Consider the following 142,911-nt stretch of genomic DNA (forward strand, 5'->3'; position numbering starts at 1 on the left):
TGCAGGGCGCTCTTCCAGATCTATGGCCCGGAGGGAGTGATTCCGTTTCAGCAACTCCGCCAGGAGTTCGGCCTGACGGAGCTGGACAGATTGCGTGACACCGCGGCTCGTCAAATTACACCGTATGAGAGGTGGCTGGCTACCCGGACCTCTGACGCTAAGCTAATTACCGACCTGTACAAGTACCTACAACCCCCGCCGTTTCACTATTACAATCCGGGGAGGGAGCGCTGGCACAGGGAATTAGGTAGGACACTTAGCCACAAGGAATGGGACAAAATTGCGTATCGGGCGCGGCACTCTGCATATCACACGGGCCTTACGGAGACCTTCACTAAGGTGTCCACTTATTGGTATTACACCCCGGAGCGACTGTATGAAATGCATAAACACACTGACAAGGGGTGCTGGCGGGGCTGCGGGCAGGAAGGTACCCTCTCACACATTCTTTGGGATTGCCCCGTGCTGACCGCTTACTGGAAGGAAGTTTTGGATGAGGTGGATAAGCACTTTGGGATAGAGCTGCCGCGCTTCCCGGCGTATGTCCTGCTGGGCCTCCCCAATGACCTAATGTACCCACTGAAGTCCCGCAGGGGCAGGCAGATCGCGATTGCGCTGGGGTCTGCGGTCCAGAACATCCTTATCCACTGGCGCACCAACACTGTCCCCTCCATCACGGGTTGGTTGCATAGGCTTTGGCATGTGCTGGGAATGGAGAAACTGTCGCTCACGGTGGCGGGGGAAATAGACCAATTTGAAGAGCTGTGGCAACCCTTTCTAGCGCTGCTGTCCACCGAATTCCGGGAGCTCACCTGTCCGAGGTATCTTAGGCTTCTCAGGCTGACGCCGCCGGTGATCCCGGCGGACTAGATCACATGTGAGACAGAGGCCTCCGGGGGGGGGGGGGGGGGGTGCGGGGCTTCTTGGTGAGGACTAATCTGACGCGGGACCATAGGACGGGGGGGGGGTGGATTGTGCTTTGTCGAGTTGCTGCTGGCTTTCATTGCTCAGATTTGGGGTGTTGGATATGCACGCAGGGATTCCACAGTTTGCATTTCTAGCCTTTCATTTACTGTGCTTTTTCCCTGGCCCATCGAGCTATCCATCGACAGCCCTCTTGAGTTGCACCTTTTTTCTTTGATTGTATTAAATGTACCCTAACCTCCTATCCCCCTCCCCCATGGTTTGTTTTGTTTCAATAAAAACGTTTTAAACATAAAAATGGGGCTAATTTGTTCACCTTAGTTAAACAGACATAAATTCATTAAATGGATAGTAGTCTAATATCATATCTAATATAGAAGACTAGTCTGCATTGCTGCAAAAATCGCTACATAATGATTTTTATGAGCGGAATGGGGGATTTTCTTTAGAATAGAAATAATATTCTTTTTAGAATTGATATAGCAGTAGAGAAACAGTGCTACAATTCACTTTATGTGTTCCCTCAGGGCTGAAGTCAAATACTTGTTGCTCCTTTATAGACTAGATTATTTACGATCTGAAGGTATAATGAGAGGTAACATGATTTAAGCATGTGTATATGTTCATCAATCCCACCTCTTTGTTTTGATTGTCGGGCCTACTCCTTTATATACAGAGAGGCTCAGTCTATCAATCAATCGGTCGATTTAAATGTCGAGGTATAGCCTACCGTATTTGATTTCCTTGAGCTTATGTAATAGAGAAGCAATATAGATCTTAATCATACTAGAATATATAGTTAAGTCACAACAGAAATTGTATTCATGTGAGCCTCTTTGTAATCTGCATGAATTTTTTCAGTTTGCTTATTCTGTGTTTTTTTATGTTTTTTATATATATTTTTTCTTGATAGACACTGATCTTAGCCTCTACACAGGATTCTTTATACTGAGAACAAAAGCAATATAGCATTAAATCTGCTAGATCCTTTTGGTTGCAGTGATATGTAGGGGTTGCAAGTTCTCCAACACCACAAGGTACCCAGAACCAGTGGCGGCTGGTAGGGAACGGTGTTGGGAGGCTAGAGCAGGGTGGGGAGGGTTAAAAAAAAGAAAAAAGAGAAAGAAGACTCACATGCTGGTCGGCAGTTTCCATCCGCCGCCTCTCCTCCATCCTCACTGTTTTCCTGGCTCCCAGCAACACCCAGGCTCACAGACCCCCGAGCCAATCATGACACTGCTGTCACCAGCATGAAAGCAGCGTCGTGATTGGTCTGAGTGCCGTGGTTTGGGGCTCGGACAGGGAGTGGGAGCCTGTGCATGTTCTCCACTCAGGCTGTGCAATACAGCCAGTGGAGAACATGCTAAATGCGCATGAAGGTTTGGCCTGCCCAAGACGGACAGCCAAACCGTCATGTGCACTTACGGTGCACAAACCATTTCTCCACACTCTGATGGCACGCGAGCCCAGCCCCGCCAGCCCTAACTTTGCTGCAGGCTCCATACTAAAAATAAAATGATAATAATGTTCTGTTATCATCATTTTATTTTTCCCTTGCACTGCTCAGAGAGCAGTGGGACGACGCTCCTCCGCCTTAGCGGAGGAGCCGTCGCTGCCCAGAGCCAACAACTGAGCTGCACTGTTCAATGGTTTTTCATTGTGTATCGAGTATAGACCAACTCATATGGTGAAATCTGTAGAGTGAAAAATGGGTATCAAGGAAACCTATGTATTTCTGAAATGGGCACAAGATATGGTGTTCAGGAGCAGTGGTTATTTGTACATCCCGGAATTTGTGGGCACAATACTACCATATCATTTAGAGCATGGGTACTCACAAACTTTCTCTCGGGGGCCAAATTTACAGTGTGGTTTGTGGCCGAGGGCCGCACCGGTGGGGGCGGGGGCAGTGGGGGAGGGGGCAGGGCTAGAGCAAAAAAAAAAACTGTGACCATGAGGTTGAACACAGGCCCCTGCAGCGGACGCCTTTGTCCACTGAGCCACCAGACCCGGCATTCACACATCTCTATCTATCTATCTATCTATCTATCTATCTATCTATCTATCTATCTATCTATCTATCTATCTATCTATCTATCTATCTATCTATCTATCTATCTATCTATCTATCTATCTATCTATCTATCTATCTATCTATCTATCTATCTATCTATCTATCTATCTATCTATCTATCTATCTATCTATCTATCTATCTATCTATCTATGTATCTATCTATCCATCTATCTGTCTGTCTGTCTGTCTGTCTGTCTATCTATCTATCTATCTATCTATCTCGCTCGGTCTCCCTCCCTCCCTCTATCACTCTCTCGCTCTCTCTCTCTATCACTCTCCCTCTCTCTGTCTCCCTCTCTCTCTATCTCTCTCTCTCTCTCTCCCTCTGTCTCCCTCACTCTGTCTCCCTTTCTCTCTCCCTCCCTGTCTCTCTCTGTCTCCCTCCCTGTCTGCCTCCCTCTGTCTCTGTCTCCCTCTGTCTCACTCACTCTGTGTCTCCCTCCCTCTCTCTGTCTCCCTCCCTCTCTCTGTCTCCCTCCCTCTCTCTGCCTCAGTCCCTCCCTCACTCCCTCTCCCTCCCTCTGTATGTCTCCCTCCCTCTTGTCTCCCTCCCTCTTGTCTCCCTCCCTCTGTCTCCCTCCCTCTCTGTTTCCCTCCCTCCCTCTGTCTCCCTCTGTCTCACTCACTCTGTTTGTCTCCCTCTCTCTCTGTCTCCCTCCCTCTCTCTGTCTCCCTCCCTCTCCCTCTCTCTCCTTCCCTCTCCCTCCCCCTCTCTCTCTCACTCCCTTTCTCTCTGTCTCCCTCCCTCTCTCTCTCTCCCTCCCTGGCTCCCTCCCTCTGTCTCCGTCTCCCTCTGTCTCACTCTGTGTCTCCCTCTCTCTCTGTATCCCTCCCTCTCTCTCCCATCCTCTTTCTGTCTCACTCCCTCCCTCTCTCTGTCTCCCTCCCATCTCCCTCCCTCTTGTCTCCCTCCCTCTTGTCTCCCTCCCTCTTGTCTCCCTCCCTCCCTCTGTCTCCCTCCCTCTGTCTCCCTCCCTCTCTCTCTGTCTCCCTCCCTCCCTCTGTCTCCCTCACTCTGTTTGTCTCACTCACTCTATTTGTCTCCCTCTCTCTCTGTCTCCCTCTCTCTGTCTCCCTCCCTCTCTCTCCTTCCCTCTCCATCTCTCCGTCTCCCTCCCTATCTCTCTCTGTCTCCCTTTCTCTCTGTCTCCCTCCCTCTCTCTCTCTCTGTTTCCCTCCTTCACTCTGTGTCTCCCTCACTCTGTGTCTCCCTCTCTGTCTCCCTCACTCTGTGTCTCCCTCACCCTCTCCCTCCCTCTCTCTGTATCCCTCCCTCTGTCTCCGTCTCTCTCCCTCCCTCTGTCTCCCTCCCTCTTGTCTCCCTCCCTCTTGTCTCCTTCCCTCTTGTCTGTCTCGCTCGTGTCTGTCTCTGTCTGTCTCCCTCTGTCTCCCTCCCTCTCTTTCTGTCTCCCTCCCTCCCTCTGTCTCACTCACTCTGTTTGTCTACCTCTCTCTCTGTCTCCCTCCCTATCTCTCTGTCTGCCTCTCTCCCTGTCTCCCTCTCTCCGTCTCCCTCTCTCTCTGTCTCCCTCCCTCCCTCTCCCTCCCTCCGTCTCCCTCCCTCTCTCTCTGTCTCCCTCCCTCCCTCTGTCTCACTCACTCTGTTTGTCTCCCTCTCTCTCGGTCTCCCTCCCTCCCTCTCCCTCCCTCCCTCTCCCTCCCTCCGTCTCCCTCCCTCTTGTCTCCCTCCCTCTCTGTCTCCCTCCCTCTGTCTCACTCACTCTGTTTGTCTCCCTCTCTCTCTGTCTCCCTCCCTCTCTCTCCCTCCCTCTCTCTCCCTCCCTCTCCCTCCCTCTCTCTCTCCCTCCCTCTATCTCTCTCCTATGTCTCACTCACTGTGTTTGTCTCCCTCCCTCTCGGTCTCCCTCCCTCTGTCTCCCTCCCTCCCCCTCTCTGTCTCCCTCCCTCCCTCTCTCTCCCTCCCTCTCTCTGTCTCTCTCTCTCCCTCTCTCTGTCTCCCTCCCACTCCCCGTCTCCCTCCCTCTCTCTATCTCTCTCTCTCTCTCTCAATCAGTTTGTCTCCCTTTCTCTCTGTCTCCGCCCCTCTCTGTCTCCCTCCCTCTCTCTCTCTGCCTCTCTCTCTCTCTGTCTCCCTCTGTCTCACTCACTCTGTTTGTCTCGCTCTCTCTGTGTCTCCCTCCCTCCCTCTCCCTCTGTTCTCCCTTTCTCTCCCTCCCTCCCTCTCCCTCTGTCTCCCTCCCTCTCCCTTCCTCTCCCTCTGTCTCCTTGTCTGTCTCCCTCTCTCTCTATCTCTCCCTCTCTGTCTCCCGCTATCTGTCTTCCCCCTCTCCCTCTCTCTCTCCCTCCCTCTGTCGCACTCTGTCGTCCTTCCGCTGTAAACTCACCCGCTGCTCTCACTAGCTGCTGCCCACCCCTCACCTCACCCTGCTGTCCCTGTCACCTCACCCCGTGCTGAGACAGCTTCCCTGGAACAAACACAGCCGCCGCACCCAAGTACTTCACAGGTCTTTTAAAGACCATTCACTTGTTAATGAGGCTTTGTTGAATTTCACCTCTTCTTAGCGCCCCTGCATTTCCACTCAAAAGCGCCCCTGCATCTCCACTCAGTGGAGATGCAGGGGCGCTAAGAAGAGGTGAAATACAACAAAGCCTTATTAACAAGTGAATGGTTTTTAAAAGAATCGCCCGGCCCCCGTAGCTCCGCGCTGCTGCAACCGGCGATATAAAAAAACAGAGGTATGTTGCTTGCAAGGTCCGCGGGCCGCCACGGAAGGCTTGCCGGGACGCTGGCGGCCCGTGGGCCGTACTATGAGTACCCATGATTTAGAGGGTAGTTTTCAAAATGTCTTCTTACAGACACACTGGCTTACATTTGGAAGGCACAAATGCAGTGAAATCCAATTGGTAATAACAAATGTTCTACTATTCTATGTTCTCACATGTCTTCCAGTAAAAAATGGGACCTGACTTGTGTGGGTAGGCTTAGTGCTCATTAAAGGAAACAGCCCAAAACACAATATGGACGCATCACATGTTTCGACTGAAAACTGAGCCTTTTTTCTAATGTAGGTAGCTGTGGATTTTGTACCCTAGCTAAGCTGGTACCTAGGGAAACCTAGTAACCCTGTACATTTTTTATATCTAGGGTAATCCATGATGGGGTGATTTGCGTGGCTCTCACTTGATTTTTTTACCCAACATCCCTTGCAAACCTCAAACTGTGACTAATAAAAACACAATTTCCTCCCATTTCTCTTATGGAAAGTTCTGGAATCTGAGAGGAGCCACAAACATCCTTCCGCCTAGCATTTCCCTCAAGTCTCCTGATAAAAATGGTACCTAACTTGTGTGGGTAGGCCTAGTCCCCACGACAGGAAACGGCCCAAAACGCAGCATGGATACACCACATTTTCCCACTCAAAACTGAAATTTAGTTTGTAAATTGGGTAGCTGTGGATTTTGGGCGCTAGCTCAGCCAGCACCTAAGGAAATCTAGCAAACATGCACATTTCTGAGACCTAGACACCTGGGGAAATCGAGGGTGGGGTGACTTGCATGGCTTTCTCCATGGTTAATTACCCAGCATCCCTTGCAAACCTTAAACTCTGACTAAAAAACACATTTTCTTCATATTTGTGTGACAGAAAGTTCTGAAATTTGCAGAAAGCCACAAACTTCCTTTTAACAAGCATTCCCCCAAGTCTCCCGATAAATATGGTACCTCACTTGTGTGGGTAGCTCTTGTGCCAGTGACAGGAAATGACCCAAAACGCTACATGGATGCCTCACATTTTTCACTCAAAACTGACCCTTTTGTTGGAAAGAGGGTAGCTGTGTAGTTTGGTACCCAGCTCACTCGCACCTAGGGAAACCCAGCAAACTTGCACATTTTTGAAAGCTAGACACCTGGTGGAATCCAGGGTAGGGTGGCTTTCACCAGGTTTCTTTTACCCAGAATCCCTGGCAAACCTCAAACTTTGACTAAAAAAACACATTTTTCTCACTTTCTGTGTTCGAAAGTTTTAGAATCTGCAAGGAGTCACAAACTTCCTTCTACCCAAAGTCTCCCAAAAAACATAGCACCTCACTTATGTGTGTAGGCCTAGTGGCCGCAACAGATAAAGGCCCACAACATAGACACATCACATTTTTACACTGAAAACTGATCCTTTTTTTGCAATGTGTATAGCTGTGAATTTTGGGCCCTAGCTCAGCCGGCACCTAGGCAAACCTAGCCACCCTGCACATTTCTGAAAACTAGACAGTTAGTGGAGTCCAGGTGTGCATAGCTTGCATGGCTCTTACCAGGTCAATTTACCCAGAAGCCTTTGTAAACCTCCAAATTCTCCAAGAAATATACATTTGTATGTAGAAAATGTCTGGAATTTGCGGGGAGCCACAAATTTCCTATGACCCTGACTTCCCACATGTCTCCTGATAAGAAAGGCACCCCACTTGTGGGGGTGAGCCAAGAGACTAAGACACAAATGGCTGTAAAGCACTAGATTAAGAGATAAGCAATAGGGGTAGCTGATGTATTTGGTGCTGTGCTGTGGTGCCACCCATGCAAACCTATGAACCACTGACATTTAAAAAAAAATAAACAACCAGGGGAGTCTAGGGTGGCGTACCACAATGCCCTGCAAACCACAGACATTCCCTGAAACAATACATTTTCACTACATTTCTGTGATGGAATCCACAGGAATCTAAAAAATTCCTACCACCCAGCATTACTCCACTTGTACCGATAAAAGCGCTGCCTCACTTGTGTGGCTGGGCTCAGTGCCCGCGACAGAAACGGATGAAACCAAGGTCAATGGGAGCCCTCACTAGCAATCTTAACAGATTACAGAAATTTTCAACACAAAATGTAAATAAATAAGTAATCTTATCCATGTATGAACTTTAAAGTTTTGTACAGCATCATGGGAAAGTGAACAGAATCAATGCAAGTTACACCATGCCGGACACCTACAGATGTTTAGCTAGCAAAAAAACACAGAGGCTTCTTAGTAAGGGCTAGATTTACATTTTGGCTGACAGAGAAGACTCTGTCATCCTGGCGGAGGACTTAGTAACTGTCATGTTGAGACTATTCCACCCACCAAATTTAGAAATGGCTGCTAAGCTGGCAGTCAATTAAAAAACATTGTCAGGAGCCTACATCAATGTCAATTCCTGTCAATGCCTTTTTACGTTTGATGCACTGCTGCTCCACCAACTTGATGTAGCCGTCCATCAATTATTTTGTTTTAAATTTAAAAAGTAAAATCCCGAACCCGGATTTTCTTTTTGGAAAAAATAAATGCTCCTCTCATAATGGGAGTTATCTCCCATGGCAAGGGGGCATCAGATAGTTTTCACTGACCCTTACCACTATGGTTTCCAGGTGGTGACGGGCAGCGAAAACTGACCTGTTGCAGTTGAGAATGAGTATCCTTACCACAGATATAAATCTGGTAGTAATTTCTTATAGTTAATCCACCACTTACACTGGTTGGCTTTTAGCACCTCCAGAAATCCTAGCTTCAAAGCACTAATACTTATCACAGTATCTGAATACTGATGACAAGACCACTGAAGGTGACTCATAAAGCCACTTAAAGGCACCAACCACTTTATGGCCCATTCACACGCCATTCAGGCACCACACACAAGCCTTTCATACCACCAGTCACACGCCCAGTTCAAAAGATCAGTTAACTCACATCAACATACTGCTGCCATTCAAAGCCCCATCACATTCATATGTCCCAGGACAGAACCTCCATTGAAGACAACCGCTCAACCAGTCAGCAACCAAATTACACACAACCACACTACAAGCAAACACACATATGTCCAGACATGTTGATGGTTCGTGCATCAACAACCTTCCCAAATGAATAAACAGTTTGACAAAATGTTTAACACCTGTCAAATACCTGCCTTCATTCTGAACATTACCGAATGCATGCCTAGTGAACCTTTACTAATGACTCCCATGACAGCCACACTCCTTCCAGTTTGTGGATGCAAGTTGGGGGTGTCCGAGGATGCCTTCCGAGGGCTACATTACTCGAACTGAGTGAACATATCCACCTTTGAAGCTAAGGCAAACATCCTGGGGAATACTGCCTAAGTTCCCTAAGGAGAATGTCATAAACTAACAAGAACGTTCATTTTTGACACACAGGGTGGTCAGTGAGAACATAACACATGTCCCACCCACTGTATTGTGCAGTGCTGTGACTGCAATTCACATGTCCTATAGCAAACTGAACATCTACTAAGTTCTGATGGAGGATGAACATGGTAGGCAGGCCAAACATTTTACCCATACATATAGCGTTTGGTGCAGAGTTCTCTGTAATGTTATGATTTTTTTGTAAAGCGCACTGGGAGGGTATCCTGTTGCCGACACATGAGCAGTCAGGCTGATCCATGGATTAAACTGGCCAAAGAGCCAAGTGCTCAGCTTTGTTTGGAATGCAGTAATTTTATAGACGGTGCAAATGTGTAGTAGCAGGTCATTCTGCCCTTTAGGACCCAATTAGAAGTCACTTCTTCTTGTTCTAGTGCTGCGTATGCATGGAATGTGTGCCCGCACCAGTCCGGATGAGCAAAGGTGTAAGGAAGGTTTCTGAAATCTGAAGCGGTATTGAGCTATGCTGGGTTAATGCTATGAAAGGTTTTTATTGTGTGTGTCCGGAGTTTTAAAACTACAGATGGGGAGTCTGTGAAGCTGTCTGAGGTGCAGGATTTGATGGAGGAGGCTGCCTGCTGTTTTCCTGTATGGTTTAGAGTCATCTGCTTAGTTGAGTGAGGGAGTAATTCAGCTTCGTGAGTGTGGCGCCAATGAGGTTAAATCCGTAGGTGAAGATGAAGTGATGGCATGTGTATCGGTACTACCTTGACTATCTGCCTTCTACCTATGTGATGTCCCAGTGAAAACACACCTAGCCTAAGCTTTCCCTGCCCTTTCATGTCTCTGTCCTCATCAAAGCCGTGCCTAATCCTATTTGCTTGTTGTGCTAATTCCAACTCCATCCAGTTTGTAGATGAAAGTTGGGGGTGCCCGAGAATACCTTCTGAGGCCTACATTCCTCGAACTAAGTAAGCATTTCTACCTTCAAAACTAAGGCAAACATGCTGGGGAATACTTCCTAAGTTCACTAATGTAATAAGCTAAACAAAAGTCCTGTGGAATCATTCACCGCCACTTCCACTTTTGCTTTTGATGTGTGAAAACTCTATTAGTAACTTGTATCATAATCAATGTTATTGAAAATGGGTACAAGGCACAATATCTTGTATGATGATGATTTTCACATTATTAGTATACAGACAATATACATTTCATTATGAATCAAAATTAGTGCAGACGATGCAGTGCTCAGAAAGTGAACAAATATATACACAACAACAATATACACTGAACAGATCATAAGGTTGCACAGGATTTTATATCAATGAAACATAAGCGGAGATCCTTTCTTTCATATATGGTATCTCCTGGCAAATCATGAACATGTGTAAATTATCACCATGTAAGACATTGTGTCCTTTATCCTTTTTCAGTAACATTGATTATGATGTAAGTTACTAATTGAGTTTAAAAGTAGAAATGTTGGTGTATGATTCCCACAGGACATTTGTTTGACTTATTACACTTACTCTGGTTCTTGGGAGCAATAAGGGTGGTCCTTGTGTTGTAAACAGAAGTTCCCCAAAGAGCAATTCAAAAACTAGTCATGACTTTACGTTTTTGCCACACAGGGTACTCCGTGACAAGTTAGCTCATATGCAGTGTGGGAACTATAATGCACTTGTCAATCAGCGTACAGAACACCTACCACATTCTGACAGCAAATAAGGTTTTGAGAAGACCATAGGCAAGTCCATGATTTCCTCAAATAGAGGAAAACAAATTCTATGGCTGCTTGCCTAGTGAAATAGTGGCACATGGAAGGTAGATATCCATGCATAGCCACTGAAACGGCAGCTCTACCTCAGTCGATTTCCCAATACTTCATTTTTGTATGGAACAACATAATGCAAATAGGAAAACATTGGACTGGCTGCGATGGGTACTGGGGACAGTAAACACGACTCTCCTGCCTCTTTCCTTGCTTAGAGCAGACTATACAACGATGACATGGTTGAGACTTTTTAGCTGTTTCAGGAATGCGATTGGTAGTGTCGATCCTGCAGCCTTGCAACGTCCTGCAGAGCATATAAATTGGAGGCTGCTGCTTCTGTAGCAGTAAGACTTTCAATGACAGTCAACTGAAAGTCAAGGAAAGACACGAGTCTTCCAATGGTGGACTGATAAAAAACAACTTTTGCATTGTATGTTGCCATCTGGTTCAGGTGGGTAAACAGTTTCTTATACCAAGTGAAAGTTTTACTACTCACATTGTATGGCTGACGAACCTGGTCACCATCCATGTACTTGTTGTAATCGAGTATGTCGGTGGGCTTGTGAACTTCGGCCACCTGACTCCAAACCATGGCGGGGAAGTGCTCTCATCATGAATTGTAGTGAGCACGCACACATCAAGCCCATCAGAGAACTTGCATGAGAGCAGTTCGTTGAAACGCAATGTACTGCTGTGGTATTTTTGAAGCTTCTCACAAACAAGCTCCTTTGGTAATCCTTTGCAGCAACTTCGAACTGTACCGCATGCCACAGTGACAGCTTTGTACAGCTCACTGAACAGTGCTACTTCAATAAAGAAGTTGTCCACATAAAGGTTATACCCTTTGTGAAAGAGTGGCTGGAAAAGCTACCATACAGTCTTTCCTGTGACTCCAAACTATACTCACTGACTATGAAGGCCAAAACCAATCGGGGTTGCTTGGGTTCCCTTGTGGAGGAGGCCTTGTTTGACAGTTTCGGACTGGCTGTTCCCATAGGGAGTAGGGTCGGTATTATTTGCATAAGGTGGGCCTCCATCTAGACCAGGGGTACTCATAGTACGGCCCGCGGGCCGCCAGCGGCCCGGCAAGCCTTTCTTGGCGGCCCGCGGACCTTGCAGACATCGTACCGGTGTTTTTTTTTTTTTTAACAGTGTCAGCAAACACAGACTCTGCTCTGTGGGGGCCCGGGGATCCAAGCGATAGTCCGAGTGGAGCTGCTGGGGCGCTAAGAGGTGAAATACAACAAAGCCTGGTTATCATGCAAATGGTCTCTTAAAGACCTGTGAAGTACTCGGGTGGGGCTGTGTGTGTGCCCTGGAAGGGAAGCTGCCTCAGCTGCCACACAAGCGGAGGGGTGGGAGAGGGCGGGGGGGGGAGAGGTGACAAAGAATGACAGGAGAACAGCAGGGTGTGAGAGTCGGGTAAGGGGACAGAGGGTGACAGAGGGCACTAGGGAGAGACAGAAACAGACAGAGACAGATAGAGATAGAGACTAACAGAGAAAGGGACAGACAGAGACAGATAGGCAGAGACAGGGACAGACAGATAGAGGCAGAGACAGACAGAGAGGCAAAGAAACAGACGGAGAGGGAGACGGAGAGGGAGGGCGACAGAGAGAGAGGGAGACGGAGAGAGAGTGGGAGGGAGACGGGGAGAGAGAGGGAGACGGGGAGGGAGGGAGACGGGGAGAGGGAGGGAGACGGAGAGGGAGAGAAAGGGGGAGAGGGAGAGAGACGGAGATGGATGGAGACTGAGAGGGAGGGAGACAGAGGGAGGGAGACTGAGAGGGAGGGAGACAGGGAGAGGGAGGGAGACAGAGAGGGAGGGAGACAGAGAGGGAGGGAGAGAGGGGAAGAGGGGGAGAGGGGGAGGGAGGGAGGGAGAGGGAGGGAGACGGAGAGGGAGAGAGAGAGGGGGAGAGAGGGAGAGAGAGAGGGAGGGAGAGAGGGAGGGAGACAGGGAGGGAGGGAGACAGAGGGGGGAGACAGAGAGGGGGAGACAGAGGGAGACGGAGAGGGAGGGAGACGGAGAGGGAGGGAGAGAGACAGAGAGGGAGGGAGAGAGACAGAGAGGGAGGGAGAGAGACAGAGAGGGAGGGAGAGAGAGAGAGGGAGGGAGACGGAGGAGGGAGGGAGACGGAGGAGGGAGGGAGAGGGAGAGAGAGAGGGGGAGAGAGAGGGAGGGAGACAGGGAGGGAGGGAGACAGAGGGGGGAGACATAGAGGGGGAGACATAGGGAGACGGAGAGGGAGGGAGACGGAGAGGGAGGGAGAGAGACAGAGAGGGAGGGAGAGAGACAGAGAGGGAGGGAGAGACAGAGAGGGAGGGAGAGAAAGAGAGGGAGGGAGACGGAGGAGGCAGGGAGACGGAGGAGGGAGGGAGATGGAGGAGGGAGGGAGATGGAGGAGGGAGGGAGATGGAGGGAGAGGGAGAGAGAGGGAGGGAGACGGAGGGAGAGGGAGGGAGATGGAGGAGGGAGGGAGACGGAGGAGGGAGGGAGATGGAGGAGGGAGGGAGGGAGATAGAGAGAGGGAGAGAGAGAGAGATAGGTGTATGCCGGGTCCGGTGGCTCAGTGGACGAAGGAGTCCGCTGCAGGGACCTGTGTTCCACCACATGGTCACAGTTTTTTTTTGTTGCTCTAGCCCCGCCCCCTCCCCAATGACCCCGCCCCCAAGGTGCGGCCCTCGGCCACAAACCACACTGTAAATTTGGCCCCCAAGAGAAAGTTTGTGAGTACCCCTGATCTAGACTGACACAGTGGGCAAAAACAATGTATTGTAATGCTACCCTGAGCAATTGTCATTAGTTTAGGCTATTTGCAAGCATTCCTATAACCATCTTTTGTGTTTCGTCGACGCAGGTGGGTCACAGGTGGATGAAGAGGTATATTCTGTTCAAGCTGGTGTTCCAGTCCCTGACACAGCCGCCGTGTATGAGCATATCTTTAAGGGTGATGTCTTTCTTATGTTTCCTAGAAGGCGTTATGGAATTGTTGCATGGGTTATCCTTTTCTAAGTAGCGCTTAGCTGAAAGATTGTGCTATTATCAGGCTGTTAGGGTGTGAGCAAAGGCAGCTGATTTTGATCCAGGGTGCCACTGTTGTTGATCTTGCTGCTGTGTTTTGCAGAGGGGCATGCATCAAATTATTTCACCTTAATTTATGCTTAGAGACTATTTCCATGCAGCCTGTCACTTCTTATCTAGGGTTATACTCCTCACTCTATTTTTTTTAAAACGTTTATTGGGGTTTTATGGGTTACATCTGTTATGAACACTGTACAAACATTATTCATGTAACTTTCGGGAGATCTGCTAGGTGCCTAAGGGGCTCTATGATGTTGAAATGACCCACTTGTGTTGCAAAAGGAGTGGGGTCAGGGTCCAGGTTCCAGTACAGGGAATATAAAAGCTTGTCCCCATTGCCTTGCATTGAGCCATTCGGTCATGGATCAAGGGAGTCAGATCATGGTGCAGATATGTTATAGTGGGTCTTATACCCAGGGGGGGAGATAGTTATCATGGGGGGTTTGGAAGGGGAACCCGGAAGGTACATGTGGGATGGGGATATGTTGGGTGTGGTTCTGGGCGTTCAGCTGGGTTGGGCCTGAGTGCAGCATATGTGAGTGAGACTCTGTGGGTGGCCTAGTGTTGATCGTCTCAGTTCCGCGCTATTTCATCAGTTGTGAAGAAGCAGCCCCAAATCGCCTCGAAGGCGTCCAGGATGTTGTTGAGTTTATACTTTGTGCATTCGTGGCTGTCTACCCTGTGAAGTTCTATTCTCCATTCATTGGAGCTAGGCACAGTAAGTTGTCTTCAGTGACGGAGCATGCAGAGCTTTGCCACAGCAAGGCGGTTCCCACCCACTGATGTTTATGGATTGTCAGGTCTGGGATGTCAGAGGTCTTGTGTAGAATAGCAAGTTGTGGGGAAGGGGAAATTGGGAAGAGGCAATGGCGGTTGAGTAGGGAACATATGTTTGTCCAGTAGTTCTCAGATTTCGGGCCTGACCAGGGTATGTGGAACTGATCACAGGGGTCAGTGCTGCATCTGCAGCATCAGTCATGGGGTAGCAACTTGGCACTCCTAAGCTTCCATGGTGACCAATACCAATTAAGAAGGATTTTGAAATATACGAATTTGAGTTGGGATTCCCAGAGGGCTCTGTCGTGCCCAGTAGGCTTTGCCAAGCGTTATTTGCCATCATATTTGTGCTTAAGGGTCCAGAATGGGAGAATTTAATAAGAATCCCATAAATGCCAGAGAGCACTCCCAGCATTGTCCAAGGGTCCTTTGTAAGACAGATGAGGTGTTTTGTTCCAGCGGTGCCGGTTTATGGGTAGCCCACAGGCAGTGTGTTAACTAGCGGTAGCACCGGTGGTTTGTGAGATGGAGTCCGAATTCTATTGGGAGAGCCAGGAAATTCTTGAGTAGGTTGCCATCATACATTTGGTTCTGTCACATACATACATTTGCAGTCCTCCCACCATCGTATCCGCCCAGAGATGAGTTGCCCGGAGCCTAGGTTTGTGCCTCTTCCATATGTAGGTACAGATATCTGCAGCTATGTTCGCAAGCAAAGTAGTCTGTGGTATTCCTAGGGGCAGCATTCCGAATAAGTAGTTGAATTGAGGGGCCACTGTCATATTAATGGTCTGCAATCTGTCCCATAGGGACAGATGTAAAGTCCCTTTTGTGCGATCCAGTAGTGGGAGGAGGTTATCTTTCAACCATACAAGCAAGGCCTTGTTGATCTTCACTCCCAGGTAGGTAAGTCCTGTTGGTTCCCACCGTATGTGATAGTCGTGGATGCAACCTTCAAAGGTTGAGCGGGATATAAGGAGGGCCACACTCTTTGCCCAGTTGATTTTGAACCCCGAGAGGTGGGATAAGTATTCGATGAGCGACATTGAGGCTCCTATCGAGGTTCGGGGGTGGAATAGGAAGCGTATAATGTAATCCGTGTAAAGAAGGTCCTTGACTTCTCCAACTGCTGTGGGATACCTCACATTTCTGGTGATCATCAAATCACTGCAGCTAGTGGCTCTAGGGCAATAAGGAACAGGGGGGGGCATCCCGGACAGGTGCCCGGTTTGACTGTGAATGGGCATGATAGGAGTTTGCTGCAAGAGACCTCTGCCACCGGGGTATTATAGAAGAGGCACACCTTACGGATAAAGCCCTCACCCAGGCCCATTTGGGACATTATTTGAAAAAGGTATCACTAGTGGATGCTATCAAACTCCTTCCGGGATTATTGGAAAAAACACTAGGAATTCAGACAGGTCGTCCTTCATTTGCCACATCAGGTGGAACAGCATCCGCGGTGGCCTCGGGAGCTGCAAACCGGGACAAAGCCCACTTGGGAATTATGGAACAGAAGAAGTATTACTTTGCTCAAGCGTGTGGCCAGCAACTTGGCCATAATCTTTGTGTCTATGTTGAGCAGTGATATCAGGTGGTAGCTAGTGCAGTTGCCCGCCTTGATAAGAAGGGTGATTGTGGCTTTATTAGAAATAGCCCCCAGTGTGCACGCCTTTTCAGCCTCCTGGAAAGCCCTCGTCAAGTGGGGGATGATGGGTCTTTCCCTGTTTTACAATATTCACTTGGGAGCCTGTCTTTCCCTAGGAGTTTGCATGTTGGAAGGGCTGCTGTAGCGTCGGCTACTTCATCTTCAGTGAAGGTTCCCAAAAATAGTTCTCATCCCTCATCAGAGAGTAACAGCAGGTGTAGGGAGGCCAGGAAGGGGTTAATTTTTTTTAATGTAGCCCCTTCTTCCGAGGTGTATAGGGAGGCATAGAAGGAAGAGAAATGGGAAGCAATGCCACATGAGTGTATAAGCTGTGACCCCATTTGATCCCGTATCACTCGAATAGCTAGTTGAGATTCCTTTTACTTCAGTTGGGCGGCTAGGAGCCTGCCCATCTTTTCTCTCTGAATCGTGATCATATCGCTGACATTGCAGTTTGACCAGAGTATTCTCTGCAGCTTTTGTGAAGTGGGAGTTCAGTCGGATTTTGGCAAGTTTTAGTCCTTTGATGGGAGACTGGGTGGGGGGAGGTTGTTTATTGCTCCATCAGGGCGGTCTTTTCAGTTTGCGGCTGCAGTGTCATCATGGAGCCCTGGAGGGTCGCCTTGCCGGCTGCCTATAGCACTCCATGGGAGGGCACAGATCTCTCGTTGTCGGAAAAGTAGGACTGCATGTGGTTGCATAATTGTTTTTTTTTCTCAGGTAGGCGAAGGCTTTCATGCACCATTGACAATGGCTACATCATGTCCAATGTCGAGCCCGAGCAATACCGGACAGTGGTCAGTGAGGCCTGCCTCCAGGATGTCGCAATTGGTGATGTGTGGTAGGAACTGGCCATGAATCATGAAGTAATCGATTATGGATTGGGTCCTTTCTGGGCAAAAAATGAATGTATATTCTCCATCCCTCCGTGCAGTAGTCGCTACAAGTCCACCAGTGTATGATCAGTCGTTAGGTCTCCCCATATTGCCCTATCTCACCTATTGTGTACGTTGTCCCAACCTGTCCTGTCCAAGATGGGGTCTGGTGCCAGGTTCCAATCGGCACCAGCGAGCATAGGCATACTGCAGAGGGAGGACAGGAGCCTGGCAAGTTGAGCTAGGAAATGGGATTTGCTGGTGGAGGGAGAATATATATATCGATCCAACCACTATAGTTCCGTCTAGGATCCATAGCCTAGACAGCACCCAGTAGCCTCCTTCACCTGCCCATGTCTATTTTTTTTTCAAATTCTTTTTATTTGTCAAACATACAATGCATATTAAAACATTAGGATACATGTCCATATGTTCCTTGTTTTCAATACAGTCCCCTTGCCCTAGTCTGGTCCCTCTGATTTTCGCGATCATCTCAGCAATTTCCAGTTTGCATTTCTGCGCTTTTTGTAGTGTCAAGAGCCCTTTTCGCACACACCCTTTGTGCCGTCAGAACCTGGCTTATAATTACAGCTCCTTATATTTCGCCCAATTTCCCCACTCTTTATCCCATTTGCCAGGACATCCTCGCCCCTGATAGATTACCTTCTCTGCGACACAACACCAATCCATATCTTGCTTCCATTCTTTCACTGTTGGAACTAGTGCTGTCCCCCATAATCTAGCTATGTTTCTCTTTACTACCATATCAGCTAACATTAGCCATGTTTTTGTGTATCGTGACCAGTTTACTCCTGTATTTAGGGGTAATATTCGCCACCTGGCCTCCATTGGTACTGCCTGGCGTAGCACTTTGGACATCACTTTTGTTGTTCCTTTCCAGAATCTCTGCAAAGCGGGGCAACTCCACAATGTATAAAGAAAAGTACCTTCTCCATCGCAGCTTCTCAGGCAGTTGGGTGTGTCACATTTCCCCATCCGACTAAGTCTTTGTCTAGTAATATATACTCTATGTACAATTTTAAGTTGTATCAGTCTAAAGTGGGACCTGATGGCTACCTCCGCTGGACTCTGTATAACCTCCATCCTGTCTTCTTCTTCCAGAGGTCCCACAATCTTTTCAAATTTCTCCCTAAGGTTTATCAACGGGTCTGGAGTGTTATTCAATATTTTCTTGTATATTAGGGAGGTTGCTTTTTCCGGTATAGGATCTGCTATGAGTCTATCCTCCATCGGTGAGTGTTCAGGTATACTTTCACCCTTTTTTAGGTGTACTGTTAGGGCATGTCTCAATTGCACATGGGGCGCTAGAGGGCGCACGGCGAAATGGCTGCGCTGTAGTGAAGCTCTGCTGGCCGAAGACACTATCCATCAACAATCCTGCCGTTCCTGCCCGCATCTCTACTTGTGGTGACGCAAGTAGCGGGGCACCACAACTCGTGCAAAGTTTGGGGCCAGCGCTGCTGCCTGGGCGCAGCTTTTGAAGTTTTAACTGTGGGGCCGCCAACATCAAGATGGCGGCCCAGGGGACCCGCTGAAGGCCGGGGCTCCAGAAAAGTCGGTGAAAAGTGTGCTGCGTGGGGTGACCGGAGCAGTGGTCGATGCTCCAGCCCTGCATGCCCCTGTGGAAGTGGACGATCGAGGGGAGAGTGGAGTGGAAGCAATCGCTGTGATTCTTGCCCAAATACGCCCCTGCAGTGCGCTCCCAGCCTTCGGCACACCATGGGCGGTTGCGTTGGGGGAGGCGGTGTGACATTGCCCTGAGCACCGCTGTGCCGATACACTGGACCCGGCGCAACCTGGAGTGCCCTCTCACCCAGGTGAGACCCTCAGACTGCGCGCCTGGGCGCGATTGCGGGAACGGTCGGGGCCACGCTCAGGCCTAACTCCGCTTTGTCTGCCCGCTGGGAGCCCATCGGGAGGCTGATCTCCTGGGAAACGCTCCTTAGCGTTATGCAGACTCCACCTGCCAAGCGGAACATCGCATTAAGTCACACACTTTGCCACATGCACTGCTGGCCTGGATTACCTCGGGTGGCACGCCCCTAACTACTTCAGGGCCGACTCCTGGGCTGAACGCCTTTCCAGCGCACCGCAACCTGGTCTCTTGCCCGAGGTGACGAGCTCTCAGACCTCCTACCTTGCCACATAGCTGCGATCTGCGTACCTTCCTGTTTACCCCAATTGCTGCCAGGGAGTCTGCGGGGGACCATCCTGGCTTGTGCAACGTCGTGAGAAGTAGAAAAGTCACCCATCACAAACGAACACTCTGGCTACCGCTTGCCCTGACGCTAGCGGTGGACGCCATTTTGTGTCTGCGCTGCAAGGAGTCAGAGGCCATACATAGATGTTGCCGCCAGGTTGCTGCCCGTGAATCGGTCTCAGTGGCTGCCCTGTGCCTAGAATGAGGAATACGGTGAGTAGTGATTGCCCATTTCGCTACTGAGCTACAGCGGTGATAAGGCTCGTCTGTGCTTGCGCATAATTTGAACACTGCTGCGAGGGAATTGATCGTCTCTTCGAAGTGTGGCTGCCCGCGCATCGCCATTACACCCACATTCTCCCCTGCTGCACCTGCCATATCTCTACGGCCGGGAGCGCTGCTCCAACGTCTGCGGCAGGCCTCACTGTTGCCTCATGCTACACCGGTTCTGACCACATTGCTGGCATTATCACTCAAAACACTGCCCGTCTTCCTGGCACTGGGGCCCTTTATATCGATCTAGCGTCCTGGGGTAATTATGCATATAATGACCACTGCCACGTGCACTAGTGATGTATATCTGCTCTGCGGCCTGGCTTTTAGCGGGGCGAGGCTGCACCCTGACTCACACTGAGCGCGAACTGTCACGGCATCACCTCGGCTGGGATTCCCCACTACTACACAAGTGCGCCATTGTATAGTCCATACTACATTACTCTTCATCTGGCACGCAATCAGCTTGCTCTTTTTCTCCCTGTGCATGTGGAAACGGACCTGCACTATTATGGGCAGGACCGAACGCAGCCAAACTCGACTCACCTTTGAGCCCCGAAAAAGTGGGAAATCGCAACAACGGGCCACATCTGACTCAGAGATGAATGCCCCCACAAACAGTCTCACCGCCATTGAAAAAACACTCCTCGCTGTCAAAAACAGTTTGCAAGCTACCGACGGCAAGATAGATAATTTTAACTTGCGGATGGACCACATGTCTACCACACTAGACCAACATGCCCTCTGTCTGGGTGAGGCCGAAACGAGAATCTCTGACACAGAAGATGGCCTGCAACAAGTATCGACTAGAACTCTTGACATGGAGAAAGTACTCGCCGTTATACAAGCAAAAAACAAGGACTTGGAAGCCCGCTCACGGACCAATAATCTAACAATTACAGGCCTGCCAGAGTACACCAATATGGGCCGCCTGGAATCATACATAGAGTCCCTACTGCAAACCATATTTGGGGCTGAAAATCTTTCGTCAGTACTGATTGTAGAGCATGCGCACCGCTCCATGGCTGCTCGGCCTTCACCGGGGGCTCCTCCGCGCCCCATAGTCATGCATTTGTTGAACTATCGGGACCCGGACACCATCTTACGCCTTGCCAGGTAAAAGAGGTCCATCACTCACGAAGGCAATACCCTAGCTTTCTATCCGGACTTTACAGCGGCAGTGCAAGCCGCAAGAAAAGAGTTTCAAGCAGTAAAACGTCTCCAGCTAGCCGAAAAAGTTCCTTACACAATGCTCTACCTGGTGAGACTACGCATTGAGCTGAATGGAAAATCCAAAATCTTTGCCACTCCAAAGTCGGCGATGGACTACACCAAAACTCTTAAGCGCAGGCATCGGGATACCTCCAACCAGGCGGATGACGATCCATACGATTCGTCACAAGGAACTGCAGAATAGACACTTCTGGGGTCTGTAGCGGAAGTATGCTGATATGAACCCTTCTGACTCACCAGCACGTAGCCCGTCGGCTGATGCCATCTCTCCATATCTCATAGCAGATCCGAATTGAACTAACCCCTCTCAACAGTTCAGCACAGTCCTCTGTCGTCCGATTTGTGACAGACTGATATATCTTAACAGTGGTGTGGACTATGCACTCCTTGCTATCACTTTGTAAACAAAAGTTTTATCTTTTTGATGATCAGTGTGCTGCGCCTGATGGTGTGTACCTACCACACCGGATCAGACAAGAAAAAAGGGGGGCCAGAAGGCAAGTAGCCTGCTGGACGCAGGTGCGCACAACTTCAAATTATATGATATATGATATGTTTAAATCATATCGTACATGTAAACAATGGTTCAATCTCTTTGAACCAAACACATTTTAATGATATTTGATCATAAAGTTTCAAACATAAAACATTCCTTTTTGTACTACATGGTACATGCCAATACTGTGATATTCTTACAATCACTTTCCAACAAATTAACAATACTAGAACAACATCATTGCAACAAAACATAATTCGAAGACATAAGCCCAATGCATTTCGGGACTACTGTCGTCCCTTCTTCAGGGGTGTCTCTGCAAAACAAAGGTATAAAATTCTGTAAATGTACATTTTTGCCGATCTATATGCCATCTGTAAACTTCATTCAGTGATACAGTGCATTATCCTTCTCCCAAAGTGAAAACCATTATGTGTTACCCTTTTGAATCAGAAAGGTTCAAAGTGTGTAAGTATGCAACGAGATACGTGACAAAGAGACCAACATACAAAACACGAATAAAACAAAGAAGAAAAGGAAAGAATGGAGAAAACCCTGCTCCTTATTTGGATCCATTTCGCGGAGGAGCAAATGCCGCAGCTCCACTTCTAAAGGAGCGAGCAATGTGCAGCGAGGGCGTGGGCTGTCACAGTGGGCGACTTTAGCGTGATGAAGAGTCTCAGCACAATATACAGAACACAGCATTAGCTTGCAAACACTTACCATTATCGAGAACAAGGCAGCGGATCAGACGTGCTTGCATTCACTCTCATGTATGACGAAAGGGTGGTATCTATGCCTTTGAATGGCGGACGTCTGAAATCATGCAGGGATGAAGTCTCAAACACCCGAACCTGTGACGCTTATTCCGTCACTGGCCTACAGAGTGCATACAGCCAGAGACCACAATGGCAATGAAGGGCTTTAAAAAAGAAAGCCCTGCGTTGTGCATCACCGTTAAGAAAGTTGATTTACTGCTTGGCTTCCGTCCCCTGCTTCAGAGCGAGGCGGGCAGGCAGCGTGAAACAGCCCAGACTTACATTCATAAATTTATTTAGAGATGCGATCGTATCTCTAAATACATCAATCTACTTAATATTTTTTTATGTAAATGTGTAGGAATTCAGAGGGGCGCAGCCCCTGAGCCCTAAGAAGAAACCACCCCTGGTCTCAACTTTGGGGATGAGCTTAGGTCTACACTTGGGGCACTTGCTGGGCACCCCCGGCTGTGCCGCAGTAAATATGGTGGCGGAGGGGGTACAATGGAGATGGGCTCACTACTGCTAGTGCTGTCAGTCACCTTCATGAGAGGGACAGATGGCGAGTTGAGGGTGAGGGGACTCAAAGTATGTACGGGTCAGGTGAGTAGGAAGCGTCATAGGTCACCCTCTGTCTAAGATGCGACAAAGGCCATGAGTGCACCCCCTGTATATATTCAGAGTGGTGCTGTCTGAGGCACATCACCCAAAAGGGAGGAGGGGCATGGGGCCTCAGCCTCCCATCTGAGGAGTTGCATGTGGGGTGGCCGCAGTGGGGGGGCAGTAAGTGAGCCCTTGGGGGAGTGGTAGTGGCAAGCCAAGAAGAGAAGCAGGAGAAGCAGGAGAGAGATAGGAAATGACATCAGCATGGAGCAGAAAGAGAGAGAGACATCATAGACCAAAGGATATGTTAATGCTGTCTGGTTTTAGGTTTAAACCTATAATAACTGATAAAACCACACCGAAAGGGAAATAGCCATCACCAGTATAAACATCTAAACACTGAAAAAACACCTGCCGAACCACAAACTAAATGCCATTCAAAGAAAGGAAAAGGAGAATGAAAGAGTCATTTTTTTCTTCCTCAAGTGGCCAATACAATGTAACTTTGTTATACAAGCTAATAGCAAGAAAGACTGGGCTAACATTATCCTGCTTGAGTTTTGTTGTTTAGGGATGTCACTAAAATAGTATTTATTCTTCCTTTAGCTTTTTACAGTTTTGTGGTCTTTGGTCTAAAGATGCAGGTTTTAGAATCATGTTTTAGGTCTAATGATTTTATAAACTGTAGAGAATCAGGAAATATCAGAATCATATTTGACATTTTGGCTGCATTTGATTCTTTCACTGGTACGTAAAATGGCTGGTTTCATAAGACTCTTTCCCAATATATGCCATCACATTTACCTACAGAGAATGGGTAAAATCCCATGATACATCAGTCCCCAGTTTCTAGCGAGTCAGGATTGATAGCAGGTGAATTGCCAACACATCAGGCTTTAAACATACAATGCAAGGTATAGTGACAAGTATATGTGAAAAGAGTGCTATCACCAATCATCTGGGATAGTGGTGAAAACATGAAACCAGACTTTTGGAAAACATGGAACGCAATGTCACTTGGAATGGTGCTGCAAAAAGGTTATTTCCAAGTTCAACAAAGATTGGAGTGATATTGGTTGTATTTGCAGTGATTCAGCTACATATATGAAAAAGTTGTGTGATGACCTGTCAAAATCGATACCTGAGCTGAAGTGCTTCCCTGTAAGAGATTCTTGCCACTTGTTAGATGATATGCTGAAAGCATCCTTACAATCATCAGAGTTAAGAAGAATGCTATTGGCTTTTTAGTCCATTCTGGTGCACGGTTTTGGTATGCACAGGAACTAAAGTGCAAAAATGTCTCATTTTGTGCTTTGTGTGGCATCAAAGAAAGAATCATCCAAACTGTGTCACTTAGCTGATGGTTTTCAGTCCAAGGGGCTGTGAATGCTATATGATCCTTGTGGCAACCGTTTACAGAATTGATGATGCCAAAGGAATCAATGTGAGGATCTATGGTCGCATATTGATAGTGATGTGAAAAAAATTACACTCTACTGCATTCTTAGATTTTTACAGGAAAACATAACTGTGGAGGGCAAAGTAATACAACTAGAGTCTGAAAACACCCTTGTCTGCCAAGTGTTCAGCATAATTGGTGTAGATGTGAAACATCTCCTTGAGAGTAGGCTGGGCGACACCATTAGCAACTTTTGCACTGCAACATGTTCCATGTTAGAGTACTTGCCACTTGGTAAGCAAAGCAACGTTGAGAAGTGATTCAGGAACTTTCATTTTACACTGTATGAGAAATGGCTTGCAATGATGCATAGAAGTGTCCCTTCACCAACCATGGCATTTCAAGTCAATGAAAACTCACTGTAGTACTCTGTACAAGTTCTAGATCCCTTTAGTTAAGGGGAATGTTCTCCGTAGTTTCAAACGTATTGCTTCTTTTTTGACAGCTTCAATAACTCTGAGGGCATAAGCGCCCAGTTCAACACAAATGTTCCAGAACCTGCCTAGAGAATCACAATCTTCAAGTGCACCACTACTGGCATGGAAAGCTATGTCAGAGGCCAGAGTTAGCAAATTGTGTACTGGCTGATTTGGTGTAGCTCATCTCAAGTGCCAATGTTGAGAGGGCCTTTTCACAGAAAAAGTTTACATGGGGCGGAAAAAATGAGGGCACATGACCAAAGACTCACTGAAGAAGTATGGTATGGTGTACCAAAATAAGTTTGATTGGCAAAAATGTATGTAGACCTCAAATACACTGTACGTACACTGTACGTACACTGTCTATATACCATTGAATATCAGTGTAGAAAGCAGGCAATAATAAAAGCAAAATGTTCCATAAACACCGGAAAAACACTGTTTCTGTTGTTTTTAATGGTGTGAAAATGTGTAACCACTGATAACTACTGTTTTTTAAGGTATTGAAATCCCTTGAAATCACTGGAAAAAAATACCAGAATTTACCAAAAATAGAACTGAAAGCAGGAAAGCCTAGATATGTTTGAGTTTCTCTGTCAGTGTTAGTAGCTTCTGATCCCTGTTTCAATGGTGATCTGGATTAGTCTCTATTTCTGTCCTTGTGGAGCACCTCCATGATTTGATGGAGGCCCTCTCTGTCAGATTCCCTCCATAGTGGTGTTCCAGATGTGGCTGCACTGGTACTTAGGTTTCCATGGGGGGAGGCACTTCTCTTGGGGGTGAGCGCTGATGCGCTGTCAGTGGCTGTGTCCGTGGCGAGTCCATAAACAGTTCAAGGTCTTCAGGATCTCTGTAGCCTCCTGTAGAGCCATTGATCGTTATTACCATTCGTGGGGTCTCCATGAGTCCATACGTGATACTGTTACACTGCAGGCGAGGGGGGGTGAAGTGCCAGGAATTACTTGCCTTTGTTTCTGGTAATTGCAGAAAAATCAGCTGAAAAGGAGAAGTGGTTGCCGTCTACAAGCAGCGGTGCTGTGAGGTGCCTGGCGGCAGAGAGGATGGTCTTTATGTGTTGATGGTGGAGAGCGCACGCAATGAAAGGTCGTGGGGAGTTGGGCTGTGAGGTTTGGCGGGAGCGGACCCAGAGTGCCCGTTGTAGTTCCAGGGATTCTTGCTGTTGGAGGTGAAATAGGTCCCACAGCAATGACCAGAGGGAGCCTACCATGTCAGCTTTAGCTGCGCCCTGGGGGATGCCATATATCCTGAAGTTGTCTCTCCGGGCCCGATCTTCCAAATCTATCACTTCTTTGAGGAGCAAGAAGTCGATGTCCCGCCCAAGTATGGAAGACAGTCGTAGTGCCTCTCCATGTCATTCAATCTGAGGTCTACTGTATCCAGACCAGTATGGAGGGAGGACACCTTCGGTCTGGCGGATTGCACCCCAGTCGTAAATTACATAATCTTGCCATCCGTTGCAGTAGGGTTGAGACAATGGCCAAGATTTCCTTAATGAGGGTCTCCATGGTGGTGCCAGGTGTATTGCAGGATGCTTCACGGGTGGAGTAGGTGGGCTGGTCTTCTCAGGGTCTACATGCAGCACAGCCGACAGCCAATGGGCTCGGACTGCTGTCCTCCGTGTTTGGTGGCTGTTAGACCTGTCAGCCCTTTGGGTGGTCCCTCCTCATCATTATTTATTTTGTCCCACTTTTGCCTCAAACCCTGTTTGAATTTTTCCTTTTTGGGAACCACCAGACTTTTTAGTGTTGCTGCAGATTCAGGGAGCCATTTTATCTACCCCTGAAACTTCTGTCTGAGGGACTGGAGCACAAAATGGTGGCCACCTGTGACATCACCAGCACCCACTGGAACCTACTAGCACCTTCCAGAACATTCCAGAACCCTGTGACAGTTGGAGGCGGTTTAGAATGTTGGGAAGCTAAGACAGAGAGTTGGCAGTTGGAGCTGGCAGTTGGCACCTGACTGGTGAAGAGTGAGCAGCAGAAACCTGAAGGAGGAAGGAGTGAGGCAGCAGGGGTGGAAACTTGTGCCTGGAGTGGGGTCCATAAACCCACCCTTGATACTAGTCCCTACTGACTGAGCCCAGCCTGGAGCCCTGTGTGGGAAGAAGCAAGAAAAACCATCTTAAGGACCTGGACAGCAGGAACAGGCCTTAGAATCCAAGAACAGCAAGATCCTGACCTGGATACTGGTTTCCCTGGAGTCCGACATCGAGAAGCTAGAGACCCGGAGCCCGAGGTGGAGAAGCGGCGCTGACTGGAAAAGCAGACGTCGTACCCGGAGCCGCCAGAGGTCGAGAGAGGGCGCCGACGGAGGTCGTGAGGAGTACCAGAGGTCGTGGAGGAAGTCACCCGAGGTCGAGTGAGCGGCGTCGACGGGGGAGTGAAGTCCGCCCTCCGGAGTCGCCGGAGACCGAGGTGAAGCGTGCCGGAGGTCGGGAGTGGAGATTGCACTCCGGAGTCGCCGGAACCTGAGGAGAGGAGCACCGGAGGTCGGGAGTGAGGTCGCACTCCGGAGTCGCCGGAACCTGAGGAGAGGAGCACCGGAGGTCGGGAGTGAGGATCGCACTCCGGAGCCGCCGGAAGTCGACATCGAGCCAAGACCGGCCGACGCCATTGAAACTGAGGATGCCATCGGACCGGAGCCGCCCGAAGTCGACATTGAGTCAAGACTGCCCGACGCCATCGAATCGGAGGTCGAGATCGAGCCAAGGCCGCCGACATCGAACCGGAACCGCCTACCGGCGTCGTCAAGAACTGACATTGTGCCGAGGCCGCCGACATCGAACCGGAACCGCCTCACGGCGTCGACACGACTCCAGCGGCGTCGGAGCTTCAGAAAAAGGGCAGTAAGTGGAATAGAGGGCGCCTAAGGCCCTGTGGAATCCTAAGAGACTACCCTAGGGGTTAGAGAGGTGCTGGAACCAGCTTGACTGTGCCAGGGGTGAGCTGAGACTAATTCAGAGGGGTTGTGTAGAGTGAGAGAGCCAGGTCTCTAGTATTCCCACCTTGATCTACCTCAGTTTAGGCCTCAGCCTTGACCAAGCTAGGGAGCAGTCACCCTCAAGCCATCCACCTAACCACAAGCTGAGCCTGGGCCAAATCAGCCCATAGTAATCTCAAATGTGATCTGATTCTATAAGTGTCACTGTCAGCTTTTAATTATTTATTGAGAGCACTGTATTTATTGTATTTAACCTATTTATTGCTCCACTGTATTTATTGTTCCACAGTATTTATTGTCGCACAATATTTATTGGTTTGCAGTATTTATTGCCTCAGAATATTTAATTGCCTGTATGTATTGCACTTATATTTATGCCTTAATTATTTATGATCACCCCTATTTATTGAATCATTAAGCCAGTATTTATTTGACCTGCACTATTTAAAAAGCCTTGTATATGGTGATTGTGTTATTATTTATTTAATCAGCAACTAAGAGAAAAAGAAGATAAACAGAGATATTTTCATAATTTTTACGGTGTAGAGTCGTTTTTGGAACGGATGCACGCATGGTTATTGTATGGGTATGACGTATGCTTAGCACGGTGCCTGATTCCTGACCACTCGAGCCAAGCTACCACTGTGTATGTCTGGAGAGACCCCGTTACCACCAACCCTTCCGGTGTGGGAGTGGAGTATTTCCAACAGTGGCTATCTCCCAGGGTGTCAGGCAGGGAATGTGAGTCATCGGAGGAAGTAAGGGTCAAACAGGAGGTGCTGTGGGTGGCAGTATGTTCAAGGTCTCCCCCTTCATCTGCCATAGATCACCCTTATCTTTGAAGGGGCTGGGGGATGTGACCCCCAGGCCTTGCAACCGGGAGAATGGTCATGCAAGTTTCTGGGATGAGGGGTATTTGCTGTCTAACTGGTGAGGCTCTGCTGCGTCCTAAGCGGGTTCTTCTGTAATGTTGGTTATGGCCAGGGTCGCCTTGCCATTGCTGCCTGCAGTGAGAATGGGAGCTCTGTAGTTCAGTAGGTGGGGGGGGGTGGTGGTGCCATTCACAGGTGTAGTGGGAAAGCCCTTGTGTCTATTGCTCGCTGTTGGCCCCAGGCAAGATGTTGTGGGGAGGTCACTTCAGTGCCTACGTTTATGGCATCACTCACCTTGGGTGTCGCCATTGTTAATGGGTGATATTCCAGGTGTGTCCCCTTCACGGGGCTTGTGGCCAGCAGACGCTATCCTGACTGGGCCGCAAGGAGTCAAAGTGCGTGTTCTCACTGCAATGGAGGCCACACCTGCATCTGTCCCTGCTAGGCTGGCCCACTATGCAACATGGCATGCTGTCTACTGCATGGTGGCACAACAGAGAGTGGGTGTGTACCTCGAGTCTTGCAAGAGCCGCATGCACTGACCTCCAGGCTTGCTGGACCGCCACGTGTGGCAATGGAAGCTGTATCAAGTTGTGGGCAAGGGGTAGGCTGCAATACAGCCCCAGTGGCTCACGGAGCATGCGTCGATCCTCCCTGTGGTCCCCCCAGTGCAGGCAGGGGGTCGTTGATAGTCAGTGTCATGTGTGCGCTGGTGCAGGGGGCCTGCTAAGTGGTCAGACTGGGGAAATTATGTTTGTGCCTGCTGGAGCTCTAGCAGGGAGCGGTCAACTTGCTCAGCTCCAAGCTCTGCCTCTATACTCCTCACTCTCACACTTTGTCTTGGTTTTATCGGCCAGGATTTATAGACTTATAGGGAGAAGAACCACCCCCAGGGTGGCCAGTCACTCTGTGGAGTTTGTTAAATCTACTAGCTCTGATTCTCTAACCCCTTATTCACTCATTTCACTTTTTCAACTCTGGTTGAGGCCTCTGTTTGTGTCTTATGTCTTTATTCTCATGATGCTTTGTCTTATTTCTTTTTTGGGCTCCGTCCACTTTCCTGTTTAGGCTTTAGCCCTTTTCAAATGTGATTTGTGATGTCCCTGCCCTGTTTTCCAGGCCTTTAGGAGCTCCCAGGACCACCGGACCATACCAGCACTCTGCCTTCTCCTCCCTCTGTGCTCTTCTTAGCTGTCTTTTAAGGGAAGTGCATTCTAACACCTATGCTGGACCTTAACTACTCCTGTTACTGGATTCTGGAAGCTGGGCCTCCTGGGTGTCTCTTTATGACTCAGGTGTGTCTCATGCTGTGCTCAACTCTGCACCTGCGGCAGGTTTGCAAGGACTGGACTTTTACTCTCAGCCCATTTGGTACCTTTCTTTCTGCTAAACTCGCTCACAGGACTATAGTCTACCCAGAACCAGCCGAGGCTGGCAACTAGGTCCCGGCTCACTGCCACTCAAAGCACGGCTGCCATCTTGCCAGTGTCCCCCCATGCTCCATTCTCATTAATCCACCTCCATCCATAGATTTGTATGTGTTGACAAGGATAAGTTGGGGTGCTTAGCCAATTTGTGCCCCTTTGAAGGCGAGAGCCGCACTGAGCATACAAATTGTCTTACTTATCTGCCAACTAGGCTCTGCCAACCAGCAGCACTATTTAAATGTAGATGTAATGTGCATGAACACAATAGAATCAGCTTTATTATATTATTGTTTCTTATAGCATTGTGGCTCCAACGCTGAGTACAGAAGCCCAGAGTAGCTGCACAAGTAATTGGAAGGGTCATGAGATGAACGGAAAGCAAGTGCAAAGTGTGCTCTACTTACTGGGGCAGTGGGTTCAGTGACATGTCCATGGTGAGGTGCCTCCTGCAGAGAAATGTAGACATGGCAGACCAAAGAAACTTTATACACATGCACAGCAAAGTGGAAATTGAAGTCGCAATGTTGATTTTCACACCTTGAGAGAAACGACAGGTGCCGCGTTCAGTGCATATTCCACAGTAGACTAATACTGCGTAATCTTCACAAACTACAAGCCCTCAGCAGCTGACAGAAGGCACTTAAGAATCTTGCATGGTGACATGGTATCAAATGAGCAAATTCATTTTTCTCTTAAATTACAATAAATACCACACATGTCCATTGGACCACACGTGGCTGGCTTCAGCTGCATAAAAATGACAGTGGCATTATGGGGGACTCTGTGGTTGCTGGTTTGGTAATCATATATTAGGGCAGTGTGGACACTGCCGAAGCAATGATGCTTTAACTACTGTAAAACAATGTAGTCCTTGGCGTGTAAATGGTGTTTTGCATATGTGTAATACACTATATCAAGACATGTCAATGTTGGTGATATAAGATTGAAAGTTATCTTAAATATACCATCACTTGTCAGATGTACAACTCCTCAATGTAAACATTCTTCTGCCAATAATTGGATGCATTCTGTTGACGCTGTTTACAGCATTTCTGATGGAAATTATTAATTTACCAATACCTACTGGGTGGGCAATATTGACAACATGCAATGTTCCTTTACATAATAAACAGTAACATGGACAGTGACACAGCAATAAAGCTTTACCTAATTGGAGACAATGTGAACACCAGCATGACAATGAGGTTTTATGTACAGGGGCAATGTGGACCGTGGTCTGGCAGTGATACTTCATGTAGTGAGTGGGGGCTATATCACTCTTGGCATGTGTTAGAACAGAAAACTCCCTTGCATGATGACAGAGGTACACCCCAGCCCTGCGTGCCCCAGCTTCAATGATATCTGGATCCCTGGTGGTGATTTTTAGTCATAGACAAACACGGATCATGTGTGTGTGCCATGACCTAGGCCTGTCTCATAGACTGCAGTCTTGTTGGATTGGGATGGGTGCCCAAAGTGTTACCTTTGTAAGTGGTTAAGGGCTACTGCCCTCATGAAAGCGTTAAATAGCAAAAGCGCAGGGGTGGCAGCAGACTGTGTTTTAGTATTGACGATCAGAAGAGTGAACAGGCCTTTTTACCTGTGTAACTGCAGTGGGGCCTACCAGTCCACTCATTCAAAGTTCCGCTGCTGTATACTTAACTCACCCTTAATCTACATGGTGTTAGCTGCATGCATGCATGTGACGTATGCATGTGTGCCTGTGAGTGGTACAATACATGGAAGCTGTATGATTTTACATTGGAAGTTCAGGGTCTTGAGGAAGGTATGTGGAGGTGGAGGAGCCTCCAGACAGATTTGCAGATTGTTTCATTCCTGAGAGCTGGGTGGGACACTGGCTAGAGGAAGGGTTTCTTTGATTCTGGAAAGGTCACTGCTCAGTGGGGCCATGGCACATCTCGGGAAGGACATGGGGCTAAGGGAGTCATAAAGATTAGTGCTGGGGACCTTTGTAACCTTTTAATAGACGTATATCAGTGAGGCTGACATCCAGGTTTGACCCTATAGTCACTCCCATGGCCTGTGTTGTGGGACTATGAAGAGTGGACTCGCTCTTGCTGTGACAGATTGCCTCCTTGACAACAGACAGGAGAGAGGAGTGGGCCCTTCAAAGAGGCCACCCCCACAACACCTACTTTAAAGACTAAGACACTGAATTACATCTGTGTCTGGGTATGGATTATAAAAAGGGGAGCTTAAGACTCCTAAAATTGGAGAAGCTCAACACGACTTCTGCCTGATCAGGACTGGGAACTAAAGTTCTTCTAGTATCCCTGCTGCATGAGGGGATATCACCCAGGAGAATCAAGACCACTTGCCCTGGAGTATCAACATCAGCCTGCCTGCCGGGACATGAGGATCCTAAGAGGTGGAGAGTGACTGGAGGAAGCAAGGTTCAGTGATGCTCTAAGTGGCTTCCTAAAAGCAGAGTGTGAAATTCCAGTCCACGTTGGGACCACCGCAACTACTGGGCTGTTCACTTGTGTGCCGCTGCTTGCGAACCCCGTATGCTGGTGGGGGCCATGGACATAATTAAGGGCTGTCACCCTGGTGCATAGCTTTGTTTTAAAGAAGGCTGTTGACCAGTGCAATGCTGTAACCCGGAGCAGCTGTCGTCCTGCGTGCCGCTGTTCATGACCAGTGTTTGCCAGATGAGGGCTGAAGTGAAGGGAGAGGGCCACTGCCCTGGAGCAGCATGCAACAGTGGACAGTAGCATGTCGTGATCTCTGAAAGCAAAGCATCAATTTAACCACCCAAACCCAGGAGTACCCAAGAACTGCTGCCAAACTCAGGAAGACTTACCACATGATCGCATGAGCACTGCGGCTGCCTGCTGCCTCGCACGCAGCATCCAGACTTTTGCTCACTGCCGGCCCACTGATATGTGCCCAGACCCTCCATACTGTCACTCCAGCATAAGCGTGTAAGACTGAATATCAGGGCAACGGGCCTCTGCGGGACTTGCTCTGACTGAAACGCTATGGTGCTGAGATACTTTTGCTTTCTAAAAGTCACTATGGAACTTCTAGGACTTGTATTTACTGGTGAGGCCTAGCCTGAATGTTGCCTCTTGTAAATGGAAAAAGAACAAATGATGGACGAAATGCTGAACAAATCAAACATTCACCCCTAATTACAGATCTGGGTTTAATCCATTGTTTATTTGCTCACCGCGCAACCCCAGTATGTACCCAGCCATATGCAAATCAGTCTTGACCCTGTCCCCATGGAAACAGTCCAGCCCGACCTGCCAGGCCAGGTCCTCCCTGGACCGGAAACATGCATTCTCAGACCGGTTTCAGGGTATCATCCCATATCAGCCAGGCTAGCTTGAATCCAGTGGCACAGTGAGCATGGGACCCACTTCTGGGCATACCCTTCCAACTTAGGGCAACAAAAGCAAAATGAACAAATGATGGACGGAATGCTGAACAAATTAATCATTCACCCCCAGCCTAAAAACTGTGTTTAATCCATCGCCTTCTTGCTCACAACGCCACCCCCAGTTTGGACCCAGTCACCATGTGAACAATCCAGTCCAAACTGCCAGACCAGGTCCTCCCTGAACTGGAAACAAGTATACTGGGACTGGTTTTGGGGTGTCACCCGTCATCAGCCATACAAACTTGTGTACAGTGGTACAGTGAGCACGGGACCCATATCTGGGCATACCCTTCCCACTTAGTTCAATAAAAGCAAAAAGAACAAATGATGGACGGAATGCTGAACAAATTAAACATTTTTGCCTTTATCGCCCTGAGTGGGAAGGGTATGCCTGTGTGTAGTATTTGTTCTGTGTGATATTTCACTTTATGTTTGTATATAAATATTGCTTTTTTACTAAAAGCAAATATTTGACTGGGCAATTATTTATTGAGGTTGCAGAATGTGTTTTGAGTCTTGTGCCCATCTAAACCTTGTACTTACCTTTCCCCCAATTCCCTCAACCCCGAGAAGACTTTGATTGCTTGACCCACTCTACCGCTGAGAGCCAAGCGCTAAAGGGGAACATGGCCCAGTTGCTCAGAGCCTATAGTAGATAGGGCCATTGGACATCATGAGTAAAAGGCCTCAACCCCTACGGTTGGTCCCAGTAGATCCTACCTGCCCCATGGCCCTCTGAAAGTGGTTCTGACAGCATGACACCAGGGTTTTCCATGCGGAAGAGAAGTGTGGATATGGACATGGCAATTGTGCTACATATACTCTGGAAAAAGTAGGAACTAGCACAACAATGGAGATGTGTGTATTGAGAGAATATTGATAGAGGCATGTCAATGCAACTTAACGTCCTATAGCAAAGTGAAGACTGCCTGGCAGGCAAAATAGAAGCTGGTGCAGCAATGTGGAAACTGGCATAACAAAGTGCAGTCGACATACTGAAGCATCATGGATCGTTGGTATCATGAAAGTATTTGTTATCTGATGGACAGCTCTAATGCCTAAACCTATACAAATATATATGGGTAGTAAGCCATGTGAGAAGTTGACCTGGTATATGCTGCCCACTAGTTATTGTGGGCACCTTGCACCAGTCCAAACAACCCTTATTGATGATTAGGTTAAAGACAACCTTTATCAAAAGCTATCCTAGTGGTAGCTATGGAGAGGAGCCTTCAGGCTAAGTCTCGAAGGAATGTAAAGCAGCTTGGTTTACCCGATTATAACCTCCTGAATGACCAAATGAAAGGAGAACCACACAAGGTATCTATATATAAAATATATGTATTTATTACTAAACACTCTCTACTAACCTCTTTATGAGATTAGAGAGCAAGGCACACAATATTACAGTTCTAAAACAACAGTAAATAGTACAATATACAATGGGCCCCGGGGGGGGACCAAACCATATATTAAGAAAGTGGTATAAGAATCACGACTTGACTAGACACAGTGCCTAGAGCACGTAGAATCACTGGGACCCCAAGGAACCACCTATGGTAGTGACACAAGGGACCCACGGGGGAAGCGTGCAGTGTGAGAACACAGCCGCGAGCTCCGTACAATCCTATAGGAAAGTCGCGGTTGGAACTTTAGAGATTAAAGACACTTAGGAGAGGACTTGGGGCAAACCCTTTTAGACTTAGAAGGTTCTAAGGCCAGCACCCACGTGAGCACCGGAGTACTCATGTTATCTAACCCATGGAAGCCGGGTGCATAGGTGTCAAATGGTGTCAGGAATCTTCGCTGTCTTCAATGGAGAGTTGCTGCAATGTGCTGCTGCCGTGGAAAGGAAAAGTGTCCGGTGTGATCCAAGCCTGGATCGAAGATGTGAACAACCTGAAAGCAGAGGGGACAGAGTCTGGGTCACTTGCCAGTGACCAGGGGCACGATAGACGAATGCCCACCGATGTCGGGTGTTTCAGGTGCGATGAGGTGAAGCTTGACTCCACTGCCACGGGGACCAGGAGGCGTCAACGATGACCACAGTCTGCAGGCGAGCTGTCCCACGAAGGATGTTGAGTGCTGGGGGGTCGGTGTCCGGATTGGAGACCAACAAGCCTTGGCAACGGCAACCAACGGGGTGAGAGTAAAATGGCTTCGGTGTGGACCAGCAAGGTCCTGTGGACTCCCCAAGTGATGGAGAGTCAGGGCACCTCTGGTGCAACCAGGTAAGCCAGTTGAAAGTCAAAGAACCCTTCTCAGTGACCCACAAGTCGACGGACAAGGGATCGCGATGGGACCTCAAGAGGAATCACTAAATATCAGCTCACAGGTCACTCGAGGAGTGTAGGCCAGTAATCTTCGGTGGAATCACTGCTCGGGTCTGGACTACAAGTAGCCCAAAGCACAGCCTCAGGGATTGCCAAGAAGCATATGCTGCTGCAAATGTGCACGGTGTCCAGGGGATCGGGTTGCACGGTCCCCACAAGGGCCTTGGATCTCAGGATTGTTGAGAGCACGGATCGGTCTCAGGGAAGCTTGGAAACCCACTTCCTGTGTTGCAAAGTCTTCAGAGTCCTTCAGGAGCTGCGTAGTTGCAAACCGGACAGATGCGTCTTTGGTGCCTGCCTTGCAGGGGAGTAACTCCTTTACTCCAAGGGAGATTATTCGGTCATCCGTCGTGTAGATAGTATAAGTTCTGGGATTCTGTAGCAGAGTTTTATCCAGGTAAATCTAAAGTCCTGTAGTCAGGGGTTCCTATTTTATACCCAAGGAAGGGGTGGGACAAACTCTGGGTACCCACCTATGGGAGGGTCAGGATGGAGGGGTGGCTACACCCATGTCCTTTGTCCAGTTTCATGCCAGAGCAGGGGCTGGTAGCCCCTGCAACCGGTTTGAGCTGGACTATGCACAGGGAAACCAAATGTGCCCCTAGTGCAGACATCAAAGCACTCTTGGAGTGCTCCCACCCAGCCCCAATACACTAAAGCCTGTCTGGGAGGTGATCACAAGTCCCTGTGACAGGAAACCTATTGTCCAGCTGTCCCATGCCAGAGTTCCGTCCAGCAGCAGGAGGGCAGTGGCTGGCAGCATCCATTTTGTGATGCTAGGGTCTGTGAAGCTGGTACCGGTGTACCGGTGCTGTCATGTTCCTCCCTCTAACAGGGTGGAATCATACCTCCCACACCAGTTACTGGTGTGGGGGTATGATTCTAAGGTGTTTGGCACCAAACACGACATGTTTCCATGCAGCAATTCCAAAGTTTAGCATTTACCGTGAAGTTATAATGCACTTAAGAGTATATGGTTTGGCTGCATCACAAACAACCCCGGAATAAAGGTTCCGAAGGCTGCAGAGGGGCTCTGCTCATGCATGGGCACCCTCTCACTTAAAACCCAGCACCCTGCCTTCAGGATTGATAAGGCCTGCCATAGGGGTGACTGATAGGTTTATATGTGCAGTGATATGAATAGATATAGGGAACCTATATCTAAGTAAGGGGTGCATACACCACCTTACACAGCCTGCTGTAGCAGACCTGTTGTGTCATTTTAAATGGTCTCTCGGGGTGGCATAATACATGCTGCAGCCACTGAGAGGCCTCTGGGATACCTGTGCCCTGGGTATATCTTATACCATATACTAGGGACTTATAAGGGTATCCCAAAATCCAATCTGTGGTGTACCTAAAGTACATGGAATCAATTTAGAGAGGAAACAGCTAGGCTGGGGCCCTGGATAGCAGGGTCCCAGCCAGACTAAAGTCGAAAAACAGTGAAACATCAGCAAAAAGTGGGGGTAACCATAAGATGCACAACCTATAAGCCACCACTATCAACCAAGGCACAGTGAGTGTTAGCCCTGCCATTATAATCAGTATGATCATTCCTAACATACTAGCCTATTAAGATGAACTCTGGCATGTTTGTGTGATATTCCTATGAAGATGGCACATTGTTCAAAATGTTAAGTAGGAACACCCTTGATGACTTGAGAAGCATTCCAATTAGTATGTTTTACTGCACCATAGATTATTTGAGCATATCTCAGAAAACCTGCATATAAATCAAAGCACCCTGAAATATAGCATCATATCATTTTCTGGCAAAGAAATTATAAACCACTAGTAGCTGGCACTAGACAATTGAGGGATGTCATTCCCTGGCACAATATATTTTACACCGGTTGTTAATTTCCTGACATGGTATTTCAATGGTTGTTTTTCAAGGGTGCACTCTCAGCCAGGTAGGCACTACGGATTCAGCGGCTCAAATATTTGTTTACATGGCATCGAGTGCAGAATTTTATCGGAAGAATGTATAATTGTTTACTGCTATTGAAAAATATTGCTCCTAGATACGGTGGAATCCCACAAGAATTAGAATATTTCATGAATGCCCCTTGAGAACGGTTTGTAAGACTGTGCTGTAAAAAACATGATTTGGCCTATTTTTAAAATATTGTGATGGGGGGGGGGCTCCCAATTCATCATGAGAGGGGTGAGCTTTCTCGAGAATGCTTTAAGTACAATATGTACTTTTTTGATCTGATCAGCTTTTGGTTCCCGGCTCCAACTATAAATCTATATGTTATTCAAAAGCCCTTCACTAATCTCCCAAATAAAGTAAATTCCTCTATTTTCCACGCTGTCTTCATATGTGCCAAAACGACATTTGAACTATGTTTTATTGTTTGTATCGTTTGTAACTACTACCTCCCTAATTCGGAGGAGAAAATCTTTTTCACTAGCTACTCCTGAAATATGCTCAAGGCAGAATCCAAATATGAAAAGCTCCTCTCCTCCCTAAACCTTCACCCTGTACAGCAAATTATGGAAAAACAAGCCATTGACAAAATGCTGAACAGATGCTCCCAGCCCTTCCTCGGGATGTCAAATAAAACCAACAGATGCCTCCCTCTTAATTGACCACATGGATTACAAGTGCACAGACAAACACGCTCACACGCGCACAGACGTTGTCCTGCAAAAAAAATGATATATACCGGGCAGGGAAATGGTCAGAGATCTGTTCCCACCGCCCAGAACAGCAAGCAAACAAGGAACACCGGCCACTCCTTCCTGCAGAAAATAAAACAGGAAGCTCTCCCGGGAGACCACTAAAAGCAGTTCCAGTCACTGGCTCACGTACATAGGATGTTAACAGTGACACACGTTTCACGTGTTTGACGCGCTGACGACGAAGACGTGGCGTGGCGTAGCGGGAGACAGCTGTTCCACTGGGCCCTCCAGATGGGTCAGATAAAACAGATACTGTACTCACTGGTAGATAAGCTCTGTCTGACCCCCGGACGCAAACAAATCACGAAAAAAACCACAAGCAGGATGCAAAACGCAAGCATTTAAAACAAATGATAACACCATCGTCCGTTATATAAGCACTTGAATCACAGACAGATGAAACACAGCTTAATCTAAACTACACTAATTATATTACACAATCCACACTGACACACATGGCGTGGATTACGTCTCAGCGAGAATTAAGTAGAGAGAAAACTAGACAGCTAACTGTATCACACAGAGGTCGAAGTGGAATGGGGAGTCTGAGGGGCAGAAGAGTGCGGCCCCCAGCGAAAGTGAGGCCTACAGACCAGTCTTCCCCTGGGGAATTCGTGCGAGAACAGGACAGGGGGTTTAGTTAAGGTTGGGGGGTGGGGTCTAAGATAAGGCTATAAGGGGGGCAGGAGAGGAAGTTCTTCTTCTAAAGGGAGATGGATCGGGTTTTAGCCTAGGGGGGGTTCGTTGGGCTGACAGGTGGGATAGCATGTCGCTGGAGGAGCGTATTCGCGATCAGCGGTGAGTTATTGAGGAGACGGAGCTCAGGTGGCAGGTACTTTGCGCGGCCAGGGAGTCGGCGGCGGGAGGTTTTGCGCCGAGGGGGGTCTGCCCCCCGGCACGGCCGGTGGAGTTGGCGCCAGGACGAAGACAGGGCAACGGACAGCCTAGGGCACAAGGCCATTGGGTTTGGGTGGATGAAGCAGGGACTGCCGTGACGTTGCAGAGACCTGATGGCGCTGGGGCCCCCTCGGGCTTCGACGGTCTGGGGGTGGGGTGTAGGCCAGCAGAGGAAGCTGGTAGAGGCAAGGGTGGGCCGGCGGGGCGCAAGACGGCCTCCAAACGCCGGGGCGAAGCAGCAGGGGGGTCCGCTGCGGCCTGCCCTCCAACGAGGGAGCGGGCATCGTCAGCGCCGGAGTGTGAGTTTGTGCCTGGCGTGAAAGGGAAAGGTGCGAAGAGAGTGGTTAGTGAGGTGCGAAAGATGCCGTTTGAAGAGGTGCATGAGAAAGAATTGGATTATGAGTCGGAGAGTGAGGAGTTGGAAGAAGGGGAGGTGCATGAGGTGTCTAAGGCGCGGGGGAAGGCGGCAACGGGAAGGCTTGGTGTTTTGCAGGCGCCCAAGGCCAGCAGTAGTGGGACCCAGACGGAGAACGTGAAGTCGACGGTGCTCGGTGGACAGGAGCGTGCGGTGCCAGTGAAGCTTGCAGGTGAGGGTGCTTGGTGGGAAGCGTGGGAGGAGGGGGCAGAGGTGGGCGGAAGAAGGCCTGCCGGTCAGTGGGTGTTGGGGATGGATCGGTGCAGGAGGTGGGAGAGCCAGCCAAGGTAGCAGAGTCGGCAGGGGGGAAGCAATTGGTGGGTGCCGGTGTTCAGACTGACAAGCCAGGGGAGCCAGAAGGGAAAGAGGACGCGGGGGACAAACATCGCAAGAAGTTGCCGTACATGGGCCTGGCTATGCCGTTAGGGTCGCATTTATCTGAGAAGACGAGGTATAGGATTTGGAAGCATGAGTATGTGGATGTTTTCAAACTGTTGCACAGAGAGATTCAGGCCAATGAGGGGTCAAAAGAGGAGGAGTGGGAGTTGACTAGGCGGCCGAGGGTACCGGTGAATATGGAGAATTGGACGTCGGCATTTTTGATTTCCGCTATATTGCGAGAAACATCTGGATAGGGCCATAGCATTATTGAAGTATATGGATATTATACGCAAAGCGCAGTTGCACTTTGGAGGTTTTGCATGGCTCAGTTACGATGAGGAGTTCAGGGCCAGGATCAGCGTCAATCTGGACAAGCCGTGTGGGGAGGTAGACCAGGAACTTTGGGTTCAATGGGTGTCCTCCACTCAGTCGGCAGCGTCTACGCACATGGCCAGCGGGCTTCCGGTCACGTACCGGTCCTTTCAGGCCCGTCCCGCCGAGTCCGGGACAGGGGGACAGAGTGTTTCGGGGGGAGCGGGCGGGCAGAACCTTCCCACAGGAGCAGCGGGACAGTCACCTAAGCCTGGGGGGGCCAACACAGGGGCATGCTGGAACTTTAAAAAGGGTTCCTGCACGCGGCACCCCTGCAAATTCAAGCACGAATGCTCTAAGTGCGGCGGACGCCACCCGGTCACACAGTGTTTCACGCTGGCCACTCCCTCTAAGCAGTGGCGGATTACTAAAGGAAAGGGGCAGGCTGCCCCAAAGGGCCCCTACACCGGTTGATGTGGAGGCCATGGGTCCATGGCTCTCTAGGTACCCTGATAGGGAGGCGGCGTTGAAGATTTAATGGGGGTTTACGGAAGGGTTTCGTGTGGGGTATCAGGGTCCCAGGGAGCGGCGATGGGCAGAGAACTTGAGGTCCGCTAAAGAATTGCCAGGAGTGGTGGAATCGAAGTTGAGGAAGGAGGTGCTGGAAGGTAGGATTGCAGGTCCTTTTGACACATGGTCGATGCCGGAGCTCATTATCTCGCCGCTGGGGGTGGTGCCCAAGAAGCAGCAAGGGGGGTTTCGCTTGATTCATCATCTGTCTTGGCCGGAAGGGGCGTCGGTGAACGATTTCATTGCGGTGGAGGATTCCAAGGTGTTGTATGCGTCCGTGGACGATGCGATCGGCTTGGTACAGGCGTGCGGCCCGGGGGCGGAATTGGCTAAGTGCGACATCAAATCGCCGTTTCGCCTCCTTCCCATCCACCCGGCAGATTTCGCTCTTTTGGGGATGCAGTTCGGGGGGGCGATTTTTGTTGATAAAGTCTTGCCCATGGGCTGTGCTGTGTCATGTGCACTGTTTGAAACGTTCAGTTCCTTTTTGCAGTGGGCCTTCACGGACAGAAGTGGGCACCGGTTAGTGTCACACTACTTGGATGATTTCTTGTTCGTGGGGAGAGGTCAGATGGGAGAGTGCAGGGAGGCTCTTGGGCAGTTTCAGCGGCTGGCCAGTGAATTTGGGGTCCCTTTGGCACCGGAGAAGACGGCTGGGACCAGTTGTTGTTTGACATTCCTTGGTATTGAGCTGGACTCTGTGGCGTGGTTGGCGCGGTTGGCGCGGAAAGTGAAGGAGATGCAAGAATTCTTGGTGCACGTGGTAGGGGAGCGGAGGATTGATTTGAGGTCGGTGCAGCAGCTCCTGGGCTTGCTGAACTTTGCGTGTCGAGTAGTGCGGGCCGGCAGGACTTTTTGCAGACGTCTCGGCATGGCTATGTCAGGGGCGGTGCTCCCTCATCACAGGATCAGGATTTCGATGGGCATGTGGGCAGATTTGCGGATCTGGCATTGTTTTCTGGCAGACTTCAATGGTGTGTCCTTGGATTTTGTGGACGACAGGATGGTGTGGCAGGTGCAGATTTTTTCAGACGCGGCGGGTGCTTCAGGGTTTGGTGTCTTCTGGGACGGGAGGTGGTGTGCAGAGCAGTGGCTGGAGCACTGGTTGAAACAGGGCAGGAGGATCGAGTTTCTGGAATTCTTTCCTTTGCTGGTCGCACTAGAGATATGGGGCCGGGAGTTTCAGAACAGATCGGTCTAATTTCATGTGGATAACAGGACGGTGGTAGACCTGGTCAACAATCAAAAAGCAAGGGATCTGCGAGTGCTACGCTTGCTGAGAAGTTTCATGCTGCTCTGTCTGCGTTTCAATGTGCTGTTTCGCGCGCGACATGTCCCAGGCGCCAGCAATGACATTGCGGATGCATTGTCTCATTCGCAGTGGCAGCGCTTCAGGAGGCTGCTGCCGGGAGCAGAGGCTTGCAAGACCAAGGTGCCGGAGGGTATCTGGGCCTGAGGGGAGTGAGAGTGATGGGCCTGGTTGAGAAGTCTATTGCTGACTCCACAAGGCGTGCTTATCGCTTGGCATGGTCTGAATGCGGCGCTTTTTTGGGATGGTCTAGTGTGACGTGGCGAATGTCCCGGGGCAGCTGCGAGCATGGAGTGATACAGTTTGTTTTGGACTGCATGTACAGGGGGCTGTCGCAGACCACTATTGCAGGGAAATTGAAGGGATTTCTTTTTACAGCATGATGTATTTGGGGTTTGACCCGGCAAAAAGTGAATTGCTGTGCAGGGTGTTAAAAGGCTGGGGTAGGGAGAGGGGGGAGGTCGGGAGAGGGTCCCTGCGGGAGGCAATCACGTTTGACTTGTTGGTGAGATTGTTGGCGGAGTTGCCTCAGTGTTGTTATGATATTTCCGAGTTGGCATTGTTTCGTTTGTGTATGATTTGGATGTTTTTTGGGGCTTTTCAGGTGTCTGAGTTGTTGGGGGCCAGGGGCGCACCTGGCAGACGGTTTGAGGAAGTGAGGTTGGATGGGCCGCGTTTGGGTATTTGGTTGGGGCACTCAAAAACGGATCAGGTGGGGCGAGGCAAGTGGTTATGGTTGTGTGAGAGTGGTGGGGCAGGGGCTTGCCCGGTTCAGGAGTGGATTGCGTTTTGTCGGCAGGCACAAACGTTGGTGGGTGAGACTTTTTGCCATGCCTCTACCAAGCGAATGACGGCGTTTCAGCTGCTGGCGGTGTGGCGGATGGCTTTGAGACGATTGGGCAAGGGCCCGGCGCTTTATGGGACGCACTCGTTTCGCATTGGTGCAGCGACGGCGGCAGCCCGGCTGGGGTGGTCTTGGGAGCAGATTAGGCAGATTGGCAGGTGGAGGTCTCGTTGTTGTGAGAGGTATGTGCGTAAGTGATGGTGGGCGTGCGCGCTGGGGTGAGCGCTAGGACTGCTGGGGCGGTGGCGGTTGTTTCGTTGTAGTAATCTCTTTTTCCTTCGCAGGTTGCGTTGGGGGTCCGGGAGCTAAGACGGTTACCTGAATTGTTGGACATTCCTTTGTACATTGGGCGTCAAAATATGCGGACAGGCAGGTGTACGGTCGTAGCCTTGGCCCCTGCGGAGCAGTCACCACAAGGTACATTGGTGGGGCAAGAGTGGGATGCGCTGGGGAGCCTTGTTGCCCTGGCTGATGAAAAAGGTGTCTCAGAGGGGCTGCCCGGACATGATTGTTATCCACTTGGGGGAAAATGACTTAGTGAAACAATCCGGGGTGTCTCTCCTACATCTGATGCAACGGGACTTGGAAGCTATGCGACGCAATCTGGCTGGCGCCTGTATTGTATGGACTGAATTCGTACCGCGCCGGATCTGGCCAGGGGCAGTGAAGCCTGCAGCGGTTGAAAGAGCACGGAGGAAATTGAATAGGGCAATGCGAGTTTTTTGTGGAAACAACGGGATCAAATTGATTGCTCACACGGGTTTACGGCTCGAGGAGCCCCTTCTCCTTAGGGACGACGGTGTGCACCTTTCGTACATGGGCAATGCGTATTATATGATGGAGTTGAGGGATGTCATCAGTGTGTTGTGGAATGAGTCTATCTGGTGCCGGCGGGTTTGAGGACGAAAGGTGCACTTGTGTGGGGTGGGGCAGGTAACCGCCCTCCGGGGGTTTCCTGGTTGGCGGTACTTGGGAGGGGGGGGGGAGTCCATGACGGGTATACTCACCCTTCCGGGGAGGGGGATACAGGTGCAAGGTGGGGGTGCGTCATGCAGGAGTGCGATGGCTGGAGATGATGGAGAAGGTTGGAAGAGAAGTGAGGAAGCGAATGGGATAAGTGAAGAGGTCGCTGGGTGATGTGGGAGTGAGTAATTGGAGTGTGGGAGTGAATGGAGGGATGAGAGACATGAGGTTGGGGATTGTTGGGGGTTTATTGATGTTGTGTCATAGGTAGTTCAACCCTGTCCTAATAAATGGCCTTTTACGCTAACTAACAGCGTGGAGTGGTTATTGCGCGATGCCCATAGTTTTTTAAATTTAATAAAAACAGTTTGTATACTTTTTGTGATCAGACAACCGTCCCAGGACGGTTATTTCCGAGAGTTGAAAAGCTTCTGCTGAAGTGTAAGGCAGGAATATTCCTGTGCTGTGAAAGTGAGGGAGGGGCGTTGTATCCTTTATTGCATCTTATTGTGTAGAATGTTAATATGTGAGAGTGTCTTGGTTCGGTTGCGAACATGATTCCAGCTCGGTGATTCTGGAGCGGGCAGTTTACAGTTGGAGCTTGTCTGCATGGATTCCCGCTTCTTATGCTTACCAAATGTCTATTAAAAGACATACTACTCACCTGAGCCTTCGTCTCCACTCATTACATATTGGCAACGATCTTGGGAGCAATAATTGATGCAGCTCATGGCTCTTCGGTGCTCGTGGCAGTTGGAGGAGTAGCTGTGCACCGATGACAGTTCAATGCTTATTGGAGGATTTCCTTCAGGAGGTCAAAGCGCAACTGGGACAAAGAGGGCAGACGTCATCCTTCAGGCACCTGGCATGTGTGACACTTTAGGCTTGTGTCAGCGTCTACGTGGATTCTATAGCAGGATCGGAGGCTTCAGATTATGCTTTCTCAATTTCTTTACTACTCAACAGCAGCCAATAAGAAAAAAGTAAACATTTCACAAAACTACATTTCCCATGAGGCTTTGAACCATGCCTCCTTATTCAACCAATAACATGAGAGGTTAACATATAAGATAATGAGGCACCATCTTGGATTCCTCTTTCTTTGCTGCTCTGCAGTCAAGATAAGTGCCTCATTATTGTGCTCATGTAATATTTGGCCTTATGTGATTGTAATGTCATAATTTATGCTTTATTTCTGATTGTTCGATTTATACTTGCACTCGTTGCTTGTTTTTTGGTGTTTTAGCGCTCTCGCGCCGCGCTGTGATCAGCACGCACGATCGCGCTTATTTTCCCTTTAGTACCAGTGTGTGTTGCGCTGTTTTAGGCAGGTGTTTTATTTTATTTTCTGCACCTTCATGCCCTCCATTGGTGCTTTTTTCTGTTGACTTTCACTCGCATTTGCGAGCTCGCCCTTCGGGCTTCACGTGCTGCTGGGGATTGGGCCCCCCCTCTGGGTGCGAGACGCACGCTGGAATCACGGCCGGGAAACCTGCATGCGTCTCGGGAGCATGCTCGCGCCTGTGCACGTGTGCAGCCCCTCATGAGAGTGGCACAGACGCCGATCCCGGGCTGGCTTCAGGGACATACAAAGCTGCAGTTGGGGAAGCCGGTACCGGCCTATTAATTCTCGGCGATTTTTGCCTTCCCCCTTTAACGCTCAGAGCGCTTGTTAACCCCTGATATACCAGTGCTTGGGAAACTCCATTAGTCCTATCAGCAAGGGTTTATTAGACAAACGTTTTGGTACCTTTTGGCCCCCACTGCCCCAGCTTGCTCCCGACCGACGCCCGTGCTCTTGAGAGTTCTGGGTTGTAAAATTGCGCTTCTCTCTTGAGATAGTTTTGAGTCATATATATTAATTATATATATTCTGCACTATGTCAGACTGCGACGTTTACGAAGAGGAAGTGGCTGCGTATGATGAGAATGAGGATGATGGATATTACTATGAAGAACCTATGGATGCTATAATTGATTCCAAATTAGATAAAGTCCTCTCCTCCGCTCTATTGCCTATTTCTCAACGCTTAGACCAACTAGCCGGTAATCCTCCTGACCCTTCTGACTTTCAGACCCCCACACCCCTTTCCGAACCTGAGCCACTCGGACTTCCCTGGCCCCATGTTAAAGTCTACTCCAAATTACGCACTTCCAAAGATCAAGTCTTAGGGGACTAGACTGCCCCCCCTCCCACTCATACCTTTTCTATTCCTCCCACTACTGCTATGGATACGGACACTGACTCCTCCAGGAATCCCACCCCCGTAAGCGCGCCAGAAAGCGCAAACACTCCTACCTGCTTGTCCAACCTTGCCCCTTCTCCTTTGACCCCTTGGACATTGTCCACTCCCATTCCTCAGATTGGGCTCCCACCCCAGCAGTGGCAGAATATATGTGAGTAGACTTGCGCAAGAGCTTTGACAAAGAAGTTAGGGCCCGACTAAAATCTGAATGCCCCCAACCCGATTTAGCTCACAAGGTGGCTGTTACTCATGACATCGACTCATCCATGACCACTTTTTTCCAAAAATACAAGAAGGACCCTAAGAAGGTCATAGATCGCGCCCTCAGAGCATGCCAGGATAAATTACTGGACGTTACTGGGCCCCTGGCACAAATCCTTGAATTGGCTCTGCAAGCACAGGAGACTGGTGTGGCTATTCATCCGGAGGTCTTGGCAGGCTGGACCCAAAGGGCGATTTGTCTCCTGGGAAACGCTAATTGCGCCCTCTCATCCGAAAGGCGCAAATCCGTCCTTTTGCGCATTGACCCGCAACTGGTGGAGTTGGCTGCTGCCGAACCAGGCCCCCTAGCAGAAGGACAGCTTTTTGGGGAGAAGTTTGTCAAGGTTATTGCCAAGTTCATCAGTACCTTTGTATCCTTGGACAAGTCGCAATCATCGCTCAAAAGAGTCTTCCACCCGGTCTCTGGCAGGGCCGGTCACGGCAGGGGGCGATCTACCGGCTGGTATACCAATCCGAGTCTCCAGCGAGGTTTCGCACACCAGCGCAGAGGGTATTCCCAGGAGCCAGAACAGGTGGGCTTCTACTCCTCCAGGTCTCGAGGGTTCCGTGGCCGATTCATCAAAGGCATCTACAGGGGCTACAAGAACTTCGACGCTCAATCTTCAGGTATGTCCACCACCCTTCCCATCACTTCCCCTAGGGGGCAGATTGTTACATTTTGTGATGAACTGGACACAACTGACAACGGATGCTTGGGTCATCCACACTGTTCCGGGTTATCAGATAGAGCTGACAGACTTCCCGTGCCAACTGGCTCTACCTCGACCGCTCCTTTTTCAATACATGAACAAGTTTTTATAGACTCTGAACTGCAAGAACTTTTGGCCAAGCAAGCTATTGCCGTAGGACCCTTCATTCCCTGAGGATTTTGCTGCAACGTTTTGCTGGTACAAAAGAAGGGAGGAGGCCAGAGGTTGGTATTAAACCTCAGGGAGTTCAACCCCTTTGTGGTGTACAGACACTTCAAGATGGAGGGCATCCATCTGTTGAGAGATCTTCTCTTAGAAAGCGATTGGATGGTACAGCTAGACCTAAAGGATGCCTACCTCACAGTCCCCATTTGCCCTTCCCATCAGAAATTTCTCCAGTTCTCCTGGAAAGGGCAATGGTACAGGTACCTCTCCCTTCCTTTCTGGCTGTCGTCCGCCCCTTGGGTTTTTACTAAGCCACTGAAGCCGGTAGTCACCCGGCTTCGGGAGATGGGGGTTCACTTAATTATCTATCTCGACGACATGTTAATTCTGGCACAAGATCAGACCCTACTTCTCGCACACTTGAAGTGGACGACTTCACTCCTTCAAGACTTAGGCTTTGTGATAAATCTCAAAAACTCCATGACCGTTCCGAGTCAACAGATGGATTTTCTAGGGTTTCAGATAGATTCGGTCAGCGCTCAATTACTCTTACCCGTGACCAAGATCAAATCAATAAAAAGAGAGATCCATGCCACCCTGTTGAAACAACTGATATCGTTGAGAGTCTTGGCGAGGATTGTGGATTTGCTAGCCTTGTCCATTCAGGCCATCTTTCCAGCTCCCCTATATTATCGGGTCTTGCAACGACTCAATATTTATTATCTTCAGAAACGTTACTCGTACGATCACCTTATTCCCCTGTCACCGGAGGCTCAAGAGGAGCTCCAATGGTGGCTAGATCACATGGAGGCATGGAATGGCAAGGCCATTTTTGGCGCCTCTCCGGACGTCGTCATAGAGACCGACGCTAGCCGATGGGGCTGGGGTGCAAGATGTGGATACTTTGCCACCGGCGGACAATGGTCCGCCGACAAATTAAAGTTACAAATCAACTGTCTGGAGCTGTTAGCGGGCTCCTTTGCCATTCGGTCGATTTCCCCTCTGAAGAGCAATTGTTGCATCCTTCTCAGAATGGACAATGTGTCGGCAGTGCGTTATATCAACCGCCAGGGAGGGACCAAATCTCGGCTCTTGGCGAACATTGTGAGGGACTTTTGGCATTTTTGCCTGGATCAGAAGATCAGTGTAGTGGCAGAGTATCTGCCCGGCAAGTTGAATCAAGTTGCGGATTGGAACTCCAGGTTCCTCAGGGACTTCAGCGATTGGAGGCTCCATCCCTCGATTTTTTCGGAGATCATAGCTGTGCGAGGTCTTGGCAGGATAGACCTCTTTGCCTCTTTGCCTCTCACCTCAACGCTCACCTCCCTCTTTTCTTCAGCTGGAGTCCTGACCCGATGGCGATGGGAACAGATGCGTTCTTACACCATTGGGGGTCTCAAAGGAATTATGCGTTGCCTCCATTTGCCCTAATTGCGAGGGTGGCGGCCCAGGTCCGTCGACAGAGAGCTTCCTTAGTGTTAGTCACACTTTTGTGGAAGGCTCAGTCATGGTTTCCGACGCTGTTGGAATTGTCAGTGAATCTTCCCTTCCAGCTTCCGGTGTTTCCGTTGCTTCTCCAGGACCCAGTAGGATCGCCTCATCCTCTAGTTCTGCAGAACCAACTGTCCCTCATGGTGTGGACGATCTCGGGAGACCCGACAGAATTGAGGGCCTTTCGTCGGCGGCTGCTGACTTTATACACCAGGCTTGGGCTCCGTCCACCCGTAACGATATTCAGCTTCATGGAAACGATGGGTGGGTTGGTGCCTTCAACGACAGATGGATCCCGTGGGATCAGATGTAAAGGAGGTATTACATTTTCTTTCTGAATGCGCAGAATCTGGTCCTGCATACAGATCTGTTAATAATTTTAGGTCAGCTCTCTCAGCTGGACATAATCACATCAATGGTATGCCGGTGGGGATGCATCCCCTCGTGTGTAAATGTTTGAAAGGTATCAGAGTGGCTTGTCCACCTCATCCTAGATACACTACTTTGTGGGATGTCACTAAAGTTTTGTCTTTATTGGAATCATGGCCTCATAATAAGGATTTATCTTTGAAACAATTGTCTGCTAAACTCACTATGCTACTGTGTTTAATCTCCTGTAGAAGAGTTTCTGATGTACGTGCCTTAGATTTAGCAGGTAGGATGTTTTATCCGCAGGGTGTGTCTTTCATAATTTCTAGGAGGACTAAGACCATGTCACGTTCAGTTGAGTATCCGGCCTTTCCGCACAATGACAAATTATGTGTTTTACAATGTTTAAAGGTTTATGAAGAGCGCAGCTTGGCTCATAGGACTGATCCTTTAGGCCAACTGCTGTTAGCAATTCAGAAGCCCTTTCGACTGGTGTCTGCGGCCACCCTGGCGCGCTGGGTCAGATGGGTTATGTCTGAAGCAGGTATTGATATTTCTGTGTATGGTGCACACTCCGCTAGAGGAGCTATGGCCTCTAAGGCATATGTTCTGGGATCCCGCTTAGAGGATATCCTTAAAGCGGGGGATTGGTCTTCAATGTTTAAAGTGTTCTATTATAAACCTATTTTGCATGTTTCTTCTGTAGTTGTTGGTCAGCTTTGAACCAGCATAATCTGAAGCCTCTGGTCCTGCCATAGAATACATTTTCCAGCTATCGCAACAAGAATTTTTGATTCTATTAAGGACACAGAGGCGATAATTATCCCACCCGTTGGGAGAGGAAAAACGTTGCGATACCAAAGGGGATGATGGACGGAGCGTTAGAGCAAATCAAACACTCACCCCCAATCAACTGATCTAGGTTTAATCCATCATCATTCTTTAGCTCACTCCACCACCCCAGTTCAGACATGGCCATATGCAAATCAGTCTGACCCTGTCCCTGGCTGACGAGGGTTATGAACCCGAAACTGTTCCCAGGATGCTTGTTTCCGGTCCAGGGAAGACATAGCTTGGCAGTTCGGGCTGGACTGATCCCATGAGGCACAGGGTCAGACTGATTTGCATATGGCCATGTCTGACCTGGGGTGGTGGAGTGAGCTAAAGAATGATGATGGATTAAACCCAGATCAGTGGACTGGGGTGAGTGTTTGATTAGCTCAAACGCTCCATCCATCATCCCCTTTGGTATCGCAGAGGTAAAACGTCAACTGTCATGTTGCAAGATGATAACCATGCAATGGATTTGTTCCCACCCTGACATTTTTTAACCTTTGGGTTCCCTTTTTTCAAAATTGTTTCTGTTTCAGGAACTGATTTCAAACAACCTTGAACCTATGATGGTCTGTGAGATGGTTTCCCTCATCGCTGGAGAATAGTTGTTGCATCCAAGTTGTGGGCCGTGCTGTCCGTTGAGAGTTGGATTTTGGTTGTTGTTCTCCGTTGAGAGCCAGGGCTGTTTGCACTTTTTTCTGACATTTAAAGACTAGTTTGCAAAGAAAGAGGAAGCCAAGATGGTGCCATTATCTTATATGTTAACCTCTCATGTTATCGGTTGAATAAGGAGGCGTGGTTCAAAGCCTCATGGGAAATGTAGTTTTGTGAAATGTTTATTTTTCCTATTGGCTGCTGTTGAGTAGTAAAGAAATTGAGAAAACATAATCCTCGCCTCCGTGTCCTTAATAAAATCAAAAATTCTTGTTGCGATAGCTGGAAAATCTTATATTGGCAGCAATCTTATGTGCAGCTGGAGTCCTGCATCGCACCCGTTTGTCTGTGACATGCTACATTCCGTTGTATATGTAGCGTGTGAAATGTGGCGGCCATCTTTGGTGCATATTTTCTTTTTGGATTCACAGGCCAGTGTTACGGAGCCCTGTCGCGCACACATATTTACGAGGCCCGTTCTTGTTTATGACCTTATATTGTGTGCGTTTGATGGTTTGCAAAGTACTGGCATGGAACCTTCATCTTAATGTGAATTTGCTGGCAAGTTTGTGGGTGCTACAATTTTGGCTGAACGGTTGCTGTTCTGCCTAAAGTTGAACTCCATTACTGTAGTGTTGCTCCTGGAATTTGGCTAACGTATTTTGTTTGTGTGACTATTCAATTGTGTGCCACCCTACTACTATTTCCTGCTTTGGAAAATATTTAGTTGGTTCTGGATTTAATTTATCACAAGTTAAATTGTCATCATGGCCAGTGGTGATCATATACAACAACCTCCACATTTTTTAATGAATCCTGGAAAACCTGTGCTAGAGTGTAAAAGGTATTTCCAAATGTATTTGACAGCTATAGATGCTTGTGGGTATTCACCGGTCATAAAGTTGGCCCTGTTGTTTAATTGTTTGGGAAATGAATGGCAAAGAGGTTTTGACCAGCTTCCAGAAGTGCAACCATCGAGTGAGGATTCATGGGATGCTAGAGATTGGAATGTGTTTGTGGAAGTGGATAAAAGATTATCTAGACATTTTTCTAAGGAACCCAGTATTGTTCTAGAATATTTGAATTTGTATTCCCACAAGCAAGACTCAGTAGAATCTTTAGATCAATATGTTGCGGCCTTGATAATCCTGGCTAGTACATGCAAGTTTGCGAATGCAGTGGATCAGCACATTAGGGACCAAATTGTTTTGAATTTCTGTATAAAGAAAGCACAGGAGAATTAATTGTGCTGTACTAAACCCTCTCTTGATCAAAAGGTAAAAATAGCTAAGGGCATAGACCGCTCTATAAAATTTGTTAACATTTTAGAAACTGCTGGCCAACCTGACAATTCAGACAATGTGAATGATAGTTTGGTCTAAAAACAGAATACTGCTAAAGCTAATAATGTTTTGTTACATGATGGTGCGTGTTACGGGTGTGGCTCACGTTATCATTTAGGTAACAAGATAAAGTGTCCTGCTTAAGAAAAGAAGTGCAGTACGTTGACTAAGGTCAGGCACTTCATGAAAGTGTGTAAAAGTAAGCGCACAGGTGTGAAGGCACGTTGTGTTTCTGAGTTGGAGCAACAGGAATCTAGCAATTTTGAGTGTTGGGATATTGCAAATATTTCCACCACTACTATTTTGACGGTGGATATGAATTTGGATGCAGGAGATGTGGCTAGTAAGAATGGACCGTACTGTGATGTGCGAATTGGAGGTGTCAATGTGAATATTATGGTGGATTCTGGTTCACCGGTGACAATGTTGTCAGAAGGAACATTTAAGGCTTTATGGAAGAATGTGAAATTCTGTGTACCTGATATTAGAGCTGTAGCCTATGGTGACACTGAAATTAAGACTTGAGGTTTTAGTGAAGAAAATTTGGATTTTCAGTGTAGAATGATTCATACAAAAGTTTATGTTGCAGTGAAAGACAAAGATATCTTGGGAGGGATCGATCAAGAGAAATTGAGGATGTATTAAGGCTTGGTACGCGTGTTCCTATTATGTTGGTTGATGGAATGTGTGACAATGATTGTGATGTGGGTGTTGTTCTAAAACAATACCCACAGGTTTTTGAAGACAAGATTGGTGTTGTGAAGGGGTTCAAGCATAATATTGTTTTAAAGTAGAATGTGACACCTGTAGCGCACAAAGTACGTGAAGTGTATCAGAGAAGAGTTGAGGAAACATCTGGATCAACTGTGTGTGGTCAGGATTTTACAGCCTATAAATGCAGCTGAGTGGGTAAGTGCAGTGGTGATAGCGAAAAAAAATGCTAATATTCGTCTACGTTCAGATTTACGTTCATTAAACAAAAACATTGTTGTGGATTGCCATCCGCTACCCGAAAGTCATGAGGTGTTGACAACCTTGGGGGGGGGGGACGGGGGATAAGTATTTCAGCACTATAGACCTTAAAGCTGCGTACCATTAAGTGCTTTTGAAGAAAGAATATCACATTTTAGCCACATTTATTACTCCGTTTTGAGCATTTAAGTACTTGCGTTTACCATTTGGCTAGAATCCTGTGCTAGTGTCTTCCAGAAGCTGATGTATTGTTTATTTAAGGATGTTCCCAGGGTACAAGTCTTCCAGGACAATATTTTGATTTTTGCTAACACAATTGAACAGCACAATTGTATTTTCGATAAAGTTTTGTCCATTTTTTGTGATTATAGGATGACGGTATCACGTGATAAGTGCACATTTTTAACAAATTCTGTTGATTATTTGGGTCACTGTATAACATTAGAAGATGTGAAACCCAAGGATGATTTAATCAAAGCCTTGAGGAATATATCATGCCCACAGAATAAGTATGAGCTGGAGTCATTCATTAGTTTAAGTGATTATTACGCTAGATCTGTGAGTGGATATGCAACTCTCATGGAGCCTTTAAAAAATCTAATGTGGAAGAAAGAAACATTTGTTTGGGAGAGTGAGCATAAACAAGTAAATCAAAAGAGTGCTTGCTAATGTGTCAGCATTGAAGACCTGTGTAAGCGGTGCTACATGTGTCATATTGGCTGGTGGTAGTGCCGTAGGATTAGGTGCTGTTACTTGCCAAAAGGTTGGTACTGAGGAACATACTATAGCTTTTGCCTCAAGGATAGTCTCCGAAGTCAAAAAGAGGTACATTACTATAGAGAGAAAAGAATTAGCATGTGCATGGACCATTGAAAAGTTTAAAACATATGTTTGGGAGACAACATTTGTCTTGTGTAGTGATCATAAGCCTCTGATGTCTCTGCTTGATGACAAGCGATGGTCTGCAGCTTTTCCAGACTTATTCGTATTCTGTCAATGATACAAGAACGCAACTTATTATATAAGATAAATACCAGGAGGAACTAATGCCCATGCAGATTGTTTGTCAAGGTTACCTCTGGAAGGAGAACCAGATTAGTCTGTTAGTTTGGGTTTTGAGGGTGTAGTAGCTGGAGTTGATGTAGCAGAGGTATGTCAGGGAACCATCAGTGAAGAGGAGCGGAACAAGGCATTTGCAGAAGAAGTAAATTTGTTGAAAGTGATTGATTATGTCAGCAAAGGATGGCCACCGCTAAAGCGTTTACAAGGGGAGTTTTGGACAAACAGCATATTAGCTTACTTTATATTTTATTTTATATTATTTTTATTTTATAAAGAGCTGGTAAATGAATTTTTCTCCAGATGGTTTAAAGAGTAAGATTATTGGATTGCCACATTCTGGACATTTGGGTACTACATCCAATAAGAACATTTTAAGGTGTAATTTTTGGTGGCCCTTAATGGACAAGCAGGTGGAGGTGTTGGTTGATAAGTGCGAGGAATGCTTATTTTCCAACAAACACTGGAAAACATGGAAGTCTCCTTTGGTACCTACTCCTTTTCTGGCATGCCCATAGAGTGAGATAGAATTGAACTTTTCTGGACCCATTTGTCAGTTGGCAGAAGGGTCTAGATATATGGTGATGCTGAATGATTATTTTTACAAATGGGATAATTATGAATTTGTACATGAGATCAGCACTCAAGTAGCTATTAAGTTTCTATGCAACAATTTTGAGTTAGAGGGCAACCTTTAGAATTAGTTATGGATAATGGTGTACAATTAATGTCTGAAATGATTTTAGTCTTTTCTTAAAAACAAAGGTATTAAACATCATACTGTAGCACTTTACAGTCCCAGGGCCAATGGAGCAGTTGAGAGGGCAAATAGGTTGTTGAAAGAGGGGATTCAAACAGCTGTCACTTGTGGTGTGAATGATGAGGAGTTTTTAAGAAATAAGATACAGGCTTATAACAATACACCTCACTCTGTTACCGGAGTTTCCCCTTTTTCTTTGCTAAGGGGTAGGAATGGCGGCACAGGTTTGTTGCCTACGTGGTTGGATGGAAAAGTACCCTCGAGAAATGTATCAGAGCAGATAGCTTGTATTAAGCTCAGGTTGAAAGTAGAAAATGCACAGAACAAGATGAAGCAGTACCATGATCAAATGCATTGACTAAGTAATGTCAGAATTGATGTTGGCAGTTGGGTTATGCTACATAACATGAGGCCTAAAAAATCTTAAGTGGATTTCCATTACAATAGCCCATTTAAGGTGAGTAAAGTTGCTCGTACATCTGTACAGTTGATGGATGGGCGTTGGTGGTCCAAAAAAATTTGCTTCTTCTTCAGGATTTTCCCCAAAAATATTGTTATAGGAAGTTAGGTATTCCAGAGGATACTTTATTTCTAGTAGGAGGTGTGCAGGAGTGTGAGCTTACAAGACAGGATAATGCTCTACATTATGCTCAGAAAAGTACAAAACGAAATGTGTTTTCTGACGTGGATACAGGTCATGGGGTAAATCCAGAGGAGATACCTCCAGTAAACTCTCATAATGAGAACGGGGCTGTAGTTGTGGGGAATGTCGTTATTACTACTAGATGTGGTAGGGTGTCTAAGAAAGCAAGTTATTTACTGAAATTTGATGTTTAATTTTTTTTTTTGTTCTTGATTTTGTTTTCCTTCTTTATAGGAGAAGGATGATGTACCTCGTATATCTGCTTTTCTCTTAGGTTATGTTTTATTTATTACCTATTTTTGAGAGAGTTAATTGAGTGGTCATTGCATTCATACAGCATGTGCTGTGTTTATAAGTTATTAGTGTTCTTCATTTTGTAGGAGGGGAGATTTGTTATCCTCTATTGCATCTTTCTGTGTAGAATGTTAATATGTGAGCATGCCTTGGTTTGGTGGCATACATGATTCGAGCTCAGAGATTCTGGAGTCAGCAGTTTACAGTTGAAGCTGGTCTGCATGGATGCAAGCTGATGGGTCCGCTTTTTATACCTACTAAATATCTAATAAAAGGCATCCTACTCATCTGACCCTTTATCTCTACTCACTACAAGGGACAGACAGCTAAGCAAGCCTTCTTCGTCTTCTTCTTCTTCTACAGAAATGTAAATGTACCAACTGGTTAATCTGCAAATGTAAAGGGTGTTTGGTAGCCAGTACTGGCTTTAATTTATTAAATCACCTGAAGCCTCCCCGATGACACAGATTTATTCGTTTTGAGAGGTATTGTACGGGAGCCACCAGCTAAGGGTTTTAAAGGACAGTTTTAAAAAAACTTTGCACTACATACAGTCTGGGTTTTACAAAAATCTACATTTTGGAAGCACTTGTTTATCGTTAACCTTTTTGATAATTTTGTAGCAGCTTATCTTATACTGCATGTAATGCAAGTTAAAAATAATTACTTACATGTTCACAATGCTTTTTGTCACAGATCAGACTAGGACGTTGCAGCACACATCACTATTGTCCACTGAACTAACCAGGATCCATTCTGTGGCTCTCTAGTGCAATGCATTAACTAATGGGGTTTCATAAGTGCATTTCCCACTGATTAACATATCTTGCATTTCATTTTCATTGTAGTTACCTGGAGGGGAAAGACTTTAAAAAGTCACTGAATATTTTCTTTTTCTTTTAGCCACACTGTTGGACTTGGCCCTTTTTGCAGGGTCATCCCTAAACTTTTTGCTTTTCTCCTTGCCTTTTCTTCGACATGGTGTTGGTGTTCTAGGCCTCTGGGCACTTTAGCACTGCTGTCCAATGGAAAGTGTGTGTGCTCTCTGTGTTACATTTGATAAGATTGGTCTACACCTGTTTGGCATATTTAATTTACCTGTCAGTCCCTTGTAAAGTGGTATCTCATATACCCAGGGCTGGTAAATTAAATGCTACTGGTGGGCTTGCAGCGCTAATTGCGCCCCCCCACCAAAGTAGCCTTGCAAACCCATCTCAGGCCTCTGCCATTGCAGGGCCTGTGCACGCAGTGTTACTGCTGCTGTGACGTGGCACCTAAAGTGTGTGCCATGTCCGTGACCCCCCTTTTTCTGCATGTCATTCACCTCTAAGGTAGGCCCTAGCTAGCCCTATGGGCAAGGTGCATTGTAGGTAAAAGATAGGACATGTACCTTAAGTGTGTGACATGTCCTGGTAGTGACAAACAGCCATTTTGGTTTCTCACTACTGTGGGGCTGCCCTCCCATAGGAATGCATTGGGGATTCCCTGATAAGTGTTTCAGTGGTAATTCCTGATATGGGAAGAGCAGCATGGGCAAGTTTAGTATATTTGGAATTGTCATAAGAAATGCTGCACAATGGTGTGCGCAGATTTATTATAACAATTTTAGAAATGCCACATTTAGAAGTTGGCATTTCTGTGTGCTATGTGTCTGCCTGCCTGATGTGAATTGCATGTCTGGCTTGTGAGTGACAGGGGCTGGGAGGTGTGTGTGGCTCCAGGAGGGGCAGGGTGAGTCAGCACCAGGCTGAATGGGACATCTGCATTGGGAGTCGTGGGAGGAGTAATCCCCTGACCCTGAATAGGTCTGTGCCTAGCCTGTACAATGCTGGCTCCGCCCCCTGTGGTGTGTCTAATCACCAAGCCCCCACCTGACAAAAGGGAAGAGGAGTCTGGTAAACAGAGTGCTCCAATTCCCCCCTGAACCAGTTTCTGCTGGTTCCCCCAAACCCTGTACTGCAGACAAAGGAAGAAGTAGTATAAATATAGGGGCTGTGACGCCATGAATGTTGTGCTGTTCCTGAGTTGCTGGGGCTTGCTGCTGCTGAGGCACAGGAGGAGCCGCCACGGGGGCTTGCTTCCCTGCTGGAGGGCCCTGTGTGCTGGCCTCCCTGGGCCCAGCTATGCCCCATGGACTCTGGAAGACTCTAGTGCCCTGTGAGTGCTTTCCTTTAATTGTCCAGGACCTCAAGGACTCCTAGCGCCTAGGGAGCGCTATCTTTTAATCTGCCCAAAAGAAGAGGAGTGCGTGGGCTTTGCAGCGCTGAGCTGCCCGTGGAGGAGAGAATCCCCGGCGTAGGGATTCCCCCGCATTGCCGATGTGGCGGGAGCCCACCCCGCTTTTATCCTGCAATTATCTTTATTTTATAGTGGGTTCCCACCCCGCTTTTGGATTTTCTTTTAACTGCGGGTGCCCACCCGATATTGTTTGCTTTAGCGGGAGCCCACCCCGCGTTTGTCCACTGAGAATCACTGCCGCAACCCGGGGAAGGCAGTGCAGCCGGCCCAGAAGACAGGCAAGCTGCCTGACTCTGGGCGGAGCTGCGGCCAGAAGGCAGAAGTCTGGAAATGCCAGGCGGGGCTCCCGTGAGCTGAGGGAATCCCCGCGTGCCCCACCAAGGAAGAGAGAGACTCCAAGGAGTGGGGGCTCTCCCTACGTGTAACGGCCCGCCTTCAGCCAAGGTGAAGAGCAAACGTTTCCACGAAGAAGAGGAGCACCAGCGGAGGAGTTTCCCCACAACCTCGGTGAGTGGGGCTTATCCATTGTTTGTGCCTATCGAGGCACAGTGACATCGTTTAGTGCTGAGTGGACCTGCAAGAGAGCGGGCCGCTCCAACGTTGGGGGCCCATTTGACTTGGAGAGCCCCAGTGGGGGCCCGAGGGCACAGTCGTGCCAGGGCCCCTTTATTTTTTTCACAGCTGTGCTACACCAGCACGGGCAGCTGCAACTATTGGCATAGTTGTTTAGTTAGTCCCAGTGGGACAGGAGAGGCACAGTGGTGCCAGTTCCTTTGCTCATTCACAGCTGCGGCACACCAGCGCGGGCAGCTGCAACGTTTTGCACCTTTTTTTTAGCGAGTCCCAGAGGGCACAGTGAGTGCCCATGCCTACAGTTCATCACAGCTGCACAGCAATTGGTGGAAGCTGCAACGTTTAGGCTTGCGCAATTGCGCACTTTGGGATTCTGCTGCATTGGCAGCCAGCCCTGACATTTGGGACATAGGGCATTTGAGCCCTCTGAGAAGGCCAGTTGGACAGGAGGGCTGTGTTAGGTTGATAGGGCGCCAGGCCCTAATGTGATTTATGTGGTGCGCAGGAAATGTGATTTATGCACCCTGATTTATGCCTCTGATGTGGTTTATGTTATGAGGTTATTTGCATACTGTGATTTATGCCTCTAGTGTGATTTATGATTAGGAGGTTATGGTCTAATATGTTTAGGCTTATGATGTTGGCGCATAATGTATTTTACGCCTGATATGATACTGATTGCATAATATGATTCATGTTGCAGGATATAATGCTGAGTACAGTGTTCGCCAGTCATTACTGATTGTGTTCTAAATGTATTATTTGTGCTTGTGATGGTTCTGACAGTGGTCCAATTGGCCCTGCCATGTGTATATAATCCCCTGTAAATATTGCCTAGTGCCAGTTGGCCCAGTGTATATTGTGTGATTACTATTTTAATGTGTTTATGATAATACAAAGGCTATTTTTATATATAACCTTGTGTGGAGTTTCTTTTGTGGCATGCCTAGTGTGTTTCTGCTGTGTGTGTGTTGCGCAAACACTTTACACATTGCCTCTGGGAAAAGCCTGACTGCTCGTGCCAAGCTACCAAGGGGGTGAGCAGGGGTTATCTTCAGCGTGTAACTCCCATGCCCTGACTAGATCGGTGGTTTCTGCCTGGCTTAGGCGCAAGCCCTAGTCAACCAGAAATCCCATTTTTAACACACACCTTTGACCACGCCCTGTTCTCACTCAACCCGCCCTAATTGCACACTACACCCCAGCTCACATGTTTTTTTAATGTACCTCATCCGCTAGTACCGATTTGCATTATGAGCTTTACTGATATGTACGTTTTACATTTTAGTGATTTTCATAGCTAAATAAAGACAAAGACCCATCTGCATCTTTCTAGTTTTTTAAAAAAATATTAAACCTATATTATTTTGGTTTAAAGCCGTACAGTATATAAAAACATATAAAAAGAGTAAAAACACTTCACATATATAAAGAAAATAAATAAACAATTAAAATTCAAAACAAAGTAAGATCGCCTCACCTCCTGGAGAGTTTCAAAAAGGCACACCCTTATCAGCCAATGCACCCTTATGTATACAGTGACAAGGCGAGAAAAGGAACGCTGCATCTGCCCTGTAACTTAATGCCGTGGCTTCTGTGCAGTTCTCTATAACAAAATTCTTACACGAGTGTATCACGAATTTCTGCACTAGCGCCTTATTATAAAGTACAGAAGAGCACAAATTGGGTCATATTTTTTACCCCTCCCCCTCACTCCCAGTAACAAACCCATTAGCGCTCCCCTGAAAGGCCCATTTCCAGTATAGGTGCTCTGGGGAGTATGCCAAGCCTAAATTTAACACAGGACAAGCTAGTCCCAATAGCTCTGGCATCATTTCATCCAAATATATGTCAAAGCCTATAAATATATACTTGATAGATCTGTATCCCATGATAAAGAACCTATCCCTTGGGTTATGGAGTAGCAGTTCTAACTTGCTACACCAATAACCACACACAGATTCCAGGGCACAAGTCGGGGGTGGACTCGGGTGTCTGGAGTTCCCCTATTGGTGGAAAGGAGACTCTATTACCATTATTCAGAGTCTGAGAGAGCAAGAGAGGTGGCACCTTGTGCCCCAGCACTGTACTTGCTTGCATTTGCAAATACTGTGAGCAGTTGAACTGGCTTCCTGCCCCGGTGTTAGTTAACCCTCAGGGTAGGACTGGCCTATGGGGCAGTGCCCGACAAGCTGGTCTGACAGGTAAGTGCGTGGGACGTTTTTTTAAAAGCTGTTTTGGGTCTGGTTTGTACTGTTGAGTTCCCTGATATTAAAACAAACATTGCCTGCAGCAAGCTCCAATGCTTGCAGTCTCCCATAGCTTGCAAAACGCCTAGACAGCGTGTCTCTACAAGTTCAAGACTGCCTCCGTTTGTAAACATTGTCGTTTTTACTTATCTAATTCACTAAGGTAGGCCGCATTTATTTTGGTGCCAGGCTGCAACAGCCCCTTCATTTAGGATTTGTGAGAATAGAGTTCGTGCCAGGGGGGCGGTTATATTTTAAACTCTTATCTGAGAATGAGATGAGAAATCCACTCCATTACCCCTTCTATCACTTAACAAACTGCAACCATGAATCTCTTTTGGGCTTTGAAGCTGAAGAATGAACACAAGCAACCCACAAACATGCAGTAACAGCATGTTTTACTGTTTTACAATACACCAAGCATATTTTATTTATTCTCTAAATGAGTTTAAAAATGCAATTGCTAAGGTCCTAAGGTTAATTACTTTAAGCCGTTTCCGAGTTTAGTTGCACATTGACAAGTGGAAAACATACTTGTGATAAAAAAAAAAAGTAAAATGAAAAAAATATTGTTTTCACATTTGTTTGTGATTATGCTAATTTGCTGCTTTTGCGACATAAGCCCTTCCCTTTTATGTGAGGAATATTATAGGGCCATTACATCACTCATTGTGACGTCACTTCCGCTGATGTTTATTTGAAGTTTATATGCTAATTAGTCCTACCACTATTTTTCTCAGCACCTGTGCTTTAGCAAATACTCTTGCTGACTTCCTATTTACGGGTGCTGGTCTACGCGCCCATTCCTTGCATCATTTCTGAGCTTGGACTAACCATTTACACCTCCTTGAATTTTCTATGTGTGTCAGAGCCTGGATAGCTCATTTATGCATTTCAGCAAGAGCATTAAACAGTAGTCTAATCCACATCATGATAGGACATGAGGCAATTATGTCTAATATCTTATGTAAACGAAGTTATTCCCTTCCTGCAACTTGTGGTGTGCCTGTGCTCAATCTAAGAAGTGTTCTTGGAAGCTGTCCCCATCTTTAACAATGCCATTGGTTTTACGGCACCGCCAGACTTCTGCCCATAAACAGGGAGCGCAACTGTTTTTGCTTTGTATTCCCGAATGATTGAGCGTATGGAATAACTTTAAAGTTTATTTTGCACCTTGGGAAGGCACCAGCATGCTAGCACGGAATGCAAGGCACTTTTACCCTTTTGTGGTTTCAGGGTAGACTTGAGTCTATCCTGATGCCCAAGTACTCAAACAGCTTACCCTTTTGAGCAATACTCCATTTATGGAAAAGGGGTGTTTCAGTGGGTGTTTTGCACTCTTGACCATATGCTTGATTTTAGCAAATGTGGGCAAAGGCGTGTTCTCCACAGTTCTATTCAAGCCCCTTCTTTTTTTTAATGGTCTTTCTTGTTTTCCAGGATTTTATGTTACATTACCCTATATTGCTCTGTTACTTTTGTATCTGTGCACAACATTGATGATGTTGTACAGCAACGTAACACATTTAAAAATTGTTAAATTAAGAATGAACATTTATGTGTAACTAAACTTGGCAGGTGAGGTTGTTCGATGTGACGTTGGTGAACCCATCTTAACAGGATAACATATCCTATACAATTTCAGATGGTATGTGGCAGGAGGATATTTCATTAGAATTCATACAATTTACCCATACAGTGGTACTCACCTGGTGTGCCTGCTGGTGGCCGAGTGCATCTGGTGGGGTATGGATGTGGTATATCATATTGATCATGTCAAGTAAAAAACAGATATCCTAATACTATGTAAAACTGGAAATCATGGTGGCATGTTGTCATTGCTGCTGTCACTTAATAGGATAATAAAAGGGAGGGCTTTGAAGCGGAAGAAGAAAATTCCCTATTGGAACTGACTGTAGTTATTTTCTGTGAGAAGGATGCACCGGAACAGACAGATAAACTTCTTAAAGATCCAATATGACTAACCAATCGTCCTGAAGTAAGATATCTCTGAGATGGAGAATGGTTTATATCTTGAAATGGCGGTACACAATGAAATTGTTGAAGACTTTTATAACACTAGGTAAATATTTTAGTTTTTCTTCTGCACCAAAACGGTGGTGCTGAGAAAACCTGAGGGATCGAGTTCTGCTTGTTCAATTGCTTGTTTAGCCAGAAGAGAATGGATTTTGTCCTGAATTAAAAGTGATTGGTCTTGTGAAAAGAAAAGAGGATGAGGAAGAGCAGTTTGAATTACCCAGAGATCTGTGGTGAGAGAAATCCAGGCATTTCGGCAAAGAGCTAATCTGCCTCCTACTGGAGGTAGGCGAGAATGATAAAGTCTTACCTAAGAATTGTTCTCCTTTGTTCCGGGTTACCCTGGAATGGAAACCTCTGGATCAACTGGGATAGAACTGGGGTTTGTAGCCACTGTAGACGTCGACCTGGGACTGCTGGTTGAAGAAGCCACTATTGAGGCATAGACCCTTGCTGGCCATGGCAAAAACCTGAGAAGAAAATATTTTCTTGCAAGAAAGCTGGACCTTATCCATTGTGGCAAAGGTGTAGACATACTTTTCAAGTTCTATAATAAAATAATCCCCAAATAAAAAGCCATTAGCCAAAGGACCTTTTTATTTAGTAGCCAGACTACTACGTTTAGGCTCTATTTTAAGAAGTAGGCTTTTCCTACTTTCCTGTGAGATATGTGAGTTGGCATTGCCCAAAATGCATTTAGCCCATTGGATCCAGTTTGATAAGGTGTCTGGATCCACATGCATTCCTTCCATCTTTGCCTAAATGCCAAATTCTGGTCAGAGGACCAACCAAATCCAATATCCGATCTTAACAATTGGACCAGGCTCTGTCAACTCCTTTCTTTGGCTCTTTCCCATAGTTTGTAAAAACCATTAACATACTGGGATCAATAATGGGAGTAGAAGTAATGTTGTTGGGAAGGAAAGGACTGGGACATTTAGATTTCAACTTATTATGTGCAGACTTATCAAGAGCATGGTGAAGGTAAAAGGACACATAATAGGCCTAATTCTCTGATGTGAAACACTCTGTAGAGTTGGGGTGGTGAATAAGGGAGGGGTCAAACATGGGTTCCCCAAAATGGGACCGGGTGAGAAACACCACCATCATTAGGAGAAATGTTTCACCTTTTCTACAGAGGCCCATAATTTGTAGGCCCATAATTTGTTGGATCTGGAAATCCATCAAAATTGTTAGAGTCATACAAACCGTCATCATCCTCAGTGTCTTTAAGATGCGTAACTTGAAGGGGAGAGCAAGGAATCCCAGAAAAAGAAACCTCTCGGGCAGGAGAACCAGTGTTCAGAGCAACATTTTTATTAGGGACACCAGAGGTGGCTGCACATTTCTTGCCCTTCTGGACCTTCAGAGGAGGAGGAGAGAATTTTAGAAAGGGACACCTTTGAAACATCCAGCATAGAGACTACTACATCCTGCTCAACAGAATACTTAAGAAAAGATTTTAAATTGTCTTTAAACACCTGAGTGTCTTCCGCTTCAGACATAGTGAGAACATTAATTATTATTAAAAATGAGAAAAAATGCAGATAAAATATCCCCAAAAAGCTATTGCAAATAAAAAAAGATGTTTACATTTCCCCAAATGGGAAGTAAAGGCTTAACTGAGGAAAAGAGCCTAGTGGGAGCAGCTCAAGAAGGGGCATATTAATGGGAGGTGCCCCGGCAAAAAGGAGTGATCAAGGGAGGAGTACAGCCAAACAGGATGATTCTGCTTACTAGTGAAGGAAAAGTCTTTTAATGAGCTTGAGAGCGCTGCGGGAGGCCGCAAGGTGATGCACATCTGAGGAAGGCAAGTTGGAGCACTGAGGGCAGCAACCAGAATGGCAAACACGCTGGAGGAAAAACATTGCATTGTCAGCGAGCGCACATGCAAGACAAGCTACAGAACATCCAGAACGCCGCAGCAAGACTGGTCCTCAACCTGCCAAGACACTACTACATCTCCCAGCACCTGCGCACACCCCACTGGCTCCCCATCGAGGCTAGAGTCACCTTCAAGATGCTCACCCACGCAAACAAGGCCCTCCACGACACCGGACCAGAATACCTGAACAGCTGACTCAAATTCCACGCACCCCAAAGGACCCTAAGATCAGCCCAACTCTCTTATCCCGTGGTCACCCACACCAGAAAGACCAGATCGGGAGGCCGCTTCTTCTACTTCCTCGCGACCAGAGCCTGGAACGCCCTTCCACTCCACCTCAGATAGACAACATCGCTCCCCATCTTCGCAAGAAACCTCAAAACCTGGCTCTTCGACAGACCCCCTCCTTGATGGACTGGAACCTGCAACCCCCCACCCCCACGCCCACTGCCTTGAGACCCTTACGGGTGAGTAGTCACGCTCAACAAATGCCTGATTGATTGAGAAGCAACAACAATATTTGAAATATTGAATCAAAATAACCACATTAAAAGCAATATCATGAAACACTTCTAATATGATATGAGAAAACATGAAAACCATACTTATCTTGACTGACAGCAGCAAGAAAAAAGGAATTGTTGCTCTCAGTCAAGATAATTATTGGGTTACTTAACGTGCTATTGGTGCTTCTATTGTGATGTCATTGTTTGTAGTTTCTTTAGCCAGGATTTCTGGCTAATGTAGTTTAATTTTTACTTGGCTGCTATTAATAAAGCAAGAAAAGACAGCATAATATGAGCCTTTGGTCTTGAAATAAAATATAAAGGCCTTTTCAACTGTTCTTGCGCCTTTACTAAACCTTGCCTATGCGTTTTACAGAATGTTCACACTGTCTACCCAGTCCTGTACTTTATTTAATTCTACCTTACCATAGATTTTTTCAGCTCAGGCAAGCAAGGAGATCGGGCAAGAATTTGAATGGGAGCCCTTTTTGTAAGTGGGTATAGTTATGGCAGTTATCCCGGAGTCCAAAACAAAACTAGAATGTAAAATGGCATTAAAATGTATAAAGGCAGTGAGGCCAGATGATTATATTTGCTTGAAAGAGACCAATAGCAACTTATATGGTCCAATGGACTTCTTGGGTCTTTTTGGTCAACAATTGCCACTCTCACCTCTCCAAGGGTGATAAGCATGATTGACTCTTTGTAATTTTTGGTAAACAACAAATCATCTGGGAAACCAACTGAGGCATTCCCTGATGAGTCCAGCCGACTGAGATGCTTCTCCCATGTCATACACCCAGCTCAAGGCAAACTATGTCTGCCTGACTATCCCTATGACACAAGGTCCCAAAATCGTTTACTGCTATTGCTCTGGGGCACTGATGTTAATGTGTCCCTGCATCTCATTTTCGCTCAGTACAATTCAGCTATTCTTTCTTTTGGTATCTAAGGTCCGTTCTGCCATCATGACTATGAAATGAAGCTCTCAATGCTCTGGTAAATAATGGAATCTGAAACTCAGATTCCTCCTCAGTTTATCATTGACCATTAGCTGGTGCAAGGGTGGTCGGGAGATGAAGAGACGAGATGTCATCAACCACTCTCACAAATGTCTGATCTATGTCAAACCTGTTAAGAAAATCATATAAGAGCCATTCGCCAAATTCTGCTTCCACCATGGTCACTATCCATATGGCCCTTGTGACAGAGGCTCTTATTTATAATTTAGTGAATGGAATACTCCATTACAATCGTGGCGGTTGACCCGTCCGCCATATTGGAAGTGCGTTTTAGCCTATCACATTTGTAATACTGATTAACAGGATATCCAGGTATATATCATCACAAAACAGTAGATATGGCTCTTAGTTGTTATGTTTCCATGTTAATACTCTGTGCTGAATTGAGGCCACTAGCTCTGAAGCAGCTATTAGTTGCTCCATAGTCATCTGATCATTATTGGGTTTTTGTACTGCAAGACAGGTTGCAAGGAGCTCACGGTCACTCTCCACCCTATAAAGACTTAAATAGCTGCAGATGTGAATGTGTTTCTGCTACAATGCTAATGTTTTACATGAGCATATTGCGTATGAGTAATGCATGAAATTTTGATATTATAGCACGCAGACCAAACAGACATCCACATGCTAGTGTACCTTTATGAGGTAATTAAATCTGGAAATATACACGTTTTAGGATCATTTATTAAAAAACACAAAATAACTCTGGATAAATATATGCAAAAATGAAGAAATATATGTAAAGATATTTGTCCTTGTTACGCCACACCTTGGGAAGCGTAAGGATTTGGCGCTTCACCAGGTTTACATGATGCATCGTCGAAATCCATGGGTGTTGCGTGGGAGCATCCAGCACAACGCAGAGTAAGGCGACGCAGTGATTTGCGCTCTGCTGCCATACTCAAGATTTATGAGGCCTCTCAGAGCCACGCAGGGTAGCTTTGCGTGACTTTATAAATCTGATTCAGAGCCCTGCGTCATACACGTACCACTTTATGTGGTGCAAAGGTGACACAAGGCTCTTATAAATAACCCCCTAAGAACTTAAGGACAGATTTACTAAGGTCTTGCGTTGTTTTCACATGACACAAGTCCTCGCAAGACAACACAAATCCTTAACTGGGATTTACTAAGCACACAAAGCCACTTTGCATGGCTTTGAGTGATTAAGCAAATGCACCGTAACGTAGCACATAGTGTTGTCTTTTGTTACTTTCCGTCAGGTAGGCGTTACATAGGTGGAGCATGGTCATTTCTATGTATCCACCCATGTACTTTTGGTGCAACACCAAATTTACAAAGACTTGTAAACTTGGGTTTGTACCAAAATGGTGTGCCAACACAATAGAGGTGTAAGGAAGAGAAATATCTTTATTTCTCCTTGTTAATTCCTCTTTCCATGTAGAAAGAAGAATATCCCTCTCAGGATAATTTTTCTGCACAAAAACAAGCTGTAACATAGGCACCCTCGCACCATGGCGAAAGGGTTCCAGCGCAAGGAGAGAGCACAAATAATCCATATATTTGTAAATGTAGAGTATTTCTTCCCCCTCACTTTCACACAATGCAATGCAGAAAATTGCCGTGCTGCATTGTGTTGCATTGTGTTGCCTTGCTGTGCTGCTTTGCGAGGAAAACTCGTAAATCTGGCCCCAGAGTCTTAGAGAGTGGGGAACAACTACACTCTGAACTTTGATAGTTCTTTTGCCTTCACATGCTGAAGAAAGCCACATTACGTATTAGGGATCCAACACTGGGTTCCCCCTTGCCCTACATAGGCATTTGCCTGGTGGTGCCACAATCCAGGGATCACACACTATTCAGCTACCCAAAAAGGGTTTCCCAGCACTGAGCAAGAGAGAAGATGGCAAATTAACAGCTTAAAACAGCCAGGTTTTTACTCCTTTATGGAATACAAGTGAGGAAGAGCAGTTTCTCAGGGGCTCAGGAAGGAAGTTCCATAGTTTTGAACCCAAAGAAGAGATGGAGCGCCCCCCATGCGGACTAAGTGAAACCTTGCCACAGTACACAAGGCCAGGTTCCAAGATCTCAGCGTGCGTGTGGGCTGATACTGGCCACCAGATCCTGTATGTAGCATGGGCCTGTTCCAGCTCTGGTTTTGAAGATGTAGCAAAGTGCTTTGAGCTGAATGCACTTTGAAACCGTATGCCGATGAAGCTCTAGGAGAAGGTGAGACAATGAGGTGTGCTTTGGCAGCCAGTACAGAAGTCTAGCCACTGAATTCTGAACTATCTGTAGGAGTCGAATGGATGCTTGATCTATTTCTAAGTACAATATGTCACCATAATCCAATCTAGACAAGATTAGGGCTTGGACCACAATCCTTTGGGCTGATTGGGGAATCATCCAGATGATCTTTCTCAAACACTTGAGCACAGCGAAACAGGTGGCGGTAACCTTGATCACCTGAAGCTTCATGGAAATATTCTCATCCAATACAAAGCCCAGATTCTTAACCTTGGGGGACAGGACAGGGAGAGTCCCTAAGCATTCTAGCCAATGTTGAGGGCCCCAGAGTTGGGGATTCTTGCCAAGGACTATGACCTCCATCTTATCACCATTTAGCTTTAGTTATTGTTCATCCAAGAAGTGATACACCTCAAGCCAAGGTTCAGATCGGATGGTCCATAACCCTGTGCAGATGAGAAGGAGAAGATGATTTGAGTGTCATCTGCATACAAGAATAAGGTCAGACCAAAATTTTCTACTACATCTGCCAGTAGTGGGACGTAAATATTAAACAGCATAGGGCTTAACACTGAGCCCGGAGGGACTGAAAAGACTTTGATTGTCCGATCTTTTAGGAATAATATTAACCAGACCAGCTCTGTTCCTTCGATACCTAGTGTTGCAAATCTTTCGATCAAGATGGAGTGGAACACAGTATCAAAGGCCACAACTAAGGTCTAATAAAAAAAAGCGCACCTGTTCCAACCCCCTGTCCGGGAGACATCTGAGGTGATCAGTGATTCCTAGGAGGACTGATTCAGTACTGTGCCCAACCAGAGGGATGGAGGAAATTATGGGCCTCTACGTGCATTGTAAGCAGTGCATTTAGATGTTTCTCTAGAAATTTGGAGAAACTGGGCAGCAGGGAAATTTGACGAAAGTTTGACTAATTGGTTGGGTTGAGGTTGTTAAGGAGATTCACCACGATCTGTAGCAAATCCGGATAAAGAAGGCCAAGTTTAGAAGGAGGTAGGGCATCCAGCAGGAGCACGATTTATTAGACTGGAAGATGTCCGAAAAGGCAGAGGTATCCAAAGATGGCAATGACTTTAGCTTGGTGGTTGAACCCGGAATGTGTATGCTGTGGTTATGCTAAGTATAGGAGTAGTTCGACATGTGGCTGAACACAACACAGCCTGTAGATTGTGCTCCACCTTTCAGATTTTCAGACAAATGAAGATGAATATCTGCCACCTTTTTGGTAATATTATAAGGCCAGTTTCTCGTACTGGATCTAACAGATCGAAGGTGCTGGAGGTCAGAAAGTTCAATGACTACATTGAAGAGTGTTTTCGGGCAGATTCTGGGCATTAGTGATTTTGTCAAAATAAAATAATGCTTGAGCTTTCCTGCAGAGTCATTGATAGTTTTTTAACGCTGTTCTGTATTTAGCCGTAGAGTCCTTGTCAAAAGACTTCCTAAAGAGTGTTTCCAGGCCCTTACAGAGTTTTCTCTCTTGTCAAAGTGTTTCATTAAACCAGGGTTCCAGTGGATAAGATCCAGCAGAGTGTCTAGATGTAGAAGGTAAAATGGCCTTCAGAGAATTCAAGATCCAATTGTATATCAGCCCCTGATCAGTCAACTGTTTGTTTAAGAGTAGGTTTGGTGCTCACCAGTTGCCAGTTCAAAGCTGGCACATCCTGTTTTGACCAATTCCTGCACTTGGTTGTAAGTTTGGTCAGCCCTATTGAAGGAATGGTCCGGGTCCTAATTGCAAATGGTTAAATGGTTCAACCAGAGTAATGGTATGGGAGGATTCGTATACAGGTCCTTCACATTGGAAAAGATCAGATCCAAAAGGTGTTGGGCCTCATTAGTAGGAACCGAGTTACAAACGGCCAGATTTAGAACACCCAAATCCTCAATAAGAGAATTTCTTTGACTACATTTGGGGTCTTCCAAATGTATGTTGAGATCTCTGAGCAATGCAAAGTTGGCAAATCTAGACTCTACTGGGCCAATAGGTCTGATATGGTGGCACAGTAGGGGATTGCTTGTCCTGCCCAGTGCCTAATTTGTTACAGAATGTGTCCCGGTGCCCAAAGCTCTGCTCATATGCCTGCACTCAGTGCTATTAAATGTTGGTGCTCCAAATAACAAGTCTGTGTAGTCTTGAGTCCACTTTGTGACTCTCTAATCTATTTCCAGGCAATTCCTACCCCTTTATCTCACTGTTGTCCATTCTCGCTTTTTCCCTTTGTGGCAGTTTTTCCATCTTTATTTTCCTCCTTCTTTCCCCTTTTGTGTGTTTCTCTCTTTTGCTCTCTGTAAATATCTAATTAGGAAAAATAAGTGATGCTCTCCTAAAATGTATGCTGTTAGGCACCACCAGCAACCACCGGCCCAAATGAGCCATTGGTCCTACCCATTGCAAGACTCAAATGAAGCACTGGTCCTACCCATTGCCTGGCACAGTGGGACCCTGAAAGTAGTAGGTTTTCAAGTCAATCAGAAGAAGAAGAAGAAAACTTTTAATGTTGATTAGTAAAATCATACATCATTTTCAATATTTTAATGGTATTGCAATAGTAAGGGAAACATCCTTTACCCCGCATGCATTACTCCACCTTGCAGTTTTTACACCCCAAAATGTTTCACAATGCAGGGCTTTACACTGCAAACTATTACAACGCATTCCTCAAAGTAACGCCACGGTGGAGTTAGAACAGTAAATTGCGTAGTAATGGGGAATGCATTGTAATGGATTGAGTTGTAAAGCCCTGCACTGTAAAAGATTTTCTGGAGTAAAAACTGCTGGGTAATGGCACGCGGAGTAAAAGTGTGCGGGCTGAAGTGTCCTGTTCAATAGTAATTGTGAATTAAAATGTAGGGAATAAAGAGCAATGTAAAGTCTTACTCAGCACTCTCATAAAGCAATATTAATAAACATAGACCTGCCAACTTGCAAAACATTTGTACTGTGTGAGGTGGGGGTGGGGTCTTGAAGGGGCCCACCCCCTCCTCACACAGCTTGAGATACTTTTAAATTCACTGCTTTAAAGCCCCCCTCCAATGACCCCACTCTCCCCGCTGCCCCTCCAAATCCAAAAGCAAAACTTTTGAGGCTGCCACCGTTGTTCTGGGGAGGTTGCACACCTCGTAATGGACATCGGCTGAGCAGAACCTCCAAACAATTCGCTGGAAACCTGCTCTCTACATAGGTTTCCACCTAATTTTGTATGATATCGGCTCCTCGCCGTGTTACCGTGTGATGGGAGCTGATCTTGTGTGACAAACTGTGGTAGTGTGTGGGTTGGAAGGTCTGTAAACACGTAAAGCATACACAAAGTATTGTAGAGTACAAAATGATCCGATATTGTCCTACTACATAAATCCTTTATTTGAAGAACAGTTTTACCATGAAAGTTGCTTGTGGGCTGTATTCAACTTTATTCTTGCAGCCAAGGTGTTTCTTTCGCTTGAAACTCCTTCAGGGCTCTTTTAGAGATATGGGTATATTCTGAATTGGCCATTTAGAAATTGACATTCATATTGCGATCATCAACCATTTCTTAATTTAACAATGTTGATACATGATGTGTATTCTAACAGCATCCTCATAGAGTCCTAAGCTCTTCAATTAATGTGCACCTGTCATACACTATGGTTCGCCATAAATACCTAACTGAGAGGTGTTCATTCGAGCACACCAGGAGACAGGATTAATATGAATCTCCTTCCTTATTGAATGGACATAGATGAAGATATAAGTTTAATAAAAGCATCTGACAAAAAGTAGCTCTTGAGCTGGCCCACATAACCTTTAGAGCCTGAATGGAGGAACAGACTGCCTTTTGCTGTACTCTTGCCCTTCTCATGCATTTATATGGTTGCCACAATAGTCGAAAAAGGGAGAGTGGATTGCAGAACCAGGTGTCTTTGCCACAAATTATGTTGTTTCAAAACATGACTGAACAGGAGTTTGCATATTTTTAAAGCTCTGCTAATCCTGTAATGCTTGATGAAATCAGCAAAAGGGATTTCAGCAGTAGGGGGGTAGAGTTGAGGTGGTTTTTAAGCATTTAATCGGTGCCAGAATTAAAATTTTAGATTATGACTCTGTAGGGCCAAAAAGGCATATGTCCCTGCCTTCCTGACTGAGAGCTCAATTTGACGATTAGTTCATTTGAAAGGGAGCTTGCCGATTTCTCTCCTGGAAGCCCTCTGAGAGTTGTTTTTAAGTTCAATGCTTTGCCATTGTCAGCATTTTTTTTGCTACTTCTGAGTGGATTGTAGGGCATTACTGCAATCATTTTGGAAACCGCTATAACCCATGTCGCAAACATATCTTTGTTTACCTGAATAAAATTGACTGCTTCGAGATTGAACCAGTTTACCTTTATTGACTCCTTTCCTGGTATGGCTAAGCTGTTTATAAACTCAAATCCTACACTGTCATTTGTTCTCAGCTCATGGTGAGAGTAAAGAACCACAGAACGGAAACCGCCCTCCTCGCCGCAACAGACGACATCCGCTCCCTCCTGGACAGAGGAGAGAGCGTAGCCGTCATCTTCCTCGACCTTTCAGCGACCTTCGACACAGTCTCTCACCGCATCCTAACACGCAGACTTCATGACACAGGGATCCGGGACAAGGCCCTCGACGGGTTCTGCTCATTCCTCTCCGGCAGAACGCTGCGGGTCAGACTCCTTTCCTTCCTCTCGGACCCCACACCGACCACCTGCGGAATCCCCCAGGTATCCTCCCTCAGCCCCACGTTGTTCAACATCTACATGGCTCCGCTCTCCCCCATCGTCAGAACCCACGGACTCAACATTGTTTTATACGCAGACAACACCCAAGTCATCCTCTCCCTATCCAACGAATCCAACGTAGCCAAACACAACTTTCAAGAAGGCATGGAAGCAGTCGCCAAATGGATGAAGAGCAGCAGTTTACAACTCAACACGGACAAAACAGAAGTACTCATCATGGGCCCACACCCCGACGCCTGGAACGACACCTGGTGGCCCCCCGCCATCGGAAGCCCACCCATCCCCATGGACCACGCACGCAACCTTAGAATCATCCTGGACTCCGAACTCAAAATGGACCGTCAGATCAACTCCGTCGCATCCTCCTGCTTCCACACCCTCCGCCTCCTACGCAAAACCTTCAAGTGGATCCCCCTCAAACACAGAAAGACTATCACACACGCCCTCGTCACCAGCAGACTTGACTACGGCAAAGCACTCTACGCCATATTCAACAAAAACCTCGCCCGCAAACTTCAAAACATCCAGAACGCTGCTGCCAGACTAATCCTCAACCTGGCACAACACTGCCACATCACCCAGCACCTGCGCACACTCCACTGGCTCCCCATCGAGGCAAGAATCACCTTCAAGATTCCCACCCATGCACACAAAGCCCTCCACAAGACCGGACCAGCATACCTGAATAGCCGACTCACATTCCATGCACCCCAATGGAACCCAAGCCGTGGTCCCTCGCACCAGGAAGTCCAGATCGGGAGGCCGCTCCTTCTCCTTCTTCGCTGCTAGAGGATGGAACGCCCTCCCGCTCCACCTCAGACAGACGACATCGCTCCCCAACTTCACGAAGGACCTCAAAACATGGCTCTTCGATAGACCTCCTCCTTGATGGACAGAACCTCCCCCCTGCGCCTTGAGACCCTTACGGGTGAGTAGTCGCGCTCAATAAACCCATGATTGATTGATTGAGAATGTTGCCTCTATTTAGTATATCATGCTGACCTCTTGAAATATATTCTGCTATAAGAAGGAGAGAGCAATTATGTCCTTCCGTATTTGAGGTGCCGCCATCAGGCTGATTTTAATGCAGAGTAGTTTCAGAATTTTTCTCAATAGCTACCCCCTCACCTATTTGGTACATAGTGGGAAGACACTGATTGCTCTCTTCCCTTAGATTTTAAATAAGACATATTTTTGGCTGTGGTTAAGAGAGTATTTGAGTTGTTTCTTTCAGTATTATCTGCATAGCCATGAAGGGGGGATGTAAGCATTGTCCCTATTCTAGTGTTTGAAGATGCAACAGAGGTTTCTTTGTCTTTAATACCAGATAAAGTGGATGCAGTGTGAAAGTTTGAATTAGTGAAGGCTATTAAAGAATTGGAAACTAGATGAGCCAACGATGTTGTTGCCGCTTATTAGCGGGTTAAGCACTGGAGCAAAAATGGAGGATTTTAATATCTCCTAGTATGGTGTACACAACTGTAATTTGGTTGGATCACATGTGGTTGGCTGTTATTGCCGTTGATTTAGGTAGAGGAACTGTATTGCTAGCTTTAGCTTGAACTCCAGCAAGGACTACATGAAAACACCTACCTGCGTGATCCCAATAGCCAAGTGCTAAAAATGATGCACAATTATATGTGGTATATTCTGAGGGAAGGACTGATACACTGTATACCAAAGTATGAAAGGTGCCTATTGCTAAAGATATTTTGTGCATAAAGTCAAAGGTTCACTGTCTTATTGGAGCTTGAGCACAGCATCTGGGTAAAAAGGTGCCAGAGTCAGTGAGAACAAAAAAAGCAGACGAAAATCAGGGGCCTACCTACCTCCTCCCCAAAATTATTAAGCCAGCTGCTGTCTCCACCCACAGGTCGCACAGGACACAAAGGTCTATTGTCTTTGGGATCCAGTCTTCGGCAAACTTTATTTCTTGTATATGGACTCTAGTGTTTGTCCCGGTACTTAGTTAAGGGTAGCTGGTTTTGAGTAAATTGCAGTTTCCACACTGTTTCTAAGGTGTAAATGCACATCTTCTGGAGAGAGCTGTCTCTGCTATGGAATTTCGTTTTTTTTTTTAAAGTAATATTTTTCACAAGCCTTTTGAGTCGATGGGGCCTAAGCGGACCACAGGAAACTACTTGAAGGTCTCCGCCAACCGCCCTTCCACATGTTATGTCTCTCCCGGCTCCACAAGAGAGGCAAGCACAGTAGCGGTGTCCCAAGACCACCTGCTGTAGTGCTGTGATTGAAAGCAGTGGCCCCAGGGTTTGCAAGGTCAGAGTATATATTGCTTGTGGGAGGGCCGTGGGAGAGCCACAGGAAGAGATGCTACCACGGGAAGTATCCCAGCAGTCATCAAGAGAACTAAAATGTGGACATGAGGAACAGGGTCAAGACTGATTTGCATATGGCTGGGTCTGAACTGGGGTGGCAAAGTGAGCTAAAGAACGATGATGGATTCAACCCAGATCTCTGTCTGGGGGTGTGTGTCTGAAACGTTTTAGCGCTCCATCCATCATCTCCTTGTGTTTGATTTGTTCGCCCTAAGTTGACAGGGTATGCCCAAACGTGGGTCCCTTGCTCACTTTGCCACTGGATTCAAGCTAGCTTGACTGATGAGGGGTGTTACCCCGAAACCAGTCCCAGGATGCTTGTTTCCGTTCCAGGGAAGACCTGGCTCGGCAGTTTGGGCTGGACTGCTCCAATGAGGGGCAAGACTGATTTGCATTTGGCTGGGTCTGAACTGGGGTGGCGAAGTGAGCTAAAAAACAATGATGGATTCATCTCAGATCTATGACTGGGGGTGAGTGTCTGAAAAGTTTCAGTGCTCCGTCCATCATCTCCTTGTGTTGACAATCAAAAGCGAACAAGGCTGCTCTAAGGAGAAAAGAAGGAGAAGTTTAAGCGAAACAGATTTTCTTGAACACCAGAGTCCCTCAACATGTTGTGGAGTGCAGAGGTGGGTGAGTCCTCTCCATCGCCTGCAAGAGAAATGCGGGTGTCTGACAGGGAAAGAGTGTTCTCGGCACGTGCGTCGGAAATACTTATCTACGTTTAGAGAGCCAGTGTTGTTGTCAAGTGTTCAATGGCCTGCGAATATGGTGGCTCTAATCCAAGGAAATAAAATTGGCCCCAGTTGGGTAGAAAGGACAGACCTCTGGTACCAGGAAACAAAAATATCACAATACACAAATATCAGGACAAAAATATCAGAAACCAACATATTGAATATACATACTCTGTGTGTAAAGCACAGAAATATTTAAAAAATATATTGTGAACCAAAACATCATCAAACATAGGTAAGTATATAAAAACACCTACATATATAGCATTATTTGCTTTTAAATATTAAAGTTTAAAATAATATTATAATTAAATAATATTTTTCAAATTCCTTAAAAACTATATTGTATACAACTATAGTAAATAAAACAATAATATATACAGAAATACTTTTTAACACGATATAATGTAGAAAAAAATATCGTTTCTTAGCATATTCTGTCCCACAATATTTTTGAGAAGATATTTTTGACATAATATTTGTGTGTCACAATATATTTTCTCCACCATATGTCAGTAATTCATCGCTAGTGCACCTGCTCGACAAATGCAGAGGTGCAAGATCTGGGATCGATCCTGGATTTTAAACGCCCTCGGGCTAAAACCCTTGTTAGGCTGAAGCAAGTGGAACACCAGACCCCTGAACTATAAGAGAAAGTCTGACCTCACGGTGAACTCGGAGAGGAAAGGAAGCATACAGAGGGATTAATTACATCCCGGTCACGCTGAAAAGGGGCCTACGTATTGTTGATAGGATATTTAATGATACTAGGTCAAAAGTGAAAGAAAGGGGCATGACACGGGCACGTGATACCCAACAGAGGCAACTAATTCTATATCAGCCCTTAGGGAGGCCCTCTGGACACTCATGCGGTTCATTTGCATAACACGCACAAACCTGATCTGCGTACATCCAAGAGGCATATGTTGCTGCTTGCCGGAAGCGTTTTGAATGAAAGCTTCTTTGTTGTACTGTGGCACGAGAATCAAACTTTTCTCTCTGAAATCTTTCAATATTTGCAATTAATTTTCAAGAATGTTTCGTATCACCAAACAGTACGTAACAGAAGTTTGTGCTATTCATTAATACAAAAATATCAAACTAAAATGAAAACCTACATTGTAACTGCAAATGAAGCTTATTTGCAGTGAATGGCATGACCATGCATAAGGTCCAGCCACAATGGGCACTGGCGTGAGCAGCACTGCCGCAGTGATGGAGGTAAGGCACAAACAAGGTCACGTGCCTGTGCCTAACCAATGCTCTGCAGACACAACAGAAATATATAATGGCATGTTCCCAGGAGTTAGCAGCATTAAAATGAAAAGAAGACAATGTAAAATATTACTTAAGAATCGCACTATGTATAACGAATAAAAAATCGATGGAATTTATTTTTCTTTATTTTTCTTATTGTCTAACGTTGAAACAGAGGCAGAGGAGAGAGACAGCTAAAATAAAACCGTAGCTGCCAAGGTCTCAGATTACTTATGTGTGACATTTCCATAATTTCAATGTAATTATGAGTGACAAATAAAGACTAGGGGTGACACTCTCTCACAAGCAAAATAAAGCAAAGAAGACAAGAGAAATATTACATATATTATATATATATATATATATATATAGTAGTAAACTGCTCCTGCAGTTCTTCCGACCGCATCCACCATGCGGGGTTGGTGCCGGTTCGGCTAGCGCAGGACCTACAAATATTATCCGAAGCCTTGCGCTGCCGCGCAAAGAAAGAACCGCACTCCAGGATTTTGTGAAAATAAAGTTTTAACTTTGACTGACACGTTTCGCCCTGAACGGTCTTTGTCACAGTCACTGTCCACACACAGAAGTGCCTTATTTTCTATGAAAACAGTGGATAAACATAGATAAAAATGAAAGACAGACTCACGGATAAAAGTGTGGTATACATGGTACATTTCCTGAAGAGAAAACAGAATATATCACCATAGTCAAAGTCAATTGTTATACATTCATAAATATTTCTAAATTATTTCAAAATGAATTATAATCATGTTAAAGCACAGGTTTACCAAAAATTATATAAAGTAGTTCACAGCCCCTACATCATGATTCTGACCAATGCCCCATACTTGTGCTATATATATATATATCTATCACATCATAAGAATATATAAATATATATTGTCTGCAAATATAATGCTTTGATTCTCAAGTGGGAGCAGAGATCAAGAAACTAAAGGAAGCCCTAGAGAAACATGCCTCACAGGAAGAAATTGAGAAGTTCATGAAAGAAATGGAAGGACGACTGGTGAAATATGAAGAAGGAATCAAATCTCCAAAAAGATGTAAGTTTATTAGGGACAAAAATGACTAGGCAATGGGTCATATATTCACCTTTGGGAAAAATTACGATGTGGCAAGGAGGGATTTTAGACACACAGAATCTCTGCGACAACAAGAAATCGTGACAACAGAGTCAAGCTCAGATGCCCTATTGGATATTGAGGAACGTCCAGAGCCTGACATCGGGGACGGCGCCACTTACCACCTTGGAAGAATACCGTTTTTTACGGCAAAACCAGACAGTAAAAAGGAAACCTGCGAAAGCAAGAGGAAAAGGAGGAAGCAGTGATGGTGGAAAACCAGGAGAGGAGGCACAGGAGAAAGACATCGACAAGCCACATGGGAGAGGAACACTGCAAAGCAAACAAAACAAACAATGATGGCTGAGAACAATTTAACTATAGTAGACTTAAGTCCCCATGTCCTTACCCCAGATGAACGTTGCATTTTAGAAATGGGCTTGTCCTTTCGTCCCATTGCTAATTTTGAATACTCCTGCACCCGCTTTGACATTTTTCTTTTTATTATAAAGCTGAAACTTATAAAAATACACACCCTGAAGAGAGCTAGAGGTAACCCAGGGGAGGATACGGGGGCATCACGTGATTCGGTGGCAGATGATCTATCTATTGGGGACATTGATACACTGGCATCTCTTAGAGAAATGGATCTAGGGGCAAAAGATTGGGAAAGTGACATAGAACTGCTTAACAACATAGGAATCATGACAGACAGGAAGAGCAGGAATGATCTTAAACCGAGATTGAGGTTTAATCCTGTCACACTTCATGACAGTATTGATACTTATCATGAGGTGGTATTGCGTGACCTCATGGAGGTATGGAAACACTGAAAAAACCATTTTGCTAAGAACCTAACAGAGGAGCAAAGAATAGGACTTGAGTCACTTAGTAAATCTGACACCTTCGTGATAAACCCCTCAGAGAAAGGAGGCAACGTGGTACTATGGGATCCTAACAAATACAGGACAGAGGCAAAAAGACAGTTAGAGTACTCTGGTAACTATCTGAGGTCTAACATTGCCCAATACAGCTGAACCATCTCATGTTACCACAGTCTCCTCAATGATTAGACCCGACAGGGAATGCTCAGTACTAATGAGTTACAATTCATATTGGTGAAAAAACCTGTTACGCCGATGTTTTATATGCTTCCTAAAGTTCACAAGCACCCGATGGACTGACCAGGCAGACCGATAATATCTGCCAACAAGAGCCTACTCGAAAACACTTGATCATTTCTTATGCCTGTATCTTGTTAACCTCCCTTCTTATTGCAGGGACAGCATAGATTTTATGTCCAAGATACAAGAGAGCCCATGGAAGAAATTGTATATACTTGCCACTGTAGATGTTGTTGCATTGTATACCTGTATTGAACATGAACTGGGACTGGAAGCATGTAAATATTTCTTTAAAGACAGGCCATTAGCTATGTATGACCATCCAATGCTTTTCATTGAAATGCTTGAATTCTGTAGGGAAAACAATGTTTTCTTGTTTGAGGAGCAATGGTACAAACAGCTAACTGGGACTGCGATGGGGAGTTGCTTCGCTCCTAGCTACGCCTGTATGTTTATGGGGTGGTGGTAGTCAGAACATATTTGAATGAGGCGAATGAAGAATGGTTTGGGCAACTGATCCTGTGGACATGTTACATAGATGATATTTTTCTTATCTGGGACGGTCCACAGGAATCATTGGATGCTTTCCTTGCAGGTATGGCTAATAAAGATTTGAATTTGAAATACACCAGCAAAACACACATGAATACCACTGAGTTCCTAGATGTACAGATTGAGGTGAGAGATGATGTCATTACCACTAGGCTATGCAGGAAAGAAACAGCGCGTAACACCATCCTGCATGCCCAAAGCAACCATCCTAATAATCTCAAAAGGAGTATCCCCCACGGAGAACTTCTGAGGCCAAAGAGGAACTGCAGCACCAGAGATGAATATAAAGCGGAGGAAAAGAGGATGGTTGGTGGATTCAAAACAAGAGGCTATGCAGAAAAAACAATTAGGGCGGCAATTGACAAAGCATCCAAAATGGACAGGGACAGCTTACTAACACCCAGACTCAGGGAAAACAGTAAACAGGAAGCTAGACTGATCTCCACTTTTAATTGTGAATCCAAAGCTATATACAAGATCATGAAGAAGCATTGGCACCTGGTCAGATCAGACATGACGATTGGTAGACTGGTTAGTCCTAGTCCACATATAACTTACCGCATATGTAGCTCTTTACGAGACATTTTAGTTCATAGCCATTTAAACCAGGGCACGACCCACCCTGGATCTTGGCTGAAGGAACTCCCGGGATTTTACAAATGAGGGAGGAGTAAGGCATGTCCCAACAGTCCCAATGTGAAAACATACATTCTCCCCACGGGCAAGACAGCAAAGATACACAAATTCATCAACTGAAATAGTGACTATGTGGTGTACATTCTGGTGTGTGTGTGGCTTGAGATATGTGGGTAGCATGACTTTCCCAGTGAAAAAAAGGATATTGGACCATCTCCGTGCAATCAGGAACAAAGATATGAGCTACACATTGGCTAAACATTGTGAATTGATACATGAGACATCCTCAGACATATTGTCTCAAATCTCATTTTTTGGTGTTGACAGGATCCCAAGTCATGCGAGATGGGGAGATAGAAATCGTAATTTGAGACGAATGGAATCTGAATACATCATCCGACTGTGCAGCATGTACCCTGGTGACCTCAACCAGGATGAGGAGCTCCACGTGCACCCTCTGGAAGACCCAATGCGGGTCTTTGACTTTGTGAAGAATGCACTGTGAGGTATGGTAGGGATAAAATGTGCACAGAGTAGTGTTTGTTTTATTTTCTATCATTTGGATTAATTTTCTTTTTACATATTCGATGAGGGTATCACTATTACTTGGTTTGAGACTTCAGACTTCAGGAATCAATCACGCCGAAAGGGAGAGTGTCCACCACTTGCCGATTGTTGAGAATTAGAATCAAAGCATTATATTTGCAGACAATATATATTTATATATTTTTGCTTTCTTATGATGTGATATATATAGCACAAGTATGGGGCACTGGCCAGAATCATGATGTAGGGACTGTGAACTACTTTATATGATTTTCCGTAAACCTGTGCTTTAATCATGATTATAATTCATTTTGAAATTCATTTAGAAATATTTATGAATGTATACCGATTGACTTTGACTATGGTGATATAGTCTGTTTTCTCCCCAGGAAATGAACCATGTATACCACACTTTTTCTAAAAGTCTGTCTTTCATTTTTATCTATGCACTGTTTTCATTGAAAATAGAGCACTTCCGTGTGTGGACAGTGACTCTGACAAAGATCGTTCAGGTCGACACGCGTCAGTCAAAGTAAAAACTTTATTTTCACAAAATCCTGTGGTTCTTTCTTTGCGCCTATGAAATTACACTCATTTGTGCAACGAGAAACTCTGCTGGAAAGCACCAGAAATGGAAGGGCACTAGCATACTCTTAAACAAATGTGACATGGGTGGGCCCACCTACAGGCAGCTTCCAGAAAGCTGTGACTTTATTATTAAGGGGCCGATTACGATGTATGTCGGAAAGCATTCCAACCGAATCGGTCTCAGAATGGTTTCTGACTGAATTGGGCTGGGGGAGCCTGACCGACCGATTACGATGGTTCCGAACACCGTTCGGTCAGACTCCCATTGATTTCAACGGGAGCCTGTGTTCCGACCGACAATACTGGCTCCCATTTAAGAAAAGCATGGTTGCGGAAAATCCCACACCCTGTGGAGGGCACCCCATGGTGCCTGCCACACTGTGCATGCTTCGAAAGGGGGGACCCATGGTTATCCGCTCGGGCCCTATTCAGAGGCCCCCCAGGTGAAAAGGGGCCTGCTACAGGCCCCCAAAGTCAGATTCCGATAGCCAATCCGTGTCGGAACAACCGATTCAGAAAGGCTGTCTGAATCCGACATTGTAATCCCACTGTCGGAAACGCGGTCCGTATACCTGCATGAGTTGGTGCCGATCAACTCGGTTACCTCGAATGCCGTTCAGAAGAGAGTCGGAAAATCCGAACGGTTTCAGACCATCGTAATTGGTCGTTCAGAAATGTGTCCTAGTCAGTCGGAAAGGCGGGTTCCGAATCAGATTCGGGTGAACCAAATCCCATTTGGAGCCTTTCCAAATGACATCATAATTGGCGCCTAAGTGTGAAAAGCAGACACACTAATGGCCCCTTTCTTTGTAATTTGTTGTTGCCAGGGGCCTACTGGGCTGCATGGGATTTAGCACAATATATGCACTATTTGTATATTGAGACAGCTGCATTGGAATGTAAGCTGTGTACTTTTTATTGTGTAAACGGTTCCCTTGATACTGCGGCCAGGAATTATCTGTGCTTGAGCTCCTTGGTGGACAGGATGTTTGCTTACACACAAAAAAAAAACCTCTTTTTATTACAAATTGCCTATGCACTAGGTCTTTGTGTAAGGTTTGTGTGTCGACCTGGATACTATCTATGCACACCTTAGTGGAAATAAATATGAAATCACCAATTAATGGTGTGGGTTTAGACTCGGAGGTGTATTTAAATCCAGCTCTGTGAGCTGAGGCACGTGCTGGCTAGACCGGGAGAAAGTCTGTAACCAAAATCCCAGCAAATAATTTAGCTGGGCCCAGGCCAGTTTCCATAGCAACCGGTCACCTCTTCATGACGTGGACCCAGCTCAAGCTTCAATAAGAAAGTTCTCTCTAGTGCCCATTGAGAAGCAAATTACTATCCACACAATAAAATAACAATACAATACGATAAAATATTCAGTAAAGCGGCTAAATATTTCCCGACTTGCAAACCATTATTTTACTATCTGACCACTATTTGAGGAACCAAAAACTTGTATTTGAGCACTCACCTGACACTGTGCTCGGAACTTAACTCAGTGCCAGGCAGCTGATGACGACCTGCCTTGAGAGTTCGGGCGTCTCTGCCCGCCTGCGCCATTTAGAGAAGAGAGAGGAACGACTGGTGACAACTTGATGCTGTGCACCTGGTGCAGCAGCAGGTGGGCCCCCAAAGTGCTCAGGAGCTATTAAGTGGCGACATCATGGGCATTGATATCCTGCCGTGCTGCGCCCCGTGCGCAAAGCCCCACTTATCACCATGGCTCGCACGGAGTGATAGGGTGGGGGATAAAAGCCTTGACTAGCAGTGGCCTGAACTATCAAATGTGGCCTACGCATCCTAGTGCCTAGAAAGTAAAAGAATGATATATAGAAAAAGATAATGCCTCGGGACTAATACTCTCACATAAGTTTAGGCGAAGAGATAGATAAATTATCTCTCCCCTAGAGTAATATTTATTTCTCCAACAAAACCTGTATTATTGAATTTTATGACCAAGTCAACGGCGATTCCAATGAAAACCAAAAGTATATAAATTAACTTTTTATAAGTGTAAGCATATTTATTTTATACCACACTTTTTTGAAATTCTTTTGTAATTCTTTTGTTTTTAGACATATATATACAAACAAATACAATATTTACAATACTTACATATAGCAAAACCACTGAACATATACATATCAACAAACGCCCTTTTTAATATACCAGGATGCTTATGGGCTTTTTTTGAAACAGCATTCCTATATATCGAAGATCACTACTACAGACGCACTACGAGATTTTGTCGTTTACAATCTCCTAATTATTTTGAGTGCTCTTTCACAAATCATTCAAAACATAAATCATAATCCAGCGAGTGTCTTCAAAATAAATGTCGACGCGTTTCAGCCAAATAACTCTTTTGGCCTCATCAGGACTAGGGCATCCGAACAAATAATTTACAACCTGTAAGAACAAATTGATTGTCCCTATTAATATCCATCTTATCTCTATATAAATTATATACACAGGAGCACACGGAACAATATTAAAAAACACTATATTACAATTATATTACAACAGTTCAAAACTGAAGTGGCGGCTCATACAAAAAACCGAAGAACTTTAAATAAAACACCCAGGGTGTATGACAACCTTATAACCCAATCTGATATATCACCGACAGTGAATGTAAAGCAATTAGGTGTATTAATGTGTGATATGCTAAATAAACCTAAAATGCCTTGTAATGAAAACTGCATATTACCTATTGTCCAATTAGGGTCTCATTGGGACAAATGATCGTCTTTTCCTTCTTCCTTTTTTCTATAAATTATTTATCTTGGCGGGCTAAAAGCAATCAAAACCAAAAATTATCTCAATGGAAAATCCATCCACCTATACTAAATATATCTACTTTCAAGTCACAGTCTCACACATCCGTTTCCCTTTATCTCGAAGTCAGTATAATCTCAAAGTGCACCGATTGCATCGTTATTTAGAACGAGAAAACCCAAAGTAATTGACACCGTAAGTAACACCCATTAAGGGAAATAGGAAATAGAACCTGCATGTTATTGAAAGGATATGTAGTACATACCTTGTGCGTTATTATTCGACCCTTCCAAAACCACTTGTTATACGGTTCAAATATTCTGCATATGTTTGTGCATATACAATGTTTTAGCACTGCTTGAGGTCGCGTCGCTATCAACTCTGTCAATAAAACCAATGAAAAACCAAATCTAAGTATCAATTCTCTTTAGCCTTAGTGAAACAATAGGTTTATTTACACTTATGCCGAGTCGCTCGTCTCCTTACCTCAAAGTTTATACACAGGACCCACTTCTAACGTTCCTTCTCCCTCCAGTCTACAAGGATCGCGTCCGAAGTCACGTGATGCGGAAGTCTATTTAAACCCGGCAGGAAATGCCGTAAACATAATAAAGGGACCACTCTCTCTACGTTGATGGTAGACTAAGACATTGCCAACCATAAACCTAGTAAAAGGACTACTGTTCGACTACAACGGAGAACAGCAAGTTTATACATACGGAAAAGAATAAATACCCAAAAGTATAATAAAGGGAATTACTACATTTTTTAGGATTAACCAAAATTCACCAGAATGCACACATAAGTTATTACCGCCATACAGGAGAGTCCTAATCAGGTCCTAATGAATTCAATTAAGAATGGGAATGATTGAAATGTAAAATCCCTAAAAGGCCAATGTTTAAATAATATCGAATGCACTAAACTAGTGCTATATGCACTTCTTTCTTGTACTCATTATATACCTACTTAAACAAGATTGAAAATAAAATAAAATGCAACAAAATAGGAAAGTCACCTTATATCCCAGTATGTTACCGCCACTCCTTACATTCTAGCTATCCATAATACATTAGTGTAGATAAGTACGAACCGACTATTGCAAGCAACATCGTCTGAAGAACATGTAAACCCTTTATACCGCTCCATTATTGTAACAGAGCCCAGATCTCATCTTTATCATTAAGGCCTAGCGTTGTGGTATGATATTTCGCTATTAGTCTGGCCTCTAATCTGTTAAGTTTTGTTTGCAACTCAGTTTTTTCAAAGTTACCGACTAAACACATTACTGACCATTTTAAGTCATTTTCTGAATGCTGATGGTTCTGAAAATGTTGCACCAATGGGGCCCCCTGAACTTTACATTTAATTCTTGATTTGTGTTGCAATATACGTTTCTTTACATGCTGTGTTGTCTGGCCTATGTAATATTTATTACAAGGGCACTTTATGCAATAAATTGCATTTTTTGAATTGCAATTGGAAAATGTCTTTTGGTAGTGCGTAAGGCCATTAATCTCCAACTGTTTGGAGTCTTCTGTTAGATTACATGCCAAACAGTTTTGGCATCGGAAGTGACCAAATACCGGTGGTAATTTCAGGAGGTTCCGCAGATCTTTTCTTGGTATTTCTGTCTGTCTTGTAGCCCTCACGAGTTGTTGTCGGATATTTTTACCTTTTTTAAAGGCAAACAAAGGTTTCGAAATTCCCAAAGGCTCAATTATTTTCCAGTTTTTTTGGACAATTTTCTTGACTTTATTAGCTTTTGGATCAAAAGTCAACACACATGTCAATGGAGTGGTTTTATCCTTTGCTTTTGGAACTAATAAGACTTCCCTCGGGGTGTACCACGCTCTTTTGAGTGCACCTTTCACTAATTGTTTTGGGTATCCTCGAGTTATTAATTTGTCTTTTAATGTCTCTGCATTAGTGAAAAAGTCTTTTTTGTTTGTACAATTTCTTCTTACACGGAGAAATTGTCCGTACGGCAAATTTTCCTTTAAAGTACGTGGGTGACTGCTTGTAAAGTGCAAAAGAGTGTTACGGTCTGTCGGTTTAGTGTATAGACAAACCCCCAATACTTCATTTTCCTGTTGGATAAAAACATCCAGAAAGTTTATTTTGTCATGGTCAGCACTTTTAGTGAAGTTAAATTCAGCTGTTCTTGAGTTTAGCCAGTTGTGAAAATCTTGTAGACATGTATCGTCTCCATCCCAAATCATAAAAATATCATCTATATAGCGACACCAAAACCCAATGTTGGTTAAAAATGGGTTGGTGTCACTATATATCCATCTTTTTTCGAATTCAGCCATAACTGGGTTAGCTATTTCAGGTGAAAAACTGCAGCCCATTGCGACTCCTGATACTTGCAGGTACAAATTTTCTTTGAAATTAAAAAAAATATTTTTTAGGCATAAAGTAGCTAGAGCTATTATGAATTCGGTAGGAACTTGATGGGGGCGATCTCTTTCATCCAGTTTATATTGCATGACAGCCAATGCCTCATCTTGTGGAATGTTGGTATACAAGGATTCGATATCGAAGGACACCAGAAGTTGTTTTTCTCTGTTATAAGGTAGTCCTTCTACCTTCGATATCAAATCCATTGTATCTCTCACATAGGATGGAGTCTTTTTCACCAAAGGAATTAGAAAAGTATCAATGTATTTGGCCAATGGTTCCAAAATAGAACCACATGCAGACACAATAGGTCTACCTGGTGGATCTATCAATGTTTTGTGCACCTTTGGTAAAACATATATACTTGGTGTCTTAGTTTTGTCACTATTGAGATAATCAAATTCGTTCTTACACAACCAACCACCCTCTAAACCATCTTTGGTAATCTCAAAGATCTCTGATTTTAACTCGAGTGTAGGGTTAGTTTCCAGTAATCTGTAATGCATAGGATTAGACAATTGTCGGATAACTTCATGATCATATTTGTCTGTATCCCAAAGCACGATTCCTCCCCCTTTGTCGGCCGGCTTAATTATTATTGTAGGATTATTGGCTAAATCTTTAAGGGCTTGAATTTCCTGTTTACTGCAATTGGCATTGAAAAAAACTTTCTTGCTTTGTAATGCGTCAAGTTCTCTTAGGATTTGTTCCTCGAAGATCAAAATTTCTGTAGGCAGAAGAATGCTTTCTGGGATGAATTTAGATTTATTTCTTAGGCCACTAATATTTAACTGTTCATTTTTTTCTTTTTCTAAGAAGAAGGCTTGAAGCCTAACCTTTCTCAAAAAGTGTAAAATCTCAGTTTTAGTGTCCACAGGATTTTGTAAGGCTGTGGGAACAAATGATAACCCTTTATTTAAAACCAACAATTCCGTTTGAGTGGGCGTGTATTTAGATAGATTATATATAGGTATAGTCTCTAATCTATCTTGCTTTTGTAAGTTGTTTATATTCAACGTCTGTATGTTTTCTTCCTGGTTCTGAAAGTCTCTGAATCTTGATTTTGATATTGTTCTGGAGTCTGATATTGGCCTTGTTGATGATATTGGCCAACTTGTGTGTTGTATCCTCTCCATCTTGTTCCTCCTCCTCTGCCTCGATACCGGCCTCTGCCAAAAAAAGGTTGGGATCTAGGATATTGTGGGTTTGGATGATAATTATTGTAGGACCCTTGGTCAGAATCTGAGGAAGTGTCTGAAAAAGTAATGAATTTATTTCGTGATCTACCCCTGTATTGCAGATTTAGGGAACTGGGATTATTGTTCTGATAAAAATCTTCCTTTAAATAAGGGTAAATCTCTTCCAATTTAAAGTTTTTTATGTCTCTAGCCACTTTTGTGGTTTTTTGATTAGTGGTATGAATTTTGAAATCCGCTATTGTTTTTTCGACTGTTTCCAACAAAGATTTAGAGTCTTTTATGGTGGTATCTCCCAAGATTTCTTGTTCTAATAGCTGAATTTCTTTGAGTTCTTCTTCATTCAGTCTGAGAGCAGTTTCTATTGATAATGCCATCCAATCTCTGGAGCATTTTGTACCTACTCCACCAAATTTACCCAAATAAGCCTTATCAGTGATAAAGATTACCGGAATATTTCTCACTTGGAGTCCCACTGGGATGGTGTTGTTTTTTAGATGTTCCAGCAACACTTGTGCATGAAGTTGAGTTCTAATGTTTTTCTTTTTCCAATTCCAATTCCAAAAATTCTTTATTTCGGTCATATAGACCATAAAAGATGCAATAAAAGCATTACAGACATTAAAACATTATAAAAATACATTTAAGTAAAAAACGGCTCTCCCAGCGAGGAATGGGTTAAAATCGCATTTGGAAAGTTCTTTAAAAAGTTCAAGGAGCTTCAGACGATTTTTTTCCTTCTAATCAGCCATATGGCCATAAGAAATTTGGAAACAGCAAACACAATGTGGCCCAGGGTACTAGTTTTCAAAATCCTGTATGCTTGTGCATACTCTCTGAACCCCAGGTTCTTACAGAGTGGCGCTATCCAATATTTTCTGGGCCTTTGGTATGCACGGCACACAAACAAGATATGGGGGTCGTCTTCCACATGGTTGTTGCAACAGGGACATATTTTGTCGCCCCCATTTGTCCACTTCGAGGTGTATGAATTGATAGGTAGTGTGCTATACCTCCATTGAACATACAGTTTCCTTGCCAGGATAGGAAAGATAAAATCCATAAAAGGTTCAAAAATATAAGAATTTTTGGATTCTAAAAATTGCAAGGTTAAGGTGCCACTATTTTGAGCAGCCGACAAATGTGCAAGGGACCTGGCTTTATAGATTTGAGCCAGAGCCTTGCGCGAGATTGCACGGCAGCCTCGTGCAGGGTCCTCCCACAGGAGACGGAGATTAATGGCAGACAGTTCGTTTTCCACAAAGGTGAGCCAGGGGATTTTGCCGCTAGAGTTTAAGCTCATGACATGGATGAGATCCTCCCTATAATGATGGAGTTCGTCCGTAGACCAGAGCCTGTGCCAGAACTTCACTGGCTTTGACACAAGCTCCTCTGCAATAGGGGGGAGACCCATGTCCATTCTCAGAGGCTGGAGTGGCGTGGCACTTGGAAGGGCTAGAAGGCGCCTTAGAAAGCTATTTTCCACTATTGATAGGCCCTTCACCGTTTTATGTCCCCATAGCTCACTGCCATACATGGCCGCAGCCTTGGCCTGGGTCTTGTAGGTTTCAAGGGCCGGGCTTATGGGCTTGAAGGAAGAAGTGTTGGCCACCTTCAGGATTGCACCCGAGAGTTGGGATAGTTTGGCCTTGGATCGTACTATCTGTCGATCCCATGCCAAGTTTTCCTGCAGTGTAACCCCCAGATATATGAAGGTGGACACCCTCTCAAGGCTCGCGGTCCCCAGAGTAGGATTAGGCCTAGTTTTAGTTGGTGGGTTGAAGATCATGAACTTGGTCTTTTCTGTATTCACCTCCAATCCATGCTGACTGCAGAAAAGACCAAAACCATCCAGGATCCTCTGGATCCCCATTGGGGATTTTGAAAGGAGGAGGGTATCATCGGCAAACATAATTGCCGGTACCCTTCTACCTGCCAACCAGGGGGCGTCGTTATCCTTGACGTTTTCCAGGTGTGAGATGACATTATTGATGAATAAACAAAACAGGGTCGGTGCCAAGACACAACCCTGCCTCACACCTCGGCGCACAGGAAACCTGGATGAAAGTCTACCGTCCTTCCCACACCTAACTTGCGCATAGTTGTTCTCATGCAGCCGGGCCAGGATGTTAAGTAGCTGGGGGGGAATTCCTAACTTTTCCAATACCTCCCAGAGCTTCCTGCGCGGGACTAGGTCAAAGGCTGACCTCAGATCCACGAAGACCATGTACAATCTCCCGCCCTCAATCCTCACCGTCTTCCAGTAGAGGAGAACTAGGCGGAAGATCTGGTCCATGGTCGATGTGTTTCTCCTGAAGCCAGCCTGAAGGGGACTCAAGATGTCATTTTCCTCCACCCAGTCTAATAGATGGTTCAGAATAAGGCGCGCAAAAAGCTTTTGGGGAACATCTATCAGGCTGATAGGCCTATAATTTGCAGGACTCAAAGGGGACCCTTTCTTATAAATCGGAACTATTTCAGCCCCTAACCAAGAGGAAGGGATCGCCATACCTCCCAAAATGGCATTGAAAAGGACAAGAAAGTACGGGGCCCAAATGTCAGGATGATATCTAAACAAATCACCGGGTAGCTTGTCCAGCCCCGGTGCCTTCCCCAGCGCTAAGCCCTCCAGTGCCAGCTTCACCTCCCCCAAAGAAAATTCCAAGGCCCCCTCTGGCAGGCAGGGGGACTCTACCACCATCCCTTCCGGCCAGAGAGTGGATTCTTGATATAGTGACCCAAAGTGAGCCTCCCAAACAGAGGGGGCAATATTGGGTTCTACTGCAGACAACAGATCCCCTGTACCATTGTTTACCAGAGCCCAACATTTTCTAAAGTCTTTAGATTTAAGGGCACCAGACAAGTCATGCCAGTGGTTCCAATCCCACTCTGCCCTTGCATTGGCCAGCACTACCTTATACCCCCTCCTAAGGGCAGCGATATTCACCTTATCACTACCCTCTTTAATTGCAGAGAGAAGCTCAGACTTAGTTTTCCTACAAGTGGAGGTGTACCAAGTCGGAGCACGAATCTTTTTCCTTCTAATAGGCAGGGCCGGATTGAAGACATCTGCAAGGTCCCTTACTAGGGCCTGATGAATACCAGATAGTCTCTCATTGTAGTCTGCGGGTCTAGATTGGTTGATGAGGGCATCCACCTCCTGGAACCTAGGGAGTGCTATGCCATAGAGGTTTTTTAAAGCTTCTTCTTTCTCAACTAGCTTCCCCCATTTCACTCGGCGCCTGCTTGTGGTGAGTAGTATGTCTCCCTGGTCAGTTACAAAATCGGTAGTTGGCGTCCCTAAGGCAGGGGCTGGGTGCTGGATCACCAAGGAAAGGGCATTGTGGTCACTGTCTATCCTCGGGATCACTCTAAAATCTAGAACTTTGGGCCACAGGGAGATATCTATAAAAATGTAGTCCAGCCTTGACTCCTGGTCCTTTTTGTTGAAGGTGCACACCGAAGGAGTGTCAGAAGGGGTGCGCCCATTGCACGCCCTCAGAGCAAAATTCAGGGTGAGAGAAGTAAGTTGTACTGCCAACGGGGACCAGACTTTGGGGTGAGGTGATGAAGAAGGAGGGACTCCCCAATGGTCATCCTCGGCAGTAAAAGCACCCTCCGTTAGGCCCTCCAGGGGTTCAAAGTGGCAGTTAAAATCTCCTCCCACCACTATTTTCAGATTACCTGTCAATTGCCCTAGAAAAGATGAGAGATCAGCTAGGGTGGGAGATTCTTTACCCCCAGCGACTGGTCGAGAGCAGACATTAACAATAGCCCACGTACTTTTATCAGGCCATCTGAGGAGCACACACTGAATGTCCGGTGAAAGTGTATCCATACCAATCGCCTGACACCCAATATGGCTTGCCACCCAGATTGCCAAGCCTCCCGAAGGTCTCCCTCTCCCATTCGACTTTGCCGAGATTTCAAAAATGTCATATCCCCTCCTGGCCAGTGGTACCCTAGCCCATGTCTCTTGAAAGAGGAGTATGTCACTTTTGCTAACCAAAGTTTCCCACTCTGGGGTATCCACCTTGCTTGAGATGCCCGCTACATTCCAGGACAGGATGGTCATACCTAGACCTTGGAATTGGGGACCAGCTTCACTTAGTGCAGACGGGATGTCATATGCAGAATTACCCAAGTCACCCAAGCCAGTAGTGATGGGCGACCGAGTGGGTAATTCAGCAAGCTCCACCAATTGCGTTGCAGCAACAGTTAATGTATTTGGTGGATCCTCGTCTAACACTTGGGTGCTTCCCATTGTAGACCCTCCGTCTTTTGCAGGGGCCAGGGACCTTTTTTGTTTACGGGAGCGAATGTACCTTCCCCCCTAAATGTAGACCCATAGGCAGAATTTATCGGGTGTTGCGGAATGACCCCCCTTATTGGTCAATCTACTAGGTCCAGACAGGAAAATCTATTCTGAAGGACAAAATCACCATGGACCGGCAATGAATTATACTTGGGTCTGTACCGTGAACCGTCTACAGCAAAGCCCACTCTAGTCCAACTCTGTTCCCTCCCCAGTCCTAAATTGTAAACATTTGGATAGAAATGCGAGAGAGACACTACGTCTATGTTGGATTTATCCGGCTTTACCAGCCAGTTACAAATGTAAGGGGCAACTAGTGGGCTTTTAAAACTGATTATGATACAGTCCCCTTTTTCAATTGTTTCAATCTCTCAACTTTATCTATATTCAGAACCTGTGTGACTGTTTGATCTCCACTTAGTAACGAAGGAATTTTGCACAAGGCACTTATTTCTTCTTCAGTGTAACTCACTAATAGGGGTTCTGTCATATCAATGAATGTCTATAGCTACTATATTCCTGTTCCTGTGTACGTAATAACAAAATATTTATAAAATTAGAAAAGCCAGTTGACTCATATCTTTACTGTTTCTTTTAATCAAATACTCTCAAAGGATGTATCTCTCTTTTTTATAATTAGTACCCTCACACCTAACTAGGTGTAAATATAAATCTCTTCAACAAAGGGGGGAACCCAAATAACCCTCCGGCATCTGGGTATATAAATGATATATAGAAAAAGATAATGCCTCGGGACTAATACTCTCGCATAAGTTTAGGCGAAGAGATAGATAAATTATCTCTCCCCTAGAGTAATATTTATTTCTCCAACAAAACCTGTATTATTGAATTTTATGACCAAGTCAACGGCGATTCCAATGAAAACCAAAAGTATATAAATTAACTTTTTATAAGTGTAAGGATATTTATTTTATACCACACTTTTTTGAAATTCTTTTGTAATTCTTTTGTTTTTAGACATATATATACAAACAAATACAATATTTACAATACTTACATATAGCAAAACCCCTGAACATATACATATCAACAAACGCCCTTTTTAATATACCAGGATGCTTATGGGCTTTTTTTGAAACAGCATTCCTATATATCGAAGATCACTACTACAGACGCACTACGAGATTTTGTCGTAGTGCGTAGTGGGTATTTATTCTTTTCCGTATGTATAAACTTTCTGTTCTCCGTTGTAGTCGAACAGTAGTCCTTTTACTAGGTTTATGGTTGGCAATGTCTTAGTCTACCATCAACGTAGAGAGAGTGGTCCCTTTATTATGTTTACGGCATTTCCTGCCGGGTTTAAATAGACTTCCGCATCACGTGACTTCGGACGCGATCCTTGTAGACTGGAGGGAGAAGGAACGTTAGAAGTGGGTCCTGTGTATAAACTTTGAGGTAAGGAGACGAGCGACTCGGCATAAGTGTAAATAAACCTATTGTTTCACTAAGGCTAAAGAGAATTGATACTTAGATTTGGTTTTTCATTGGTTTTATTGACAGAGTTGATAGCGACGCGACCTCAAGCAGTGCTAAAACATTGTATATGCACAAACATATGCAGAATATTTGAACCGTATAACAAGTGGTTTTGGAAGGGTCGAATAATAACGCACAAGGTATGTACTACATATCCTTTCAATAACATGCAGGTTCTATTTCCTATTTCCCTTAATGGGTGTTACTTACGGTGTCAATTACTTTGGGTTTTCTCGTTCTAAATAACAATGCAATCGGTGCACTTTGAGATTATACTGACTTTGAGATAAAGGGAAACGGATGTGTGAGACTGTGACTTGAAAGTAGATATATTTAGTATAGGTGGATGGATTTTCCATTGAGATAATTTTTGGTTTTGATTGCTTTTAGCCCGCCAAGATAAATAATTTATAGAAAAAAGAAAGAAGGAAAAGACGATCATTTGTCCCAATGAGACCCTAATTGGACAATAGGTAATATGCAGTTTTCATTACAAGGCATTTTAGGTTTATTTAGCATATCACACATTAATACACCTAATTGCTTTACATTCACTGTCGGTGATATATCAGATTGGGTTATAAAGTTGTCATACACCCTGGGTGTTTTATTTAAAGTTCTTCGGTTTTTTGTATGAGCCGCCACTTCAGTTTTGAACTGTTGTAATATAATTGTAATATAGTGTTTTTTAATATTGTTCCGTGTACTCCTGTGTATATAATTTATATAGAGATAAGATGGATATTAATAGGGACAATCAATTTGTTCTTACAGGTTGTAAATTATTTGTTCGGATGCCCTAGTCCTGATGAGGCCAAAAGAGTTATTTGGCTGAAACGCGTCGACATTTATTTTGAAGACACTCGCTGGATTATGATTTATGTTTTGAATGATTTGTGAAAGAGCACTCAAAATAATTAGGAGATTGTAAACGACAAAATCTCGTAGTGCGTCTGTAGTAGTGATCTTCGATATATAGGAATGCTGTTTCAAAAAAAGCCCATAAGCATCCTGGTATATTAAAAAGGGCGTTTGTTGATATGTATATGTTCAGTGGTTTTGCTATATGTAAGTATTGTAAATATTGTATTTGTTTGTATATATATGTCTAAAAACAAAAGAATTACAAAAGAATTTCAAAAAAGTGTGGTATAAAATAAATATCCTTACACTTATAAAAAGTTAATTTATATACTTTTGGTTTTCATTGGAATCGCCGTTGACTTGGTCATAAAATTCAATAATACAGGTTTTGTTGGAGAAATAAATATTACTCTAGGGGAGAGATAATTTATCTATCTCTTCGCCTAAACTTATGTGAGAGTATTAGTCCCGAGGCATTATCTTTTTCTATATATCATTTATATACCCAGATGCCGGAGGGTTATTTGGGTTCCCCCCTTTGTTGTAGAAAGTAAAAGAAGGCAAGTGCCAGCGGTACCAAGCCCCCATAAATCCTCATGATTGCTATTAGCATGTGCCAGCCGGTGGTTCACAAGACAGCGAGCCGGTGGGGTCGGGTCCAAAACTTTATGAAAACTGCACAAGCCAGGCGGTCACACAGCAAGAGGCAGCAGGGGCGGAAGGACCCGCCTATTAGTGTGTGCCATTGGGCACTAACTCCCACCATCCTGACGTGATTGAAAATGCCACGCTGGCGTCGGGTGCATAGTGTTACAAAGTAGCACTGGGCAGGCGGAGCTCAGCCAGGGGCCCCAAGACTGCCGGGAGCAGCGCCCAGTGCGCGTTGCCACTGCAGCTTGTATAGTGCATTAATATAGCAGTACTCCAGGTGAAAGCTGAGGAGGCACTATTATAGTGCATGACTTTGCATTTCAGTGTAGCGATGCGGATCCCCTCACTCAAATGTGTTAGTCTAATGCCTGATGCATAGTACATGGCAGGGCTTTAAAACTAGTTTTTGATCTAAGAATCTGGAGTTTCCCGACTGAATCGGGCCTGATGTCGGATAAAGAAAGATGCAGCAGTGTGGGGTCTCAGCCCACCTGAAGACATGCCCCTGAGCCTCCAGGGGTAGAATAAACCTAAACCCAGACGTATATATTACTCTTTGTAAAGAGAGCTGCACGCTGCAGTTTTGTCTCTTTTAAGTGCTTAAATACTCAAGAAGGAGCAATGTGAAATAGACAGGGTCCCCAATTAATGAAAGTCAATCAATCAATCAATCAAAAGACCTTTATTCGAATTTCATAAAATTCATGAAAGTCACCTTTAGGTAGACCGAAATTTTGAGCCTAAGGGAATTTAACGTATAATTTTGCTACCCCTATTACTGCTGTGGACTACAAGTCCCAGCATGCTAATTATTTTTCACTGATAGGTCAGAGCTTGTGAACAGTGACTCTAATGACATTGAACCGATCGACAGCCATTTACAGGAAAGGGAACAATGCAGATGGGGAGAGCGGGGGGAAGGGGGGCTCTGCCGTGGTAACCCAAGCACGCCTTTGTAGGAGGAGAAGGAAGTTCAACTCGCAAATAGAAGTGTATATGAGAGGCAAACTGCAAGGGAAAAGTGGTTGCAGAGAGCAACATATGTATAGGCCTCATATTTTTGGGTCGTTCTTGTTTGTCGCTAAGGGCGCAGCTCAGGGAAAAAATCGGAGAAAACCCTTTTTTAGGTCTCGCCTAAGCAGCGCGCATGCGTTGCATAGGCAAAGGACCTTTAGTCATCGGCACAGCTTTTCAGCCAAAAACGTTCACGTGTTCCATTGCCTTCAATGGCAACGCGTGCACGTTTGGAGATTACCTTGCGTGAGCGAGCTTTGGCAACATATGTTTGCTAGCTTCCACTGGCAACATATGTTTTCTCGCTCCCGCAAGGGACGCGCAGGCCCCCTCCTCTCTCCCCTCCCCCTGCTGCATCTTTTCAGCGCGAGGCGCCCGCGCTTGTTTGGCTTACTGCGGGCATGCCCTGCTTTACTTACATTCAGCAGGCGGGACATTGGCGGCCACTTCTTTCCGCATTTTATTTTCTGTTGGGGGCCATGGGTCTTGTTGCTTTCAGGCTGTAGGGGGGTGATTTAGGTAAACGTGTCTAAATCTTGCTGGTACTGGATGTTCATCTGCATATAGAGCCTCAAGGACACCTCTTTTAGTCTAGTGGTAAATGAATCACAAAGGACTCCGTTAAACGTCCTTTTGACAAGTCTATCGGTCACATTCACACACGGAGTGGTCTGGATTTTATGGGGCACAATACCAAAATAATACACCTGAAAGGGTAATCTTGTTCTTTTGGAGAACTATATTATGTGATTACATCTCTAAATGCATGTGGTTTCTTTCATAATACACTCAATGCCCAAACCCACACGGCCTTTGACACTGCCCCAACCTCACCATGTGCATTGAAACCCTGCTGCGCACGCCCTTTGGCTCTCGCCTTTGTATTGCTTCTCTGCATTTGTTTCCATCTCTCTCACCCCGGTCTTTCTCTCATTCTTATAGCCTTTTACGAAAGACCAGAATCGCATCAATTTCACAATATTATTTTAAAAAAGGCAGACAAATCCACTTCTTAAAATGGCATATCATATTTTGACTTGCAAATGATGCTATGTTGGCTTTGTTTGTTTACTGGTGTACTGCCCAAGTTCTCCAAGCCTATGGGCGCATCTCCAGTCCTACAGGGTAGTTCACCTCTCAGTGTCTCCAACTGCTGCGGATTTTGTTTCACAGCGTAAAAGCTGCAGATCTGTTTTATTCGCAATTTTCAACATGGCAAAAAAAAAAAAGTTCTACTGTCCTTCCCAACAAATAGCATTTGTCAAAAAATTCAAATGTGATACACGAGTCACAAATCACTGTATAGAGGTATACAAAAGTTTTAACTCTTTCAAGCCCACCTGCAACATTTTTAAAATGCTTCCATCTCAAAAACTATTGAACGGAGGAACACCAAAAGAAAAAAGCTCACCTTTTGAGTAAACGTTAATACTTTCATGCCAAGTTTGGCTTCAAAACATTCAGTGGCTCCTGCTTCAGAAACGAGCAAATTTTCCCACCAGGAACTAAAATGGGAAAACACAACTTTCACTACACACTTTACATTTTTTAACCCCTGCATGAAATAGGAAAACATTTGGCAATCATCCAGTACGTGCTTTTTTGAGGCAAGGTTTTATGTATAGTATTTTGAGGTCCAGCATAAAAATGTATTGACAAGATGACAAAGATGGAAGGTGCCATGCTAGATAAGAAAATATTCCGTAAGATTGCTGGGTGACAGATAAAGGGGTAACACGTTTTTAATTTCCTGGGAGCCTGATGCAATATGCAAACACAAGGAAGGAACATAAGGAGGCGTGAGTATGGTTGCTTCCAGGGTCTTTAGTGGGCAGATGTGACCATGGTTAATAGGAATACATCCAGGGCGCAGTCTTTGTGAAACATACACTACAGACTTGGGATCAGAGTCCGGTTTTGTTTACAAAAAGTGTAATCACTTTTGAGAAGATGCATTACTGCAAGTATGCGGCGCAAGTCTTTATCTTAGATCGAGGAGTTTGAGGTCATAAAAGCACCAACAGGGCGTCTGCAGCTAAGTTCTGGGACAAGGTCTTCCTTAATCCTTTTGAAGAGTCGTAAGTAATGAGTAGAGTTTGGATGACAGTCTTGCCCTGAGGCGGACAAAAGTCACAAGAACACCACTATCAATAACAACCCTGGCAGGCAGTATTCGGTGCATGCTGGACCATAAATGTGTCCAAATGACACATTAATTCCCACTATGAGGCTCCCCCATTGCTGGCTGATCAGGGAATGCTGGATGACAGTTACACTCATGGCAGTTCTAACAGAACTACCCTCACCCCGCTGGAAATGACCAGACCGACTGTACAATGACCAGACCTACTGTACAATGACCAGATCTACTGTGCAATGACCAGACCTACTGTGCAATGACCCAACCTACTGTATAATGACCAGACCTACTGTACAATGACCAGACCTACTGTATAATGACCAGACCTACTGTGCAATGACCAGACCTACTGTACAATGACCAGACCTACTGTACAATGACCAGACCTACTGTGCAATGACCAGACCTACTGTATAATGACCAGACCTACTGTGCAATGACCAGACCTACTGTACAATGACCAGACCTACTGTGCAATGACCAGACCTGCTGTGCAATGACCAGATCTACTGTGCAATGACCAGACCTACTGTACAATGACCAGACCTACTGTATAATGACCAGACCTACTGTACAATGACCAGATCTACTGTACAATGACCAGACCTACTGTATAATGACCAGACCTACTGTGCAATGACCAGACCTACTGTACAATGACCAGACCTACTGTGCAATGACCAGACCTACTGTACAATGACCAGACCTACTGTATAATGACCAGACCTACTGTGCAATGACCAGACCTACTGTGCAATGACCAGATCTACTGTGCAATGACCAGACCTACTGTACAATGACCAGACCTACTGTATAATGACCAGACCTACTGTACAATGACCAGACCTACTGTACAATGACCAGACCTACTGTATGTATGTATGTATGTATTTAATGCTTGTTAAGCGCAACTGTCACCCAAAAGGGTATCCTGGCGCTGAGACCATGTCTAACCATCAGGAAGGTGTATTACATTGCTCTTGGGAACAGGTAGGTCTTAAGATCCCCTCTAAAGGAGAGCAGATCTTGACTACTCGTCAATGTCAGAGTATTCCATAGTGTGGCGGCTGTATGACTAAAAGCGCGGCCGCCCATCCTCACTCTATTAATCCTGGGAATCCTCACCAGGAACGCCGAGGAGGATCTCAAAGGTCTGGCAGCTTGATACCAAGAAAAAAGATTTTGGAGTGGAATTGGTCCTAGTCCATGCAGAGCCCTAAATACAAGGCATAACGCCTTGAAGGCAATCCTCTGCTGGACCGGCAGCCAGTGCAGATCGACTAGAGCTGCAGATGAAGAAGCAGAGCGCGGCCGAGATAGAGCCAATTTCGCAGCCATGTTCTGGATCCTCTGCAACTTTAGGATCAAGATCTTAGGAGCTCCCAAAAGTAGTGCGTTGCAGTAGTCTAACCTACTGAGAATAGAACTACGCATTATCTCTGCTCTGGCTCTCCGCGGGAATATTGGTAGAAGTTTACGTAGGGCACGGAGCAGGCCCATGCAGGTCGCCGCAGTCTTATTTACGGACGCATCCAGCTGTAAACTAGGTTCAAACCAGACTCCTAAATTGCGAGCCGATTCTGCGGCTTCCACTGAGCCCGGAATAGAGGTTGGCCAAAAGTCATCCGGTAACACGCGAGGAAGATGGTCTAGGGAACAATGGAGTACCTCCGTTTTCGATCCATTAAATTCAAGAGAGTTAGCTCGCAACCATTCTGCTGTGGCCGACATGCAGCGGTGAAAGGTGTCCCTCGAGTCTGTCTCAGTCCCCTCAAATGAAAAAATCAATTGAGTGTCATCGGCATAGTTGATGACTGATATGCCGAATGACTTGATCAGATCTAGCAGGGGTCGGAGATATAGATTAAAAAGAATCGGACTGATCGCTGACCCTTGGGGGACACCATGATTCACCTGTCGTATGGCTGATCGAAATGGTGGTAATGCCACAGCTTGCTGTCTGTTACAGAGATAAGATGTTAACCAACTTAGAGCCAGACCGTTTACTCCCACGCTTTGAAGACGGCCCAAGAGAACCTCATGGTCCACCGTGTCGAACGCGGCCGACATGTCAAGCAGCACTAAAAATGCTGACTTACCCCTGTCGACACACGTTCGAAGATCGTCCAACACGGTGACCAATGCGGTCTCAGTGCCGTGGGCCGGTCTGAAGCCAAATTGGGCTGCATCCAGACAGAAGTTTGTTTCCAGGAAGTTGGACAAGGCTCTCGTGACCCACCTCTCGAGAATTTTTATCGCAAATGGTAGAAGCGAGATGGGTCTATAGTTAGCCGAGCATAGAGGGTCTAGAGAAGCCTTTTTTAGCAATGGTGTTACTATTGCCAACTTCCAGCTGTCTGGAACTTGCGCTGTCGTCAATAACTGACAGCAGATAGAATAGAGTGGAGGAAACAACTCATCTTGAAATGCCTTCCAGATCTTATGAGGCATTGGATCAAGTGGTGAACCTGAGGATACGCCATTGGCCAAAGCACAGAATTCCTCTAGCGAGAAAATAGGAAAACAAGACATCTGAGAGGAGTCTACCTTGTTGTTATCCCATACGGGCGCCAAGTGGCCAGGGAAAGCCAAGGAGGAAGATAAAGACGACACAGCCTGTCCAGATACTGAGAGTCCGTTCAAAATGGTCCTAATTTTCTCCTCAAACGCGAGGGCCAAAGAATCGCAGAGTTCCTGAGAAGCTGGAATGGCTGGTACTGTGCAGGACGGGTTAGATAGGTTATTAACCAGCTTGAAAAGAGTCTGCGATTTATTAGAAGCCTTCGCCAAAGTGTCTTCTAAGAACTTAGCTTTAGCACTTTTTTGCTGGGACTTATATACCTGCGAGGCCACTTTATATGCTGCCCTATCCAGCTCCTTATATCCTCTCCTCCAGGTGCGCTCAGCCTGTTTACAGTATAATGACCAGACCTACTGTGCAATGACCAGACCTACTGTGCAATGACCAGACCTACTGTATAATGACCAGACCTACTGTACAATGAGCAGACCTACTGTGCAATGACCAGACCTACTGTACAATGAGCAGACCTACTGTACAATGACAATGAAAGTCACAAGAACACCACTATCAATAACAACCCTGGCAGGCAGTATTCGGTGCATGCTGGACCATAAATGTGTCCAAATGACACATTAATTCCCACTATGAGGCTCCCCCATTGCTGGCTGATCAGGGAATGCCGGATGACAGTTACACTCATAGCAGTTCGAACAGAACTACCCTCACCCCGCTGGAAATGACCAGACCGACTGTACAATGACCAGACCTAATGTACAATGACCAGATCTACTGTGCAATGACCAGACCTACTGTGCAATGACCAGACCTACTGTATAATGACCAGACCTACTGTACAATGACCAGACCTACTGTATAATGACCAGACCTACTGTGCAATGACCAGACCTACTGTACAATGACCAGACCTACTGTACGATGACCAGACCTACTGTGCAATGACCAGACCTACTGTATAATGACCAGACCTACTGTGCAATGACCAGACCTACTGTACAATGACCAGACCTACTGTGCAATGACCAGACCTACTGTATAATGACCAGACCGACTGTACAATGACCAGACCTAATGTACAATGACCAGATCTACTGTGCAATGACCAGACCTACTGTGCAATGACCAGACCTACTGTATAATGACCAGACCTACTGTACAATGACCAGACCTACTGTATAATGACCAGACCTACTGTGCAATGACCAGACCTACTGTACAATGACCAGACCTACTGTACAATGACCAGACCTACTGTACAATGACCAGACCTACTGTATAATGACCAGACCTACTGTGCAATGACCAGACCTACTGTACAATGACCAGACCTACTGTGCAATGACCAGACCTACTGTATAATGACCAGACCTACTGTACAATGACCAGACCTACTGTATAATGACCAGACCTACTGTGCAATGACCAGATCTACTGTGCAATGACCAGACCTACTGTATAATGACCAGACCTACTGTATAATGACCAGACCTACTGTGCAATGACCAGATCTACTGTGCAATGACCAGACCTACTGTATAATGACCAGACCTACTGTACAATGACCAGACCTACTGTATAATGACCAGACCTACTGTGCAATGACCAGACCTACTGTGCAATGACCAGACCTACTGTATAATGACCAGACCTACTGTGCAATGACCAGACTACTGTACAATGACCAGACCTACTGTATAATGACCAGACCTACTGTACAATGACCAGACCTACTGTACAATGACCAGACCTACTGTATAATGACCAGACCTACTGTACAATGACCAGACCTACTGTATAATGACCAGACCTACTGTGCAATGACCAGACCTAATGTACAATGACCAGACCTACTGTATAATGACCAGACCTACTGTATAATGACCAGACCTACTGTACAATGACCAGACCTACTGTACAATGACCAGACCTACTGTATAATGACCAGATCTACTGTACAATGACCAGACCTACTGTATAATGACCAGATCTACTGTGCAATGACCAGACCTACTGTACAATGACCAGACCTACTGTATAATGACCAGACCTACTGTGCAATGACCAGACCTACTGTACAATGACCAGACCTACTGTGCAATGACCAGACCTACTGTACAATGACCATCCCGGCAGGTCCCATCACAGCTATCACATTATTCAGCACTGGAAACGGGTACTTGTGTAGGGGATGACTGTCATGCAGACCACCCAGGCTTATTCCAGCCTGCTCTCCCTTTCTGGCCCACCTCTCTCCTCTACAGACACATACGACTTATAATATGAAAAGCCTAATGCTGTACACAACACAAGAAGCTGATTGAAATCTTCAGTCATCATCATAAGATTAAATATGGAACCAGAAGAGTAAACAACAGCCTGATAATATAACCTGATAGTGCCCTCCCTATCTGTACGTGTGTTATCTTCATCACAGAGTTTACATACTGTGGCCCAAAGACACAATAAGTGCATGCCATAGAGAATCCAAAAGAATTTGCCTCAATAGAACATCCGAACTAGACTTGAAGACAAGCTTGATTTAAAGGCAGGAGATATAATGCTTCCGGCCTGTTTCAGAATGCCCGTGTCAGTTTTACAATGCCTTATAAATATTTGGTTCTTTCACCGGTTAGCCTTTCTGACTTTGGGAAAGTCCGTGAATTTAAAGCACTTGATGTTAGTTCTACTGTAGCTTAAAAAGAAGAAGAGTTCAAAAATTTGTCAAAAAGTGTTGTTATTGTTCTTGGGACTGAGGGTGAAAAATCATAACGGTTTCTCACAAAAGAAAGGTAAAAAAAATATGCACTCACAGTGGCTTTGGATGCCAAGAATTTAAGCCCCAGGTGTCACTCAGCTTTCCAAACTAACATGTCAAAGGGCAAACCACTTCCCTTTTTAGGTCGAGCCTGCTCGCTCTGCGAGGCATGCTGCATTGGAGTATGCACTGGAAGCCCCTCCCACCCTCGCCCCATATTTATCATTGGTTTGTGTTATTGCCCTTCATAAATGCTGGCTTCTGATTCGTAGGTAGGCTTGTTAGTCTCTCCTTGGTACCGCCTTGTCTGGATTTGTTTCCTCCCAGAACGACTGGACCTTTTACTTCCGTTGTTACACGGACTGGGTTATATGTGGGTGAGCACTATTTTGTTTGTTGACTATAGGGACAACAATGGCGGCTTCTTTTTTGTATTTGCAGCACGTCCACCATTTTCTATAGAGAGCTATGTGCTCTAACTTTAAAAGCGGCTGCTCCCTACCCCCACAGCACTCCCGGCACTATGGCAAAGCTTTTTTTTTATTTATTTTGTATTACTTTTAAGAAGAACGCAGCATCCGCTTCGGGGACACCACACGTTCTTTCACTTTTTTTTATTTCATGTTTTTTAAACAATTAGCATGTTGAGCGCGGCATCCACTTTAGGGACATCACGCTCAGTTTTACTTTTTTTAACTAGAATGTTGAGCATGGCACCTCTTCAGAGATACCGCGCTATTCTTTTTTTTTCCTTTATTGGTGAGCGTGGCGCCCGCGGCGCCCGCATTACGGATACCGCGCTCTGGCTTATTCCACACGTGCGTCTCGTCCTAATCTGCTTTATTGTTACCCATCACATCTCAGTAAACTGAAGCACGGGGACGCAGAGATACTTGTAAAGAATCAAATCACACCGGCTGTCACGGGTGGTGAGGGAGGGCAGCCATACCTTGACTTCACTATTGGATGAGGCTGCAACACCTTCTCCTATGTGAGGAGAGGACAGGTGCCTGTATTCCATTTTCTACCACCCCTACCTCCACCCCCGGCGGGAAAGCGCCACAGATACCTTAGTGCCTAGAGAACCCCCATATGCATGAACATTTGCCAGTATGTACTTCGACCCAAGAGCCCAAACGTGCTTCTTCGAGTAAAAAAAAACTGCCCGCAGTGCAGTGGACAACAACACTACAATATACCGTGTAAATCAGTTCAGTCCACATGGATGCATGCTTTCGCCCACCCTTTCAAAGCCACGGTCTGAACAGGAGAGGTTCATAGCTTTGAATAGTGGAAGTTTGTACAGCAGATATTTTGAGAAAATGGGTAGGGTTTGACATGCTTTTTAAAAGCTTTAAAATTAGTTACGTTTTACAAAAGAGAGTAAGGACACAGAATATTTTGAAACAAGCACTGGAAAAGCCAATTCGGACTGACGTTGGTTGACAGCCTTTTGACTGTGTTCATGGGGAAGCTGCTGGGCCCTCCTCTATCTAAAAAAAACAAGCATTTGCAATGCAATAGGTATCGCAATTTCGAGATTTTGAGCTATTGGCATTGTAAATTACAATGCCTTTTATTTATGTGTTTAAAAAACCTGCAATAATATAAGGCGTTGTCATTTACAATACCAATAGGACAAAGTTTCAAAAAGGCGGGACCTATTGCATTGCAAATGCTTGTTTCTCTTTCACGCTAAAGAGGGCAATAACACTCAATCCGCTCAAATACAGTTTTCACCAGATTTGCTTTTATCCCTATTAATGAGTAGTAATAGGTGCAAACAATATTTATGCGCCTGTCACTACTAACGTATTGTGCTTGGCTTTACCAACAGCTAGCAGCCACTGGTAAATCAAAGGGCAAAGTGCAAAAACCCGACTCACCTCATAAACACTAGGGGCAGATTTACAAATATGTCACGCAGCACAGCGACCAAAGTTGCTGCAGTGCACTGCTTGAGAGGGAGACCACAGGACAGCGCCATATCTACCCAGATGTTGAGCTGTTTCTCCACTTGCGCTGGTGCACTTTGAGGCCACGCGCTATGCACTATGGTGCAAGGGAGTGTGTATTACGTCTAGCATGGCTTTTGTACAGGAAGGCTACCCTAACAGAATAAAATACTAATCTTTAGACTAAATTTACATTTTCTCACATATAGAATGTGTGCTGAGAGTGCAACAAATATGCAATGTTGGAAAATAAATAAAAACATGCATCCTTTTTATCGCCTGCTTCGAGTAAGCATTACTTTTTGGCACAAAGCTCTATCTACCATTACCAGTAGATAGGGCTTTGCATCAAAACTCATGCATGGTTGCTTGGGAACACCCAAGTACCCCCGTAACACACCCTTGATGCAAAGTTAGGAAAGTAGCGCACAACACTATTTGTGTTACCTTTTCGCAGATTTCCAGCGCAAAACTCAAAGAAAGAGTTTATCAAGATTTGTGTTCTTTTTTGTGACTTTGCACTGGTGCAAAGCTGTGATAAAGCTGCCCCAAAGTGTAAAAGAAATGGGTGCAGAAATCATTGGCACCCCTTTTGCACTTGCACAGGGGTCTAAACAGGGCCTCTAGACTATCTTCTCACACTAGACCATCTACTAAACATAAGAATACAAAAGGCAAGTGTCAATTCAGAGGAACAGGGATGGCCAATAACACCATAAAATATACTTTATGGGGTGAAATGCACTGACCTTACTGTACATGGCAGAGAGTCCTCCCATGTTCCTGGAACTCATTTCCTGATTATCACTGACGCAAATACTATCGATGCGGCGGGGTCAAAGGTTCTGCCGCCATCACTAAAGCATTTAACATGATGGCAGGTCTTTTAAATTAGAAATTCATCCTCACAGCTCCAGCAAAAATGAAAACTTTATTGAGGCAATCAGTTCATAAACATAGGCAGATAGCTGGCTGGCAGGTCATGGTTTGCTGGAAGCCATAAGCTGAGTGCATGTTTCCAGAGGAAGGCTGTGGCTGTCTTCACCAGGAAGGGGCGTGTTTCTAACTCAATAGACCAGGTGATTGTTAATTGTGCTTGCTGTGGCATACCAGCTCTACCAAGGGTCAACTACTGTAGTGAGGTGGCAGCATTCGTTTGATAAGCTGGGTGCTTCCACTCCCCTGAGTCAGAGCACACGCATTGCAGCTCCTTGAATGTCTGTGCTGCTGTCATCTAGCATCCCATGCAGGGCAGGGGCACTTCCTGTGTTGGGGAGAGCTGGGAAGCCTAGACATGTTGTGCAGGGTACTCTGTTTTATGTGTTCTAAGCCCACTTATGAAATCGTGTGAAATTTCACTCTTTCTCTTTTTCTCCTGCATTTTATGCTTTCATGGACCTAGAATTGCTGTCACACTTGGATTCTTGGCACTGAGAGGCTACTAAACACCTCCCAATACGTGTGTTGTCACCCTTAATTGTGGTAAATAATTAGCTGCGCCCAAATGGCATATATGATTTGAAAGTAAGGACACAATAAAATATGTGCCATAAATGTTTTATATCATGTGGTTCCAGTATGGGCTTACACTACACACACGGGTGACTTTTTTTGTGTTTGTTGGACTTTTGCCTTGGAGGGAGCCAGGAACTACATCTTCCAGGCTACTCTGCTGCTGGTGACCATGAAGGGGGGAGTAGGAGCTAGGCACTACATGATGGGGTATATTCACAAGAACGTGTGATAACTATCGCAAGAGTAGCTTAACGCAACTCTCAACATCGCAGCCTATCGCGGGAAAATTACGCCGTGCCAACCAAGTATTCACAACGCGGAGGTAGCATGCGATAGTCACCAGATAACGCGTCAAATGGCCACGCTAAAATCAAAGCCACACCTCAAAAATGCGAAACGCGAACACAAAAAATCATGCAATGAGGCCAATCGCGTTACAAAAAGTAGCAAAAACCAGCCACGGGCTTGCAAATTCCACACGTCTGGTGGAAAAATGCACCATAAAAACCACAGAAACAACATACCAGAAACAAGCCAAAGCACGTAGCAACATGGATGCACCCTAACCCAGCGTAGAGACCAACGCGAACCCCACAACCCCCACAGACCACCAGCAAGGAACAACAGGGACGGGGACAGCCGAGGAGAAGAGGGAGAGGAAGACGGGGTGCAGTCTGCAGCAAAACCAGATCAGCGTCACAGAGGTGACAGAACACTAACAGCAACCGACCCACAAGTAGACCACCTGGAATGCAGTCGGAGTGCCGGGGAGGCCAATCGAGGAGGCCAAGAGGCGCTGGCATGATGTGACAACCTAAACCAGGCACAAACCCGCTGCCAACAGGAAGGCTGCAACGGCGACAGAAGGAGGCAGTCCTGCGCCACCGGAGGAGCTGGAGGAAACCGAGGCCACAGTCATCAGTGTGGAGACGGTGCAAGGAGTAGGGAGTACGGACACAGCTCGAGAGGACCTGACACAACATCAACAGGGTGAGTTACGACCAGGGACTGGGGGGACGGGGGGAGATGGGCACAATGGCACACATGCACAACGAGGTGTAGCACACTGCACACCCACTATTACCCTGGATCATGTCCCTCATCCCTTTGGCAGACTGCAGCACACACACATAGCAGGAACAGCACACCCACTTTGACGACAACGTGGTACAATGCGCAAAGCCGACACTGCAGAACAAAGGACACAACTGGCTCCGCACATGCACAGAAACATGCCTACTACATCTGACAGAGCAGGAAACTGTGAAATGGAAATGTACGCGTACGACCTCACATCAGTCATATAGTCCAAATGCACACTGTCCCGCAGCAGTATTCAGCACCTCCCAAACAGTCACAATGTACATTGTCATACAGTCTGCATGTAAACCAGAACAATGCGCCAACATACATGTCAACACAATTTCAACATGCATCACCCCTTCACATAGCAGAGGGGCACACAACACATCCAGCAGAGCACAGAAGACAACACATTGGTGATGCCGGATAGGACCACCACACATTCGACACCGATGCCCTACAACAGCCCATGGACATCCCACACAACCCACCACCAGGACCCGGGCAGCCAACCTACTCAGAGGAGAACACAGAGCCTGCAACAGACCACACAGCAGGAAGCACCCGCAAGCACAGTTGGCTCACAACACTTCACCCACCCACACATGGCACCCCAATGCCATGTGTCAGCACGCCAAAAGGAGGTGGGCGAAAAGGTGTGGGTGGGCTCCGAACCCATGGAAGGCGAACTAGATCACATATGTTGGTGTCTATTACCCTTCAGGGACCACCTACACCCCATAAAGGAGACCCACACTGCCATAGAGACACATGCAGATGCACATTCCCAGTACACAACCACTCCCAGGGGCCCACACATATCAGCCACACACCCACGTTGGCCCTGCGTACAACGGCCCAGGCCACTCCCCTTACGAATTGAGTGAGTGACGACAAAGCTACATGTCCAAGCTCAATCCTGATGCCTGCGGTGACATGCCTGCATCCGCTGTACACAGCACAATGTAATGTCGTAGGGCCCTGGGCCCTCATGCATACAACAAGACCACAGGGACACACGCAGATATTATGTTGAACTGGCTATGGGCACGTGCGCCCGGCCCCTTTATTGGCAGGGCCACATGTACAGTGACACCTGTGCTGGATGTGTGTGTGGGTGGGTGCAAGCCAGCCCTCAGGGAGTTGTTGGTGCTGGCAACAAATACAACAGTTAACACAATGAATACGTAAACAGACAACACCATCATCACAGGGACAACTCCGGAGCATTATGGAGGTAGCCTGAGCAAGTCCAGAGGGCACACATTGAGCAAACAGAAGTGTCCGTGAGTTGCAGTGCACTGAGGTTGGGGCACTACAGTTGAGCGCACCCATGTGAAGAAAAAGTTGCAGATTGTGTCCCTTAGAGATATTCCCGATGCAGATGCAGTGGGGTGTGTTACACCTGCATCATCTTCCTCATCAACGTCCCAGGTCTACCACACTGCTTGAGGTGACATCGCTGCGCAACCTCTCCACAGCACAAAACTCAATCAGTAACGAACGATGGCTTGCGGTGCACTGAGTCAGTGGCACCTGGAGTGCCTAGCAGGGTATCAGTCTGATAATGGCATCCACAACAGGTGTGAGCAACTCCGTAAGTCTGTCAGGACCACCGTTTCGACTCTGGCAGATGGCGGTTGGAGGTGGTCCTGGCGGTGGTGGCGTGTGCCTCCTGCGCTGATGCGACGTCCGGGCCGGTCAGGACTCGCTTTGTTGTGTGAGCCCTGGTGGACTGCAGTTGAGGCCGGAGGCAGCGGACAGCGCAGGGCCACAGACACATGGCATTGATGACCCTAAGGCCATCGCCTCAGAGGCCATCCAATATCTCAGAAGAAGCGGTTCCGGACATGACCAGCACAGAGTTAGTGGCCCCGGATGCACTGCGGCTGGCACAGGCACCAAGTCATGGGACGGTGACTTGCGGTGCAGTCAGATGGGCCATGCGACCTGAGTGGGTCCTCATCAATGTCCGAGGTGTATGTTGTGGAGGGTTGCGGGGGACAGTGGAAGGTGTCCTCCAGGGCATGATGCAGAGGGTGAAAGCTGTCCGGAAGCAGCAAACGGAGGGGTGGAATGCCACGGCCTCATTTTCGCCACAAAGTCAGTATCACCGCCATGATGGTGACGACAACCCCAAGTCCATGGACTCAGTCGCCACTAAAGTCCAACCAGAAACTGTTCATGGGTCTCGGGGAATAGACATAGTGGCACTGGGGCTGAAAAGGGATGCAGTTTGCGTTGAGGCCTGTACAATGAGCAATAAATAAATCAAGGCTGAATTCAAAATTGTGTGTGACCTATTCGACCGCAGTGTAGGCCGGGGGCAGCCATCAGCAATGGCCCACAGCCACGTGTCGTTGGGATGCTACGCACATGGTTTCTGCCACCTGACCAAAGGGAGTACAGTGAAGTGGAATCTTCCTTTTTGTGCATACACGGACAATGTATGATCAAGACTCAGTTCCAAATGTGTGACCTACTTGTCCATAGGGTGGGCCGAGGGCAGTAGTCCGCGTAGGCCCACAGACACGTGTGGTTGTAATGCTATGCACAGACTTGGTGGCACCACTTCGAAGGGAGTATAGTGACATGAACTCTGACTTAAACAATGTTCACTGCCATGGTGTAATCAAGACGCAGTTCCAAATGTGTGACCTACTTGACCGTGGTGTAGGCCGGAGGTGGCAGTAAAGTACGTCAACGAGAAAGTACTAAAGCGGGCCTGCGTCGTGGAGGCCTTGATGGTCTGAGGAGCCTGCCAAGGTCGCGGGCCTTGGGCTAGGAGTTTGCGCAGGCACATGGTGGGTCCTCCTTGACACACGCCGGTGTCGGAAGGTGATCAGTGTGGCCTGGCTGCGCAGGAGCGGGCCTGACGGGTTCAGGCTCCGGCGGGCCGGGGTACAGCAGGCGCACAGGATCGCAGGCAACTCCGCTCACGAGGACGGCGTCGGCCTCGTGGCATGGTGAGAGGCACTGCCCTGGCAGAGAAGTTGGGCTTTCCGGAGCAGGACCACGCCCAGGGCTACGTGCTTTTTATTCACTCCCGTACGCTGGCCTGGCATACGCCGGGCCATCACACTCCGCTCACGTTTACGGGGGGGACGTAACTGGCAACATTTCCACTGGCTGGGGTGACATGCTTGCGGCCAGTGTCCACTACACTCCATATGCCAGAGGTGTATGTCGCCATGGATATGGGTGTGTTCTGCATACTGCGGTCTGTCCAGCACATCTCAGCCACTCTTGGCATTGTGCACTTTCCCAATCATGGTTATCCTGCATCCTTCACACATGCCTGGTTGCCAGCTCTCCCCACATTCGGCTATTGTGTGGCTGAGGTGCCATGCCGTTGATGGCTCATGTTCACAGCTTGCCCGGGTTACCATTGTGAGTTGTTCTGTCGTGTCTGGTGGGTGGCCATGTTGTTTTGCATGTTGGTTTTGATTTTGTGATGTGTGCATTGCCAGAGTTGTGAGTTGCATGGTTGAGGAGTTAAGGTGAGTGGGGTGTTCATTTGGAACTTGCCAAGGGGCTGTGCATTTCCCTTAGTGCCATCCTGGGGGCGCTGGTTGCTGATGGACTGTCGGAGGATGAAGGAATCATGCACACTGGCTGGGTATTTGAAGGCGACATTGGTGGAGGTTCCACGGTGTTCGGATGATGCCTGCACATTGATGTGAGACGTGTGCTTTCTGTTGCGGTGATTGTGTGCTGTGTCACCAGGGGGCACAGGTACGACATGTGTGCTGTGGATTGCCCCCAACACGTGCGTGCATCTAGCTATGGCGTATGGTCCTTGCTTGGGCTCCAGTGGATCCTGCGCATTGTGTTGGACGTATAGGGACTGGGGTACCAGGCTGATGGTGATGTCCAGGACAGGTGTAAGGGACTTGGATGTGGCTGGCTGTGAGATTCCTCCGACTCTGGTGGGTGTTGGTTGGGGGGTACCAGGGGCCAATAGGTGCAGCACAGCCAGCAGCTTTGTGTGGGGTGGGATGTTGGTTGTCCGCTGTGTTGGTGCCGTCGGCCTGTTGGGCGATGTTGGTCAGTAGTGGGCAATGACATTGTCAGGTGTTGGGTCTGTGAGGCTGGTGCATTTCCTGGGGGTCCGCTGTCTTTGTCTGCGCAGCCTCTGTGGTGGTCCAGGGGGGGTTCCGGGTGGGTGTTGGGGTCCTGGGGTGGTGGCGGTGGATGTTGTAGCCCTCTTGGGTGTCTGGGCCGCATGACCAGAGGCTCCATGGCATCTGTTGCCCTTCCGATATGGCTGTGGGCTGGGCTCCCTTTTGTGGTGCAGGCTGTGGTATGCCTTTGCACCAGATCAGAGCAGGTGTTATTTTCCTGCCGCTAACGCGCCTTATCGCCTGTTTTGTGTTCTTATCGCAGTACCGGCTGGTCGTTGTGAATGTTGTGGAGTGGTGTTGTCGCAGCTTTTTGCACGGGAACGCCTACTCTGCATCTCATTAGCAATAGTTGCGGGGGTCATCTGTGGCGATATTTTTTGCGGCTGCTATCGCGGGTAAACTGGTGCTGTGGGCTGTTAACTCCAGCTTGTGATTGAGGCGAAAAGTTTATCGCAACTTTGGCTGCGATAAATTGCAGTTAACTCGGTGATAGATCCTTGTGAATATGCCCCAGTGTGCGTTGCTCTTTCACTGTGTGGTACACTTTTGCGGGTATATTCACAAGGACTTATCTCCGATTTATCTCCATCTTAACGCATCAAAAGTGGAGACAGGTTTAACAACCCATTCACAAGCCAGTGTAAACTGCAGACATCGCCAGTATTCCCGCGATAACTGCCCCAAAATTTATCTCCGCAGTGGACACCACCAACTAATCCTAATGAGATGCAGAGTAGGCGTTCCCGTGCAAAACACACAAAAAAACCACAACAGCACTTTCACAACGAACTGCCCGATCTGCGATGCGAACCAAAAACAGGCGATAAGCCGTGGTAGCACCAGGGAATTAACACCTGGCTTTTGCTGGTGTTAAGCAGGACGACCACCTGCATCATAAAACGGAGCCCAGCCAAGAGCCACACCGGAAGACCCACAGATGCCATGGAGACAATGAACATGCAACGCGGATACCCATGTGGGCCACAACACCCACCGCAACCACCCCCAGCCCCCCACCCCGCCCACCCCCACCCTGGACATACACATACAGTGCACGACACAAGAGCCACAAAAAGCACATGATGACGCACAATGCCAAAAATAAAGACACATGTATGGTCAGAAGAACAAGAAACAGTCACACAGCACTGCGGTAGCAACCAAAATCTTTATTGAAATGCAACATAAAACACCAATGTGGAAGACTCCTGTCGGGTCCGTCAGGGACAACTCAACGTCACAGCCTGGAAAATAAAGCACAAAATCAGGATGTGTGTCATGCGCACATCAAAGGAGCGAGACACAGAGAAACAGAGAAGGAAATAAATCCAGAGAGAGAAAGAGAGGGTAGGAAAGGAATGGAGGGAGAGAGAGAGAGAGAGAGAGAGAGAGAGAAGAGAGAGTGAGTGAGAGAGTGAGAGAGAGAGAGAGGGAAGGGAGAGGGAGTGAGAGAGAGAGAGGGGTAAGGGAGAGAGAGTGAGAGAGAGAGGGAAGGGAGAGAGAGAGAGAGAGAGAGAGGGACCGCAGCCCCTGCGCACCCAGGCCCCACTGCTCACCTGCTGCCACCGGTGTGTCCATCAGTTGGCACACCACCTGCCCGTGCCAGCTCCAGGCCCTGGTCCCACCACCATGGCATGAGTCCTGAGTCATCAATGGCGGAGACCACATAAGTGCACACGTCATCATCGCAGGCTCCACACCTGCTCAGATATTTTGGTGCCACTAACCCTGTGCAACGCCAGTCAGCACCACGTGGTGGTAGGCCCGTGACGGCCGCAAGTCTTCGGGTGCCACTAACCCTGTGCAACCCCAGTCAGTGCCACGTGGTGATAGGCCCGTGACGGGCGTAAGACTTCGGGTGCCACTAACCCTGTGCACAACAACTCATGGGCCCATTATGATTGAGAACCTTGGAGTTTCTGTCACCCAGTCACCACTGGCAGAGGGGAATGTGACGTTGTCGGCCCCTTATATTTTCGGGGTCACATGGCCTATGACGCCTGTGCCGGATGGGTGTGGTGTGTGTGCAAACCTGCCCTCAGGGAGTGGCCGTGACATGCTGACAACTAGACCAGTGACCTGCACACCACCAGCGAGTACGCCTGCAACAGGTAGCTATGCGGGCCTCCCCTCGGAGCGTAAGCGGAGTGATCTGGCCTGGCGTACGCCGGACCAGCAAAGGGCTTGCAACAATGACTCGGGAGCTAGTTCAGTCTATGTCCGGACAAGGAAGTGACTAATGCGTGTGTCCCTGCTGTAGTGTCCACGGCACCCGGAACACAATAGGCAATGTAGCACACTGTGACTGGCATCCCACTAGATGATCATCATTGACATAAGGGGAATCCCTGTCTCTACATCCATTCACGTATTCATACATGAATGATGAAAGACATGGCACAGCAGTGCGTTACTGGATGTTTATTGCACATCAAGTGGAGTTTTGCAGCTGGAGCGGTACAGGGACATGCCAAGCACACCACACAATATGGGCCCGTGGAGAGCCAGCCAGAGTCCATCCGGGGATGACAAGTACTGCGGAAGAGGAAGGGTACAGTCCGCAGTCTGGTCACCGTGTCATTGGTCATCGAACAGGAAATGGCAGTCCATGTCCCGGTCCACGGTGAGTGCAGCGGAATGTATCGGGGGTCAGTGGAAGGTCATGGGGCCATGTGCGGCACCAAGCAGAAACTGGCCAGGTGGCGGAAATGAATGCTAGTGCCTCCTTATGAACTCAAACCCATCCACGTCCTCGTCCTCGGATGTGTGCTCTGCCCGGCTGCGGCACTGTGTGCCACTGGCACATCAGGGGCTGGTGGAGGATTGTCGGCTGCACTGTGGCAGTGACACATCAGGTGCCGGAGTGGATACGCCTGCCGCATTCATCTGCGCCACGCCTTGTGGCAGAAATGACATGATGAGAATCTGAAGGGCTTGGTAGATACCAGCTACATTTCGCTGATGTGCAGCGGTGGCTGCCATCCTTTCCGCCTCCATCCGCACCATGTCCTCCATGAACCTCCGCATGTGTGCCAGCTCACCCCTGGCATTGCTGGAGCCACTCTGAGCGGACAGGTGTTCTTCTCTCCACGTCATGACTCCAGCGATGTCAGTCAGGGCTCGTTGGAGACCATGGAGTGGGCCTATACACCCATGGATGGCATCCAGTTTGGTAGACATGATGCCGAACCCCACCCGCACCTGCTCAGCTGTCTCCCTCTGGCCCTCCAGCACACGGCGTTGGAAGGCCATGTGTTGTTCCTGGGGTTCTTGGGAGACTGCTGGGGCTGTGGGTGCCTCCTGCTGGGTGGTTTGGGTAGTGGGTGGGGTCTCCTCGATGCAGCAGGGCTGCCCTGATCCTGGAGGTGAGTTGCAGATGATGTCAATGATGTCTTGGAGGGCTTGGGTGTCGATGCTGGGGGTGTCCTCATCATCAGTGAAGAGTGGCTGGGACTGCTCTGAAGGAGGTGTTGACAGTGCCCCTGCAATGTGAAGGGGAGATGGTGTATTACAATGTGGTGAATAAGAGGGGTATCCTTTGGACAGGGTAAAATTAATACAAACAATGGTTACTCCACAACAGACCTCAATCAGTCCCTATTGTCACACTCATTCGTCCATACTGAGGAAGATTGAAATACATATAATCAGAAAAAAAACAATACAGAATTTAAAAATCTGTCTTCACAGATTAATTTATTAATTATTCAACATACAGTGAAAAGAAATGATTTAGTGAACATAATTTTTCAACATTCATTGGCAGTACTCTTGGATAAAAAACAAAAACAAAAATCAGTAATAAAACAAATTTCCAAACAATAAAAACCATAAAAGACGAGAGTCACTAACACAGACAAATACAATATGTCATTAAGAGAATTACACATCCGTGGTAACAGTACATGGGACGTAGAACCCGGTACTTTAGCGTTTTGCACTCATTGACTTTCGCCCGTGTTTACGGATTGTGTAGTTAGATAGGCGTTGACGTGTTTCGATGGGTAAATTATATCTCAACATTTTTCAAGACAAACTTTTGACTCTCTTATATTTAAAAACTTGCAAAATGACCAGGTAAGCACCTATATGATAAAATACAAAGATCAACCGATCATGGGTTGGTTCTGTTCTGATTTAGAGAGGACCTGGCTTTGCAGTTCGGGCTGGACTGTTCCCAGCAGATCAGGATCAAGGCTAATGTGCATATGGGTGGGTCTAATCTGAGGGGCATGGCGGGCAAAAGAACAATGGTTTAGAATGCTACCCTGAGGGATAGTCATTGGTTCAACTAGTCTCAAGCATCCTCTCATCACCTTTGATGTGGTTGCCTGCTCCAATAGCAACACTCCAGCCTGAACTGCCAAGCTAGGTCCTCTCTGAACAAGCACACAAGCAACCCAATGACAGTTTCAGACTGATAGGGCCCTTTCAGTAAGGGGCAGCTACGTTCCAGTGGCACAGTGAGCAATAGACCACTTCAGAGCATACCCCTAGCCACCTAGGGTGTTACATAAAATACACAAAAGGTGACTGGAGGAATATTTGCAATAAGTCTAACAATTGGCAATTGCTCAGGCTAAAATTCCAGCCTATCGTTCTTTTGCTCACCATGCCACCACAGATTAGACAAAGCCATATGCAAATTTGTCTTGGTCCTGCTGCTCCATTGGGAACACTTCAGCCTAAACTGTCAAGCCAGGTCCTGCTCTCATACAGGTTGGTCTGTTATTCGAGCAGGGCCAAGACTCATTTGCATATGGCTGGGTCCACACCGAGGTGGCATGGTGTGCAGAATAAAAATAGACTGGGATGCGGCCCGAGTAATTACCAGTGACTGAGATTAATTCAAGTATTCCAACCATCACTTTTTTATACTTGAATACAAGACTTACAGACTGCTGACCAAGAAACTGGGTTCAAGTTCAGTATATACAAAACCTCCACTCAGACTGAGCACTCCTTGAGTTCAACATGGCAATGATGCCCTGTCACAAGGCGGTGCTGCATAAAGCAATAGCAGATAGTTCATGTAACGCAAGACAAGTCAATAATCTGGAAATCTGGGATACAGTACATCTTAAAAAGCATTTACCTTGGGTTTTATTGAAAGAGTAGTAGTGGTGTGTGAAATAAATTGAGCAGCTTTGCATTCTCAAACTGTAGAATAGTTCTAAAAAAAACTTCACCAGTTTCATGAATCAGGCAGGTGAAATGTAAAAAATAGGAATTAAACATTTGCAAATGTACATCCTTATGGGTAGCTTACAGTACCTCTAGGTCTGCGAAGGCTATGGAATCAGCTTTCCTGTCTGAGTACCACCCACCCTATTTAGAGATCCCACCTGTCTCATGTAGGTCTCTTGGCCTACAGTGATGCTGCCCTGTTTGAGGCTCCACTGTAGGCTCAATGAAAAGTCGAGCTAGCACCATTTGTTTTGGCTGCACTCAGTATGTCTGTTTGTTTTACACAAAAAAGTCCCATAGCAGGAGTTTGCCTAAAATGGCCTTGACATACATGATGTTTTATCCCTGTGTGTGTGGGTCTTTGGTGGTTTTCCATGCCCATGGCCACCATACCCAGCATGAGGTCCTGGGCAACAAAATCCAGAGCAATTTGCTCTGCTTTAAATGGGATGGGACAGCCTTCATTTTGACCTGTTGACCCAGCGGTGGATGGGCCAGCAGGCTCGAAGGTTTCTATCAGAGTAGTCAGGTGAGGCTCTGCTGGTGGAAACTTTTAAGGTTTTCATGATTGCAAATCCACAGACTAGAGTCACTAAATAGTTTTGATGGGTAACTATTATTACACAATTTATTGTATACTCATATTGAAATATATAATATTCCCTGAGCAAGTTCAATAGTATGAGTTTAAAGATAGCAACCCAGATGTGGCAGCTAGCAGCAGAAATGATGTCCCTGTGCAGGTAAGTGAGATAAACAGCTGGGCCAATTCATAAAGCTATTTGATAGTGTAAGCTGAACCTACATACCAAAATAACTTGACGTATAAGTGCAAATTCATTCAAAGTCCATAATATATCAATTTGCTCTTGCAAAGGGTTTTACTGATGCTTATCATATCCTCAGGTTGGTGTATTCTCAGGGAGAGATTCTTGGGGCTTTCCGCGACTACTACGCGGAAATATATAGTGACCCCGCCTCCACCCCACAAATTGTAGTGGATCGATTTCTCGATCCCCTGCCTATCCCAACAATTACGAGGAGAGAAAGGGAGACCCTAGACGCCGTAATATCCGCGGCCGATGTGACACGGGCCCTGCAGGCCCTAGCCCGAAATAAGGCTCCGGGACTAGATGGGTTCCCCTTAGAATATTACGCGACATTCTCGACGCACCTAGTCCCTCGATTGGTGGAGATGTTTGCGGCGGCACTGAAAGAGGGAGAACTGCCACATTCCATGCGAGAATCTGTAATCGTGACGTTCTTGAAACCCCATAGGGACCCGCAACAAATGGCCTCCTATCGCCCCATATCGCTGTTGTCCGCCGATTGCAAACTCCTTGGGAAAACTCTTGCAGATAGATACGTGCAAATCATACGCTCCTTGGTCCACCCGGATCAGTGCGGATTTATACCCGGCAGACGCACGTCCCAGAACATACGTCGGGTTTTCCACATACAAGATCAGGTGAGGGGGATATACCCTAGGGCGGCCTGTCTCATCCTAGATCTCGAGAAGGCCTTTGATTCCCTCACATGGCAGTTCCTATTTTCGGTGCTACAACGAGCGGGCATTGGGCCCATCCTGCTAGCCTACGCGCGCCTACTGTACACCGGGCTGACCTCGCGGATACGCCTGGGCCGATGCATATCGACGGAGTTCGCGGTCCAGCGGGGCACGCGACAAGGCTGCCCGTTGTCCCTGCTACTGTTTGCTCTAGCGGTTGAGCCTCTCGCCATACGACTGCGGAAGGAGGGGGAGAGTTGGGGCATCCCGGTAGCAGGCACGGTACATAGCGTTTCCTTATACGCTGATGACCTATTGATCTATGTACGGCACATCACGGAAGACCTGACCCCCCTCTGGGAGACTTTGACGGACTTTTCTGTGGCCTCGGGATTGCGGGTGAATTGGGATAAGTCCACGATATACCCGCTGCATCCGGATTTGCCCCCACAGGAGGTTCGGCTAGGTGATCAGCGGGTGCCCTGGAGCGCGGAGGCCCCTCGATACCTCGGGGTCCGTCTCTACCACTCCTCCACAGATATGTTCGAGGGTAATCATAACAGGGCATTGGCGGGTATCAGGGCAGCGATCGGATTTTGGAGGAGCCTCCCGTTGGCCCCAATTGGGAGAGTGGCATTGGCCAAAATGATTATGGTTCCACGATTGTTGTATTTCTTTACCAATCTGCCGGTAATCCCGCCCAGAGCCTTCTTTCGGGATCTAGACTCCCTCCTCAGCGCACTCATTTGGGGATCCGCCAGACACAGGATAGCCCTGAAAAAATTGCAGTTGCCCACCACACAGGGCGGCTTGGGAGCCCCCTCATTCGAGGCCTACTTCTTGGCAGCACAGCTGCAATGGCTGTCTCACTGGACGGCAGACAGGTACACTGTGGAAACTCACACCATCGCAGGACGGATATCGGTTCCGGAGATCCGTCGCCTGCTCCTCCCTGACACTAAACCAAAGCGCACATACCCTCTACAGGTGTCAGTAGCACGCAGGTGCATGCTGCGGATACACCGCATGTCCCCGGGGGCCCCTTTGTACTCCCCTTTACTCACCTTGGTGGGATGGCCCAAACAGGAACACTACTACACAAATAACACGCTTCGCACGTGGACATTGTGTGGCATGACAGAAGTGGGGTCTTTGTTCGAGGATGGGCAACTAAGACCGTTCCGCAGCCTTACGGAAGAATACGATCTTCCCCCGGGGCAATTCCTGCTTCACCGTCAACTCCTAGATAGCTACCAACCATATCAGGACCTAATCAAGGGGGAACCACGCACACACCCAGTTCTCCACACGATCCTACACATGGGAGCAGGACGCCATCTAACTACATGGCTTTATAAAGCCATACGGGAACTGACTAATAAACCACTGGAGACTTTACTCATATGCACCTAAGCAGCAGTAGGCTAGAAATTACTATCGGTCTGGCAGAGTTTTTACTTATGCTAGCAAATTTGACTACTTGAATATAAATATTCAACAAGAGAGAACTAGTAGACCTGAGACTGAAACTGAAACTTTGAATAAAAAAATATAAGTTCATGTTGATCAGTCTTCTTAAAATGAGATTTTTAATGCTGGTTTTGCAATTTTAATCATTAAAATAATATATAATAGTATTTGTATGTGTTTTGTAATTGGTATGTTTGTATCTATTTGTTCACAGCCTTGAGAAAGTCCGGATGGACGAAACACGTGTCGGCTGTTGTGTCTATGTAATGTCATATGGAAAATACAAGAAAGAAAAATAAATAATGAAAACCGAAATACATCTTGGATCTGTTTGTGGACTTTTGAATTTATATTTACTTTGACTCTGTGAATACATGTTTAACGAATACCTATATTTGCCTCAACCGTTTTGTGATTTATGGTGTGACCTTAGTTGAATACCTTTTGGTGTTCTCGACGGGTCAATTGTTCCTCCTAAAAGCAGAGGGGGTACCTTGGTTTGAGAGCACGATAGGATCCTTGTCCAAAGAAATTGGTAATATGTGGATGTGCATGTAATTTCTAGCCTACTGCTGCTTAGGTGCATATGAGTAAAGATTCAAGTTATCAGTTTGATAGTCTTTGCACTCCATACCCGATTGGGAACCACACTACATTGTAAAATATATTTTTTGTTCCATGTTTGTAGTACTTTTTTAGTAACACTTGATAGTGAAAACAAGTCCGCAAATATGGCGAGTTTTGATGATAATAGAGACAATTTACTAGAGGAGCTATTCAGTATGAAGACTGATACTAAACATGTGCAGGACAGTAGCTCAGGACAAGAAGGGCTAAAGATGAAATTTATACGCTTAGAGCGTCTCAAAAAACAGGAGCTCTCACGCTGGTGGGACGCCACCATTCTACAAAGATATCTAGATATTAAACAGGTACCGAGAGGACTAAGAGTGGTGATATTTCCCTCCTTTGATGATCTGGGGGCGGATCTATTAAAGGAATGGGAACACCTCATCACGTCCTCCTCAGTTGGAATGATAGGGATCCTAATTAGGGATGCCAATATTAAACGAGAGCGACTACTATTGGAAATTAAGGTCTTAGAGGAGGAGATCAAGTCTACCAACCTGCCTGAAGTGATAGAGAAGAACTATAAAATTCTTAAAGGGGTTCTACAAAACCACCAATTATACATTAAAGATAAAAAGATGCGCAAATTGAAGCGCGATGACAATGACTATCGGTCTGGCAGAGTTTTTACTTATGCTAGCAAATTTGACTACTTGAATATAAATATTCAACAAGAGAGAACTAGTAGACCTGAGACTGAAACTGAAACTTTGAATAAAAAAATATAAGTTCATGTTGATCAGTCTTCTTAAAATGAGATTTTTAATGCTGGTTTTGCAATTTTAATCATTAAAATAATATATAATAGTATTTGTATGTGTTTTGTAATTGGTATGTTTGTATCTATTTGTTCACAGCCTTGAGAAAGTCCGGATGGACGAAACACGTGTCGGCTGTTGTGTCTATGTAATGTCATATGGAAAATACAAGAAAGAAAAATAAATAATGAAAACCGAAATACATCTTGGATCTGTTTGTGGACTTTTGAATTTATATTTACTTTGACTCTGTGAATACATGTTTAACGAATACCTATATTTGCCTCAACCGTTTTGTGATTTATAATAAACCACTGGAGACCCTGAGAGCCACCTGGGAGGCAGAAATCGGGCGTGTGCTCCATGAGAGTGAGTGGGAGAGGGCTTTGAAGTACCCTAAGAAGGTCTCGAGGAACGCACGCTTTAAGAATATCCAATATTACATTTTGCACAGGGCCTACTTAACACCCGCGCGCCTCCAACGATTCTACCCCGACACTCAATTCTTATGCCCCAGATGCCACGAACAGAATGCAGATTTCCGACATATGTTTTGGAACTGTTCCATTATAAAAATTTTCTGGCACCACATTCACACTACTTTGGGTACCCTCACGGGGCTGACCTGCATGAACACATGGGAGGCCAGTGCCATAGGCGTCTTTCACGCAAGTAAACAGCACAGGGTGCAGACCCGGTTTCTATCCCTTGCGGTGCTTTTAGCCAAACGCAGCATCGCCATGCACTGGCGCTCCCCCACCGGTCCACCGTTGGAGGCTTGGGTGGGGGCTACACACAAATGGGCGACGGCGGAGGAGGAGATATTGCGGGAGGAGGAGGTGAGAGGGGTCCGCAAACACCCTATATCTATGGAATGGGCCATGCTATTATATCAGTTCAAGCAGCTAACCCCGGGAACAGACTCAACAGATGGTTTACCCACAATGTCAGCCCAGCACACGCAGTCACAGACCCTCCCTAACCAATCTCCCGAAATACCAACCACATGACCGCATGGCCAGCCCCAGTATCAGGTATACTGTTGCAGCTCTAGGTCGAACCACATATGATAGGCAACCGTGAGTCACAGAGGAGCCTCCCCCATACGGCGTTACATACCTAGGCAAGAGTAACTGGGGATGTCCTTCCACACCCGTCCCCCAGGTTATACCCCTGTTCCACCCCAGTTCATGTGCCATATCTGGAACCTGAGACAACAGGGTATACGCAATACGATATATCTATACGTTACGCATGCTCCCCGTTGACGTACCACCAGTATACACAGATGAACGGTACCACCATTGAATGTACAATTGACTTAACTCTGCGAAACTTTGTGTAATGTACACTGTGTGAAATATGAAAATGGCAATAAAAATAAGTTTAAAAAAAATATCCTCAGGTTGGTGTAATTTCATTCAAATCTTTTGTTAATATCCTCAGGTTGGTGTAATATCATTCAAATCTTCTGTTAATGGTGGGGAATGGGTATTCCTGGACTGGGATGCCCTGAAAATTGGGAACACCAGCAGACTCACAGCTTTGAGCTGGTAGCTGTTTCCAGATGTCTCCATGGTGCATTCCACCTCTGGAAACAGTCAGAGATTTAATTCTGTCAAGGCAAGAGTAACTCTATTGCCAGAGAGGAATTGAAAAACAAACCAGAGAACACTCTCAAAATTGCGGTGGCACAGGGAAAACGTTTCTGCAACAGAGAAAGAAGTACAAATACAATTACACTTGTGAAGGCTTTATGGACCCTTGTTTTGCGTTATCCCGATGTTCTCTCAAGATGTTTTTTTGTATTTTCATTATAAAAGTGCCTAAAAATAATAGTTAGAAACTACTGTGAACACAAAGTAGAGTGTCCAGCAGCCATGCATCCATGCCCATGCCCACCTTGGTCGTCTTCTTACTTTTTCCTGCTCTTCGTCTTTTCTCATGGCCTCAGTCTCTGGCACCCGTGTAAGCCCTTTAACAAACTCCTGTGTTCTCTATTACATGGATAGGCATAAACACGTGAGCGTTTGCGCTTTGACTGTGCTTGCTGAGTTCTTTCCAACAGAGGCTGCTGGGGAGGCTCTGCCCGACCAATGATGTGAATCCAAAGATAAAGGATTGGTCTTTTCTTAATTAACCCTTTCAGACTTCGACTGGCGTCTGCACAGATTTCCTTTAACACTACGAACGTGGAGATGAGCCACATTGGCTGTTGTTCTTCTGGCCCCAAGCGGCAGTAAATGCATCATTCTTTTCTGCCTTAATGAAAAGGTGCGCTTCTTTTAGCTGTCAGGTACAATTCGATTAGCTGATATATGACGGCGTGCCGGGAAAAGGCCGCTCTCTCCCTGCACCTGCCCCGTCCTCTCTGTGCCCAGAAGTCTCTTCCTGCACCTGCTTTCCTCTCTCTCTGCCCAAGGCCTCAAGCCCAATTTACTAAACTCATTTAGCCCTTCCCGTGCCAACGTCCCTGTACTCTTGGACAGGCTCTCCGCTGACTGCGGACGGACTGCTGCCATGTGCCACCATGTCAATGTCCAGGCCTTCGGAGCCCGCTGCCCCTGCACCTGCTCGCCCCTCTGTCCAACGCTGCAATGCACCACTTTCCAGCACACTTTACCCCTATCCAAAGGCAGTGTCCTCTTGCCCTGCACTCATGTCCCTGCCTCATCGTGTACCTTTTGTTCAGTTTCCTCTTTGTTGTAGCGCTATTGTCCATCTCTCTTGATATATATAGATAGATAGATAGATAGATAGATAGATAGATAGATAGATAGATAGATAGATAGATAGATAGATAGATAGATAGATAGATAGATAGATAGATAGATAGATAGATAGATAGATAGATAGATAGATAGATAGATAGATAGATAGATAGATAGATAGATAGATACGCACCAGAGACACTGGCACTAGTCATTTCTCTCCATCCCTTCCCATCTGCACATCCCAAGAATATGTGGGCATGTATAAGGCACATTGTGAGGACAGGATCTGATAGAACCAGACAAACACTATCTTTGTGAGGTGAGGACTGGTGCATTACAGTCCTGGTCGCCTGTTTAGGTACTTTCGAGCGAGTGTATCAAAAAACTAACAGTGAGGTTACATTTGCTTTGTTCTGCTTTATAACCTACCCTACTATCAAAGCGCGTGTGGAGTTAGAATAGAAAGTACACACTTCAATAAGGTCAATGGCCGGTTCTCCTAATAGGTATGTTATGGGGGTGAGGGGTGCGTGCGTGCACGTGCGAGAGAGACCCTCTCTCTGAAAGTGGAAGGAACGCTTCTATCATACAATAATAGCAACGGTAGTGGTGCAACAAAAACAATAAAATGTAGTCAGTGCAAAAAAAGAGCATTGTGGAACACAGAGAGCATTGTGCTGTTGAAAGCACCAGTCTGCCATCTAAAATAAAAGTAAGTGGCAAATGACATCATTCGCCACTACAAAAAGAGCCCAGTGCAAGGCTGGCGCATGGAGAGGGGCGAGCAAACAAATGAATAGGGAGAGCCGAGCCCGAGTGGAGCCACGGGCATGTCTTGATTCTTAGCCTATGCACGAGCCCTGGGAATGCTTGGCAAGTAAATCATGCATCAAAATATCATGTCAAAATATGATAAAGGACTTTTAAAATTCAAAGAACTGAATTTATTTAGTAGGCAAAAGCGTTTCACCTTAGAACATCAGATTATGTCACTGCATTGAGAAGGATGTGCTCCGGCCCATTTTAGTATCTCGCAATTATCTACTAGAACCCACTCTGGTCGGATGGAACTTTTTACTTGCCCAATAGCGTAGAGGGAATAAACACAATTATCAAAATTACTGTCTACAAATTGCCATAATCAAGGACGCGAGACTTAATCTCTTGGCTCTCTGGCTTTTATTATCAGCATAAAGATTTGAAGATACAGAGTCCTCAATACGAGGCACAACAAGTACATAGGCACTAACACAAATGCTACCCTACGGAGAATCCGCATACGGCTAAAAATAACTAAAAGCACAATTTCTAAAAGCATGAGGTAGAAAACTACCAAGCCAATGTTGATATTAGGGACACTGGACCATACCATCTCTGTCCCTACTCTGTACTAGATGACATCCCTACTTAGCAATCCCCAAGACCCTCAATCAAGTAAAAGGTGTCAGAGTGAAACTTCCTAAGAAGTCTTCACTAGAGAGCTTGATCTAAGTTGCCCCCTCTATCTCTTCGCCTAGCCTTCCTCTGCTCAGGGCCGCTCTGCTCTGCCTCCACCCTCGGGGCGCTGTCCCTAATACAGAACCCCAAATCCCAGAACACGCCCTTTGCGCCTCCTCTTCTGCGGGGTCGACTTTCAGTGATTTTCCACAGAGCGCTGTCCAGTTCCATCGTCCATCGCTTGGCCTTGAGTCCCAGACGCCATCCGCACTAGGAGTTACGATTGGCACATTCCAATGCACTCCCATGTCTGGCTTTTTCTACATAAGTCAATTTGTGAACAAAGAGCTTCTCTACTAACGAGCAACTGTCCTTGCACCTGGGGTGAGATCATGCAAGGCAGACATACTTCACATCTTTTAACTTGCAATTTACTACAGCCTAAAACCTCTACTGGAATAAATCCTTTTTGGCCTATTGCCCTTGGCTAACATAAGAAAATACCAGGCCTTTCGCCTCAACGATATATGCGAATTCTGGCCACTACTTCGGTTACACAAGCAGGTCTAAATCACAGTATTGACATTTACGTCTTTCTTTCATGTGTGGTCAAACTAAACAGTCTACAGACACGAATTCTAATCTACACGTTTTAACATCACATTGTTCAAAGGACTAAACTCTATGCATTGCTCCAATATATACATAAGATGCTTGTACATAGCTAACACTTCTATTGAAATCGACATAGGTTATACAATTCTTAATACATTGCACACAAAAATACCTGAGTACACATTTGATTATATGCGGGTGCCGACTAACAGTGAATATAACGCACCCCTGCGATTTTCAACCTTCTAAGCGCTACATCAGTTCCCCCCTTTGATGACATCCGTCATCACACCACTACAATCCCCTCTTTCTGAACTGATTTAAACCGTACTAGTCATGGCTCCGCCATGTCGAATTCCCTCCATTCTTTTAAGACTCTCATATTGCTGCTCCTGGAGCTTCGCCATCCTTTTCTCGTTTGCCCTAAGAGCTCTCTCAACCTTGCCTCCTTGATACCACTTCCATGCTTTCACGCATCCCCACAAACAAATCACGCAAACCACAGCAATGATAATTGGCTTCAGCACTGATCCAAGAAATCCTCTTCCCAAATTCGCAAACCACGTTCCCACTCTTCCAAATCCTTTTCCAACCTTCTCCCATACATTCTCCTCCGTCAAGTCCATAATCTCCTTGTGAATAGTTGTGATGTTATCTATGTACTTCCCTATCTCCTTCGTGTTGTCTGGAATATATGTGCAGCATTCTTGAACCTTCAATAATTTGCAGACTCCGCCTTCCTTGGCTAATAACACGTCTAACGCAAGGCGATTCTGCATAACCATATTTCGTATCGACAACATCTCTCCAGCCACCAACAACAAGGACCTCGCCGTGTTCATAGACAACTCATCAACTACAGTCGCCAACCTCCTGATCTTCACGTCATTCAACACCACACCCATACTAGGTATCATTGCTCCGTATATGTCCCCAATCAGTGCACCTGCGTTTGCAGCCCTCCGTCTTCTAGAATGTCGCTTCGTCTCTAACAACTCCAAGTCCTCTGTGTGATAAATCTTCGGGAATATGATAGCCAAATAGCATATGCCATACCAATTCGCGGGTAGCCTGACATAAGCATTCTTCCCACAAACATAATACACTGTCGGAATCACTTCTACTGGACCTTGCATAAAACCCTTAACAGAAGCGTCCAGAGTGAAAGTCTGAGAACAGGTGCTATGTCCTACCGCAACCTTCTCTGTGGCCGATTGAGGCCGCCCAATGCATAAATTCCCTCTCTGCACTTCATCTAACGCTATTGGTCCATAACTTCCCTTTGACCTGTGAGCCCTCTCCTCCTCTGTCCAATCTACTGGACTATCTCCGGTGTCTCGTGTCTGGGTCAACTTTCTATACCTGTCTTCTACCTGGTCAATGAATTTTTCTCCGTCTCAGATAACGCACATGTCAGGTTATTCCTGTGAGCATGCGCCGTATCCAACTTCACAGTTGGTCTAAAATACTTCAGGAGTCTGTCCTCTTTCTTATAATAATCGTATTTGTTCAAATGCTTTATTGCTGGAACTTCAGGAAGTACTGTGTCAAAATTTGAAAAGAAATATTCGAACTGTCTCCTGTCGTAAAATAGACTGAGCAATAAACTACAAGAAATCCCATATGTCAATGGGAGGTGATGATACTTGATACCTTCATCCACTGAAGCAGGCAACTGCATGCACACATAGCAATCCTTCACATCCATCGCATCAACATACTCATACAGCAGCTTTGCATACGCGTTAAGCTTAAAATCACCCCTCGACAAATCCATGTGAAGTCTGCGATCATCCCTCAACTTCGATGTTCCCTGCTCTCTGATACTGACACCTCTCTGTTCTGGGGTAATAGGTGTGGGTACTCCCTGAACCTTTCCCTCTTGCCTGTGAGCCACCATGTACGAACTTATCACTACTGCAAATATGGTGACTATCACAACTCCTATCAATGTGCCTATTATCAATTTAGCCCTACGATGTGGGTTTGCAGGATCTGCCATCTTCGGAATATACTCAGTGTCCAATACAGTCTCTGGAAAGGTAAGTCTCTTTCTCATTAATGTCTCTTTCGTGAACTTAGGCAAACCTCCCTAACTTTTCTTCGTTCTATAACGGAAAAATCCCTAATTTTGTTCTTCTTCCACTCGGGTCTAGGTTATCTTCTTCTCTGCTTGCAACCCTCTCAAATCAATCCAACATAACCGCTGGTCCCAACAGCTCCAGGACTCCCTGCAATATTTCGAGCTTAAGAATGATCAGTTCTTGTGGGTCTGGCACAGTAGTGAACGTCGGGAACTCCAAATTGTCTAAGATCATACCTCGAATGACACTCAGGAAAGGCGGACTCGGAATATGAATTGTCAGAATTCCCTCGATCTCCAATCCCGGAACTTTCAACAACACTTCCACTCTCTGGAGCGGGACACTGTTGACCAATGTCATCGACCTCAATCTTCCCGTGCTCGGTAACCCTGGCATCAGTCACTTGATATGCCCACTCGGGTGAAGCGTACTTCCGACTTGGCACTCTTGTTCTCTTTGATCTTCTCACACCTTGAGGATTCTCCTCGTCGCCTGATTCTTCTTCTGGCTCTTCCGAAACTGGTGCAAGATCTGTGTCCGGTACCGACCTCAGGTTTACCCGGTTCTGTCTTGCGGGCCAAACCCTTTCTGCTTCGGTGGCACCTCCGACCTTCCCTTCGATACCCTGTGCACTGATCTCCCCTTCTTCGGCAGAACTCGATTCCGTACTACCCACTGCACCTCTTGCTCCTTCGCCTGTTTCTGGGTCAGTACTTCTTTCACGTCCTTCCCCAACTCGATTCAGTGCACCATCAGCCGCTTCAGCAACCCTTACAGCTTGACTGGCCCTCTCAGGTGATTCTATCGGCTCAGCTGGACTTTCGTTCTCGAGAGGGGCTGTATCTTCTAAGGGTGCTGGGACTCGGCGGGTATGGGAAGCATGCACCCAGTTCGGTAAACCTCCACACTTGACAGCTGTGTTCGTAATGAGGATCACTTGAAACGGGCCGCGCCACCTTGCATCCAAGCAACTCTTCCTCACGTGCTTGCGAACTAGGACCCAGTCGCCTGGACACAGGTCGTGGCACAAGTCACTCGCAGCTGGAACCGTTGCTGTCTGCACCTGCTGAGACACAGAACGGACCACGTCAGCAAGGCCTTTACAATAGTCCAGGATCATATCATCAGTGATATTTATCAGAGCAGTGGCAGGTATTGCAGGCAAACGCATCACTCTTCCCATGAGGATTTCATGGGGAGACAACCCAGTTCTTCTATCAGGCACACTTCGGAGGCTCATAAGGACCAAGGGTAATGCATCAGGCCACTTCAGAGACGTAGACGAACATACTTTCGCCATCCGAGCCTTCAGAGTTCCATTCACCTGTTCCACTATCCCTGAAGCTTCTGGTCTATAGCTACAATGTAGTCTCTGATCTATATTCAGGGCAGCACAAAGCAACTTCATAACTTCGCTATGGAAATGAGTTCCTCTGTCCTTTTCAAAGGACGTCGGGAACCCGTACCTTGGAATGAGTTCTCTCAATAGTAGTTTTGCTACCGTGAGCGTGTCACATCTACGTGTAGGGTATGCCTCCACCCACCTGGAAAAGACACATACTATGACTAATATGTACCTCAATCCATTACACTTCGGCATTTCAACAAAATCCAGCTGCATCCTATTGAAAGGTCCTCCTGACCTCCCTATGTGGCTCAACGTCACAGCTGTCCTCTTTCCTACATTCATCTGTTGACAAGTAACACACCTCTGGCACACGGTTTCAGCCACTGCCCGAAACTTTGGGTTGTACCAAGTCTGACGAAACACTCTCATCATTGCGTCTCTCCCAAGATGCACAGCACCATGTATCAGCCTCGCCATGGGGTTCAACAAACTTTCCGGCAACACTGCTCGTCCATCATTCGAAACCCATATATCCACATCTCCTTTCTCACATCCAGCTCGTATCCAACTGTCTCGCTCCTGATCAGAAACCCCTTCCTGAAGCTGTTTCAGTTCCTCCCAAGAGTCTGCCATTGCTAACATTTGATCATACACCAATTCCTTCTCAGTTTCTTCAATGTGAGTCCCCGTAAAATTGCATCCCTGCTCTGCACAAAACCGAGCTACTTCATCAGCATAGTTGTTACCCAACGAAACAAAATCATTCCCCTTCGTATGTGCAGCACATTTAACAACGGCAATTTCATCAGGGCCTTGCAATGCCTCAAGCAATTTTCGTACATGGTCACCATTTCTTATGGGTGAACCTGACGACGTCATAAACCCTCTCTGGGACCATAGCTGTCCGAAGTCATGAACCACACCAAACCCATATTGGCTGTCCGTGTAAATCGTTACACGGATCTTCTCAGCTGCCAAACAGGCACGAGTCAAAGCAATGAGCTCGGCCACCTGCGCGGAGTGTACTCCTTCTAGACAAGCGGCTTCAACCACACCTGTGATGGTGCATACAGCAAACGCTGCTCTCAGTCGACCGACACTGTCTCTTAAACATGAACCGTCCACAAAGAAAATCTCATCTGAAACTGGGAGTGGTTCATCGACAATGTCAGGTCTCGGTTTGGTGCATAGTTCCGTAACGTCGAGACAATCATGGTCCTCACAATCTTCATTATCATCTATTTTGGGAACAGGTAACAGTGTAGCAGGATTTAAAACAGCACACCTCTTCAATGTCACATTATCGGCTGCAAGGATAACTTGCTCATACCGAGTCAACCTATTGTTCGTGAGGTGCTGCGTTTTAGTCCTAGTCATTAACAATTCAACAGAATGTGGCACATGTACAGTAAGAGGATGACCCATCACAATGCTCTCACATCTCTCGATGCTGACACCTGTTGCCGCAACGGATCTGAGACATCCGGGCAACGCAGAAGCTACTGGATCTAAAGTAGCTGAGAAATAGGCAACTGGTCTACGGACACCTCCATGACTCTGAGTTAACACTGCTAATGCGCAACCTTCTCTTTCACAGCAGAACAATGCAAATGCCTTGTTGTAATCCGGCATTCCCAACGCAGGAGCACTACATAAGGCTTCTCTCAGCCTCAGAAATGATTTCAAACAGTCGTCGTCCCATGGTACCGGATCACTTACATCCTTTCGCGTCAGCCGCTGTAAAGGCTTCGCTTCAAAGGAAAAGTTTGGGATCCACTGGCGGCAATAGCCCACCATTCCCAAAAACATTCTAACTTCCCTCTGCGTCGAGGGAACTGGCATTCTCAGAATCGCATCAATGCGATCTGGAGACACCTTTCTTTTACCCTTTTCGATTCTGTGCCCCAAATACTGTACCTCGGGTAAACAGTATTGCAGCTTGTTTGGAGACACCTTGTGACCATTTTCTCCCAAGAAGTTCAGCAACGCAATTGTATCAGTCCTGCAAGCGTCTTCTGTTTCTGACGCAACAAGCAGGTCGTCAATGTATTGCACCAAAACAGAATTTCGCGGCAACACAAGACTTTCGAGATTCTTCTTTAGGAGCTGATTAAAAATCGATGGGCTCTCCGTATACCCCTGTGGGATACGACACCACGTTAATATACGATTTTCTAGTCTAAATGCAAAAAGAAATCTGCTCTCTTCGTGTAGGGGAATCGAAAAAAATGCTTGACACAAGTCAATCACCGTGAACCATCCAGCTTCACATGGGATCTGAAACAGTATCACAGATGGATTCGGTACCACTGGACAACATGGAACGACTATGTCGTTTATTTTCCGCAGGTCTTGCACTATCCTGAACTTCCCACTTGGTTTCTGCAATCCCATAATGGGCGAATTACATGGACTACCCACAATCTCCACCAGTATTCCCTGCCTAATCATAGACTCGATCACAGGTTTAATCCCAGCAATCGTTGCAGGGGATAATTTATACTGAGGGGTTCTCGGGAATTCCGCGTTTGGCTTAACCTGAATCTTCACTGGTTCCACTCCCCTGACTAAGCCAATCTCCTCTCCACTTAGGTCCCACACGTCAGCCGATACTGATTCCCTCAAATCCTGTGGAAGCTCTTCCACTGTCAAAGCTGGGTACATTTCCACGCACACCCGCTGATTTGCAACCTTAAAGGTCGCATCCTCGTCTCTTGTCTGCACCTCTACTCCTTTCGGGGTACAGTAAATGGTGCAATTGAGCTTGCACAATAAGTCTCTCCCCAACAAACAAACAGGACTAGAATCGCACACCACGAACTGATGTCGATCCCTAAAGTTTCCTATCCTAACTGGAATCGGTTCTGTCAAGGGACTAACTATCCTTTTGTTCGCTACTCCAACCACTTGTATGCTTTCTCCCGAAAGGGCTACACCCGGAACTACTGCTGATCTTATAGTTGACCTGGTAGCCCCCGTATCAACCAAAAAGGTAGTAGGGTGTCCGTCGAGTTCTGCTTCCACGAAGGGTCCTCTCTGATCCACCTCTAGAATAGCCCTAAGTATGCAATCATCGTCCTGGCCTAAACTCAACTGGGCCAGCAAATCCACATCTTTTTCCTCGCTTACTTCAAACATGGGCATCTGTAAATAAGTTCGAGCTCCCTGCTGTATGTTCTGTATTCTGGGTGGCTGGGGAACCTGCACTTGCGAGATGCCGGTCCCCCCTTGCATCATTCTCGGTACAGTCACCGTCTGTACCTGTTCCGCCCCAGGGACCTGACCCATTCCTCCCTCCATCTGTGGCTGATTATAGGGGTTCAAGGGACACTCGCGCCTCCAGTGTCCCACCTGGTGACACTGGTGACAAGCTGTCGTCTTTTTCAGTATTGCTACATCTATGCCTGTCCTAGGGTCTACGGGCCTCGGCCTCCCCTGACCCTGCACGTTCTGATTCCCTGTCTGGTAGTTTCCCTGTCTCCTCACCACTGGACCCCCATTCGGCGGTCCCGCTTGCATCTGAATGAGCAATAGGTTATCCTTCATCTTCTTGTGTTTCGACTCAATCTCATCCGTGCAGTACCTGGCGTACCGCAAGATTTCATCTACGGGCTTATTCTGCCAACAGATTAAATGCTGCTGTATCATGAGACTAACCTCGGGCTTCAAACCCAGCACGAACTTAGACACAAACTGTCCCATATCCTTCGTTTCCAGCTCATCTAGGCCACTGTATTGCTTAAAAGCCTTCAAAAGTCTCTCATAAAACTCATGTACTGTCTCCTTAGGCTCCTGCACCGTCCTGTCTATTTTCACCCAATCAATGTCTTGGGGTGAAACCTTCGATTTCAACCAGGTAATCACTTTCTCATACAGTCTCATCACCGCAGGCGACGGACCATTTGTAATCATATTCCTCTCAGGCTCATAGTCCGGCCAATCAACAGCAATTTTACATGCGTTCCACAGATCTCCTGGAACCACAATATCAAATAAGGTATTCAGGTCTATCCACAATACCTTCGAAATCTTAACAAAACGCTCAACTTGCTTGTACCACTCTGCAGGCTTCTCCCTGAGCCTGGGAAAATCATTCGTAAATGATGCCAAATCCCCCCTGCTCCATGGTACATGCACATACCCTCCATTCGCCACCTCCCTCAGGGGAAAGGTCTTTGCTAGTAACAACCCTTCACCCGGGGTCCCTCCTTCCGCTCCCCTAGAGGTCTTTTTCTTTGACCATTTCTCTTCCCATTTATCCAGCGTCAGCCATGGCCGCATGGCTAGGACCAATTCTCTGGCATGGGACCTCAATCCAACAACCCTCTTCTCCTCCAACTCTCGCTCAGTATAATGCATCCTATGGCTTCCTTGCAACACCCTAGTCCTGGATAAATCCACATCATATTCCTTCGCCAATCCCCTCAATTTCTCGTGTGCCATTCGTGCTTTCCGCGTCACATCTTTCGCCACGAAAAACAGCTCATCTGGATTGTAAGATACTATCCTCTCAAGAGGTAGACTTCCATATATAATTTCATCTACCTCTGCCTTGAGCCTTACTATGTCTATCATCCCTGCCTTCAAAGCTCCTTTCAACACCTGACAACTTGCTCCACGTCCCTCATCATATTCGCATTCTGGTTCCTTCCCTCTCCTCTCTTCTGGTGTTTCTATGGGAGCAGAATAACTCTTAAAGTCATCTCGAGTTTTCTCTGCTTGGCCCACATTCCTGTTCAGGTGCCTCTCCGACGGTACCCATGACCTTAAATCTGATCTCGACTCCATCAGAGTCCTCGGCCTCTCCGATCTCTGGTCCTCTTCGCCCCTAGATGTATCTGACACCGCTGCTAATGGTGTACTCCATTGGAAAGGGCTTGGAGGTCGGGCCGTTGCCCCTTCCAACCCACTTTCCCCGCTTTCTCTCCTCGTTCTTTCTGCCACTCGTTCTGACCTCTCTCTTTCCTCTGATTCCGGACTGTATATCGACACAATCGGTCCAATGGTGACCGGTACCCTCAATGCATCCGGTAACCTCATCTCTCTTTCAATCCTCCCACTAGCCTCAGACTGACCCTGTGAACTCGCTGTTTCAAACGAAACCAACCCCTCTACTCGGGTCTCGGGTTGGATCGTTACCCTTCTAGCTTCTCCCCTCTCACCCCACCTATCATCCTCTCCGTCCGGATTATAAGGAGGTGGTCTCTCGTCTAACAGTCTTTGCAATACCCCATCATCGGAGTCACTCTCCTCTTCCTGTGCTTTCACATGCCTTATCCCCGTCGAGTCTATCAGCAAAGGGATACAATTTCTCTTCCTCAATTGTCTGCACTCTCCATCTTTTCTCCGCTGCGTCCCACTTGGCATCCTGAAATGCTCTAATCGACTTCCTCATCCTCTCCTGACTTCTTCCCTTTTCCTTATCATGCGCTGCTCTAATCCACGAATGTAATGCTTCGAACTGCGCCGGTCTTGGCAAGGGTCTTAAGGACCCCATCACCGTCTTCAGTTGGTACAGCACCGCTAGTCTAAATGAGCCATACCTCGGGAAAGCTAATTCCCCTTCACCTTGTGTAATCTTGTGCCAATTCTCAATCCAAACTATAGTATGTAACCCCACATTCTTCGCCATGTAATGTGCTGGGGTGTCCTCGGGAGGGGCTTCTTCTCCCTCTCGCACAACCACATGTTTATCGCCTCTACACAATTCTCGCAAAACCCTGAGACACTTCATGATGCGCGAATTCGATCTCACGCTCTGTTTACTTCTTGTTCTTAAATCCTCCAATAACAGCGCGACTCACACCAACCGGCCTATCACAGCGCGACACCCTCTGACGTCACCTTCCTCCGTTCGCAGCAGTTCCCTTCTCCAAACACGTTTCACGCTTGCTCTCGTCCCATTCATACACTGAAATAACCAATTAAGTTACTTCTCTGGCTGTCCGTCCACAGCCTCTGACTGTTCGTCCACAGTCTCTCGACCTTGTTGACCTCGTTTGGCGCCCGTCTGCCCCCGTCCGGCCAGACAGATCGCCACTGATAGGTTACTAACACTCCGATCCGCACACAACAACCCACGACCAGCGTTAAGTTGCCATACACACACCCGTTCGCTCCCCCTATCTCGGTCCAGGTGATCGATGGTACCTCACGATCTCCTTTGGGTGGTCAACAAAATCTATCTCGGGTGTCTTCTACACCACAATTCCCGGGCTGCGCGCGCTCACAGCCTGATCTCACAATCACACGACATACACATCAACTCCGCAAGACATCACACAACAAATCAGCACCGCAATCTACAACATCTCATTTTCATACTCACTCCTGGAACTGCTGCTTTCGGCCGCGCTGCTACTCGCCGTCGATGCTCATCTGCTGCCGTCTGCTGCTCGCCATCTGATGATTCAGCATCACTTATCGTCTTTTGGGCCTCGAGGATCACTTATCCTTATCTAATCTAATCGTCCCTCGCTATCGGAAGTAACCATCCGTTTCTGCTACCAACTGCTCCGGCCCATTTTAGTATCTCGCAATTATCTACTAGAACCCACTCTGGTCGGATGGAACTTTTTACTTGCCCAATAGCGTAGAGGGAATAAACACAATTATCAAAATTACTGTCTACAAATTGCCATAATCAAGGACGCGAGACTTAATCTCTTGGCTCTCTGGCTTTTATTATCAGCATAAAGATTTGAAGATACAGAGTCCTCAATACGAGGCACAACAAGTACATAGGCACTAACACAAATGCTACCCTACGGAGAATCCGCATACGGCTAAAAATAACTAAAAGCACAATTTCTAAAAGCATGAGGTAGAAAACTACCAAGCCAATGTCGATATTAGGGACACTGGACCATACCATCTCTGTCCCTACTCTGTACTAGATGACATCCCTACTTAGCAATCCCCAAGACCCTCAATCAAGTAAAAGGTGTCAGAGTGAAACTTCCTAAGAAGTCTTCACTAGAGAGCTTGATCTAAGTTGCCCCCTCTATCTCTTCGCCTAGCCTTCCTCTGCTCAGGGCCGCTCTGCTCTGCCTCCACCCTCGGGGCGCTGTCCCTAATACAGAACCCCAAATCCCAGAACACGCCCTTTGCGCCTCCTCTTCTGCGGGGTCGACTTTCAGTGATTTTCCACAGAGCGCTGTCCAGTTCCATCGTCCATCGCTTGGCCTTGAGTCCCAGACGCCATCCGCACTAGGAGTTACGATTGGCACATTCCAATGCACTCCCATGTCTGGCTTTTTCTACATAAGTCAATTTGTGAACAAAGAGCTTCTCTACTAACGAGCAACTGTCCTTGCACCTGGGGTGAGATCATGCAAGGCAGACATACTTCACATCTTTTAACTTGCAATTTACTACAGCCTAAAACCTCTACTGGAATAAATCCTTTTTGGCCTATTGCCCTTGGCTAACATAAGAAAATACCAGGCCTTTCGCCTCAACGATATATGCGAATTCTGGCCACTACTTCGGTTACACAAGCAGGTCTAAATCACAGTATTGACATTTACGTCTTTCTTTCATGTGTGGTCAAACTAAACAGTCTACAGACACGAATTCTAATCTACACGTTTTAACATCACATTGTTCAAAGGACTAAACTCTATGCATTGCTCCAATATATACATAAGATGCTTGTACATAGCTAACACTTCTATTGAAATCGACATAGGTTATACAATTCTTAATACATTGCACACAAAAATACCTGAGTACACATTTGATTATATGCGGGTGCCGACTAACAGTGAATATAACGCACCCCTACGATTTTCAACCTTCTAAGCGCTACATCAGATGCATTAAAAGGGATTTTTTTAAGCGTGAACTTTCGAAACATTCCTTCCCACCCTCCCCCGCCCCGGCCACAATGGCATTCGTAAACCAAGAGGCAAGTCAGTTGTCAAGTGTACCCTAAAAGTGCCACATATTCTTATTATAAATGGAGCAACATTATAGTCTATTAACTCAAGCACAAGTGGTTTTTGAGGAGGGCAAACCCTGAACTCACCTATCTGAAGGTGCTCTCATGTGTTGTGTGACAGAAAAAACAGAGGCTTGGAATTAATGATTTGCCTTGGGTGACACAATTTAAGAACAAGCTAGCCGAGATTGGTCACTGTTATCTTGTTGCCCATTGTGCAGTTCAACCCCGTAGATGACTCTATTCTTCTTTTTTTTATATAGAGTTGTATATAGCTCAACTTGACCTGAATCGGGTATCAGAGCACTTTACATAGCACCATTTGCATTACATGAGGACTGTCTTCCTTTTTACATCAACAGTTAATGCTTTGTCTTCAGTCCTCGGTGCAGGAGGAAAGCATGATGGCAGGCACAGCCCACAGGAAAGCTCGGCTCGTGTTGGGCTCCAGAGCCCAGGCAGACCTCGAGCTGAGCCAGAGCCAGGCATCTTGCTCGATCCTGGCTCAATCTTTCAGTGTCTCTTCGACCTTTACTGGTGCAGCGTACAAATATTCTCATGAGCCCACGCGCGCATGCAGTGACAAATGGGAGCAAAGCAAATGAGAGCAATGCTGAACCTAACAAATGGTAAGCTATAGGCGAGCTGTAAGCCCACTGTATGGAAACAAAAGTCTTGCAGAGACAGCGCATGCGCAGTCTAGGCAAACCGTAAAACACGTGCTATGCGCCAGGTAGCGCATACGTGTACCTGCAATGGAGACAACACAGCATGGAAAGTTGAACTAATGGGTTTGAATTTGCTGGCCTGTCTTTCAATGCACAGAGATTGATGGCAGGTTGGGGATGCTGAAATCCCCCAGTAGGCAGGTTCAATGCGCCTGGAAGGCCCCTGATACCCCCGTCCTCCCGCTTAGTGAGAGACCCTGTGGGCACAATGACTATGCATCACTTTATATGTGGTGCGTGATGAGTGCATCTCCCCATAGCTCGTTTCCCCCGAACGTAAAGCTGTAATGTAGCACCGGCTCAGGGGTAACAGCATTGACTCAGTTCCCTCATTGCCTAAGAACACACTCCCATGCAAATGAGGGAACACTCCCTTGGGATCTCGCCGGTACAAAATGTGCACCAGTATGATTCAGAAGTGAGCACACAAGCGCCTGCAGCCCTTTCTGTAATGCAAAAGTACAGTGCGAGCAAAAGAAAAAGGCACAGATGGCTGTTACACCCCCAGTCCAGTTCTCTTATACTTCCTCAGTTGTGTACTGTAGTGTCCTGAACAAATATTTACACAATAGCTCCTTCAACTAAAGTTAAGATGTCAAAGTCACTGTTCAACACAGATATACAGTATGCCTCTACATGAACACAAATTGTCTCCAAAGCTTACCATGGCTTACTTATTTTAATTGGTCCTTTGCGAAAATTGCAAGTGCAAAAATATTCACAAAAAAACGACAAATTAGTACAAAATGCTGAGTCTCTGGAGTTAAGTACAATTCCTATTACCATAACAAACATACATAAATATTTACAGGAATCAAACAACAAATTGGTAAAAAAAATGTAAATATCTAGGGTTAGTACAATTGTTATTACTAGGGGTGGGTGATAAACTTTGCTCCGCCTGGGAGTTCACGGAGTTTTCGTCACTCTGCATTGTGCTTGGAGGGCAGAGAGTTTGTCAAAAAAAACTCTGCCCACGCAGCGTAGCGGAGTTTACCGGCACCTACCACTATAATTTATTCACATTATGATCTCAGAACGCCCCTGCCACTGCCCACAAGTAGTCACCACTGGTTGGATCGCCAGAGTCAAATGATGTCACTTCCTGCAATTAGATAAAATGACTAGTTACGTCTGGGCAATTGCATCAGGAGGAGGAAAGGTACAGAAACAATATACGTTTTTATTCGGTGTGCACTTCCGGGTTGCTATCATCTCCTTCTCCCCAAATCTACTCTTTCAGTGCCCCAATCGCCCAGTCGTCATGGGCAACCAGAGGCAGGTTAGGGGCTTTCTTTGTGCTGGCTTTTTGGGCAGAGCTGAGGCAGCCACGCCCGGAAGTGCAGGTCGACCCCCAAAGGATCGTGCCCCTTTCAAACACCTGTCGATAGCAATATGCACTGTGAACTGGAGAGGGGGATGCCTGATGGCCGTGGCAGGCCATGGAAGAATCGACAAAAGAATGCACAGGAGAGCGGGTCTCCTGAAAGTATGCTCCAGAAAGAGGAGGTCCATGGGGGCCATGAGGAAGCTACCCTTTTCCTCAGTGAGCTCCTAATGAGATCAGGGGCCCAGAGGCTAACGTCCGCTTGCCCATGGAAGAATGAGTGGGTGCCAGTATAGATACGCAAGGGCATCCAAGGCCTTGGCCCAGCAAGAGACAACGCTGAAGCCCTCAAGAAGATGGCCGAGAATTGGGCAGAGCTGAGTCCAGAACAGCACCGACTATTCGAAACCTGTGCCGCAACCCTCCGAAAGAAGTGAGGATCTGATTTGGCAGCCTACCAGGTCTTTAAGATAACAGATAAGTTGAGTTGGTTTGAGTTGCTAAGGGTATGGTTGTCTGCGGTGTTTGGATTGCTGGAGTTTTTGGGTTGCGGGCATGTTTTGGCTGCTGGCATGATTGAGCCGCTTGTGTTTTTGACATCTGGAAGTTGCTGAGATATTTCTTTGATTGCTGAGCTGCTTAAGTTGCCTAATATTTAGTTTATTAGGTTTGATTTAGATAACAGTTGTTTTTGGTTTATGTAGGTCACTGAGGTATTGAGAAACTGCGATCCCTGGACAGCTGTAGGTTTAGGCACTTTGGGCTCCTAAAGAGCGTGGATTGCTGAGGTCCCATCCGTTGCTTTTGGGGATGAGGTATTTCGGTAGCTTAGGGGAGGGCGAGTACAGCAACTTTTTATGCAACTCCGCAGAATTCCGCATAGTGCAACTCTGTGAGCTCTGCCCACCCCTAGTTATTACCATTATTACCATTAGGAAAGTTCAATAGAACCCACCCACCCAGGATTTTTTTAAATTAATTGACTAAGGTCGCTTCTCCACCCCATGACTGTTTTTTTTCCTTTATACATTCACCATGGTTCAAATGCAAAAATGTCTTTCCTGAGCTTTTCCCACTCCATTCCATAATATATTTTCTGCGCATGAACATACTTTTACTTTGAAGCCAGAACATATGGCTTGGTATTTAAGTGGACTGGACTTCACAGGTTCACAAACTGGACTTCACAGGTTCAAAGAACCCCCATCTAAATATTGTCATCAACACTTTTCTTAGCTCAGGCTTTAGATCATTTTATATAAAGCAAGAGGTAGGTATTTCATATTACAATGCAACATCGTGTTGCCTGGCTGAAGGTGTCTTTTGTGTCACCCATGATACCTTTGACAAAATCTCTGTAGGAGGCTGGCTTAGCATATGGTGCACACTTATTCAAGTGGTGCACCTTGCACTAATCCAGGCAACCCTTATGGTGGTTTTAGTTGCCTTTGATAATCATAGAAATCTCTCAAAGAGGTAGCTGTGAAGAGCAGCCTTCGGGCTCATCTTGAAGGAGTGTTAAGCAGCTTGTATTTCCAGTTTAATCTGTAGTGTAAGCTAAATGAAAAAGAACCACACAGTGTTTATATAAATATATATAATATATTACACAACACTCACTAACACATTGGTATATCTCCTACCCGGAGATATTAACACAATACACAAGAGTACTTTAAAAGCAATCAGGTAAGTAGCACAAAATACAGTGATCTCCATGGGGAGACCAAACCATATACTAAGATAGTGGAATGCAAACTGCAATGGAGGATGGGGCTTGGACCAGAAAACCCAGAGGAGCCAGGGGCCCAAGGAACCACCCAAGTTAAGTACCCAGGTACCCCACGGAGGCTGTGTGCAGAGTGGAAACACAGCTGCATGTCCAACAGAAGTCAATGGAGAAGCAGTGGTTGCAGTTTTAGAGAAGAAAGACCCGTCCTGGAGGACCCCGAAGAAACCCTTTGGAAGACAGAAGGTTGGAGAACCACCACACCCGTGGATGCCCCCAGAAACCAGGTTACCTGCACCTGGGAAGCCAGGTACATAGGGGTGAAGTGACGTCGGAACCTGCCGTAGACTAGGGGTGGGCAGAAAACTACG

The 142,911-nt window shown here is 46.3% G+C and overlaps 2 long non-coding RNA genes across 2 annotated transcripts; one reads left to right on the top strand and one right to left on the bottom strand.

Annotated features, from left to right (window-relative positions):
* The first annotated feature begins 60,812 nt into the window (after nucleotides 1-60,812).
* LOC146799348 (uncharacterized) lies at nucleotides 60,813-121,692 on the top strand. Its single transcript, XR_014969260.1, has 3 exons — nucleotides 60,813-60,911; nucleotides 81,420-81,598; nucleotides 121,443-121,692. It is a non-coding gene; the product is annotated as an uncharacterized LOC146799348 (long non-coding RNA).
* LOC146799349 (uncharacterized) lies at nucleotides 84,594-98,380 on the bottom strand. The gene is made up of 3 exons (XR_014968764.1): nucleotides 98,362-98,380; nucleotides 84,943-85,025; nucleotides 84,594-84,641 (listed from the first exon to the last, which is right to left on the bottom strand). It is a non-coding gene; the product is annotated as an uncharacterized LOC146799349 (long non-coding RNA).
* Nucleotides 121,693-142,911: the final 21,219 nt, after the last annotated feature.

Source organism: Triturus cristatus, chromosome 9 (assembly GCF_964204655.1).
Source record: "Triturus cristatus chromosome 9, aTriCri1.1, whole genome shotgun sequence".
Classification (NCBI taxonomy): domain Eukaryota; kingdom Metazoa; phylum Chordata; class Amphibia; order Caudata; family Salamandridae; genus Triturus; species Triturus cristatus.